We start from the raw sequence: 144,179 nt of genomic DNA, 5'->3' as shown, positions 1-144,179 counted from the left end.
GGCATCAAGTCTTCACAGGACCAAGGGATTCTCTTCCCATTGACGACAGATAAGGCCATTCTCTGCTACATATGCAGCTGGAGCCATGGGTCTGTCCATGTTTACTCTTTGGTGGCTTATTTAGTCCTTAGAGTTATGGAAGTTCTGCTTTATTAATATTGTTGTTGTTCTTAAGGTGTTGCAAACACCTTTAGCTTCTTCAGTCCTTTCCATAGCCCTACTTTAGGGTATCTGTGCTCAGTCCATTCGTTAGCTGCAAGCATCCACATCTGTATTTGTCAGGCTCTGGATGAGTCTCTCTGGAGACAGGTATATGTATATCAGACTCCTGTCAGCAAGCATTTCTTGACCTCCACAAGACTTAGAGCATTTGTTGGTTGAGAGCATTTGCCTCTGTAATTGTCAGGCAATGGCAAAGCCTCTCAGGTGACAGCTACATCAGGCTCCTGTCAGCATGCACTTCCTGGAATCTGCAATAGTGTCTGGGTTTGGTGTTTGTATATGGGATCGATCCCTAGGTGGGGCAGTCTCTGGATGGCCTTTCCTCAGTCTCCACACTTTAGCTCCATATTTCCTTTAGATAGAAGCAATTCTGGATTAAAAATTTGGAGATGAGTGGGTGGCCCCATCCCTCAATTGGGAGCTTGGCCTAAACTTTGGATATGGTCTCTACAGGTTCTCCCTCCCCGTCTTGGGCATTTCAGCTATTCTCATTCCCCTTGGAACTTGGGAGGCTCTTGATTTCTGGGTATCTGGAACTTTCTGGTTGCTACCCCCAGTTCCCCATCCCCTATTGCTATGCACCTTTTTTCAATCTCCTGATGCTCTGTATATCATCCCTGTCTCCTCCCATACCTGATCATTCACCATTTTCCCCTCCCTATTCTCTCTTCCTCCCAAGTCCCGCCTGCCCTCTACCTCCTGTGCATATTTTTTCTACCTTCTAAGAAGAACTGAAGCATCCACCCTTTGGTCTTCCTTCTTCTTGAGCTTCATATGGTCTGTGAGTTGCATCATGGTTATGCTGAATTTTTGCCTAATAGCCACTTATCAGTTAGTACATAACATGTGTGTTCTTTTGTGACTGGGCTATGTCACTCAGGATGATATTTTCTTGTTCTGCCCATTTGCCTGAGAATTTCATGAAGTCATTGTTTTAATTGATGAATAGTACTCCATTGCATAAATGCATCACATTTTCTGATCCTAAGTAACATAAGCTTACGTAAGACTATAACTATTTAATGTTAAACTTGATGAGAGACTTGAGAAAGAATAAACACTACCAGAATATCCAAAAAGTACAGGCAAACAGCTTCCAAACCAATAGAAATAAGAGAGAAAGCTGGCTCCATGGGGCATTCCCCTCAAATTCCTCTATAATGTTGGAGTATCAACCATCTTCAGTCATCTAGCCCACAATTTCTGGCAGACCTTTTTTTTGAAAAGCAGGAATTATGAAGGACTGGTTACCTTCTCTTGTCAAATCTAAGGATTTGACTTCCATGGATCCAGATTGTGCATTTTGGAAAGCATACTGCCAAAAGTTGAAGCAATAGCAGCTTTTTCCCAGTGGCAGCTTACCGTATGTTAAAGCAAACTCCATGTAAAGGTCGTTCTATATTATCACCTTCTTTGAGGTAGAATGGAAGTGCTCCCAGAATAAGATCTGTCTCATTGCTAAAAAAATGTTATATTAGGGCTGGAGAGATGGCTCAGTGGTTAAGAGCACTGACTGCTCTTCCCGAGGTCCTGAGTTCAATTCCCAGCAACCACATGGTGGCTCACAACCATCTATAATGGGATCCGATGCCCTCTTCTGCTGTGTCTGAAGACAGCTACCGTGTACTCGTATATAATAAATAAATCTTAAAAAAAATGTTATATTAATAAAACATATTTAAATGTCATATTCATAGGTCTAAGGTTTTTGAAGACTATGATCTATCTAATCTGTCTATCTATCTATCATCTATCTATCATCTATCACCTATTTATGCAAATGCTGTGTGTTTGTTAGCTATTACTCTATCTTCAAATAACGAAGCATATTTCTGTAATTTCCTTAGGTAGTAACTAACATGACTAGAAGTTTGATTAACTTGCATTACTTAATTATTCAAAACATTTTGTAATAGTAGCCTTTAAAAGGACTGGAACCTAATATTGTGTTTTTTGTTGTTGTTCTTTTTTTTCGGAGCTGGGGACCGAACCAAGGGCCTTGCGCTTCCTAGGCAAGCGCGCTACCACTGAGCTAAATCCCCAACCCCTAATATTGTGTTTTTTAAAATCCTCTAGATACAATCCCTCAAGTAAGAGTTAGAAACACATACAAGTATGTTTTTGTAAAATATAACCTTGGTTTTGCATTATTATATAAAGTTTCATACCAATATAACCCTTAATTTTGTATCAGCATACAGAGATCCAAATATCGAGGTATCCAAATATAACCATAATTTGTGTCAATATACAAAGATCTACATCAAGGTAAGGGTTTTTTATTTCTTAATGCTCTTTAGTTTAAAGGTAGATTCATTAATCTACTCTTTATTCTATTTACTCCTTAGTTATTCCAATATCCTCCCTTTTTCTTTTCATTCTATCTCCCCCATTTCCCCCAACACTGAGAAGAGTGAAAAAAGGAGAGAACAAAGAGGAGATAAATCCTTGTGTCTTACATTCTATGTCTTGTTTTTCTTTTTCCCTGATATAAGTTAGTTGAAATGTGTAGCCACCCCCATCCCCCCAAACGATGACAAACATACTCATCCAATGAATGACCAAAATCCATCCACTCCACCTCATTGGTTCCTGCTGATTTGGGGCATTGCTTTTCTTTGGGAAGTTCCCTAAAATTGGGATATTTGTCAGTCATAAGAAAGGTAACTCTAACATTTGTTGTACATTCTAGGTGCTATGAAAATCCAGGTTTAAATGAAGTCCTGATTGAAACAGTCTAAAAGGCTGGACCAACTGGGGTCAATAACTTTCTCTCAAGCTGTCCAGAAACACATTTTGATAAAACTACTGTTAAGGCAGTCTGAGAAGGCAGGATTTTGGAATAAGCATGTCACAGTGTCTCGGCATCTTTAAGGGTCAATCTCGTCAAACTGCTTTTCTTATTATTTTTCTCTGTGAACACATATACTTTCAAAAGAAATTAATGCAAAACATTTATGAATTAATATAAATATAGAATGTACAATATTCACAGCCCAATGAAGCTTTTGCTCTCTTGTCTTTCCCTTTATGCTAGTTTGGATTGTATATTCAAAGTATCATTTACTTTTCTGTCTATGATATTTGAAAGGATAACTTGACAGGTCTTTCAAATTTTATAGGTAAAGAGTTATAGGCCAAGGGTAACTGAGGTTCTGGATAGACATTTTAATATTTTAGTCAATCTCAGAGTTGCCCCCATGTGGAGAGATGTTACTTGTCCAGTTTTGTCTTCTTGACTTCTTCCTAATTGTCAAGATTTTTAGGGGTAATCCTCAGTTGTTTTTGATTTTTCAATTTGGAAGGAATCATTAGGTTCCCTTTTCTTGTGGAAATCCTCTTCCACAGCATATCACATTTCCTGACTTTCATTCTGAGATTAGGGCATTCTTACTATAAATGGGCCAATTTAATTCATCAGTGTCCCCCCCCATAATCCAATGTCTCTCAGCATCAATTGTTTACTTTCTGTTCATTTGCATTCAAAAAATTAAAATCATCAAAGTACTATGTAATCTACCTCTAGGAGACTTTGTGTCCTGTATTTTTATAAAAGTACAAATATATTTTGCTGCAATTATTTTTCCTCCAAGATTGTTTGGTATACCCATAATATGCTTTACATTATAATGTTAAAAAATTGATGCATTTTATGAGAAACATATTGGAGCATTGTCAGTTGTAATTTCTACAGGTATTCCCATAATTGTCATATCTTGTAATGATTGAGTAATTATTGAATCACCCTATCCATAACATATCAGTTGCCCATAGAAATCTTGAATATATACATCTCTCTCTTTCTCTCTCTCTCTCTCTCTATATATATATATATACATATATATATTGTTTATTTGCTTTTCCTATTAATAGTTGAAGGATTTCAACATTACCTTGTACAACAGGGTCTGAGAAACCTGTACTGATTTTGATATGTGTTATACACAATGGATAATTTCTATCTCTGATTACATGTTGTAGTTGAATAAATAGTGAAGTTAATTCTAAATAATCCTAAATAAACTCATCAGTTTCTTTTTTTTTTATTAACTTGAGTATTTCTTATATACATTTCAAGTGTTATTCCCTTTCCCGATTTCCGGGCAAACATCCCCCTCGCCCCTCCCCTTCCTTATGGGTGTTCCCCTCCCCATCCTCCCACCATTGCCGCCCTCCCCCCATAGTATAGTTCACTGGGGGTTCAGTCTTAGCAGGACCCAGGGCTTCCCCTTCCACTGGTGCTCTTACTAGGATATTCATTCCTACCTATGGGATCAGAGTCCAGGGTCAGTCCATGTATAGTCTTTAGGTAGTGGCTTAGTCCCTGGAAGCTCTGGTTGCTTGACATTGTTGTACTTTTGGGGTCTCGAGCCCCTTGAAGCTCTTCCAGTTCTTTCTCTGATTCCTTCAATGGGGGACCTATTCTCATTTCAGTGGTTTGCTGCTGGCATTCGCCTCTGTATTTGCTGTATTCTGGCTGTGTCTCTCAGGAGCGATCTACATCCGGCTCCTGTCGGTCTGCACTTCTTTGCTTCATCCATCTTGTCTAATTGGGTGGCTGTATATGTATGGGTCATATGTGGGGCAGGCTCTGAATGGGTGTTCCTTCAGTCTCTGTTTTAATCTTTGCCTCTCCCTTCCCTGCCAAGGGTATTCTTTTTCCTCATTTAAAGAAGGAGTGAAGCATTCACATTTTGATCATCCGTCTTGAGTTTCGTTTGTTCTAGGGATCTAGGGTAATTCAAGCATTTGGGCTAATAGCCAATTATCAATGAGTGCATACCATGTATGTCTTTCTGTGATTGGGTTAGCTCACTCAGGATGATATTTTCCAGTTCCAACCATTTGCCTACGAATTTCATAAAGTCGTTTTTTTTTGATAGCTGAGTAATATTCCATTGTGTAGATGTACCACATTTTCTGTATCCATTCCTCTGTTAAAGGGCATCTGGGTTCTTTCCAGTTTCTGGCTATTATAAATAAGGCTGCGATGAACATAGTGGAGCACGTGTCTCTTTTGTATGTTGAGGAATCTTTTGGGTAGATGTCCAAGAGAGGTATAGCTGGATCCTCAGGCAGTTCAATGTCCAATTTTCTGAGGAACCTCCAGACTGATTTCCAGAATGGTTTTACCAGTCTGCAATCCCACCAACAATGGAGGAGTGTTCCTCTTTCTCCACATCCTAGCCAGCATCTGCTGTCACCTGAGTTTTTGATCTTAGCCATTCTCACTGGTGTGAGGTGAAATCTCAGGGTTGTTTTGATTTGCATTTCCCTTATGACTAAAGATGTTGAACATTTCTTTAGGTGTTTCTCAGCCATTCGGCATTCCTCAGCTGTGAATTCTTTGTTTAGCTCTGAACCCCATTTTTTAATAGGGTTATTTGTTTCCCTGCGGTCTAACTTCTTGAGTTCTTTGTATATTTTGGATATAAGGCCTCCATCTGTTGTAGGATTGGTAAAGATCTTTTCCAAATCTGTTGGTTGCGGTTTTGTCCTAACCACAGTGTCCTTTGCCTTACAGAAGCTTTGCAGTTTTATGAGATCCCATTTGTCGATTCTTGATCTTAGAGCATAAGCCATTGGTGTTTTGTTCAGGAAATTTTTTCCAGTGCCCATGTGTTCCAGATGCTTCCCTAGTTTTTCTTCTATTAGTTTGAGTGTGTCTGGTTTGATGTGGAGGTCCTTGATCCACTTGGACTTAAGCTTTGTACAGGGTGATAAGCATGGATCGATCTGCATTCTTCTACATGTTGCCCTCCAGTTGAACCAGCACCATTTGCTGAAAATGCTATCTTTTTTCCATTGGATGGTTTTGGCTCCTTTGTCAAAAATCAAGTGACCATAGGTGTGTGGGTTCATTTCTGGGTCTTCAATTCTATTCCATTGGTCTATCTGTCTGTCTCTGTACCAATACCATGCAGTTTTTATCACCATTGCTCTGTAATACTGCTTGAGTTCAGGGATAGTGATTCCCCCTGAAGTCCTTTTATTATTGAGGATAGCTTTAGCTATCCTGGGTTTTTTGTTATTCCAGATGAATTTGCAAATTGTTCTGTCTAAATCTTTGAAGAATTGGATTGGTATTTTGATGGGGATTGCATTGAATCTGTAGATTGCTTTTGGTAAAATGGCCACTTTTACTATATAAATCCTGCCAATCCATGAACATGGGAGATCTTTCCATCTTCTGAGGTCTTCCTCAATTTCTTTCCTCAGTGTCTTGAAGTTCTTATTGTACAGATCTTTTACTTGCTTGGTTTCAGTCACACCGAGGTACTTTATATTATTTGGGTCTATTATGAAGGGTGTCGTTTCCCTAATTTCTTTCTCGGCTTGTTTCTCTTTTGTATAGAGGAAGGCAACTGATTTATTTGAGTTAATTTTATACCCAGCCACTTTGCTGAAGTTGTTTATCACCTTTAGTAGTTCTCTGGTGGAACTTTTGGGATCACTTAAATATACTATCATGTCATCTGCAAATAGTGATATTTTGACCTCTTCTTTTCTGATCTGTATCCCCTTGATCTCCTTTTGTTGTCTGATTGCTCTGGCTAGAACTTCAAGAACTATATTGAATAAGTAGGGAGAGAGTGGCAGCCTTGTCTAGTCCCTGAGTTTAGTGGGATTGCTTCAAGTTTCTCTCCATTTAGTTTAATGTTAGCAACTGGTTTGCTCTATATGGCTTTTACTATGTTTAGGTATGGGCCTTGAATTCCTATTCTTTCCAGGACTTTTATCATGAAGGGGTGTTGAATTTTGTCAAATGCTTTCTCAGCATCTAATGAAATGATCATGTGGTTCTGTTCTTTAACTTTGTTTATATAATGGATCACGTTGATGGTTTTCCGTATATTAAACCATCCCTGCATGCCTGGGATGAAGCCTACTTGATCATGGTGGATGACAATTTGATGTGCTCTTGAATTCGGTTTGCCAGAATTTTATTGAGTATTTTTGCGTCGATATTCATAAGGGAAATTGGTCTGAAGTTCTCTTTTTTTGTTGTGTCTTTGTGTGGTTTAGGTATAAGAGTAATTGTGGCTTCATACAAGGAATTCGTTAGGGCTCCATCTGTTTCAATTTTGTGGAATAGTTTGGATAACATTGGTATGAGGTCTTCTATGAAGGTTTGATAGAATTCTGCACTAAACCCGTCTGGACCTGGGCTCTTTTTGGTTGGGAGACCTTTAATGACTGCTTCTATTTCCTTAGGAGTTATGGGGTTGTTTAACTGGTTTATCTGTTCCTGATTTAACTTCGATACCTGGTATCTGTCTAGGAAATTGTCCATTTCCTGAAGATTTTCAAGTTTTGTTGAATATAGGTTTTTATAGTTAGATCTGATGATTTTTTGAATTTCCTCTGAATCTGTAGTTATGTCTCCCTTTTCATTTCTGATTTTGTTAATTTGGATGCACTCTCTGTGTCCTCTCGTTAGTCTGGCTAAGGTTTTATCTGTCTTGTTGATTTTCTCAAAGAACCAACTTTTGGTTCTGTTGATTCTTTCTATGGTCCTTTTTTTTTTCTACTTGGTTGATTCCAGCTCTAAGTTTGATTATTTCCTGCCTTCTACTCCTCCTGGGTGTATTTGCTTCTTTTCGCTCTAGAGCTTTTAGGTGTGCTGTCAAGCTGCTGATATATGCTCTTTCCTGTTTCTTTCTGCAAGCACACAGAGCTATGAGTTTTCCTCTTAGCACAGCTTTCATTGTGTCCCATAAGTTTGGGTATGTTGTACCTTCATTTTCATTAAATTCTAAAAAGTTTTTAATTTCTTTCTTTATTTCTTCCTTGACCAGGTTATCATTGAGTAGAGCATTGTTCAATTTCCACGTATATGTGAGCATTCTTCCCTTATTGTTATTGAAGACCAGTTTTAGGCCGTGGTGGTCCGATAGCACGCATGGGATTATTTCTATCTTTCTGTACCTGTTGAGGCCTGTTTTTTGACCAATTATATGGTCAATTTTGGAGAAAGTACCATGAGGAGCTGAGAAGATTGTATATCCTTTTGCTTTAGGATAGAATGTTCTATAAATATCTGTTAAGTCCATTTGGCTCATGACTTCTCTTAGTCTGTCGACATCACTGTTTAATTTCTGTTTCCATGATCTGTCCATTGATGAGAGTGGGGTGTTGAAATCTCCCACTATTATTGTGTGAGGTGCAATGTGTGTTTTGAGCTTTAGTAAGGTTTCTTTTACGTATGTAGGTGCCCTTGTATTTGGGACATAGATATTTAGGATTGAGAGTTCATCTTGGTTGATTTTTCCTTTGATGAATATGAAGTGTCCTCCCTTATCTTTTTTGATGACTTTTAGTTGGAAATTGATTTTATTTGATATTAGAATGGCTACTCCAGCTTTCTAATTCTGACCATTTGCTTGGAAAGTTGTTTTCCAGCCTTTCACTCTGATGTATTGTCTGTCTTTGCCTCTGAGGTGTGTTTCCTGTACGCAGCAGAATGCAGGGTCCTCATTGCATATCCAGTTTGTTAATCTATGTTTTTTTATTGGGGAGTTGAGGCCATTGATATTGAGAGATATTAAGGAATAGTGATTATTGCTCCCCGTTATATTCATATTTGGATGTGAGGTTATGTTTGTGTGCTTTCATTCTCTTTGTTTTGTTGCCAAGACGATTAGTTTCTTGCTTCTTCTAGGGTATAGCTTGCCTCCTTATGTTGGGCTTTACCATTTATTATCCTTTGTAGTGCTGGATTTGTAGAAAGATATTGTGTAAATTTGGTTTTGTCATGGAATATCTTGGTTTCTCCATCTATGTTAATTGAGAGTTTTGCTGGATACAGTAACCTGGGCTGGCATTTGTGTTCTCTTAGTGTCTGTATGACATCAGTCCAGGATCTTCTGGCCTTCATAGTTTCTGGCGAGAAGTCTGGTGTGATTCTGATAGGTCTGCCTTTATATGTTACTTGACCTTTTTCCCTTACTGCTTTTAATATTCTTTCTTTATTTTGTGCGTTTGGTGTTTTGACAATTATGTGACGGGAGGTGTTTCTTTTCTGGTCCAACCTATTTGGAGTTCTGTAGGCTTCTTGTATGCCTATGGGTATCTCTTTTTTTAGGTTAGGGAAGTTTTCTTCTATGATTTTGTTGAAGATATTTACTGGTCCTTTGAGCTGGGAGTCTTCACTCTCTTCTATACCTATTATCCTTAGGTTTGATCTTCTCATTGAGTCCTGGATTTCCTGTATGTTTTGGACCAGTAGCTTTTTCTGCTTTACATTATCCCTGACAGTTGAGTCAATGATTTCTATGGAATCTTCTGCTCCTGAGATTCTCTCTTCCATCTCTTGTATTCTGTTGGTGAAGCTTGTATCTACAGCTCCTTGTCTCTTCTTTTGGTTTTCTATATCCAGGGTTGTTTCTATGTGTTCTTTCTTGATTGCTTCTATTTCCATTTTTAATTCCTTCAACTGTTTGATTGTGTTTTCCTGGAATTCTTTCAGGGATTTTTGTGTCTCCTCTCTATGGGCTTCTACTTGTTTATTTATGTTTTCCTGGAATTCTTTCAGGGATTTTTGTGTCTCCTCTCTATGGGCTTCTACTTGTTTATTTATGTTTTCCTGGAATTCTTTCAGGCATTTTTGCGATTCCTCTCTGTAGGCTTCTACTTGTTCTCTAAGGGAGTTCTTCACATCTTTCTTGAAGTCCTCCAGCATCATGATCAAAAATGATTTTGAAACTAGATCTTGCTTTTCTGGTGTGTTTGGATATTCCATGTTTATTTTGATGGGAGACTTGGGCTCCGATGGTGCCATGTAGTCTTGGTTTCTGTTGCTTGGTTTCCTGCGCTTGCCTCTCGCCATCAGATTATCTCTAGTGTTACTTTGTTCTGCTATTTCTGACAGTGGCTAGACTGTCCTATAAGCCTGTGTGTCAGGAGTGCTGTAGACCTGTTTTCCTCTCTTTCAGTCAGTTATGGGGACAGAGTGTTCTGCTTTCGGGCGTGTAGTTTTTCCTCTCTACAGGTCTTCAGCTGTTCCTGTGGGCCTGTGTCTTGAGTTCACCAGGCAGCTTTCTTGCAGCAGAAAAGTTGGTCTTACCTGTGGTCCCGAGGCTCAATGTTGCTCGTGGGGTGCTGCCCATGGGCTCTCTGCAGTGGCAGCAACCAGAAAGATATGCGCCGCCCCTTCCGGGAGCTTCAGTGCACCAGGGTTCCAGATGGCCTTTGGTGTTTTCCTCTGGGGTCCGAGATGTGTATGCAGAGTGCAGTCTCTTTTGGTTTCCCAGGCTTGTCTGCCTCTCTGAAGGTTTAGCTCTCCCTCCCACGGGATTTGGGTGCAGAGAACTGTTTATCTGGTCTGTTTCCTTCAGGTTCCCGCAGTGTCTCAGGCAGGGGTCCTGCTGCTCCTGGGCCCTCCCCCACGGGAGCCCAGAGGCCTTATTACAGTTTCCTCTTGGGCCAGGGATGTGGGCAGGGGTGAGCAGTGTTGGTGGTCTCTTCTGCTCTACAGCCTCAGGGAGTGCCCACCTGACCAGGCGGTTGGGTCTCTCTCTCATGGGGTCTGGGAGCAGAGAGCTAACTCATCAGTTTCTATATGTAAGACAACTCCTTCTACACATTGAGAGTCACTTACTATATTAAGAGATTCTAAAAGTTTAATAACGCCATGCAAATTACATATAATCTGATTTTTTATCTGAATCAAAGGGCTCTGAGTTACATTAGTTGCTTTTCAGGAAATATATCCAGCCTTTCCTGACTTATTTGCATCAGTGTAAAGTATACCAGCTCCAGAATTTCGAGTCTCATCATTATTTCCAGAAATTGGAGTCTTTTCCCTTTATAAGGAAGTCATTTGTTTTGGGGGTATTCCTTGCTAATTTCTCCCCTCCCAAATTACCATAAGCTCTTTGCCATAGTTCATTTTCTACCTATAACGAGGCAATCTCAGCATTATTAAAATGGTATCATAATCTCCTCTGGTTTTATTCCTGCAATTTTCCTTTCACAATCAATTCAGCAATGTTTTTTTTTAAAGATTTATTTTATTTATTATATATATAAGTACACTGTAGCTGTCTTCAGATACACCAGAAGGGGGCATCAGATCCCATTACAGATGGTTGTGAGCCACCATGTGGTTGCTGGGAATTGAACTCATGACCTCTGGAAGAGCAGTCGGGTGCTCTTAACCACTGAGCCATCTCTCCAGCCCATGTTTTTTATATTGTATTTTAAGATTTTTTACTTTGTGTGATAAAAATATCCATTCTTGGTTTTAATCTTTGCATAAGAATGATTGTGAGAAAATGAATAAGAGGTAAAATAATGAAAATAGAGGCAAGTTTTATATTTAGATGTTCTATATGTTTATGGTCTACATTTTTTCTACCATGGTTAATTCCTTTTCTGTTTTACCTGATAATTTCCTTGGACTATTTAAGGCTTTATCACCTTGTAAGGTTTGAAATAAATTACTTAACTGCTGAGTTGTTAATCCAGTTTTAGCAAGTCGCCCGTTAATATCTCTCAGCAATGTTTGAAAATCACTAAAAGTTCTTATTTGTTCTCCTAGTTTCTCACTTCTCTGGTCGAATTTCTGAGGATTTATGCTATATCCTAAATAATTAATAGAATTTCCTTTTTGTAATTTTACAAGATCAGTTTGTAATCCAGTGGAAGGAAAAAGTCTTTGTACTTCATCAAACATTATTTCTAATTTTTTCTAGGGTATCGCTATTGAAATCAACCAGAAGATTATATATATATATATATATATATATATAATATTAAATTATAGACTGAGAAAACTGCTTAGAAATTGTGTCTAATGATTGTTGTAGAAATTATTGACATAAGGTAGAATTATTCAACATTCTTTGTGGCAAGACTTCCAATGACATCTATATATTGGGAAATGATTATTATACATATCAACAAACAAGCATTCTCCATCTTTTTTTTGGTAAGGGTATGATGAACAGCAATCATTTAAGTCAATCACTAAAATACATAATACCTTAAATAACAGTGAAAGCAATGAGATTTCAGGCAGTAAGAACCCATTAGTTGATTGATTTACGACTTGCTGTCAGGTCTGTCAATGGGTTTCATTCACCAAATTTCCTCTTAATGGCAAATATAAGAGAATTCCAAAAGTTGATAAACTCTTCAATGTGTTGACCTTCTAGATCCTCTTGTACCAGCTTGCCATTTTTCTTTTGTTAAAGACCATAGTTCTATCCAAACAGGTTGGTTAGTCAACCACTTCAGTGGTAAGGTCTGTCAGCAGTGTCTTCCCTATGCAAATTTTGAAAGTTAGATTAAAAAAAAACCTTTATTAGGATCATCTCTTATTCTTTTGCTTGTCCACAAAGTTGGAGAATTGGTTGCAACAGATTTCTTCCCCATAAATTCATGGCAATATCAGCTACATATGCTGTTTCATTTCCTATTTGACCTTCAGGCCCTATATATTTAAACCATTTTATATTGTATTTTTCCTAGGATAAAGTTATAACTCCTTGAAATTGGATCGCTGTCTCTTGAAGAGGCCAATCTGGTAGCCAAGATAATGATGAGATTATTATTACATCTGCTTCAGTTTCTACTATTCCTTTCAATTTCAATATTATTTGTAAAGACGTTTAGATGTGGTTTGTAATTATCTATACAAGTTTTCTAAACTATTTTTGGCTAGTTTTTTGTTTGTTTATTTGTTTGTTTTGATTTGATTTGTTTTCTCTATTGACGTTGCTTTGAATTTTATATCTGGGATTTTAATGTATATCTTTAGAGCAATGTTGTTTAAATGTTTGGAGGATAAATATCTCTACTGTTTCCCTGAATTAGTAGATTTCTATTTGGTATGGGGACCTGCAAGAGGATCCATGTATGTTTTTTGACAAGGGGTTACCTGGTTTGTCTTTTGTTGATTTACATTGAATAGACAAGTATTTGTCTTGACCACAGCTATTGACTATTCCAGAAAAGGCACAGGTTCCTTTTCAGAATTAGTTTAGTACTCTATAATTTTTTTTGAATTAATCTCATTTAGCCCAATTAAAACATTGATGAATGGCTTTTCTCAAAATCTTCAGAGATCACTTCTCCTATTAAATTTGTATCATATGAATGAGATCCAGTATTGACCATGCTTCTGATCTACTCATCTATTAGTGCTGATTTTACATTCAAAACCCAAATCACATTTTTGTATTTAGAATTATCATTTTAAAAGCTAAAGATTCAATTGATAGTTATTTTTTTAGTTAGTGCATCTGATATGCTTCTATGTATAGCTGAAATCAATCTGTTAAAAAATCATTATGTGTTTCTTTAGGAACTTATATAATCTGTAAATAGTTCAAGCCTTTTTCCTGTAATTTCAACCTTGTCCCAACCATTTAAAGCAGTCATGTGATATAATGCCAAGGTTGCCTTGTCATATGTGATATGTTTCTGCACCTGAGCATATTGAAGTAGAAGTAGCTGATCTTGAGAAATATTGATATTTTTCATCCTATTTCTCTCCATTGTTTTTCAAATCTCCCTCGACTCTTATATCTTACATGAATGCAATCTTAATTGTGGACCAGGATCTAACAGTGCTTTTGTCATATCTTTCTAGACTTGGGGACATATTTTATTCTGAATTGACCAAGACATTAATATTTGTTTCATTAATGGTGAATGCATTCTGAATTTGGTTATACATTCTTTATATTTTTCTCAGACCCAGCTCATCTACAGTTTGTCACACATATCATTCATATTTTGCTTGGTTATGAGCAGCTGCTGGTATTTTTTTTGTGTATTAACCAGATAAGCTAATATTTATTTTTCTAACAATCTTTGGCTGACTTTACTGAATTTCATAATATGGTGGTGTATTAGGCTCTGGCTTTAGTTCTATTTCTATCGTGGGGTCTTTCTCAACTTTGTAATTCTTTCTAATTTTCTCTAAATGGTTTGTCTTCAATTTTCTTCTAAGGCTTGTCTCTCATTTTCATATTTTTCCTATTATTGATTACCAAGATAAAAGTATCCCGAAAGTAATATTCATAATTGATCATTTGTCCATCTCAGTTAAGTCATTTCTTACTTTCTTTTGTTTTATTTATCTTTCTCCTCTATTCGTATCTATTATTCTACCTCTTATATTGATATGCCTTATTTTCTTTTTTGTTTTTTAAAATTATTTTTCATTCAATGTAGAGCCTGATCAAAGGCATCCTCCCTCCTTTACTTCTACTCCCAACCTTAACCCTACCCTCATTTTCTCATCCTCTTATCCTCAGAGAAGGTGAGGCACACTCATGAGTACCAACTCACCCTTGAATATCAAGTCATAATTGGACTAAGTACATTTTCTTCCCTAGGCTCATCAAGTCAGTTCAGCTATGGGAAAGGGAGCCAAAGCCAGCCTTTTTCTAATTGTTAATGGAACACTCTGCTACATATATGTAGGGGGCCTAGGTCCTGCCCATGCAGTTATTGTTCAGTCTCTGCAAACTCCACTGGGCCCGGGTTACTTAACTCTGTAGGGTTTTTTTGTATTTGTTTTTTTTTTTTTTTGTTTTTTGTTTGTTGGTTTGTTTGGTTTTTTGGGGTTTTTTTTGTGTGGTGTCCTTGATCTCTCTGCCTCCCTTAATTCCTCCTCTCAGTCTTTCATATACTCTCCCCACCACTGAACACTCACACTCAGCTAAATCAGGATCCTTCAGAATCCTACCAAATATGGACTCTGCTTCTTTCTTCTAAACTGGTATACAGAGGCATCTGGACACTCTGAGAGAAATGAAGCAGAGGATGAGGAACCACAGCTGGGCCCCTAAAGGTATATCACTCCTGACCATTGGTGAAAGTTTTGTGTTGATGTTTCCCACTATTAGTGTCTGGTATTCAATGTGAAACTTGAGTATTAGTAATGGTTCTTTTATCAATGTGAGTGTGAACAAAGATGTTCGGAGTTAAGGGAGCCATCTTGATCTATTTTTCCTTTGAGGAATATTCCTCCTTGAATAGATGCTTCCCTAACCAGGTGCACTGAAGAAAATTAATCAAAAATGACTGGGAAAGAGACTATATACTCCATGAACATGCATTGTATTACGTATTAAAATGTTTACTCCAGCTTGAGTCTTGGGTCTGATTGCTTGGAAAAAACTGTTTCTAGCACTTTACTCTGAGGCAATGTCTATCTTTGTTGTTAAGGTGTGTTTCTTATATGCAGTATTTTACATATATATTTTTATACCCAGATCCTTGCATTGTTTTAACATTAGAACAAAATTTAAAATGTTTTACCTTTTCAAAAGTTTTGTTAGTTTGAATTTCTTCTCTTCTCAAGTCTGTAGTGGGGGATGTGGGAGTAAATCTGGAGAATGGTGTGGGATGGAGAGCAAGGTGCCATAGGTTACTGGATTGCTCCCTCCAGGAATCCTGATCTGCCATACAGGACACATGTCTAAGGTGGCTCCTGGCATACCCTTGAGACAGAACAAAGGACCGAAGGACAGAGTAATGGATTCTTCCCCATCTCCATTTTTTGGCAATAACTACTATCACCACCCACCTTCTACCATGACTGACTCTTTCCCCTATAGAATCACGGGCAAGTTAATTAGACTCCATGGGACACTGCTTGGCCCTTGATTATGTAATTGCAAACTTTTCCTGAAAATTTGTGTATCAATCTGTTGTACTGAACAATAGAGTTAGATACATACTCAATGACATTGATTGCGAGTCTCCAAAGTCCAAATGAACCTTCATGTGCTTTGTCTCCATTTTCCCCATTTTCTGATCAGTTTCCACAAGTCTATGCTTTCCTTCACAGAGCAAGACATTTCTCCCCACTTTCCCCCACCTCCAGGACCTGCCTTACCTGACCTCACTCTTTTACTTCTATGGGAAATTATTGGGCACACTGGTGTTGGCTCATCAGGCCAGCATGAACCCCTTCTTAAAGGGATTTATCCTCCTGCCTTGCTAAGAGATTGTGTCTGGCTTGGAAAGTTTGCCTTTGTTGAAGAGCAAGTGTTTTTACTCAGCAGGGGTTTCATAAAAGAATTAGCTCTCTTTGTTTCTCTGGGGTTTTCCATAAAATTTTCCAACTGACCAAGGACCTTGATACACCTGGGGTGAGGAGGGGCGGGGTGGCAATCTATTCAGAGAGCCCTTAACTCCTACCTAAGAAACTGCAGTTGCTAAGTAACCATATTGTTTATTTTCATGAAATTTTTTTCTAAGCCTGTAATTTATGTGTGTAAGGGTGCATGATTTACTGTAAAATGATACCCTGGACTCAAATATTATGTAAACGCAAAGTGTTTATTCTGCAGAAGTCCAGCAGGACCAATTGTCCTTGCCTCAGACCAGGTGGCTGGTCATGTTCTGAGGTGTGGCTTTGCCTGGACTTGCCCAGTTCGGATCAGACAATTTGAAGCTCATCATAGAGTCAGCCTAGCCTTTTCCTGTAAAACCATGTTCCTGTACTTTCAAAAGTGATAATTTTTTACTTTATCCCAACCTGTTCCCAAATAAATGAGACAGAAATTAAGAAATTCATTTAATCAAGTTTATGGTGTAATCGCTGAGCAGTTATTAGTTTATTATAATCCATCAAGCTAATATTACTACCTCCTAGTCAAAATCTCCAATATGCTTGCATTTAGAATTGATATGACTCTCTCCACAACATATATTCTCAGGGTGTTTCCTAGATCATTTCTTCATAGAGAATTGTCTTTTTATCCTCTCTCTACCCCTTCCCTGGCTAGAATCAGAAGTCCATCCCTCAGGTCTTCACTGCTCAGAGATTGGCTGATCAGCTATTCTTAACAATCAGTGAATGCATGGGGAGCAATATTTATGCAACATTGAGATGAGAGATTTTGAGAATAAGATTTTATATTCATGTCTGGATTACACCTGGATATCATGGCAGATAAAGCATCATTTGAATTATAGATAACCTCTATATGGTGAATAATAACATTATGCCTACACTCATTAGATATTGAGATGTTAATCATGAAGCATACTTTGTATGGATTTCAAAATGATAGACATTAGAATAAAAAAGAGAATTTAAGTTATTGTGCAAATATGTTCCTGCTATATACAATCCACATATGTGTCATAGCACATGTAATAAAGTTTTGCTGATGTTCATTTATAGGTATCATCACAATCGAACTTACAAAATATCTATTAACATTTTACTGATAACACAATAAATAATGAAGTGAAATAATCAAACTTGTATGTATTCTTTTATGTGAAAAAATACTTATATAATTTCATGTATCTGTATTTATCTATCTAATACATATATATTTGTATGTGTATATATATATAACTCCATATATACATGTATATATATACCAATTTTGTGGATTTTTAGCTCTGTTTTTCTTTTTAAAATTTTATTTTTCTTGGATATTTTATGTATTTACACTTCAAATGTTATCTCCTTTACCCCCATCCCATAACCCTTCTCCCATAACCCTGCGAGGATGCTCCTACTCTTACCCACCCTTTCCAACCAAAACATCCTGGTATTACCCTATATTGGGGAAACCAGTCTTCTATATATTTTTATAGGTAGAAATAAATCATAGCTATCTCTAACTGGCAATAAGTTACAAAAGTATTATTAAATAACAAAAATTAGTAAGTGAAATAGGAGTGGATGGAAACAAAATATTACAAATAAATGGTCATATTAGTTCAAAAAGAAATTTTTACAGCATGTATATGCTTAACCCAATGATAAGTGGGATATAGATATAAACAGGAAATTCTCAATAGAAAAAAATGCAAGTGAATGAGAAACACTTAAAGGAATATTCAACATCCTTAGCCATACAGGAAATGCAAATTAATACTACCTAGAATTGTTATCTTAAATAACTCACAGAATCTAAAGAAGCAGCCTGCACACATCTCTACAAGGTGCTCTATGTATACATTTCGACTTCCAGTTTAGTTTTTATAAATGATTCCCTAGTGTATTAACATGTGTGTCTTCTGCCTTCTCTTGGACTCTTTCCCTTCTATTTGTTTATTTTATCTAATTGTGAAGTATTACTTGTGTTTTATATTTTATATTGCCTTATGTTATATATTATAATACTTTAGAAGCCTGTTTGTTTCCTAATGAGAGACAGAATGGGAGTAGATCCAGTAGGGGAACTAGGTTAACAGAGGGACGGGAACTCATAATCAGAAAATATTATATTAAAGAAAGTCCATTTTCAATAAAAGAAAAAATAATAAATTTTCTAAAAAACACAATTAAATTGGAACCCTGTTCATTCCCTCATTTATTCACCGGACCAAATACATGTCATAACATTCATATTCTACATATTACATACATATGTATGTTATTATTTACCAACAAAATTGATTAGAAAGATTTTAATTGCTAATTCTATAAGGATAGTTATTGGCTCATGTCCTCCAAGACCAAGGTTACAACACAAAGGAATTTATTTGTCCCAGAAGGACAAAGGGTGGGAACTAAAAGACAAAGACTATACATAGAGGACTAGAGACAAATGGAACAGAACAGGAGGTAGGGAGGAGAGGTATTTGTCCCAGAAGTGGGGTTGGGGAGAAGGGGGTGAAGAACTGTTTCAGGATAGATAGGAGATGAATGTGGCCCATAGAAAAATGTGAGTTTATAAAGGTAAAAGGGGGAAACTTAATATTAGGATGAGATACTTCATTTTAAATGAGCATGTTAATTAGCTGAGACAAAAGAGGCCTTTGATTGCTGGCCTTCAATATTCTGAGAGCTAGACCTTGATAGTCACCTTCTGGGGGAAGAAGTGGCCATATAAGTGAATAGACCTTGTCAGATAGCTTTAGGAATATATCCAACAGTTTTAGCAAGTGAACGGAAATGGGGAGATAGGCAAGGCCTGCCAGAGTCATGTTTGCTGTTCTTGAGCTGGCTAGAGTCCCTTCAGTGTCAATCTTATGACTTCTCTAAATCAAAATGTTCTAAGTGTAATTTTACTTGATAGTTTTATTCTTTTCTTTTTTATTGGATTTTTTTCTTTGCATTTAAAATGTTTTTCCGTCTCCCAGTTTCCCGTCTATAAGCCACCTATCCCTTCCTCCCTCTTCCTTCTTCTATGAGGGTGTGCCCCCTCCCCAAGCACCTCCCCTTCCTGTACTGACATTTCTCTACACTGGTGGTTTCAGACATGGCAGGAACAAGGGCTTCTCCTCCCATTGGTGCCCCAGTTGATAATTTTAAATAATTTTAAAAGTAGACACCAAAGTCTTAAAATACAAAACACAAGACTATATATATATATATATATATATATATATATATATATGTATGTATATATATATACACATATATATATATATATATATGTTCTACCTCTTAGGCAAAATTATAACATCCCAAACAAATACAGTGATTGTCACGTCAATCTTTTTGAGCCTATATAAGCCCTGCTAAATTTCTTCAGTGGACCATATTCTCCTGGTATCCTCCATCCCCTCAGACTTATCATCTTTTTTCTCCACTTCAGTGGGGTTTTTCAAGCTAACTGGAGTTACCACATAGAGACCTCAAATTTAGACTCACTATAAACATAACGTCTACCTGTGTGTCTCTGCCGTTGATCATATCTGCTTCCAGAGAAAGCCTCTCTGATGATGACAGGACAAGGCACCAATCTCTGAGTATAGTAGAATATTATTATGGATTTTTTTCCCTCCACAATAAATCGCTGAGCTATCTAGTCTGTTTCCAGCTCATTCATATGGTGTGTAAGGCATGTACTCCATCTAGTGGCTTACGCCTAATGTTAAACCAGACATTTATTAGGCACTCCAACATGTTCTCTGCCATAATTGTCCCAACATGTAAGGCAGGCAGGGGAGATAACAGGTCAAAGGTTTTGTGGCTGAGTTGGTGTCCAAGTTTCTTTTTTGGTTTGAAACAGAGTACCTTTCTGCAACAAAAAGAGACTAGAATATAGGTGTAAAGGGCCAAGGCAGGTTCAATGAGCTATATGGAGGCTATCCTTCAACAATGGGGTCTACTGTCACTATGCTGAAAGTGCTCTTCTGTTCTTGTACTGGTCTGAGTTGTTTGAGGATCTCCACCAGATCTCTTTGGCCAATGGCTAAATATATAGAACAGAGAAAGAATATTAAAAGCTGCAAAGGAAAATGCCAAGTACCCTATAAAGATAGATCTTTTGGAATAACAGCAGATTTATCAAGAGATGCTAAAAGCCAAAAGATGTTGGATAGATGTCATGCAGACCCTAACCAAAAACAAATGCCAGCCCAGGATACTAAACCAAGCAAAACTCTCTATCTGCATAGATGTAGAAACCAAGATACTCTATGGAAAAACAAATTTAAACAATATCTTTCTACTAATCCAGACACACAGAGGATACTAGAAGGAGAATGCCAACACAAGGAGGGCAAGTACAACCAAGAAAACACAATAAATTAATCAGCTCACAAAAACACAAGAGAAGAGAACCACACACACACACATTACTCATTCTCACAACAAAAAGAGCAGGAACAAACCATAATTGTTCTTTAATATCTCTTAATATCAACAGACTCAATTCTGCAATAAGAAACATAGTCTAACCGACTGGATACAAAAATAGGATCCAGAATTTTACTGCATAAAATGAACACACTTCTGTGTAAAAGACAGACACTACCTCAGAGTAAAGGACAGGAAAACAGCTTTTAAAGTAAATGGGCCCAAGGAACAAATGTGGATATTGGAATCCAAAAGATGTCCAATTCTAGATATAAAAAAATAAACATTCAAGCAAAGGTTATCAAAGGAGATAGGACATAACTTTATATTCATCCAAGGAAAATTCCACCAAGACGATGTCTCAGTTATGAACATCTATACCCTAAATGCAAGATCTCTCGCATTTAGAAAAGACACTTTATTAAAGCTTAAAACACACATTGAACCTCACATAAGAAAAATGTGAAACTTCAACACAACGCTGTCATCAATGGACAGATCATGGGAACAGAAACTAAACAGAGACAGAGTTAAACTTACAGAATTTATGAACCAAATGGACTTAACAGATATTTACAGAACATTTTACCCTAAAACAATATCATATATATGTGTGTGTGTGTGTGTGTGTGTGTGTGTGTGTGTGTGTGTGTGTATCTTCATGTCAGCATTTCATGGCATGTTCTACAAAACTGACAATATACTCAGACACAGAACAAGCTTAAGCAAGTGTAAGAACTTTGAAATTATTCCATGCATTCTATCAGATCACCATGGGCTAAGTGTGGACTTCAGTAGCAACAAAACCAACAGAAATCTCATGTACCCTTGGAAACTGAACCACTCTCTACTCAAGAACTTTGTCAGGAACAAAATAAAGGAAGAAGTTAATGACTTTTTGAGATTCAGTGAAAGCCACAGCATATGAAAACTTATGGGACACAATGAGAGCAGTGGTTGTAGGAAAATTCATAGCACTAAGTGTCTTCATGAATAAATTGGAGATACTCTTTACTAGTATAGCAGAACTAAAAGCTCTAGAACAAAAAGAAACAAACACAGTCAAGTAAATACCACAGCAGGTATTAACCAAACGTAGTCCTGAAATAAACCAATTAGAGACAAAGAGAACTATTCAAAGAAACAACTAAACCAAAAACTAGTTCTTTGAGAAAACAACAAGATAGATTAAACCCTTAGTCAAACTAACTAAAGTGAACAGATATACAAAGTCAGAAGTGAAAAGTGAGACAAAAACCATATAAACTGAATAAATTAAAAAATCATCAGATCATACTACAAAAGTCTATATTCAACAAAACTAGAAAATCTAGATTAAATGGATGATTTTCTAGACATATATCACATACCAAAGTTAAAATAAGATCAGGTAAACTATCTAAACTGTCTCCTAACCCCTAAGGAAATAGAAGCAGTCATTAAAACCTCCTAACACCTTACCCACCATAACAGGACAATACTAGATGGTTTTAATCATGAATTCTTCCAGACCTTGAAAGAAGAACTAAAACCAATATTCCTAAAGGCATTCCACAATATGGAAACATAAGGAACACACCTAATATATGAAGCCGCAATTACTCTGACACTGAAACCAAACTGAGACATCACAAAGAGAATTTTAGAGCAATTTTGCTTTTGAATATCAATGCAAAAATACTCAACAAAATTCTCTGGAACTTAATCCAAGAATACATCAAAAAGATCATTTACGAAGATCAAGTAGGCTTCATCCCTGAGATGCAGGGATGGTTCAATATACAACAATTCATCGAAGTAATCCATTATATAAACAAAGTCAAAGGAAAAAAATCACATGATCATCTTCTTAGAACTGAGGAAGAAATTAGGGAAAGAACTCTAATTACAATAGCCACAAAAATATAAAATAAATTGGTGTAACTCTAACCAAGCAAGTGAAAGACCTTTATGACAAGAACTTCAAGTACCTGAAGTAAGAATTGAAGAAGAACTCAGACAATGGAATAACCTCTCAATAGTATTAACAAAGTGAAAGTGGCCACTTTACCAAAAGCAATCTACAGATTCAAGGTAATCCCCACCAAAATTCCAACACAATTCTCCACAGCCATGGAAAAAGGGTTTCTCAACTTCATTTAGAAAATGCAAACAGCACAAGAAAGTGAAAAAAAAATTCTCAACAATAAAAGAACTTCTGGGGAAGTCACCATTCCTGGCATCAACCTGTATTACAAAGCAATATTGATAAAAGCTACATGGTATTGGTACAGACATGGTGATCAGTGGAATAGAATTAAATACCCAAAAATAAACCTACACACCTATGGACACTTGATATGTAACAAAGAAGACACAAAATGGGAAAAAAGATAGCATCTTCAACAAATAATTCTGGTCTAACTGGTATTCTACTAATAGAAGAATGCAAATTGACAATCACCTTTCACAAAGCTCAAGTCCAAGTTCATCAAGGATCTTAACATAAAACCAGATATAATGAATCTAATAGAAGAGAAAATGTGAAAGAGCCTTAAATCCCTTGGCACAGGAAATTTCCTTAAGCATAATACTAACGGCTCAGGCTCTAAGATCACCAATTGACAAATGAGTCCTCATGAAACTGAAATGATTCACTAAGGCAAAAGACATTGTCAATAGACAAAAGGGCAACCTACAGATTGGGAAAGGATCTTTATTAACCCTACATCTGATACAAGGTTAGTATCTAAAATATAAAAAGAACTCAAGAAGGTTAACTCCAGGAAACCAATTATCCATTTAAAAAGTGGGGTACAGATCTCAACAGAATTCTCAACAGAGGAATCACAAATAGCCATTGAATCACAAATGTTCAACAACCTTAGTCATCAGGGAAAGGCATATCAAAATTATCATTAGAGTCTACTTCATATCAATAAGAATGTCTAAGATCAAAAATCAATTGATAGCCCAGGCTGGTGAGGATGTGGAGAAAGAGGAATACTCTTCCATTTTTGATAGTTTGGAAAACTCGTACAACCATTCTGCCAATTAGTGTGGTTGTTCCTCAGCAAATTGATAATAATTCTACCTGAAGACCCAGATATACTCCTGGTTCTCTACCCAAAAGATATTTTACCGTAACACAAGGATATGTGTTTCATGTTCACAGCAGTCTTATGTCTAATAACCAGAAGCTGGAAATAGCCCAGATACCCTTTAACCAAAGAAAGAGTACAGAGAACATGGTTCATTAGAATACAGTATGTGAAATGACACAGATCCAAAAGGAGCCACATGGTGTAAATTCACTGGTTAGTGGATATTAACCAAAAAAAAAAATAGAATACTGATGATACAACTCACAAACAATAGGAAGCACAACAAAAAGGAAGGCCCAAGTGTGGATACCTCAAATCCACTTAGAAGGAGGAACAAAACTGTCATGTGAGACAGAGGGAAGGAGGGACCAAGGTGGGAGAGGAAGGGGGAGTGAAAACGGGAAGAGGATAAGGTATGGGGGGAGACAGGTGAAAAACCCTGATGACTCAGGAGAATAAATGGAAATATGCAGATTTAGGGGGTTACAAGTGGGTGAAACCTCTTGAAAGTCTCAAAGAACTGGAAAGTGATAGGCTTCCAGGACCCAATTGGGTTGACCTTAGCCAAAATACCCAGCAGTGGGTAGATGGAACCGAAAGAGACAACTTCCAGTAGATAGACATGGCCTCCAGTTGGGGCATGGGGTCCCTCACCCATCTTATAGTGTTTGACCCAAAATTTTTCTGTCTAAACCAGATGCAATAACAAAACTCAAGCAGGCAGCTGATGGAACGGTCATCCAGAGACCAGCCCAATTTGGGATGTATCCCATGTTCAGGGATCAAATTCTGATGCCATTAATTTTGTAACTTGATAGCCAATATATATAGGGTAAAAATTTCAGTGCCCTAAAAACAAAAAAAAAAGGATTAAGAAAATGATTCCTAATAATATATTTTACTATTGTTAAAGATTATAACCTTATTCAATTATCATCATAGAAACTTCCCTCTGTAACAGAGAGAGACAGATATAAAGACCTACTGTCAGACTTAATCCTGGGTGAGAGTCCTTGGCACACAGAACTCTAGGTGTGATTTCTTTATCAAATCCCTCCTCTCAGAGCATAGGGAATACCATGGAAGAGGAGACAGAAGAAACCTGAGAGCCAGAAGGAATGAAAAATACCAAGAGAACAAGGTCCACTGAGTTAAGTAAACAAATTTCTTAGGAATTCACGGAGTACTCAAACACAAAGCACAGGGCTTACATAGTTCTTTTCCAAGTAATTTGAATATATATATATATATATATATATATATATATATATATATATATATATATATATTCCTGTGCTGTGTGTGTCTGAAGAAGGGGGTCTAAAATTCTTATGTTAACTCTTCAGCACCTATTTCTTATTAAAGTTCAATGAGATTGTTTTGTATTTTATTTTATATTTTATTTGTCATATTTGGTTATTATGTCTTAGATGCCTCTTCTACTATCATACGAAACAAATGCAGTGGACTTGTATGTTAGGGAAATCGAGGAGGAATTAGGAGTGGAGGAAGAGGGAGGAGATACTGTAGTCCAAAAACATTGTGAATGAATGGAATCTATTTTCAATAAAACAAAAAACATGAACAGAGTAAATCCCACCTTAGATGACCCTAGGTGAGTTCACTTTATAGTTTAAAGGAACTAGGACAATGCTCGGTCATACACAGAAAATTTATGTCACTCTAATTCTTAGCTAATTGCAACATTTTAATTAGTATTCAAAGTAATAGATTCTTAAATTTTTGATTTACAATTTAACAGGTTAGAAAGGGTGTGGTGGTGTTAATTTCTCAATTATCTCAGATTTTGATAACCTAGGCTGGATATTTTGAACCATATGTGCTACATACTACATATTTTTAATTATTTATCTTGGTACTATAATGATCTGTAGTAAATACAGATATGAAATCAAACTATTTCAAAAGACAAGATTGATAGCACATTTATTCACCTTATGAATAGAATTCAGACCTTTTCTTGGATTTTATACTCATACAGACATCAAAAGCAAACACTGTTCTATTTTTGCATCAACACCATACATAGAGAACCCAAAACCAGTTATGTGCAGTGTTAAAACCCTCTCATTCATTAGAAGCTGAAGTGCTCTTAATTTTATTAAACGTATTTTCTCTTTCAAACTAAGCTGGCATTTCACTGCTAAACTTAAGTAGCAATGAAAAATATCTATGAATCTGAATCAAGCCAGTCAATTCCAGAACATACTACTGTGTAGTAATTCTCAACAAAATTATTTTTGAATAAATTTGACATTTCCTTCCTTTTCATCAGGGTGATTCCCGTACTGCTACATTATAGGTTTCTGAAATTCTTATCTTAATATTCAATGTTTATCAGATTTATGCTCACAAAAGGTTCTTGTTTCAATAAATAAGTCAAATACATCTCAAATACAACTACAAAATTTTTAGTTCATGATTATATATCCAATTATCTTCTTATAAAAGCATATAGATGGAACTCTTCAGAAGTAATAGGCATTGTATTTAAATTTGATAGATATTGCTATTTAAGGAGGAGTTCTTTATTTTAAACAATATTTTTATTAATTATATTATGAATATTTTGAAGACTAGGTCTCTTTATATAGCAATAAATATTCTGGAACTGGTTATGTAGATCATGTGTTTGAACTCAAAGTATGTGCTTAGCTCTGCCTATTGAGTCCTGGGATTTAAGGCTTGTGATATAAAACCAGGCTAAGTTTTTGAGAATTTCATATAATGTATTTTGATCATTGCATTAGATTTAGAAAAGCATTATGCATCAACTTACTGCCTGAATAGGACCCTCCATATTTGTTTATAGATAATAATTTCAAAGAACATATTTTTATAATTTTTGTTAGTATATATAATAAAGATTTTACTGAGAAACAGCTAGAAAAATTCACAATATATACAAGTTACAATGAATGAAATTTTATTCACACACTCCAGAGTCCTGAAAATTCTTCTCAAATTAACCCCTAAACTTCTCAGTGTGTCCCCATAGTCATGGCAAGAAATCTAAGTAGTTTTAAAATCTCTTAAAGAAAGATCCATAATATATTTCAACTTTCATTTTAGAGCTTGGCTGACTCTTCTTACCTGATTATTTTCATCTCTCAATTTTCTTAAATCTAAATACATAATAGTTTCACCACTGAAAATGTCCTGTCTTAAAACAGATTTTACTTTTAATTTTTATCCTTTCTTTTAATGAACTAGGTATATGAACATCTTGATTGAACCTGTAGTTATCATTTTCTAAACAGCTTTTAGACACAAGTCGTGTGCTTGCTTTGTTTCCTTTTGAGTTAATTATTCCATAGGTATCTATATATGTGTTGTTAGATGGGCAACGTTAGTTCAAATTTGTAATATACAGGCTTTCAAAATAATCCTCTTCCCTATCTTGTTCGGTAAGGTACACATACACACACACACACACACACACACACACACACACACACACACACACACAGACCAGATTCTTTCCCTTCAGATTATACACTATATAAAATGAATGAGGTCTGTTCTCTACATTGTTTGCATCACAGAACATAGAAAGGCACAATATAGATGTGAGCTCTTCATAAATATTTTATGATCTCTCCTGGTTGACTTTCTTATTACAATCCCTGAGGGGCCAGAATTGGATTCCCAATCCTGCAGTCTTACCTGAGAAAGAGGGTTCATGCTGATTTTGATAACTGCTAGATCAGAAAGTGAGTATGCCTTTCTCACTGCTGGATACTTTGTCTGTGACCAAAGGTTGTCTATTGATGTCCACACAGAGCTCTCATTAACACTGTAGAAGTAATACATGCACTCCACCAAGATATGTACCCCTCAGTGTTGAAAAATGATCATTCCTAAAATAAACTCTTTTTACATATAAATTGTAATTTACAGGAGGTCTCCCTCCTGAGCAGTGCAAAAATAGAGAAGAAAACTCTCTTGTGGATAATGAGTATATGCAGAATTCTTTAGTGGATAATCACAGACACTGGCAAAGGCAGGATGCATCTGTGCATGCATAATAACAGTCTCCAAAGCTGTGCTGCTTGGAGCATGCCTTGTTGCTGTGCGTAAAAGAAATTAATCCAGGGATGAAAAGTTATTATGGCACTGGCTTAACAAACTATAAAATAAACTTACTGTAATTACATTTGATAAGAAGTTAAGCATGTAGCATAATCAATGAATTTGAAACAGATGAGTCCGAGAGGATATGAACTACCCAGAGTGACAATTATTTAGTAATGCCTCAGGATATCATCTAGTTAGAAAACTGGTTGGAACTTAAACGTGATTGGTAAATTGTTCACGTTTACAATGTAATACTTCTCTTTGGTAAATAAAAACCCCTCCCTGAAGTGGACAACCAAAATTAGGTTTGGGACTTGAATCTGGTTTGGACAGGTTTTCTGAAGAGGCTGACTTTTCCCTCTTTCTGTTTCATGCCTCAGTCGCTCCCTTGTTCTCTTTCCAATTACTGATCTTACTTTTCTATACTTTAATCTTTCTACCTGACAGGACTTCATTCTGTCTCCTTTTAAAATATTTCCATATGCATCGTTCATTTTCTTACACCTCACAAATGTAAAACATGTTTTAACTTTATTATTGTTCTTTGTGGTTTCTTGCATGTGCATAAGTGTACATGTGTGTGAGTGCTTGGACATGGTGTGTGTGTGTGTGTGTGTGTGTTGTGTGTATGTATGTTATTGTGTGTATGCATGTGCACGTGTGTGCATATTTGTGAGTGTGTGTGTTGTGTGTATGTATGGTATTGTGTGTATGCATGTGCATGTGTGTGCATATTTGTGAGTGTGTGTGTGTGTGTGTGTGTGTGTGTGTGTGTGTGTGTGTGAACATGCTTTGCTTGTTAGAGGAAGGCTACATACTAGGGATCATACTCGGGTGAGTATTGCAAGATAAGCACTTACCAATATATCTCTGAGACATCCTATAGGTCTTTACACAACGCTTATGTATGAATGTTCCATTATGGTATTTCCACTGTGTACCCTCTCTCTTACTCTCACATTATTGAGACTTCCTCCTCCAACCTTGACCATAGATGTCATTTTTATCTTTCAGTTTAAATTGAGTTTCCTTCATTCTTAGTAACTCGTGATACACTGTCCTCCAGGAATAACATCCTGATACTCCAGAATGATCTCTTGTAAGACTTACCTAGAACCCATAAGGGAAAGATCCTTCCACAATTTCCGTTTATGTCTCCTTTAGTAAGTTCTCCACAATATGTGTGTTCCCCAAGAATGTATGCTTCCTCCTGTGGGCTCCCATCTGCATGCTCATCTGTTAATGCCAGACTTTGGCCAAACAAGGCAAGTTTCTAGTTTCTCCCTTCCATCATTCTATGATGTTTATTCTTGGTGTTGTTCATGTCCTGGGAACTAGAAATAGAGCAGTGAATATAAAATGCAGAACTAGGTTTATTCAAGGCTTTTTCAATATACTACTTCCTAAGATCCATATGAGACACTTGTTTGCTAAGATTTAGTGGGTATGAGACAGACATTGGGTTATTCAACTGGACTTGTATTTGACATGATTTCCACTTCGGTTCTCTTAGACCGAGTAAAACATGCTTGAAAAATTAATGACCATGAAAACAACCTTTTCAAAAGATGGCAGAAGTGAGATAGTTCAAAGTAGATAGAGGGTAAGTAGGAGACAGGAAGATATGACGCTTCATTGGAACTATGTTTTTTCAATAAATATGAATGATGAAAAAATATGGAGAAGCAAGAGAAAACGTGAGGTGTAAACAGCCCGCCACTTCCATCTTTCGTCACCTTAAAAGATTATTTTTTAGTCCAACTTTCAATAAAATAACATATTTTTTACACGGGATCTGAATATTATCCATTATGTTCACCGAACTGAAAGAAAATAGCATGGTTTTCAAACAACATAGACCAAGAAAAGTACTGAATAAATGTTAACTTAAGATTTTGTATATCAATTTATTGCTTAAAATAAATATACCTGGTAAACATTGCCCTTAACAAATGTAATTGTATCTTCCTGCAATACAAAATTCTCTTTTATTATTAATATTTTGAAAAGCACAACTCCCACAGTAAGTATAGAAAACAGCTCCTACAATTCATTTTGTAGCAAATACCTACCCAAGAGATTAAGTAACTCAGCAAGTAGCAATTGACTCATGTAAACATACTTCCGTGATTTAGCTATGTAATCTACCTCAGGTATTTGAACATTTATAAGCTATTCTGCCTGTTGTTGAAGCTTATTTCAGAATAATGAGATAGATTATTTAACTGAAGCATAAAAACATTCTTCAAAACAAGACACACACACATACACACACACAGAGAGATAGATAGATAGACAGAGAGAGAGAGAGAGAGAGAGAGAGGTGTGTGTGTGTGTGTGTGTGTGTTGGCCCAACCTTTTTTAGTAGAAATGCAAAGATATACTGTCTTATTTTGATGCTATATAGACAAGTAGATGACTTCTTAATTCTTTGTGATGATCCTGTAAAAGTTCCTAACATTATATTAGTTATAATAGGACTTCTATTAATGTCCTTTCTGATGTCAGAACTGCACTGAGAACTCAGCCACTCTTCAAGTATAATGAGTTAATCTCTTCAAGACAGCAGGCCAGCATCTACAACTTGGAGCACAGCCCAAACAGTTGTCAAACTATTGACCAAAGGTCATAAAAATGTAACTAACATTTGCTATAACTGCAAGGATATAAGAAAACATACTGACTGGGCTTATCTATACAAAACTTCACAAATACTTAGGCACAAAAGTTATGGTTTTTATCTCTCTTTGAACCTGTAAAGCTGCTGATAGATGATAGATGTTTAGCCAGGTAATTACTATTAAACGCTATGCATGTAAACATTCTCTTTTGTAAATTTCTTATTCAATTTATGATTTGAATTTATGTGTAAACATCTGATGAACTTTTTACCATGTGATCATGTATTCTGAAAGATGTATAAGTGCTGAAGACAAAGAAATGCTGGACTCAAGAAGAGCTTTTTGGACAGAACTGAACTCATGAAGAACTTAGAAGAAAAGGCATAGCATTGGGAATAAAGGTGTTAAGACTACATGTTTTATGATTGTTCCAGCAGAGCAGGAGGAAAGAGCAAGATTCAAAGATAAGAGCAAGAAGAACTTTTTGAAGGAGAACTTTTGTAGAAGCTTTCTGGAGAACTAAGATCTTACAAATAAAAGCTAACACCATTTTTCATGGTGTACCTTTTTCTTCTTGTGACTTCAACTAGAAGGCTGGAAGTTGACTGTAGAGTTCCTGCAGAGATAAGACAAAGGCTACTTTAATTCATCTCCTGCTGTTTGATGATGACCTGCTAAACAGTTTCTTGCCTCAGAGAAACTCAGAAGGCAGATCAGCTACTGAAGCAATGCGTCTTAGATTTAAGATAGGTAAAAATTTCATTATTAAACGGCACCCCAAAATATCTTGTAAGACAAAGTCTTAGCCCTGCCAGAACTCTTCTCCATGGCTGCCTCAAGAAAAACAACAAGAGAGAAGAACTGCTGGGGTTGTTCCCCAGCATGTCTCAATATTATTTAGGTGGCATTTTGAGCTTTGGTAACTTAGGAAGCTTTGAATATTTTTTTATTTGTTTGCTTTTCTTGTTGTGTCTGCTTTTTGAAAGCTGCTATATTAAAGTATGTTGGCTTAAAATAACTGAATTAGCTATATTGGTCTTCCTTCAGAGGAACCAGGTCCACTGCTGTCTCACCATCATTCCTTCCTCCAGTTCTAGAGTATTCTACAGCTATGGACCTCTTCTGAAGACCAACATGTACTTGATATCCATAAGCAAAGCATTCATATGCGTAAAATAAGTCAATGTTTTTAAAGGGAGATCAAAAAATGTTGTAGTCATACAATTCATTTGCAAATAGGAAGTACAAGAGATGCAATCACTTTCTATGTGAGTCTAATTTCTCATATTACTAAACTCAATCCTTCAGCCTCCAATATTTGGACACAATGTTTTTACAGTTCTGTCTCAGGTATCTGAGGTTCTGAAATACATTATTGTGCATTTTAAGATGATTCTCACTTATCTTATAACCTACAGTTAATACTTGCTTCTTTTCAGTTTTATCTGTTGGCAAGAACTTGGCCAGTTGTTATTTGTAGAAGTTGGACATTAGTGAAACTGAATTTTGCTATACTGGTTTTGGAATTGTATTTCTCTAAGGTTTCTTGGATTGCTTTGGAGTGTTGTTGAAATTACCATGAATTAGTAAGCCAGAGTAGTTCCATTCCCACCTTGTAAGCTGATAACTCTTGAGGACATTGTTATTACAATGAGATAACATATCTTTTGAAGATAATTCATATAATTATATCATTTTAGTTTCATTCATTATTAAACTATTTAGTTACACCATAACATAGCAGACTCTGTTCACTATTGCCTTAACTCTCTGCTGATGTAGTTTCCAGATAAACTTCAAGAATTCTGTTCATCCCATAGAATAGCATGACATCCACTATAGGGGTGAGAACTTCTATTTCAACTTTTCTGACACATTCTATTATTTTGTTACAAAGATACCACTGACTTGGTATCTGAGTCCTATCACATCTATTTCATTTGAAAATACTTTTGACTACTCATTTTAATATTCTATTCTATTTCTTAAAGAGCTTAGGAAAAATAATGTGTGTGATCCTGTATGAAATAGGTAGCTAACTTTTATTCCAAAGGATACATAGTATATACAAAGATATACAAGATAATTTTTTTCATTTTTCTCTTTCAAAGTTAACCACTCAGTCATAATAAAACTATTTAATTTCCATCCTGTAGCTGGTAACTTATTAGGTTCAAAAGATATGATTTACAAAGAAATTATGATAAATTATGATAAAGATTTAGTTACATAATGATTCAATTAAATACATTTCTACATTTATAATTTTGAAGTTATGTTCTATGTATCCAATTCTAATAATGCACCTTTGTCCATCATTTTAAATATTTACCTAAAATTGATATGTCACAATAAATATTAATGGCTCATGTAGTTAAAAGTGTTTTATCTTTAAGTGTAGCATTATAGATTATAGATATAGATATAGATATAGATAGAGATAGAGATAGATATAGATAGAGATAGAGATAGAGATAGAGATAGAGATAGAGATAGAGATAGAGATAGATATAGATATAGATATAGATATAGATATAGATATGAATGAGCAAGAGATAGTTTTCCTCAATTTTAAATATAATACTGATTTACAAAAAGTTATTGATATATTTTAAAGTTCTGAAAAAAATCACATATATAATATCTTATCAATATTTATCATTTAATATGTCTTCAAATTCTACTTGTCTATTTTTAGGTTTTATAAAGTAGGAAGCATAATTGATAAGACTTTTTTAAAGGAACAAGAAAATATATTATAAGCAAACAAAGATAGTAGAAATCTACTACCTTTCTACTTTCCCCTAGGATATTGCTGGTCATAAGATTGTATCAAATATTCAATAACAGCATGAAATAATCAACAGTCATGTGCTAGAGGAACCTCAAGTTCAGTAGGAAAGAAATATGTTCTAATGGATTAAAAATAGTTCTGAAATTTGTACATGATTTCTCTCTATTTAGTATATAATTAAGTAAATAATATTTGCTTGTCAGTGCAATAACTTAGATAACTATAAAAAACACTCCATAGTGTATAAGAAAATTTAGTTGGGATATAAAAGCTGTGTAAGGATAAAACTATGAAACAGTATCATATTTAAAAGAAACAATAGTAGGTGGTAGGTGGGCAGGCTTATAAGAAAGTATTTGACAAGCAAATTCAAGGTACTAGGCCATATCTCATAAAATGTGTACACACACACACACACACACACACACACACACACACACACACACACACACAAACACACACAGAGAGAGACAGAGAGACAGAGAGACAGAGAGACAGAGAGAAACAGAGAGAGAAGTTTCTTAAAATTTGTTCTCTCTCTCTCTTTCTCTCTCTCTCTCATTTTCTTTCAGGTTTGCAAGGCAAGGTTTCTGTATTATATAGCTCTAACACTGCCTTAGGAATCATAGATATTTACCTGCCTTTGTCTCCCGAATGCTGAGATTAAAGATGTGTACCACTACATCAAGCCCTTCATTTTTTTTTGTCTGGGTCCAATATCCTTGAAAATTTAATTTTAAGAAATAATGTTGCTTGTGGTTTCATGAATAACATACTAAATAAAATATGTCAGATATTTCAAGATTACTAAATGTATAAAATAATTCATACATAAAATTTCATAGAAACAGAGGACAAATAGGGGAATTTTAGCTTAATATTTCTAAATGAAAAATGTAACAAATATAATAAATCATATTTCTTAAGGTACTGGCAATTTACTTCAAATTCTTACATTGATCTTTATCCTTATATTCATAAACGGCATTCAAGAATTAGCACAATGCCATTGGTTGATGTTCATGAAGAATATTTTATATACATGTGGCTACTTCATGAGAGTCTAATGAATGTTCTTGCAAACGTATTTCTTTCTTACATATTTTAATTAAATGCTTTTGTTTACTAACAAATTATTTTTAAAAGGAGACTATCTAAAATATGAAAAAGTGCAATATGGTTTTAGTGATTATATTCAAATGATAAATCTTGCCCAAAAGAATAACAAAAAGATCTTTGTAACTTAATCTTACATTAAGTGTTTGCTCAAATCACAATTTAATATTTTCTTTATTAAATAATAATATTTACATATAAGGTGGAATTCGAAGGTAAATCCTGTTCAGTGGTCTTTGCTTTTTCTATTAATAAAGCCTAAAGTAGCTAATGATGAAATCTGGGCAATATAAATAATACTGACTCACACAAATGAGTCATGAGATCCTGTTGTCTCTATTCTAACCTCTTAGACTGCTTTACTCTAAAGTCTTTCAGTCGTTTGTATGATGTTGATCATGTAGAATGCAGATGCAGTAAGGAAAGTTATATTTACTATGTGCAGATGGACAAGAAAGACAAACAGAAGCTTACAGTGTAGACTGTTTTCTCTATGTCCAGGGAAACTTCCTTTGTGGAAAAAGTACTTCTTCATCCCCACTGACACAGGAGAGCTGAGGCATCCTAATAACAAGAATAAACATTTGAGAGAAAATACTTTTCTTCATTTACCTTTTCCATACTCTGCAAGGAGTGTCCGCTTTATTAGTAAGTTATTTTCTTATTTTACTTGAATTTTTAGAAGGTAAATTGCATTTATATTGAATTTCAACAACGTGTTAAAAACTCCTAAGTCAGCATCATATGAAAGAGGTAGTTTTTTCTTCATTCTTCAAGTTCAAGTTTGATTATTTACTCAAAATAGGAGTGTAAACAGGACTTTTCGACTACAAAGGTATTAGGCTATATTTGAATGTCTTAGAAATAGTCTTGTGTAGAAGACATCCATTAACTTAGTAGAAAATAAAATGATCTCTTTTGTTATGTTTACTGCTTTTACAAAATAACACAAATGCTATCACAAACATAATCCTTAGAGGAATAAAGACAACATGCTTTGAAGCAAAATTTAAATATTTAAGTTAGGAGGTATCTGATTATAGAAAACTAGGGTCTCTTCTCAAAAGGTAGCCTTTTACTGCCAGATCTATAAATCCAGGTGATATTTTACCTAAAATATCTTGCCACTATATTAAAAATGAGGATCATATTTTTTGATCACAGCTTAGTTGTAGAATACTAAAAACATTATCATTGAACATGACAAATATGAGGAATCAAAAGAAATAGTTTTCTAATAGTTTACAATTAATTTCAGGTCAAGTTAATATAAGACTTAAGGTTTCCTCAAGAGTAAAGTTGTGGAAGGACTTGAAGTTCTTGTCATATGAATTTATTACTTGATTGATTACAGTCACACCCATGTATTTTATATATAATTTATGACAAGAACTTCAAATATTTGAAGAATGAAATCAAAGAATATCTCAGAAAATGGAAAGATCTGTCATGGTCATGGATTGACAGGATCAATATAGTAAAAATGGCCACCTTGGCGAAAGCAATCTACAGACTCAATGTAATCTGCATCAAAATTCCAACTCACTTTTTCACAGTTACAAAGAGCAATTATGTGGAATAATAAAAAACCCATGATAGTGAAAACTATACTCAACAATCTTGTAACTTCTGGAGGAATCGTCATCCCTGGCCTCGTTTTATTACAGAGCAGTCACGATTAAAAACTGTATGGTATATGTGCAGAGACAAACAGGTAGGTTAGTGAAATAGAATTGAAGACCCAGGAATAAGTCCACACACCTATGGTCAGGCCATCTTCAATGAAGGAGCTAAAACCATCTAGTGGAAAAAGGACAGCATTGTCAACAAATGGTGCCAGTTCAACTGGAGGCCAGCATGTAGAAGAATGCAAATTTACCAATTCTTATCACCTGTAAAAAGCTTAAGTCCAAGTGGATCAAGGACCTCCACATCAAACCAGATACACTCAAACTAAAGAAGAAAAGTGGGAAAGAGCCTCGATCCCATGGGCAGTTGGGAAATTTTCCTTAGCAGAACACCAATAGCTTATGTTCTAAGACCAAGAATTGACAAATGGGACTTCATAAAATTGCAAAGCTTTTGTAAAGCAAAGAACACTGTCAATAGGACAAAACAGCAACCAACATATTGGGAGAAGGTCTTTACCAATCTTACATCCAATAGAAGGCTGATATCTAATATATACAAAGAACTCAAGAAAGTTGACTCCAGAGAATCAAATAAGTCTATTAAAACTGGGTACAAAACTCCACAAAGAATTCTCAGCTGAGGAATATTGAATGGTCAAGAAACACCTAAAGAAATGTTCAGTTATCAGGGAAATGTAAATCAAAACAACCCTGAGATTCTACCTCGCACTAGTCAGAATACCTAAGATCAAAAAATCAAGTAACAGCAGATGCTGGCAAGGATGTGAAGAAAGAAAAACACCCCTCCATTGTTGTTGGGATTGTAAGCTGTTACAACCTGAGAACTCAGCTATATCACTCCTGGGCATGTACCCAAAAGATGCTCCAACATATAACATGGACACATACTTCACTCTTCTCATATCAGCTTTAATTATATTAGCCAGAAGCTGGGAAAACAAAACAAAACAAAGAAAACAAACAAAAAAAAACAAACAAAAAATGATGTTCTTCAACAGAGGAATACATACAGAAAATGTACATTTACACAATGGATTACTACTCAGCTATTAAAAACAGCACCTTCATGAAATTCATAGGTAAATAGATGGAACTAGAAAATATCATCCCGAGTGAGTTAACACAGTCACAAAAGCACACACATAGTATGCACTCACTGATAATTGAGTAATAACATAATGAATGATGATAATAATGAATATTAGCCCAAAAGCTCAGAATACCCAAGATACAATTCACAGACCACGTGAAGCTTGAGAACAGAAAGACCAAAGTGTGGATATTTCACTTTTTAGAAGGGGGAAAAATACTCAAGGAAGAACATGCAGAAATGAAATGTGTAGCGGAAACTGAACGAAAGGCTGTTCAGAGATTTCCACACCTGGGGATCCATCCCATATTCAGATACCAAATCCAGACTATATTGAGGATGCCAAGAAGTGCTTGCTGACAGAAGCCTGATATACCTTTCTCCTGAGAGGCTCTGCGAGAGCCTGACAAAAACAGAGGTAGATGCTCACAGCAAATCATTGGACTGAGCACGGTGGTCCCCAGTGGAGTAGTTAGAGAAAGGACAGAAGGATCTGAAGATGTTTGCAACTCTATAGGAAGAACAAGAATATCAACAGAACAACCCCCCCCCCCAGAACTCCCGGGGACTAAGACACCAATCAAAGAGTACACATGAGGGAGTCCATGGTTAGCATTGTCTGGCATCAATAGGAAGGCTTGTTTCTCCAGCCAGGGAAATGTCAGGGTGTTAAGGTGGAAGTGGGTGGGTAGGAGGGGCATCATCTTTATAGAAGCAGGGGGAAGGGGGATGGGGCATGGGAGTTTGGGAACAAGGATAACATTTAAAATGTGAATACATAAAATATCCAATAAAATTGTTTCAGAAGTATATGAATATATATACACTTCCAGAATTATATAATATATAATTGTGTATATTATATATATATGATTTTGGAAGGATTTATATTATTTACTTTTATATTATCAAAGTATGAATATGTGCCTAAAGTGACTACTTAGTAATAATAGTATGAACAACACAGAAATGCATGATAAGAAGGTAAACTTAGGTCCTAAACTGCATTAAGATCTGCTGGTGAAAGAAAGGGAAATGATGGAGTACTTGCCCCTTTGACACTGGAGAATTATAATGGGTAAATATTTCTACCTTCAAACTCTATCATAAACGTATCATACTAGAGGACAAGGAATCACTGAATTTATTTATAAATAACCTTAATAAATATTATTACAATGCATATTTGTTCGCTGTAATTCCTTGTAGTTAGACAAAAAAAACCTATTCTCTGAATATGTAAATAGTACAATTTGCCTTTTCAGAATATGTAAATAGTACAATTATCACCCCGGCCAGATACCTTTATTCTTTCTTTGAGAATGTCTATAAGAAAAGCAAAATTGGAGTAAAACTTTGGAAATCTTTATAGTTAACCATTTAAAAGAAGTAGAGCCTTGTAAATTAACAAGACACTAAAGTCGGTCCGTGTAAGAAATGTCAGCATGATATGCAGCTAGGCTGCCTGCATACTGTGAATCTCTCTATCAGATAGCATAAGTCTCTTTGAATGTGACCTGTTATCTAGGTGTGAGGATCACAGGAGAAATAATTGCTGAAGGATTCATCCAGCTGAGTCTCTATTTTATCTTAGTATTTATGAAAAAGTAGATAAAGGATGGTACTCAATCGACCAAGATCAGAGTTTATGGCTCCTTCTGGATGTTAGTCTTGAACTGGTGCAATCAGGGTTGCCTTAGCGCAAGCTGATAAAACATAAGAATCAACAATTTAATCTTTCTTACAACAATAATTATTATAAAAATAATAGTATTTACATTCAGTAAAAAAAGGAAAGAGAGCAGTTAGCTACTTTTTGTAACACTTCTTTAATTTTACTTTAAATAATTATGGTATGCAATCTTACGTCATCTGTAGTAAATGGGATAAAAACATATTCAATTTATTGGGAGACAAATTAGTGTAAACAGAAGATAATGGAAAAAGGATGAGCAGAGAATTTGTGAAAATACCTTTAATTATACTATATGATACAGTATCAATGTGATTAAAAATAAGTTTGCTAAGAAAGCTGAGTAATCTTTGCCTTTGATGTGTTGTATTAGAAACAATGTTAAAAACTCAAAATGCTCAAAATGCTTGCATATATTTAGTTAAATTAAAAATAAAATATCAAAAACCACTATCCTTTGTCAGTCTTACCTAGTTGCCTACTGCAAAGTGTAAGAATATGTGTTCCCATATTTTATTTAATAGTATATTAAATTACTAATAGTATATATTCACGGACCAATACTAAAATACTGATATATTATACAAATGAGGATACATAAAGATATCCAGAAGTGATTCTTAAACATAAAATGATAATTTTTATTACTTTTATTTTTTTTATAATTTTATTTTTTTAGTTTTTTTATTTATTTAATACTTAATAATAATTCTTTGGTTTCCAGGCAAACATCCCCCTCCCCGCTCCCCTTCCTTATGGGTGTTCCCCTCCTAACCCTCCCCCCATTGTCGCCCTCCCCCCAACAGTCTAGTTCACTGGGGGTTCAGTCTTAGCAGGACCCAGGGCTTCCCCTTCCACTGTTGCTCTTACTAGGATATTCATTGCTACCTATGAGGTCAGAGTCCAGGGTCAGTCCATGTATAGTCTTTAGTTAGTGGCTTAGTCCCTGGAAGCTCTGGTTGCTTGGCATTGTTGTACATATGCGGTCTCGAGCCCCTTCAAGCTCTTCCAGTTCTTTCTCTGATTCCTTCAACGGGGGTCGTATTCTCAGTTCAGTGGTTTGCTGCTGGCATTCGCCTCTGTATTTGGAGTATTCTGGCTGTGTCTCTCAGGAACGATCTACATCAGGCTCCTGTCGGTCTGCACTTCTTTGCTTCATCCATCTTGTCTAATTGGGTGGCTGTATATGTATGGGCCACATGTGGGGCAGGCTCTGAATGGGTGTTCCTTCAGTCTCTGTTTTAATCTTTGCCTCTCTCTTCCCTGCCAAGGGTATTCTTGTTCCCCTTTTAGAGAAGGAGTGAAGCATTCACATTTTGATCATCCGTCTTGAGTTTCATTTGTTCTAGGCATCTAGGGTAATTCAAGCATTTGGGCTAATAGCCACTTATCAGTGAGTGCATACCATGTATGTCTTTCTGTGATTGGGTTAGCTCACTCAGGATGATATTTTCCAGTTCCAACCATTTGCCTACGAATTTCATAAAGTCGTTGTTTTTGATAGCTGAGTAATATTCCATTGTGTAGATGTACCACATTTTCTGTATCCATTCCTCTTTAGAAGGGCATCTGGGTTCTTTCCAGCTTCTGGCTATTATAAATAAGGCTGCGATGAACATAGTGGAGCACGTGTCTTTTTTATATGTTGGGGCATCTTTTGGGTATATGCCCAAGAGAGGTATAGCTGGATCCTCAGGCAGTTCAATGTCCAATTTTCTGAGGAACCTCCAGACTGATTTCCAGAATGGTTGTACCAGTCTGCAAACCCACCAACAATGGAGGAGTGTTCCTCTTTCTCCGCATCCTCGCCAGCATCTGCTGTCACCTGAGTTTTTGATCTTAGCCATTCTCGCTGGTGTGAGGTGAAATCTCAGGGTTGTTTTGATTTGCATTTCCCTTATGACTAAAGATGTTGAATATTTCTTTAGGTGTTTCTCAGCCATTCGGCATTCCCCAGCTGTGAATTGTTTGTTTACCTCTGAACCCCATTCTTTAATAGGGTTATTTGTCTCCCTGCGGTCTAACTTCTTGAGTTCTTTGTATATTTTGGACATAAGGCCTCTATCTGTTGTAGGATTGGTAAAGATCTTTTCCCAATCTGTTGGTTGCCGATTTGTCCTAACCACAGTGTCCTTTGCCTTACAGAAGCTTTGCAGTTTTATGAGATCCCATTTGTCGATTCTTGATCTTAGAGCATAAGCCATTGGTGTTTTCTTCAGGAAATTTTTTCCAAGGCCCATGTGTTCCAGATGCTTCCCTAGTTTTTCTTCTATTAGTTTGAGTGTGTCTGGTTTGATGTGGAGGTCCTTGATCCACTTGGACTTAAGCTTTGTACAGGGTGATAAGCATGGATCAATCTGCATTCTTCTACATGTTGACCTCCAGTTGAAACAGCACCATTTGCTGAAAATGCTATCTTTTTTCCATTGGATGGTTTTGGCTCCTTTGTCAAAAATCAATTGACCATAGGTGTGTGGGTTCTTCAATTTCTGGGTCTTCAATTCAATTCCATTGGTCTATCTGTCTGTCTCTGTACCAATACCATGCAGTTTTTATCACTATTGCTCTGTAATACTGCTTGAGTTCAGGGATAGTGATTCCCCCTGAAGTCCTCTTATTGTTGAGGATAGTTTTAGCTATCCTGGGTTTTTTGTTATTCCAGATGAATTTGCAAATTGTTCTGTCTAACTCTTTGAAGAATTGGATTGGTATTTTGATGGGGATTGCATTGAATCTGTAGATTGCTTTTGGTAAAATGGCCATTTTTACTATATTAATCCTGCCACTCCATGAGCATGGGAGATCTTTCCATCTTCTGAGGTCTTCTTCAATTTCTTTCCTCAGTGTCTTGAAGTTCTTATTGTACAGATTTTTTACTTGCTTGGTTAAAGTCACACCGAGGTACTTTATATTATTTGGGTCTATTATGAAGGGTGTCGTTTCCCTAATTTCTTTCTCGGCTTGTTTCTCTTTTGTGTAGAGGAAGGCTACTGATTTATTTGAGTTAATTTTATACCCAGCCACTTTGCTGAAGTTGTTTATCAGCTTTAGTAGTTCTCTGGTGGAACTTTTGGGATCACTTAAATAAACTATCATATCATCTGCAAATAGTGATATTTTGACTTCTTCTTTTCCGATCTGTATCCCTTTGACCTCCTTTTGTTGTCTGATTGCTCTGGCTAGAACTTCAAGAACTATATTGAAAAAGTAGGGAGAGAGTGGGCAGCCTTGTCTAGTCCCTGATTTTAGTGGGATTGATTCAAGTTTCTCTCCATTTAGTTTAATGTTAGCAACTGGTTTGCTGTATATGGCTTTTACTATGCTTAGGTATGGGCCTTGAATTCCTATTCTTTCCAGGACTTTTATCATGAAGGGGTGTTGAATTTTGTCAAATGCTTTCTCAGCATCTAATGAAATGATCATGTGGTTCTGTTCTTTCAGTTTGTTTATATAATGTATCACGTTGATGTTTTTCTGTATATTAAACATTCCCTGCATGTCTGGGATGAAGCCTACTTGATCATGGTGGATGATTGTTTTGATGTGCTCTTGGATTCCGTTTGCCAGAATTTTATTGAGTATTTTTGAGTCGATATTCATAAGGGAAATTGGTCTGAAGTTCTCTTTCTTTGTTGTGTCTTTGTGTGGTTTAGGTATAAGAGTAATTGTGGCTTCATAGAAGGAATTCGGGAGTGATCCATCTGTTTCAATTTTGTGGAATAGTTTGGATAATATTGGTATGAGGTCTTCTATGAAGGTTTGATAGAATTCTGTACTAAACCCATCTGGACATGGGCTCTTTTTGGTTGGGAGACCTTTAATGACTGCTTCTATTTCCTTAGGAGTTATGGGGTTGTTTAACTGGTTTATCTGTTCCTGATTTAACTTCGGTACCTGATATTTGTCTAGGAAATTGTCCATTTCCTGTAGATTTTCAAGTTTTGTTGAATATAGGCTTTTATAGTAAGATCTGATGATTTTTTGAATTTCCTCTGAATCTGTAGTTATGTCTCCCTTTTCATTTCTGATATTGTTAATTTGGACACACTCTCTGTGTCCTCTCGTTAGTCTGGCTAAGGGTTTATCTATCTTGTAGATTTTCTCAAAGAACCAACTTTTGGTTCTGTTGATTCTTTCTATAGTCCTTTTTTTTTTTTTCTACTTGGTTGATTTCAGCTCTAAGTTTGATTATTTCCTGCCTTCTACTCTTCCTGGGTGTATTTGCTTCTTTTTGCTCTAGAGCTTTTAGGTGTGCTGTCAAGCTGCTGACATATGCTCTTTCCTGTTTCTTTCTGCAGGCACACAGCGCTATGAGTTCTCCTCTTAGCACAGCTTTCATTGTGTCCCATAAGTTTGGGTATGTTGTACCTTCATTTTCATTAAATTCTAAAAAGTTTTTAATTTCTTTCTTTATTTCTTCCTTGACTAGGTTATCATTGAGTAGAGCATTGTTCAATTTCCACGTATATGTGGGCATTCTTCCTTTATTTTTATTGAAGACCAGTTTTAGGACGTGGTGGTCCAATAGCACGCATGGGATTATTTCTATCTTTCTGTACCTGTTGAGGCCCGCTTTTGACCAATTATATGGTCAATTTTGGAGAAAGTACCATGAGGAGCTGAGAAGAAGGTATATCCTTTTGCTTTAGGATAGAATGTTCTATAAATATCCGTTAAGTCCATTTGGCTCATGATTTCTCTTAGTCTGTCGAAATCACTGTTTAATTTCTGTTTCCCTGATCTGTCCATTGATGAGAGTGGGGTGTTGAAATCTCCCACTATTATTGTGTGAGGTGCAATGTGTGTTTTGAGCTTTAGTAAGGTTTCTTTTACGTATGTAGGTGCCCTTGTATTTGGGGCATAGATACTTAGGATTGAGAGTTCATCTTGGTGGATTTTTCCTTTGATGAATATGAAGTGTCCTTCCTTATCTTTTTTGATGACTTTTAATTGAAAATTGATTTTATTTGATATTAGAATGGCTACTCCAGCTTGCTTCTTCTGACCATTTGCTTGGAAAGTTGTTTTCCAGCCTTTCACTCTGAGGTAGTGTCTGTCTTTGTCTCTGAGGTATGTTTCCTGTAGGCAGCAGAATGCAGGGTCCTCGTTGCATATCCAGTTTGTTAATCTATGTCTTTTTATTGGGGAGTTGAGGCCATTGATGTTGAGAGATATTAAGGAATAGTGATTATTGCTTCCTGTTATATTCATATTTGGATGTGAGGTTATGTTTGTGTGCTTTTCTTCTGTTTTGTTGCCAAGACGATTAGTTTCTTGCTTCTTCTAGGGTATAGCTTGTCTCCTTATGTTGGGCTTTCCCCTTTATTATCCTTTGTACTGCTTGATTCGTAGAAATATATTGTGTAAATTTTGTTTTGTCATGGAATATCTTGGTTTCTCCATCTATGTTAATTGAGTTTACAGGATACAGTAACCTGGGCTGGCATTTGTGTTCTCTTAGGGTCTGTATGACATCTGTCCAGGATCTTCTGGCCTTCATAGTTTCTGGCGAAAAGTCTGGTGTGATTCTTATAGGTCTGCCTTTATATGTTACTTGACCTTTTTCCCTTACTGCTTTTAATATTCTTTCTTTATTTTGTGCATTTGGTGTTTTGACTATTATGTGACGGGAGGTGTTTCTTTTCTGGTCCAATCTATTTGGAGTTCTGTAGGCTTCTTGTATGCCTATGGGTATCTCTTTTTTTAGGTCAGGGAAGTTTTCTTCTATGATTTTGTTGAAGATATTTACTGGTCCTTTGAGCTGGGAGTCTTCACTCTCTTCTATACCTATTATCCTTAGGTTTGATCTTCTCATTGAGTCCTGGATTTCCTGTATGTTTTGGACCAGTAGCTTCTTCTGCTTTACATTATCTTTGACAGTTGAGTCAATGATTTCTAGGGAATCTTCTACTCCCGAGATTCTCTCTTCCATCTCTTGTATTCTGTTGGTGAAGCTTCTATCTACAGCTCCTTGTCTCTTCTTTTGATTTTCTATATCCAGGGTTGTTTCCATGTGTTCTTTCTTGATTGCTTCTATTTCCATTTTTAATTCCTTCAACTGTTTGTGTTTTCCTGGAATTCTTTCAGGGATTTTTGTGTCTCCTCTCTATGGGTTTCTACTTGTTTATTTATGTTTTCCTGGAATTCTTTCAGGCATTTTTGCGATTCCTCTCTGTAGGCTTCTACTTGTTCTCTAAGGGAGTTCTTCACGTCTTTTTTGAAGTCCTCCAGCATCATGATCAAATATGATTTTGAAACTAGATCTTGCTTTTCTGGTGTGTTTGGATATTCCATGTTTATTTTGGTGGGAGAATTGGGCTCCGATGATGCCATGTAGTCTTGGTTTCTGTTCCTTGGGTTCCTACGCTTGCCTCTCTCCATCAGATTATCTCTAGTGTTACTTTGTTCTGCTATTTCTGACAGTGGCTAGACTGTCCTATAAGCCTATGTGTCAGGAGTGCTGTAGACCTGTTTTCCTGTTTTCTTTTAGCCAGTTATGGGGACAGAGTGTTCTGCTTTCGGGCATGTAGTTTTTCCTCTCTACAGGTCTTCAGCTCTTCCTGTGGGCCTGTGTCTTGAGTTCACCATGAGGTCACTTGCAGGGGAAAAGTTGGTCCTACCTGAGGTTCCGAGGCTCAAGTGTGCTCGTGGGGTACTGCCTAAGTTCTCTCAGCGGCAGCAACTGAGAAGTTCTGCGCTGCTCTTTCCGGGAGCCTCTGTGCACCATGGTTCCAGATGGCGTTTGGTTTTTTCCTCTGGCATCTGGATGTGCACAGAGTGCAGTCTCCTCCGGTCTCCCAGGCGTGCCTGCCCCTCTGTAGGTTTAGCTCTCCCTCCCACGGTACCTGAGGTTCCGAGACTCAAGTGTGCTTGTGGGGTACTGCCTAAGTCCTCTCTGCGCCGGCAGCAACCGAGAAGATCTGTGCCGCTCTTTCTGGGAGCCTCCGTGCACCAGGGTTCCAGATGGTGTTTGGTGTTTTCCTCTGCCATCTGGACGTGCACAGAGTGCAGTCTCTTCTGGTTTCCCAGGCATGTCTGCCTCTCTATTACTTTTATTTTTACATTCCAGTTGTTACCCCCTCCCACAGCTCCACCTTTTATTCTTCCTCTGCCTTGTCTCCAAGAGGATGCTATGTTTCCCCACACACCAGGCCTCCCCACTCCCAGGGGAGCTGAATTCTCTTGAGGATTAGGAGCATCTTTTCTCACTGAGGCCAGACCAGGTTGTCCTCTGCTGTTCTGTGTTAGGAGCCTCTACCACCTAGTGTATGCTGCCTGGTTAGTGTCTCCGCGTCTGAGAGATCTCAGAAGTTTGAGTTGTTTTAAAATTCATTGTTGACTATTAGAATTATCTATAATTGTGTACAAATGAAGTGAAAGGCCATGCTTTACACTAGCATACACCAGTAGGCAGCATGTTTTCGATTATTTAAACTATAAATATTATCCCTAATAATCCCTCTACTCTGCTTCAATATAAATTTGCTGTTATTTAGCAAGCAAGTAATTGGAAATGTTATACAAACAATTTTCATGTGTAGTATCAAATTTACCAGCTGATTTCACAGTGAAGAGCTGGATTCGACAGCATCAGAATCAATAACATGAAACGATTCATAATCAGATTAATTCTCCTAAAGTAGAAAACAACATTTTCTTGCATTTTAGAAGCAATCTTAAGTAGTGTGTGAATTTTACAGAAAAAATAATTTTAATAGTGTTATGAGTAACTGACAGACTTCAAAAGGAAACACACTAGAGTATTAACTATCAACTGTACTTTAATCAATGCAGCATGCAATCTTGGCAGGAGAGGTAAAATATTCTCATACTTGGAATTGACAACATAAGCATTAATAATTTATTTGAGGCCATTTATCATTTTTAGAAAATCTTGAACATGAAGAACAATGGAAACTCTGAAGTAAAGGAAACTAAAATGTTACTATTCTAATTGATATCTCAACTAGGATTGAGATACAAAAATAATATAATAATATATAATAACTTATTATTGTAACATAGAGATAAATGATTATTTACTACATGATTGATAGTTAAATGTGTCATATCATTCTCAAATTACACCAAATAAGGCATGATATAACTACCAATTTTCATTCTTACTTTTTAAAGTAATTGTGGTTCCTTAACCCAGTAGAAATTTCTGTCATAGATAAATTAATAAAACAAAATCCCACTATTTTATTTTACTTTTATCACTACAAAGATAATACTATGAAATTAGAAATGTCTCAAAACACTTATGCTCTTACCTAAGATAAACTATTAAACACACACACACACACACACACACACACACACACACACACACATTCACATACTAGCATATTTCCATATATACACACACTGTGCCCTGTGTTTCTCATTATTTTTTTTTCATAATTCTCACTTCCTAGATTTTGTTTCTAAACAATTCAATTGCATAAGAAAGATGAGGGTGAATAAAGAGTTAAGGGATAAACACAGGTTTTAAAGGTTTAAGGTATAGTAATAGCTAAAATTACTAATTCTAATTTTTATTAACTCATATTACTTTTCTATCTTTAACAAGTAACAAACTTCCTCTGTATTTAGTTTGGTTTTGCTGTTCACTCACAATTCTCCTTATAGTGCACTTTAACCGAAGTCTGTAGTGTGTTTTATGTGTACTGAATGTTGAAGAGAAGAGCGGTTTCCTTTCTCTTATCAATGTCACTGCTAGGTTCTAAGCTTACACTGTTATTTTTATTGTTATGTAAGTGTATTTTTACATGAGCAATGATAATGTACTTTGTTTTAAACTAAAGAAAAATATGCAATAATTATCATCATTCTGTTCAAGTAATAACAGAATATTATGAAATCAAAAAATCATCTTTTTGCATCTATATAAATCTAATACTGGTCATTATAATAATTCAAATATTATCACTAGGTATATAAAAAGAATTGAGTACTGAGTATTTCTTTTGGAATTCAAAATCTCTACAAAAGTCCTCCCAAGATTTTCTTAGATTTGACAGCATATATATTATCAGAATTTCAAAATGAGCAAATTGCAAATACCAAGTGCGTAACTATATGTAAGAACATAGATAAACTAAAAATCTAAGCGCATGTTTGTCTTCTGTCCAGTAAGCTTACTACACAACATTTGATATTTCTCATGCCCTCTTTTGTCTTTCGTTTCCACACTAACCATCATGAGTTTTTTAAAATGGTAGTGCCCCAGGACATGTATGAGAAATGACCAATGGGAGGAGCCCTTCATCCTGCTAAGTCTCAACCCAGCACTGTAAGGGAATGTCAAAGCAGGGAAGTGGGAAGGTTAGGTGGATGGGTGGGGAACAACTTTATAGAAGTAGGGGTAGGGGGATGGGATAGGGAATTTATGGATGGAAAACCAGGAAAGGGGATAACATTTGAAACGTAAATAAAAAAAAAATCCAATATAGGGTTGGGGTTTTGGCTCAGTGGTAGAGCACTTGCCTAGCAAGCGCAAGGCCCTGGGTTCAGTCGCCAGCTCTGAAAAAAAAAAAAAAAAAAAAAAAAAAGGAAAAAATCGAATAAAAAAAGAGAAATGACTAATTTAACTTTTAGTTTTTCTTACAGCTTTTGTAACATTTTGCACAATATACTAATGGCATGTCTCTTTTATCTTTGTTAAAATATTACATTCCACTAATTTATATTTAAAGTTGGTTATCTGCCTTGGGAGGTTGGATTTGTTTAAACAGAATAACTTCAGAAAGTGTACAGTAGTTTATGTTTCAAAAATGAAGTGAATTAGTACCAGAGAACAGCTGACATTCAAGGGAAAGCTAAGGAGACACAGAATAAGTTTTACCATATTTTTCTCTACTGATTTGTCTTAAGTGTGGTTCCACATCAGGTCGTCTGCACTCACCATTGCTAACAATCAGGCACTCACATTAAAACAAAATAAAACCATTATTTTTTGGTATTAACGCTTTCAGATTTCATAACATATGCAGGTATTTCAGTTAGCTTGCATTATTTCTTCTCTCTCAGTTTCTGTCTGGCTCTGTCTCTATCTCCTCATCGCTGTTTCTGTCTGTCTATTGTAGCGAACTATGTCTCATTTCTAGTGCACTTAGGTGCATCCTCCTGGAGGAGGTGACAATTAGGAAGAAGAATACCTCTGAAAAGAACTGAGCCAGCCTCTCCCAAAGGCGGCAAGGGCCAGGAACTCCACAGTTATTGGTGGGAGCTCAGGGACCCTTCCCCACTTTCTCTTGAGCTTTGTGTAGGTGTAGGTCTTACACGGGAAATAAAATCTTTCCTAATCTGAGAACAGTAACTATCAAGAGAAGAAATTTTCTTCCCAGTCATTCTATGCTGCTGGTTAACCATTATCTCCTGTGAAAACAAGCTTCTCTTGTGAAGACAAAAATAACACTAATCTGTATGTTAAGCGTAAGTGTTTAGAAGGCCTTCCCCTTTTAAAATGTGAGAGTCAATCGTGAAATGAGGAGTAGGGCAATAAACTGAGAGCAGAGGGAGTGGGAAATAAAATAAAAATACTTGTCCATCAAAGAATACTATTTTTGTCTTCCATATTAAATTACTTAATAGTATATTATAAGGCTTATAAACCTAAATGCATAACAAGACAAATTGATAGCCTTGAAAAAGTGCAAGTTACAGAAACTCCATTGGGGAAAAAAGGGGAATTCATGATGGTCTATGAAATCTCAAGTGTGGGTTGTAGTGCAGTCTAATGCTATGTCAAGAAAATGTAGCCTCAGAAAGGGTGCCAGAAATTCAAGTTTCATGACACACTTTGATTTTTATCCACACCGATACTGACAGAGGCAAACGAATTTTCATCTAAAGACTCTACCTTTTCTGTATTTTTCTAAATTGGATATTTTTTATTTATGTCTCAAATATTATCCACTTTCACCCACCCAACCACCCACTCTTTACTGCCTACCTGCCCTGACATTCCCTTTCACTGGGGGTTCCACTGTTGCGGGACCAAGGGCTTCTCACTGGTGCCCAAAAAGGCCATTCTCTGCTACCTATGCAGTTGGAGCCATGGATCTGTCCATGTGTACTCTTTGGGTGGTGACTTAGTCCCTGGGAGCTCGGGTTGGTTGGTATTGTTGTTCTAATGGTATTGCAAGCTCCTTTATGTCCCTTAATCCTTTCTTTCACTCATCCAGTGAGGATGCCGTTTTCAGTTCAGTGGTTGGCTGGGAGCATTCACCTCTGTATTTTTTATGTTCTGGAAGAGCATCTCAGAAAACAGCTGTATCAGGCTGTTTTGAAAGCTTTCAACAAAGTATTATCCTGTTTAATTGCAAAGTATTAAAATGTACTATTCCAATACAGTTCCCTCAAGCTGATATGAAGATCAGGAAAAACAAACAAAAATAAAAACTCAATTAAAAAAGATTAAGAAACCATCTAGACCCAATAAACGTGTCTTAGAGTTTTATTGCTCTAATGTACATTATGACCAAGACAACTCGAATAAAGTCAAACAGTTACTTGGGGCGGGCTGGCTTATAGTTTCAGGCTTTCCATCTATTATCACCATGGTAGGAAGCATGGCATCATGCAGGCAGACTTTGAGCTGGAGGAGTCAAGTGTTCTACAACTTGATTTAAAAGGAACCAGGAAGAGATTCTCTTTCCACACTGGGCAGAACTTGAGTATAAAAATCTCAAAGGAGGGGGCAGACACTCCTTAGAAGCCAGAGGAGACTATTCCCTGACCACATTTCTGACTCTAGAGGAAAATGCCTAGCGCCATCTGGGCACACTGTGCACAGGGACCCAAGAGGCAGACCCTTCCGCGTTGCTGTCCTCACAGAGAGCTGAAACCCAGCCCTGAGAAAAGACTTTAGGCACGAGACCAGAGGTAAGACCAACATTTCTGCTTCAAGTGACCTGAATATTGGACTCAGGACAAATAAGGCAAAATTCCACTGGGACCAGACACTTCCGGTTTCTAGCTGGAGCCCAAACCTTGCTAATCCCAGCCCACAGCTCCCTGCTCCCGAACGCCATGGGCGAGAGACCTCAACGCCCAGACTGGTGTGCACTCCTGAGATTGCAGGGCAGAAGAGGCCGCCAGTACTGCCCACCCTTGCCTACATCCCTGGTCCAAGAGAAAACTGTATAGGTCCTCTGGGAACAGGAAGATAGGGGCACTCAAGCTGTAGGATCACTGAGGTCCAGACTGCACCAGGATCTGAAGGTACACAGTCAAACAGCTCCCTGCACCCAAATCCCAAGGGAGGTAGAGCTAGACCTTCAGAGGGGCCGATACACCTGGAAAGACTACTCTCTTCCTAGAACTAGATTTTAAATTACATTTGATCATGATGATGGAGGACTTCAAAAAAGACATAAAGAACTCCCTTAGAGAAATACTGGAAAAGACAAATAAACAAGTAGAAGCCTATAGAAAGGAAACGTAAAAATTCCTAAAAGAATTACAATAAAACACAATCAAACAGGTGACGGAATTAAAAATGGAAATAGAAGCAATAAAGAAAAAACAAAGGGAGACAACCCTGGATATAGAAAATCAAAGGAAGAGAAAAGGAGACATATATACAAGCATCACCAACAGAATACAAGAGATAGAAGAGAGAATCTCAGGAACAGAAGATTCCATAGAAATCATCAACACAACTGTCAAAGATAATGTAAAACTGAAGAAGCTACTGGCCCAAAACATACAGAAAATCTATGACACAATGAGAAGATCAAACCTAAGGATAATAGGTATAGAAGAGAGTGAAGACTCTCAGCTCAAAAGACCAGTAAATATCTTCAACAAATTTGTAGAAGAAAACTTCCCCAACCTAAAGAATGAGATGTCCATAAACATACAAGAAGCCTACAGAACTACAAATAAATTGGAAAAGAAAAGAAACTCTTCCCATCACATAAGAGTCAAAACACCAAATGCACAAAACAAAGAAAAAATATTAAAAGCAGTAAGGGAAAAAGTTCAAGTAACGTAAGAAGGCAATCCTATCAGAATTACACCAGACTTCACAACAGAGAATATGAAAGCCAGAAGAACCTGGACAGATGTCATACAGACCCTACGAGAACACAAATGCCAGCCCAGGTTACTGTATCCAGCAAAACTCTCAATTAACATAGATGGAGAAACCAAGATATTCCATGACAAAACCAAATTTAGACAATATCTTTCTACAAATCCAACCCTACAAAGGATAATAACTGGTAAAGCCCAACACAAGGAGGCAAGGTACACCCTAGAAAAAGCAAGAAATTAACCATTTTGCAGCGAAACAAAGAGCAGGAAAGCACACAAACATAATCTCACCTCCAAATAAGAAGATAACAGGAATCAACAATCACTATTCATTAATATCTCTCAACATCAAAGGACTCAATTCCCCAATAAACAGACACAGATTAACAAACTAGATAGGCAATGAGGACCCAGCATTTTGCAGCCTATAGAAAACACATCTCAGAGACAAAGACAGACACTACCTCAAAGTAAAAGGCTGGAAAATATTTTACCAAGCAAATGGTCTGAAGAAGCAAACTAAAGTAGTCATTCCAATATCGAATAAAACTGATTTTCACCCAAAGGTCATCAAAAAAGATAAGGAAGGACACTTCATACTCATCAAAGGAAAAATTCACCAAGATGAACTCTCAATCAAATATATCTATGCTCTAAAAACAAGGGTACCTACATACATAAAAGAAACCTTACTAAAGCACAAAGCACACAATGTACCTCACACAATAATAGTAAGAGATTTCAACACTACACTCTCATCAATGGACAGATCATGGAAAGAGAAATTAAACAGAGACATAGACAGATTAAAAGAAGTCATGAACCAAATGGACTTTAACAGATATTTATAGAACATTTTATCCTGACACATAAACATATACCTTCTTCTCACCACCTATTGGTCCTTTCTCCAAAATTGCCCATAAATTGGGCACAAAACAGGCCTCAACAGATACAGAATGACAGAAATAATCCCATGCATCCTATTAGACCACCACGGGCTGAAGTTGGTCTTCAATAACAATAAGGAAAGAATACCCACATATATTTGGAAGTTGAACAATGCTCTACTCAATGATAACCTGGTCAAGGAAGAAATAAAAAAAGAAATTAAAGACTTCTTATAATTTAATGAAAATGAAGGTACAACATACCAAACTTATGGGAAACAACGTAAGCTGTGCTAAGAGGAAAACTCATAGCTCTGAGTGCCTGCAGAAAGAAAGAAGAGACAGCATATGTCAGCAGCATGACAGCACACCTAAAAGGTCTAGAAAAAAAGAAGCAAATACACTCAGGAGGAATAGAAGGCAGGAAATAATTAAACTCAGAGCTGGAATCAACAAGTAGAAACACAAAGGACTATAAAAAGAATCAACAGAACCAAAAACTGGTTCTTTGAGAAAATCAACAAGATAGATAAACTCTTAGCCAGAATAACCAGAGGACACAGAGAGAGTGTCCAAATTCACAAAATCAGTAATGAAAAGGGAGACATAACTACAGAATCAAAGGAAATTCAAAAAATCATCAGATCTTACTACAAAAGCCTATATTCAACAAAACTTGAAAATCTGGAGGAAATGAACAATTTTCAAGGCCAATACCAAGTACCAAAGTTAAATAAGGAACAGTTAAACCATTTAAACAACCCCATAACTCCTAGAGAAATAGAAGCAGTCATTAAAGGTCTCCCAACCAAAAAGAGCCCAGGTCCAGAAGGGTTCAGTGCAGAACTCTATCAGACCTTCATAGAAGATCTCATACCAATACTATCCAAACTACTCCATAAAATTGAAACAGATGGAGCGCTACTGAATTCCTTCTATGAAGCCACTGATACTCTTATACCTAAACCACACAAAGACCCAACAAAGAAAGAGAACTTCAGACCAATTTCCCTTATGAATATCGATGCAAAAATACTCATTAAAATTCTTACAAGTCTCTGCTCCCAAACCACGTGGGAGAGAGACCTCACTGCCTGGTCAGGTGGGCACTCCTGAGGCTGCAGAGCGGAGGAGACCACCAACACTGCCCACCCTTGCCCACATCCCTGGCCCAAGAGGAAACTGTATAAGGCCTCTGGGTTCCTGTAGGGGAGGGCCCAGGAGCGGCAGGACCCCTGCGCCTGAGACACCACTGGAACATGAAGGAAACAGACCAGATAAACAGTTCTCTGCACCCAAATCCTGTGGGAAGGAGAGCTAAAACTTCAGAGAGGAAGACACGCCTGGGAAACCAGAAGAGACTGCACTCTGCACACATACCTCAGACGCCAGAGGAAAACACCAAACACCATCTGGAACCCTAGTGCACGGACACTCCCAGAAAGGGAGGTGCAGATCTTCCTGGTTGCTGCCGCCGCAGAGAGTTCGTGGGCAGCAACCCGCGAGCAAACTTGAGCCTCGGGACCACAGGTAAGACCAATTTTTCTGCTGCAAGTGACCTGCCTGGTGAACACAAGACACAGGCCCACAGGAACAGCTGAAGACCTGTAGAGAGGAAAAACTACACGCCCGAAAGCAGAACACTCTTTCCCCATATGGCTGAAAGAAAACAGGAAAACAGGTCTACAGCACTCCTGACACACAGGCTTATAGGACAGTCTAGCCACTGTCAGAAATAGCAGAAAAAAGTAACACTAGAGATAATCTAATGGTGAGAGGCAAGCACAGGAACCCAAGCAACAGAAAGCAAGACTACATGGCATCATCGGAGCCCAATTCTCCCACCAAAATAAACATGGAATATCCAAACACAGCAGAAAAGCAAGATCTAGTTTCAAAATCATATTTGATCATGATGCTGGAGGACTTCAAGAAAGACGTGAAGAACTCCCTTAGAGAAACACAGGAAAACATTAATAAACAAGTAGAAGCCTACAGAGAGGAATCGAAAAAATCCCTATCCTCAACAATAAAAGGACTTCAGGGGGAATCACTATCCCTGAACTCAAGCAGTATTACAGAGCAATAGTGATAAATACTGCATGGTATTGGTACAGAGACAGACAGATAGACCAATGGAACAGAATTGAAGACGCAGAAATGAACCCACACACCTATGGGCACTTGATTTTTGACAAAGGAACCAAAACCATCCAATGGAAAAAAGATAGCATTTTCAGCAAATGGTGCTGGTTCAACTGGAGGTCAACATGTAGAAGAATGCAGATTGATCCATGCTTATCACCCTGTACAAAGCTTAAGTCCAAGTGGATCAAGGACCTCCACATCAAACCTGATACACTCAAACTAATAGAAGAAAAAGTAGGGAAGCATCTGGAACACATGGGCACTGGAAAAAATTTCCTGAAGAAAACACCAATGGCTTATGCTCTAAGATCAAGAATCGACAAATGGGATCTCATAAAACTGCAAAACTTCTGTAAGGCAAAGGACACTGTGGTTAGGACAAATCGGCAACCAACAGATTGGGAAAAGATCTTTACCAATCCTACAACAGATAGAGGCCTTATATCGAAAATATACAAAGAACTCGAGAAGTTAGACCGCAGGGAGACAAATAACCCTATTAAAAAATGTGGCTCAGAGCTAAACAAAGAATTCACAGCTGAGGAATGCAGAATGGCTGAGAAACAGCTAAAGAAATGTTCAACATCTTTAGTCATAAGGGAAATGCAAATCAAAACAACCTTGAGATTTCACCTCACACCAGTGAGAATGGCTAAGATCAAAACTCAGGTGACAGCAGATGCTGGCGAGGATGCAGAGAAAGAGGAACACTCCTCCATTGTTGGTGGGATTGCAGACTGGTACAACCATTCTGGAAATCAGTCTGGATGTTTTCAGAAAATTGGGCATTGAACTGCCTGAGGATCCAGCTATACCTCTCTTGGGCATATACCCAAAAGATGCCCCAACATATAAAAAAGACACGTGCTCCACTATGTTCATCGCAGCCTTATTTATAATAGCCAGAAGCTGGAAAGAACGCAGATGCCCTTCAAAAGAGGAATGGATACAGAAAATGTGGTACATCTACACAATGGAATATTACTCAGCTATCAAAAACAAAGACTTTATGAAATTCGTAGGCAAATGGTTGGAACTGGAAAATATCATCCTGAGTGAGCTAACCCAATCACAGAAAGACATACATGGTATGCACTCACTGATAAGTGGCTATTAGCCCAAATGCTTGAATTACCCTAGATGCCTAGAACAAATGAAACTCAAGACGGATGATCAAAATGTGAATGCTTCACTCCTTCTCTAAAAGGGGAACAAGAATACCCTTGGCAGGGAAGGGAGAGGCAAAGATTAAAACAGAGACTGAAGGAACACCCATTCAGAGCCTGCCCCACATGTGGCCCATACATATACAGCCACCTAATTATACAAGATGGATGAAGCAAAGAAGTGCAGACCGACAGGAGCCGGATGTAGATCGCTCCTGAGAGACACAGCCAGAATACAGCAAATACAGAGGCGAATGCCAGCAGCAAACCACTGAACTGAGAATACGACCCCCGTTGAAGGAATCAGAGAAAGAACTGGAAGAGCTTGAAGGGGCTCGAGACCGCATATGTACAACAATGCCAAGCAACCAGAGCTTCCAGGGACTAAGCCACTACCTAAAGACTATACATGGACTGACCCTGGACTCTGACCTCATAGGTAGCAATGAATATCCTAGTAAGAGCACCAGTGGAAGGGGAAGCCCTGGGTCCTGCTAAGACTGAACCCCCAGTGAACTAGACTGTTGGGGGGAGGGCGGCAATGGGGGGAGGGTTGGTAGGGGAACACCCATAAGGAAGGGGAGGGGAGAGGGGGATGTTTGCCCGGAAACCAAAGAATTATTATTAAGTATTAAATAAATTTAAAAAAAGAAGTACAAAATCTGACACATTTATATAAAGAACATTTGGAAAATAATTTGGAGATAAATTTTTAATCATGTTTATTCAGTTTTGAAATTTTGAGCAGTAAGTATAATTTTAACATTCCATTTTCGCCAAATGCCTGTCAATTTTTGTTAGAGGGATTAAAAGGTTTAATTATGTACAATTTACTACTATAAATTAAAATATAAAGTATAAAATAAAAAAAATTCTTACAAAACGAATGCAAGAACACATCAAAGCAGTCATCATCACGATCATGTAGACTTTATCCTATTTATGAAGGGATTGTTTAATATATGGAAAACCATCAACATAATGCACTATATAAACAAACTGAAAGATTAGAACCACATGATCATTTCATTATATGCTGAGAAAGCATTTGACAAAATTCAACACCCCTTTATGATAAAAGACCTGGAAAGAATAGGAATTCAAGACTCATACCTAAATATAGTAAAAGCCATATACAGCAAACCAGTAGCTACCATCAAACTAAATGGAGAGAAACTTGAAGCAATCCCACTAAAATAAGGGACAAGACAAGGCAGCTCTCTCTTTCTCTACTTACTCAACATAGTTCTCGAAGTCATATTCCAAGCAATCAGACAACCAAAGGAGATCAAAGGGATACAGTTTGGAAAGGAAGAAGTCAAATATCACTATTTGCAGATGATATGATAGTATATATATATATATGTGTGTGTGTGTGTGTGTGTGTGTGTGTGTGTGTTCCCAAAAGTTCCACCAGAGAAGTACTAAACCTGATAAACACCTTCAGCAAAGTGGCTGGGTATAAAATTAACTCAAATAAGTCAGTAGCCTTCCTCTACACAAAAGAGAAATAAGCGGAGAAAGAAATTGGGAAAAAGACGCAATTCATAATAGTCCCAAATTATACAAAATACCTCGGTGTGATTTTAACCAAGCAAGTGAAAGATCTGTATGATAATAACTTCAAGCCTGTGAAGGAAGAAATTGAAGAAGATCTCAGAAGATGAAAAGATCTCCCATGCTCATGGACTGGCAGGATTAATATTGTAAAAATGGCCATTTTACCAAAAGCGATCTACAGATTCAATGCAATCCCAATCAAAATTCCAAACCAATTGTTCACAAGTCAGACAGAAAAATTTGCAAATTCATCTGGAATAACAAAAAAAACCAGGATAGCTAAAACTATCCTGAACAATAAAAAGACTTCCAGGGGAATCACTATCCCTGAACAAAAGCAGTATCACAGAGCAATAGTGAAAAAAAAAAAACAAAAAAAACAACAACAAAAAAAAACAAAAACAAAAACAAAAAACTGTGTGGTATTGGTACAGAGAAAGACAGATAGACCAGTGGAATAGAATTGAAGACCCAGAAATGAACCCACACACCTATGGTCAATTGATTTTTGACAAAGGAGTCAAAACTATACAATGGAAAAAAGATAGCATTTTCAGCAAATGGTGCTGGTTCAAGTGGAGGTCAGCATGTAGAAGAATGCAGATCGATCCATTCTTATCACCCTGTACAAAGCTTAAGTCCAAGTGATCAAGGACCTCCACATCAAACCAGACACACTCAAACTAATAGAAGAAAAAGTGGGGAAGTATCTTGAACATATGGGCACTAGAGAAAATTTCCTGAACAAAACACCAATGGCTTATGCTCTGAGATCAAGAATTGACAAATGGGATCTGATAAAACTACAAAGCTTCTGTCAGGTAAAGGACACTGTTGTTAGGACAAAATGGCAAGCAACAGATTGGGAAAAGATCTTTACCAATCCTACAACAGATAGAGGCCTTATATCCAAAATATACAAAGAACTCATGAAGTTAGACTGCAGGGAGACAAATAGCCCTATTGAAAAATGGAGTTCAGAACTAAACAAAGAATTCACAGCTGAGGAATGCAGAATGACAGAGAAGCACCTAAAGAAATGTTCAACATCTTTAGTCCTAAAGGAAATTCAAATCAAAACAACCCTGAGATTCCACCTTATACCAGTCAGAATGGCTAAGATCAAAAACTCTGGTGACAGCAGATGCTGTCAAGGATGTGAATAAGGAGGAACATTCCTCCATTGTGGGTAGGATTGCAAATTGGTACAATGATTCTTGAAATCAGTCTGGAGGTTCTTCAGAAAATTGGACATTGCACTACCTGAGGACCCAGCTATACCTCTCTTGGGCATATACCCAAAAGATGCTCCAAAAAATAACAAAGATACCTACTCCACTATGTTCATAGCAGCCTTATTTATAGTAGCCAGAAGTTGGAAAGAACCCAGATGTCCTTCAACAGAGCAATAGAGACAGATAATGTGGTACATCTACACAAAGGAATACTACTCCACTATCAAAAACAATGACGTTATGAAATTCATAGACAAATGGTTGGAAGTGGAAAATATCATCCTGAGTGAGATAATCCAATCACAAAAAACACACATGGTATGCACTCATTGATAAGTGGATATTACCCCAAATGCTTGAATTACCCTAGATGCACAGAACAAGTGAACCTCAAGAAGGATGACCAAAAAGTGAATGTTTCACTCCTTCTTTGAAAGGGGAACAAGAGTACCCTTGGGAGGGGATAGGGAGGCAAAGTTTAGAACAGAGGCTGAAGAACGCCCATTCAGAGCCTGCCCCACATGTGGCCCATACATATACAGCCACCAAACTAGATAAGATGGATGAAGCAAAGAAGTGCATGTTGACAGGAACCAGATATAGATCTCTCCTGAGATACACAGCCAGAATATGGCAAATACATAGGCAAATGCCAGCAGCAAACCACTGAACTGAGAACGGGACCCCCATTGAAGGAATCAGAGAAAGGTATGAAAGAGCTTGAAGGTCCTTGAGACCCATATGAACAACAATGCCCACCAACCAGAGCTTTCAGGGACTAAGCCACTACCCAAAGACTATACATGGACTGACCCTGGACTCCAACTGCATATGTTGCAATGAATATCCTAGTAAGATCACCGGTAGAAGGGGAAGCCCTTGGTCCTGCCAAGACTGAACTCCAAGTGAACGTGATTGTTGCTGGGAAGGCTGTAATGTGGGGAGGATGAGAAGGGGAACACCCATATAGAAGGGGAGAGGGAGATGTTTGGGATTGTTGGCCTGGAAACCGGAAAAGGTAATAAAAATTGAAATGTAAATAAGAAATCCCAGAAGCACTTGGTAAACACCTTCTTTGATAAATCCGTGGTTGTCTTAAAACAATTCAAAGAGGAAGCTGGTGCACTTTTAAACTCACAAGCAAGAACAGCAAGAACAACACGGCCATGAGAGGTACAAAGCAACCACAATACTGAGGTTAGTTGGTCTCTTGGCTACATTATGCTACAAATAATGTTCTTAATATTTTTTAGGGAATTACGCAACACAGTTTGTATTAAACTTATAGGACGGATTATCTTATTTATAGAACATACGTTTCCTATGCCATCTATAAGATACAACATGGAGAGGTTAAACTTACATTCCTATATATGTGCAATGAATGAGCACCAAGGCCAGGCCACCGTGCAGGCCATATGTGTCCCAGTTATGTTTCTGGGAATCAGGGAGCCAAAAAGAAAATAAGAAAAAGAAATATTCAATTTAATAAATATGGAGAAAAAAATCTCAAAGACTGTATTTGCTGTTGCCCACTTTCTGCAATTAGGCTACAACTACTCCAACAAGACCACACCTCCTAATAGAGCCACTCCCTATAGTTCAGGAAATCAAACATGTGTGGGAGCCAAATGTATTAAAACCAGTGCATTCCATTTCCTGACCCTCATAGGCCTGTAGCCATTGCATAGTTCAAAATTTGTTTTTTTCCATTTCAAAAGTCCCCATAATCAATCACAGTTTCAACAATGTTTAAAAGTCTAAAACTTCAAAGATTTTGGAGATTAATGTAATCTTTTATATGTAATCCCCTCTAATACCAAAATCAAAGAACAAATCACATAGGCTTGAAATTCTCAAAAATTTCTTCAATAAGTGTTCTCTTTTCTCTTTTTCATTGGATATTTTATTTATTTATATTTCAAATGTCATTCCCTTTCCTGGTTTTTCCTCCACAAGCCCCCTATCCCATCTCTCTCTCCTGCTTCTTTGAGGATACTCCCCCACCCACCCATCTACTCTGGCCTCACCTTCCTAGTATTTCCCTACATAGGGCATTGAGCCTTCACAGGACCTAGAGCCTCCCTTCCCACTGATGCCAGGTAAGGCCATCCTCTGCTACATATGCAGCTGGAGCCATGGGTCTCTCCATGTGTATTTGTTGATTGGTCATTTAGTCCCTGGGAGCTTCAGGGGCAGGTGTCTGATTGGTTAACATTGTCGTTCTTCCTATGGAGTTGCAAACCCCTTCAGCTCTTTCAATCCTTCCCCTAACTCTTCCATTGGGGTCCCCATGATCAGTCCAATGATTCAATAGTAAGTGTTCTTAAACCTTTTAATCTCTCTTCTACCAAACACCCACCAAATGTAGTACAAATACAAGGTTAATAGGGCATATGGGATTGTGGATCTGTCTGAACACAGTTCTTTGGGGGTGATTCTAGTCTTCATTGTCAGGATATCATCAGTTCAGTACATAAATCAGCAGTGGTAGCTTAATCCAGAAGAAGCTGAGAGATTCTGTCAATCGGCCAGAATCTCTGCAAACCATAAGAAACTGCCAAAATATGAGAAATTCTTTGGTGCCTTTCCCTCTGTGAAGTCATGACAAGTAATGGTCAGGGAATAAGGCAACGTGAACCAATGCCAGAGTATCATCAGTGAAGACCAGTGTGAGGAAAGTACGATGAAGACCAGCAAAGAGTATCAAGGCAAACTAAGAGCAGAGCATAATCCACTGTTTTTTGTTTGATACGTATAGCTTTTGTAAATATCACATGTCCTTTCAAGTGTCTGTTTCAGCAAAACATCACATGCCCGTTTTCCAGGCACCGTCCAAAAAAACACCACATTTCAGTTCTCAGGAAAACACTCTCCCATAAGACAGTTTCCAGAAAATAATCACATGTCACAACTGAGTTCCCAAAGAAACTAGAAAATTTCACTTTAAAAAGTATATACTTTCAACATCATATGATATGCGTTTTCATTCCAGAACTTTACAATAAAAAGATTCTAAACTAAAGCAAGACCAAAAAAAAAAATGCTGAGAAACTTTCAAACTCTTAACCTCCATGTCTGATATCCAATTCCTTTCAGCTTTGTTGACTGTGACACAATTTTTTCTCTTGGGCTGTTTCCACTCCATAGGAAAAGTTATTCTTATTTCACACCTGTGGCATCCTGAATATCTTGGAGTCGCCAAGGCAACTCGAAATTTACAGATTCTTGATGCAATGTTTGGGGTCTGCACATGATTGTCGGGCCTTCTCAAAAGGGCTGTGTAATTTCTCCAGCTATGCCTTCAGTAACACTATAGGCAGTGCTAACTCAACTCCACTATTGCTGCTATTCTAGTTGGTTATTTTATGGTACTGGAAAGTGGGATCATCTGTTGCAACTAGAACAAAATTTTATCAGATTTTAACGAAAGTCTGTCAGAAGCGCTCTCTCTCTCTCTCCCTCTCTCTCTCTCTCTCTCTCTCTCTCTCTCCCTCTCTCTCTCTTCTTCTCTCTCTCTCTCCCTCTCTCCCTCTCTTTCAGAGCTGAGGACTGAACCCAGGGCCTTGCTTTTCTGCATGAACCCTTAATGTGATTCTTTCACATTATCAGGATTCAGCTGCCAGCTCAATGTCTGTCTCTGAAACACAACTTATTTGTGTACTACAAAAACACTTCCCAGTGGATTTCACCTCAGTGATGGTAGTCTCTTCTTAATCACCACTAATTTCTTAACTCCAGGAAACAAGGAAACTTGACCCACTAACCCTTGTATTATTGACTCAAAAGCCAGAACCACGTGGCTAAGGGGCCAAGTTCTGCTATTTGCTGTGTCTGAAACATGGGCTCCTTGTAAATCTGCAGCCGTTTTCTGTTATCAATGATTTCTATTACTGCCTAAGCTTGGCTGTCCAAAATCTTTCCTATATGCAGTGTATAAACTCAGAAACCTCAATGCCTCTGTCTCCTGAATACTGGTATAAATATACTGAACAAGGGCTTGACCTAAGCTTTTTTTTTTTTTTTAACCTGGAACTTGCTTTGTGTACACAGGCCTTGAACGCAAAGATTGTCTTGACTTTGTCTCCTGGGATTAAAGGCCTATATCCCTAATCCTGGAACTAAACTTTTCTTTAATTCATTTTAAGTTCTAGATTAAAGTTTCTTCCAGATATAGTCAAGTTGACAACCATTGTAATCCATCCCTTTTCTATTTGACACACAATCCTTATGTCTTTATGTCCAAAGGAAAACAACAACTAGGTCATAATAATGGCTAGCATGATTTAACTGCTTGTTCACCTGCAAACACATATACTTAATTAGGTGGGACTGCGCTCCAATGTCTCGAGTCCCTTAATTGCATTTAACATCCGTGAATACAGCACTTAGCTTCATTTCATGTCCTGGTCACCCTTTAATCATTGAACCACATATGTTGTATTCTCATTTCAGTTTGCAATGCTTGATCAAATGCTGTTCATAAGAGTAAACCACAGGACACAGTCTATGCTAGGTTTCTTGAGACCTCTTTTATCAATGTAATTGATATGAATTTCTTCATCCTTAGCCTCGGGTAGACAATTCAGGCAAGGGCAAAAGTTGCTACATTCTTTAGCAAAATATCACAAGAATGATCTCTATGCAACATAGTAAAATTCTTCTACTCTGAAACTTTTCAAACTGAGCCAATGGAATTCAAATCACTTAAGGTAAAACTTTGAAATGTTCTTCCTAGTTTGGTCCTGCAGTCCTCTTATAAAGATTTTACTTCTTTCTTAACCCAAAGTCCTCAAATCCATATTCCTCCCAATAAAAGAATTGTCAGGTCAGGTCTATCACAGCAATATCCTACTCCCTGTAATCAACCTCTGTTTTAGGTTTTTTTTTTTTTTTTTTTTTTTTTTTTTTTTTTTTGCTGCAATGATATACCACAATGAAAGCAACACTTATAAAGGAAAATATTTAGTTGGGACTGGCTGGCTGGCTGGCTGGCTGGCTCACAGTCAGAGTTTCTTTATATAAGCATGATGGTGGGAAGGATGGCATTATGCAGTCAAACTTGGTGCTGGAAGAGACAAGAGTTCTATTTTGTGATCTGAAGGCAACAAATAGGAGATTCTGTTTCCACACTGGGCAGAACTTGAGCATAAAAAATTCAAAGCCTACAACACAGTGACACGATTCCTGCACAATGCCACAGCTACTCAAAGTAGACCATTCTTCCTAATAGTGCCCCTTACTTATGGGTTAAACATTCAAACACATGAATATCCAGGAGTCAATGCTATTTAAAACTACAATATAAGGTTGGTAACATATTTTATTTTGGCTAAAAAATAACAAATCGAGACACTACTTAAGAGAAATAAAAATTATTATCTCTGGAAGCCTTGACTTTATTACAATAAATAGAGTGTGGTTTTAATATCTTATTAGTGTAAGAAAAAAATTCATAAAAATGTACAATCTACCAATTTGTTTATCCTAATAAGAGGTAAACCTATATGTATCCATATATATATGATTTGAAATGACTTGAGAGATCGCAAAGAGGGTTGTTGAGATTTGACAGGAGAAAAGGAAAGGAAGATTACAATCTCAAAAAATAAAATAGTAAAAACAGAACAAGCAATTAAAATTTATTTCTGCATTTCAATCAAATTAAATTATCTATGTGCATTGATTAATTATATGAAGTATTTTAAGAAATGTAGCAGATGCTTAATAAAATTATATAATAAAGTTGAAATTTGGGAAAAAATTTAATTTCAATTTAAATAAAATTTATATTCACTGAACGTTGTTAGTTTTTATTGATAGAAAAAATGAAATGGTTGTGTATGTGTGCAAAAACAGAGAAATCCTATCTAGCTCTGTAATATTGATCATAACTCTGTAATGAGTTTCTTTCAGATTAATCAACCTGAAAGAAATACTCACATTCAGAAGCTTATTAAACATAAAATAGAAGGAAAGTATATGGTTTAGTGAGAATTTAAATTTAAATGAGACTTTAGAAAAGTGAGACTTTTTCTAAAGGGCAACCATATGACAATTAAGTTAGATATTTCAATAAAATTTGGGCCATAAAATTATGGTTTAAAATTTTTTGGAAATTAAGGTTTTAAAATGTTTACATGAAAATATAAGTGCAAAAGACAGGCAGAAAAGCAAATAAAGGAATGTGGAGACAGAGAAAGGAAGACAGCTCTAGAATATTCAAAGATCCTACACTCAAAAACATATAAACTAGTTCAAAGAAACAAAAATTGTAGACTTTACTGTAAATATTTAACGATCTTATAAAACGTATTGTATATAGTAAATAATGGAAGTATGAGATTTAAGTAAAAATAAATCAAATGGGAAATAATGTATTTGTTTTCCTTGAAAACTTATTTGAGGCTCTCAGTAAACAAAGGAATCACTTCCTATTTTATACTTTTACAAAACTTTTATTTGGTTCTTTGTGAATATTATGTCATATAGCCCAGTTCCACTGAAACCCTCTTCCCCTGTACCTACTACCCACCATTGAAACTTCCCCCTCAACAGAGGAAATAAATAAATAAAAATATCATTGTGGAAGTTTTAGCATGTCACAATGCTTCCCACAATATACCCTTTTGTCCGAGCTTCTTTGCTTGAAAATTTTCATTACAATGACTTGGTCTGATAAGATGTCTCTGGTTTCTACCACTCTATCAATACTGGAACCTCACTGTGACTTCTTTCCAATATCCCGTTGTTTCCCTGTGTCATGGAGATCCTGTAAATTTCTTTCTGTAGGACCAGATCCTTCATGAACTGTGTGAGGTAGATTTTGGGGGTGAACCAAAGCTCTCCTGTTGTCATAGATAGCAAGGTACAAGAGAATAGAGGAGGGCATCTCTTCCTTGTTTGTGCAACTGCCCAGCAGACAAAAAGGAGGAAAAACTCTCTTTTTCTCAAGACCCCAGGTTCAAGTGTCCAACCCACCTCCAGGGATGAGGGTAAAAGGAAGGGATCGCTCTGCCAGAGATGCAACCACGCTGAAGACAAGAAGCAAGGCTCTCTGGCTAGTCCACATTCACGCCTTTGGGCTAATTCACCAGCAACTCAAGTATGCAGGGTCAGGTTTACTGTGCTAAAAAGGTGAGGTGCAGGACACATTCTAGCAGGTGCTGCTGCTGGTAAGCAGCAGATCCAGTTCTTCTGCTCTCACGACTCTAGGGCAAGGTCTCCTACCTGCTTCAGGTAGGGGTTGAACAAGGATCAGGGTATCACTCTATCATCCACGCCGCCCTATATGAGAAGATTGGTAGGGACAGCTCTCCTGTAGTTGCATCCTCAGGATCGGATCACTTTCACCTTCAAAGTGAGGGGCTGCTTTCTGGAGTACTGCATCGGGCTAGGGGTGAGGTCAAGTCTCCTGTCATTATGCCTCAGGGACAGCTCTCCCAGAATGCCCAGGTGAGGGGTAGTGCCAGTTCTACACAGCTGTCAGGCATCAACATGTCCCAGGGAAGCACTCCGACCGGGAACTTCTGCCTGGTCTTTGGTGATAACATATACTCCTGCAGTTGCAGGGCCATGGAACCCAGACATGGCCTCTGATGGCAACAGAGCCCAGGACCTCACCAGGAAGCATCATGGGCTACTCACATCACTCACTACCTTGAGTCTCCAGTTTTGCCTCTCTTCATTGGACGGGCATCCTTCTGTTTCTCTTTCTCTTCCATTTCTCCACCATGTACTTGCTCCTCTTAATGACACCCAAGGTCTCAGAGTTAGTGGGGTCATTTCAGGATTGCTTTGTCATGTTTGTGCATTATGGTGTCATAATAGTAGCCCTCTAAGACTAGCTCTTTGACTATGCCCCTTAGCACTGGTCTCATGGTCATCTGAGACTTGATCTCTTCCCAACCTACCCATTTGGTCCCTTGTGAGAAGGATGTTTGTTTTCTTAGGCTCACTCTGCTTTGGGGCCCAGTGTTCTAGGAGGGTTCTTCCAGTCTGCGCTTTGTTTCCCTGCCCAAGAGACCGGACTACTAGTGGTCAACTCAGGCCAGATCTCTCTCTGTTCAGGTCCCCTGTGCTGGACTGGTTATTTCAGACTCACTTTAGACTACTAATCATTCAGATGTTCATAGGTCAGAACACTGAACAAAGACATAGCATCTTTTCCCTCTTCCAACTACTTTTTCACATGTGACATAGCATGCACTTCTGAAATGCCTTTAGATGAAGAGTGTTTCACGCAATTATTTATTAATGTGTAATTTATGGGAAATTTTCAGGGCTTCTGCACAAAAAATTATTGCTTTTGAATATAGTAATTAAATGTTAAATGCAAAGTTTAATGAAGACAGAAATGGTGACATTTTTGGGACATATTTGAAGCATCTAGCTCTTTCACAATTGAAGATTAAGGATCACTGGTTACTGTTGTTCATATATACCACAGAAATAAATTTTCAATCATATAAAAAATAAACATGTTTGGAGCTCACATACAATTATGTTTCTCATATATTGGCACTACTTATGATTGAACATAATCATTCTGCTCATATAAAAAAGGTGATAGAAATAAACTTCTTGAAAACAGAATGAGTAAGACGATAGGCTAAAATAATCCAATGTGGAAGGTACAAAAAGGTATTGTTCTTAGAAGGATTTGGGAGTTGCAATTACTGTATCAGGGAAGGAGAAATAACACATATTTTAAGCATATAAATGGTACTTAAACTAAAACAGGATTGCTTCATTTATTGTTCTTTTAAGTATTTAAAAATTTGACTAACTAATGATATCTTCCAATGTGAATGAAATTAAAAATGTTGGAATATATTGTTGCAAAATATAAAAAATAGAAAAAGTACGGTTGTCTTTTATCCCTGCTAGGTCCGGCACTGCAGTGCCCCAATATAATCTGATAGATATCTTGGGGAAACACATCCCAACTACGTGTCTCCAGCTGCCGCACACTTTCCTACACTCAAACTGTCACATAAAAGAACACACAACACAATAACCTTTGATCCAATTGATAAGGTATAATTGCCCACCTAAACATACAAAGCCCAGTACCATCTATCCCTTAAGAACATTAATAACAACCTGTTATGATTATTCAGAATCACTACATCACTTGCCATATTGTCCTGCCCTGGCTCCTCTCCTTGTCCCGCCTGTCTCTTCCTCCTGTCCATTCCAATCTCCTCCTGTTCCTTCAAACTCTTCTCCCAGCCATCCTTCCTTCTCATCCAATGACAAGCCTCCTTCTTTCTTGTACCTGCCTCACCTGTGATACCATCCCACAGGAACAGTCAAAGCTAGATGTTTTCTACTAAAATAGTAAAAAATTAGATAATATAGACAACACAGTTCTTCAAACATATAGACTACTTCAGCGTCTAAAGTTACAAGCTGCTTTGAATACTGTAGAAAAATCCGAGTTAAGATCTCTTTAAGATAAATGTTGGTGTTGAATTAAGTTTAAAGATCCCTTTGACATAATATAGCTAATGAGCACACAACAAATGTGTGCTTATACAAGCATTAAAAAAGTCATAAGAAAAACGCTTTAACAGAATGTCTTGGAGCATCAGTGTGTGCTTTGATTTATGCTTACTCAGTCTCACCTTGCCTCTATTTATTTAACCTTTTGTGTCTCAGAGGTTTTCCCATCTGAGGGAAAATGCAATAAATGCAAAAGCTCAACATGTCAAAGCCTTCAAGCACACCTGGATATGTAGTTACAACACATATAAAGCACTTTCATCAATTAACACTTAGTGTAACAAACCAAACACTGTTGGTTTCATTTTGTTCTAGATAACCACTTCTTAGAAATATTAGGTATTTAAAATAAAGATTACTTAATGTAATGTTTACCATGCTTCTTAAAACACTTGTAGGTCAATGTTTGTAAAAAAATACTCACTTTGGTGTATTATAAAATTAAAACCATACAAATTTGTAAATGAAAAATTATGCCTGAATAATGTCATCTTGTTGACTTCAAGAGAGATATGTGGCCATATTTAAACAGGTTAGTTATCCATCACAATTTACAAGTGAAACAGATTAAAGAAACTAACTTTATTATTCTATATTGTTTTAATTTTAAAGCATTACTTTAGCAACTCTTTTTCTCTATTTCTTATCTATTCCTTTTTCACAAATATTATTCATTTAACAACCATAATTATGGAAATAAAACATTTTCCTTATACAATAACTTAATAATGTTTGCTTTAGGTGTTATTATTTACTCTTCTCAAAAGACCATAATTATACAATGTTTACATCATCTTACCAATTTGGAAATTAAGACACTGTAAGCTTTTATGATGTTACATTGTACAGAGTACAAGAAAAAGATAAAAGAAGTACTTTGATATCATGAACAATATACCTTCAATTTTAAATTCTAGTTACAATTTATATGACTCATCACATTTAATTTTAAATGATATCAAATTGAAATTCAAAACATTTTTAATGAAATAATACAAACAAGTCACTAAAGGCTTCAGTTATATAAATGCTATATTTTCTAGCATTACAGAACTAATGTCTTAAAAATATTAAGATTAAAGAGAAGTTTCAGCTTTGAAAGTAAGATATCCCTTAACCTAGATTAGGAGTTTGTTTTGATAGTGCACGTGGAACAAAGAAAATATTTCATTAAAATGTATAAGAGACAAACATTATGATCCATGTATTACAAGTCTCATGGATTTACAATTGCCTTCTGGAATAGATGAGGGGAAAAATCTGTTGCCATGCTTGAGCAGCTGACTTTCTTTAAATGCTTGCTTTGACGGAGTGCTGGATGCAAGCTCTTTGGCAAGTTTCCCAAGTTTCCAATTTCTTAATTCTCTCATGAGTTAAACTTTTTACTTATGTCTGGATCTTTGTGGGGTGATATTTAAAACAGGAAAAAATAAGAATAAAATTGAACAGTGCAGCAGTGCAGCAAACACAAAACTCTACCAAAGTCATGTAAAGTATATTTGTCAATTAAATTTTTTCATGTGAAGAAGTTGTAATTTATACGCACACTCAAGAAAATATGTTATAATAATGAACTAAGGGCACAGTGTGTTAGCTGATATGGATAGGATATAAAAAATTGTATCTTAAAATGTATAGGTATTGTTTCTACATTAATCAGGAAGGAAACAAAAAATACCTTATTTTGAAACTAAGTGATAATTTTATGAGGTAAGAAAACGTAAAAGGAAATAAAATAATCTCTTAGTAATGAAAGAAAAAAATGAAGCTGGATGTGGACGCACAAGTTCTATGATTTGTCCTCTTGGTCTATATTTCATTTTAAAATCTCTTGTTACACACATATCATTCCTTTTATGTGCCATGGATCAAATATATGCCTGTGTGCATACGAAACAAGTGCTGTATTAGCAAGGTAGTCCCAAACAATCATTAATATATTTTAATGTAACAAATACACTTAATATATTTTATTATAACTTATCACCCACATAAATAACACAGTTTAATAATACAATTCTTATACCTAATGTTTAAAAAACTATTTAAAAAATCAACAATCTCCTTTTGTTGTCTGATTGCTCTGGCTAGAACTTCAAGAACTATATTGAATAAGTAGGGAGAGAGTGGGCAGCCTTGTCTAGTCCCTGATTTTAGTGGGATTGCTTCACGTTTCTCTCCATTTAGTTTAATGTTAGCAACTGGTTTGCTGCATATACAGCATATACTATGTTTAGGTATGGGCCTTGAATTCCTATTCTTTCCAGGACTTTTATCATGAAGGGGTGTTGAATTTTGTCAAATGCTTTCTCAGCATCTAATGAAATGATCATGTGGTTTTGTTCTTTCAGTTTGTTTATATAATGGATCACGTTGATGGTTTTCCGTATATTAAACCATCCCTGCATGCCTGGGATGAAGCCTACTTGATCATGGTGGTTGATTGTTTTGATGTGCTCTTGAATTCGGTTTGCCAGATTTTATTGAGTATTTTTGCGTCGATATTCATAAGGGCAATTGGTCTGAAGTTCTCTTTCTTTGTTGTGTCTTTGTGTGGTTTACGTATAAGAGTAATTGTGGCTTCGTAGAAGGAATTCGGTAGTGCTCCATCTGTTTCAATTTTGTGGAATAGTTTGGATAATATTGGTATGAGGTCTTCTATGAAGGTTTGATAGAATTCTGCACTAAACCCGTCTGGACCTGGGCTCTTTTTGGTTGGGAGACCTTTAATGACTGCTTCTATTTCCTTAGGAGTTATGGGGTTGTTTAACTGGTTTATCTGTTCCTGATTTAACTTCGATACCTGGTATCTGTCTAGGAAATTGTCCATTTCCTGAAGATTTTCAAATTTTGTTGAATATAGGTTTTTATAGTAAGATCTGATGATTTTTTGAATTTCCTCTGAATCTGTAGTTATGTCTCCCTTTTCATTTCTGATTTTGTTAATTTGGACGCACTCTCTGTGTCCTCTTGTTAGTCTGGCTAAGGGTTTATCTATCTTGTTGATTTTCTCAAAGAACCAACTTTTGGTTCTGTTGATTCTTTCTGTGGTCCTTTTTGTTTCTACTTGGTTGATTTCAACTCTGAGTTTGATTATTTCCTGCCTTCTACTCCTCCTGGGTGTATTTGCTTCTTTTTGTTCTAGAGCTTTTAGGTGTGCTGTCAAGCTGCCGACATATGCTCTTTCCTGTTTCTTTCTGCAGGCACTCAGCGCTATGAGTTTTCCTCTTAGCACAGCTTTCATTGTGTCCCATAAGTTTGGGTATGTTGTATCTTCAAAATATCACTATTTGCAGATGACATGATAGTATATTTAAGTGATCCCAAAAGTTCCACCAGAGAACTACTAAAGCTGATAAACAACTTCAGCAAAGTGGCTGGGTATAAAATTAACTCAAATAAATCAGTTGCCTTCCTCTATACAAAAGAAAAACAAGCTGAGAAAGAAATTAGGGAAATGACACCCTTCATAATAGACCCAAATAATATAAAGTACCTCGGTGTGACTTTAACCAAGCAAGTAAAAGATCTGTACAATAAGAAATTCAAGACACTGAGGAAAGAAATTGAAGAAGACCTCAGAAGATGGAAAGATCTCCCATGCTCATGGATTGGCAGGATTAATATAGTAAAAATGGCCATTTTACCAAAAGCAATCTACAGATTCAATGCAATCCCCATCAAAATACCAATCCAATTCTTCAAAGAGTTAGACAGAACAATTTGCAAATTCATCTGGAATAACAAAAAACCCAGGATAGCTAAAGCTATCCTCAACAATAAAAGGACTTCAGGGGGAATCACTATCCCTGAACTCAAGCAGTATTACAGAGCAATAGTGATAAAAACTGCATGGTATTGGTACAGAGACAGACAGAGAGACCAATGGAATAGAATTGAAGACCCAGAAATGAACCCACACACCTATGGTCACTTGATTTTTGACAAAGGAGCCAAAACCATCCAATGGAAAAAAGATAGCATTTTCAGCAAATGGTGCTGGTTCAACTGGAGGGCAACATGTAGAAGAATGCAGATCGATCCATGCTTATCACCCTGTACAAAGCTTAAGTCCAAGTGGATCAAGGACCTCCACATCAAACCAGACACACTCAAACTAATAGAAGAAAAACTAGGGAAGCATCTGGAACACATAGGCACTGGAAAAATTTTCCTGAACAAAACACCAATGGCTTATGCTCTAAGATCAAGAATCGACAAATAGGATCTCATAAAACTGCAAAGCTTCTGTAAGGCAAAGGACACTGTGGTTAGGACAAAACGGCAACCAACAGATTGGGAAAAGATCTTCACCAATCCTACAACAGATAGAAGCCTTATATCCAAAATATACAAAGAACTCAAGAAGTTAGACCGCAGGGAAACAAATAACCCTATTAAAAATGGGGTTCAGAGCTAAACAAAGAATTCACAGCTGAGGAATGCCGAATGGCTGAGAAACACCTAAAGAAATGTTCAACATCTTTAGTCATAAGGGAAATGCAAATCAAAACAACCCTGAGATTTTACCTCACACCAGTGAGAATGGCTAAGATAAAAAACTCAGGTGACAGCAGATGCTGGCGAGGATGTGGAGAAAGAGCAACACTCCTCCTTTGTTGGTGGGATTGCAGACTGGTAAAACCATTCTGGAAATCTGTCTGGAGGTTCCTCAGAAAATTGGACATTGAACTGCCTGAGGATCCAGCTATACCTCTCTTGGGCATATACCCAAAAGATGCCTCAACATATAAAAGAGACACGTGCTCCACTATGTTCATCGCAGCCTTATTTATAATAGCCAGAAGCTGGAAAGAACCCAGATGCCCTTCTAAAGAGGAATGGATACAGAAAATGTGGTACATCTACACAATGGAATATTATTCAGCTATCAAAAACAACGACTTTATGAAATTCGTAGGCAAATTGTTGGAAGTGGAAAATATCATCGTGAGTGAGCTTACCCAATCACAGAAAGACATACATGGTATGAACTCATTGATAAGTGGCTATTAGCCCAAATGCTTGAATTACCCTAGATCCCTAGAACAAACGAAACTCAAGACGGATGATCAAAATGTGAATGCTTCACTCCTTCTTTAAATGAGGAAAAAGAATACCCTTGGCAGGGAAGGGAGAGGCAAAGATTAAAACAGAGACTGAAGGAACACCCATTCAGAGCCTGCCCCACATGTGGCCCATACATATACAGCCACCCAATTAGACAAGTTGGATGAAGCAAAGAAGTGCAGACCAACAGGAGCCGGATGTAGATCGCTCCTGAGAGACACAGCCAGAATACAACAAATACAGAGGCGAATGCTTGCAGCAAACCACTGAACTGAGAATAGGTCCCCTGTTGAAGGAATCAGAGAAAGAACTGGAAGAGCTTGAAGGGGCTCGAGACCCCAAAAGTACAACAATGCCAAGCAACCAGAGCTTCCAGGGACTAAGCCACTACCTAAAGACTATACATGGACTGACCCTGGACTCTGACCCCATAGGTAGCAATGAATATCCTAGTAAGAGCACCAGTGGTAGGGGAAGCCCTGGGTCCTGCTAAGACTGAACCCCCAGTGAACTAGTCTATGGGGGGAGGGCGGCAATGGGGGGAGGGTTGGGAGGGGAACACCCATAAGGAAGGGGAGGAGGGAGGGGGATGTTTGCCCGGAAACCGGGAAAGGGAATAACACTCGAAATGTATATAAGAAATACTCAAGTTAATAAAAAAAAAATCAACAATGTCAGTTAGATAGCTTAGCAAGTTTATTAATTCTATAAGCATGAGAATTTTAATTTATTGTCACAGATCCATGTAAAATAGAGAATTGATTCCACATATTTGTTCTTTGACCCTTACATACACCATGAAATAAAAATGATATTTTTGGCTATTGACCTACATGAGATAACTGATGAGTGAATGCAGAAACAAAAGAGAAGATATTGAACCCTGAGGTCATGCAGAGTGCTGAGACTTAAATAATATGAAGTGAGGAATGCATGCCATAAAAATGTATACTGGATCTGGGATCTAATTAGTTTTATTCTGCAAAGTATAGAGTGACACTGCAAATGAAAGGTTTGTACCAAATAAACTTAAATGTTCACTCATTAGTGTGTTAGATGAGGAGAGACAATATGTTATTGTGGAGGAATGTGTATATGTTCATAGGGCTATAATTTGAAAGCAGGAGTCACAGTGGATGTCACTCCTTTAATGTGTTGTGGAATGGTTCACACATGAGCTTTAGGGATTTGCTGGTGGTAGGTGGAATTTTGAAATTTTCAACTGGGGCTATGTTTATCTTTCTCTATGAGACACGTATGAACTTCTGTGAGCTAGCAGTATGTTATGGATTGAATGTAAAATATTCCAACACACGTTCATGTGCTTTTATAACCAGTACATATACCATGATACTATTTTTAAAGGTTGTGGAAGATGAAAGATTAGTTATCTAGCTACAGAGTTTGAAAATTTTTGCTTTCCTGTTGCAATTTGCTACTAATCAAGGGGGAAAATGTACTTTTCTATGCCAGTGAGAATGCCACATGCTACAGAAAATTTTGGTAGCTTAGGAATCTTTTAGAGTAGTTTAATTATAACCAATTTGTTAGAACCATTTAGTTTGTACATGGAGCATAAATGCAGGGTGAACCTTATATGGTAGAATAAAATATGTTCATTGTGGGAGAGGGACAAGAATCTTAAAAGTTATGTGTATAACTTATGGATATATGCCAGAGTGTTTTTTCCATTTCATGTAAAAAATATCTTTTGCATCTCCAGTGAAAAGAGATAAACATTACTATGCATTTAAGAAGTTGCAGAGATCTACAGTTTTATAGAAAAAAAGTGATGATTATGTGACAGAAGAAGAGTGAGCAGAGTGTGCAAATGGAATGGTGTCACCGATGGCTTTAAGGACGCTCTCAAGGCCAAGAAACAAGAAATAAAATAAGACAATTCAATACGAATTTTCAGTATTTTACTTTACAGTCAATGTATTTGATAAGTTAGAGCAAAAATAATGAAAGTGTGAACCAGTTTTTAGGAAAAAGTGTAGCCTACTATTCATAGTATTAGGGTTCATGATCAAATGGGGTGGAGTAAAATGAGCAGTTGTATTTAGGAAAGAAATATGAGAACACAGTGATGAGTCAAAATGCAGTGATAACAATAGACTGGTTAGAAGATGGATTGAACCTGGTTTTCATTATGTTGCTGTAATTTGAAAATGCAGTACAGTATTCAAAATATAACAGCATTGGAGGAAAAGTCTTCAAAGACTCACTTGCCTTGGTGAATGTTGAAATCATAACAAATGCATGTTTTTATGTATTGGAAAAATATAACAGTGATTTAGGAGAGAAAGACAAAATTATTGATTGAAGTATCTTTCACTGAAAGAGATTCGACTTAAAAATTTTGTGAAGATACAATAGACAATGCATATGGTTGACCTTAGGATAGCTGATGATTTGGGTAATGGTTAGGATATTGTTTTGTTTTCTTATGAATAACTTTACACATAATTATGTTACACATGAAGAGGCTCAAAGACCAACCTCTTCCTTACTTGTTGATCCCACATTAAGAACTTTTAAGTTACTGTTAAGTACTTAAAAATCAAATTTATGTGAACAATCAGTTCTCTTTGGGTATATTCCTTCTGAGATTTATAATAGTGAAGATAAGCAAAATATATTTAGTTTTGTACCAGTCAAATTCCCTCACTGATAACCATTATTTATTACTACTCTAGTTGGCAGTCTAAACCTGGTAGAATGGAGCTCAAAAAAATGAGGCAGACTAAATACTCACATAATAGCCAACTATAATAAACTTATATTTAGCCAACTTATATTCTGAAGATATTCTGAGGATGAAGCAAAGTTTACTTGAGTTCAAGCTGTATACTGTGATAAAGTCAAGGTCACATGAAATTAGGCCATATACAGTTATGAAGACAATTTGTGTTTGGAAACAACATTCAAAATAATAATGGATAAGATGATGAGTAATCCCTGGGAGGGGCACAAAAGTGTCTTCACAGAGCATGCTCTATTATGGTGAAGCAGAGATTAACCCCTGTCCTGTTTACTTAAACTTTTCTCACAAGGTCTCAAAAATCTCCTCACATTCATGGACTGTGTCCAAAAGTTAGAAGCTCTGAGGGACAGCAGAATGATTGGAAATATGCAACTTGGGGGGATGATAGGTGAGGGCACCCTCTAGAAATTACCAGAGACCTGAGAGGTGAGACACTCTCAGGATTTAAAGAGAGGGAACTAAGATGAAATATCCAACAATGGGAAGAGAGAACTCATAGAGTCCAACTTCAGTAAAAGACAGGGCATCAAGTAAGGTATGGAGTTGCCATCCCACAGTTAAAAACTCTGACCCAGAATTGTTCCAGTCAAAAAGAACTGCGAGGAAAAATGGAGAAGAGACTGAGCAAAAGGAGATCCAGTGACCAGTCCTAACTAGGACCCAGCTCAAGGGAAGGCCCCAATCCCTGACACTATTATTGAAGCTAAAGTGTCATTACAGACAGGAGCCTAGCATGGATGTTCTCTGAGAGGCCCAATAAGCATCTGACTGAGACAGATGAAGATACTTACATCCAACCAATAGACTAAAGTAGGGAATACCTGTTATTGAATTAGGGAAGGCTGGAAGATGCTGAGGAGGAGGGTAAGGCCATAGGAAGACCAGCAGTCTCAACTAACCTGGACCTCAGAGATCTCCCACTCACTGAGCCACCAACCAGGCAGCATACAGGAGCTTGTCTGAGGCCCCTGACACGTTTATAGCAGAAGACTGCCTAGCTTGTCCTCAGTGGAAGAAGAAATGCCTAAACCTTGAGAGACTTGAGGTCCAAGGAGTGCAGAGGCCTGCTTGTGGGGAGAAAGATCCTCTTGGGGACAGGAGGGAGGAGGCCTGGGATAAGGAACTTTGGGAAGGGGGACCAGGAGTAGGGCGATGGCTGGAATGTAAAACAAACAAACAAACAAACAAACAAATGTAAAAAAGAGAAGAAAGAAAAAGGAAAGGAGTGAAGAGACAATATGAACAATGAAGGAACATACAACATACATATGCAATAAAATATTGAGACCTAGAACTAATAAGAGAATGTAAAGATATTGGAGAGATCTCATAGTAGCAACTGAAAAGCACACCTCAAACCTGGAGATCAAAAACAAGTAAACACACACAGAAGAGAAGACTGGAAGAAACAATCAGTGTTGAAATCAATAAATTAGAAACAAAGAGAACAATACAAAGAATTAATGGAATGAAGAGCTAGTTCTTTGAAAAAAATCAACAAGATAAACAAAACCTTATCCAAACTAACTAAAAGCTAGAGCACCAGTAGACCAATAAAATCAGTAAGGCAATGGAGGACATAATAACGGACACTAAGGAAATCCAAAGAATCAACTGATCTTACTTCAAAAGCCTGTACTCCACAACTTGGAAAGTTTAACTGAAATGGGCAATTTTCTTGATAGATACCACTGACACCTCAAGCACATAGCCAACATCAAAATAAATGGAGAGAAACTTAAAGCAAATCCACTAAAATCATGGACAAGGCAAGGCTGCCCAGTCTCTCCGTATCTCTTCATCATAGTAGATTAGGCTTAGCTTGGCTAATAAGACAACTAAAGTAGATAAAGGGGATACAAATTGGAAAGGAAGAAATTTTATTTACTTATGATAGATATTATAGTATACATAAGCGACCCCCAATTTCTACCAGAGAACACCTACAGCGGATATCCATTTTCACCAAAGTACCTTAAAAAAGTAGCCCTTCTTTATACAAATAAAAGACAAACTGAGAAAGAAGTTAGGGCTTAACACATACATTCTTTCTCTGCTCTGTATCTCCTGACTGTTCTCCTGACAGTTGAGTATATCCTCTGACTCTGTCATATTTTTCTCTTTTGCCCAATGTCTATCTGCATCCTAGTGGGATTGTATAGACCTAGAAGGACTTTTGTTGTGTTCACTTGTCAGAGGAGCTGTTTTACTCTGCATAGTATTTACTTCCTCCGTCCTTCCGAAGCCAATTCTCTCCTCCTTCTATGCCCATCCCCACATATTTTTTAGAACTCTCCCCTTGTTCATCCAGGATCTATAGACAGTTTCTCCTTCTTAGTGAGATTATTATATTATCAATCCTACAAAGAAGCACACGTTTGGTCATCCATATGGCAGTAAATGTATAGCATGATATAAATATAGGAAAAATATTCTACATTAATCTTGTTCATGATTTCACATACTTTGGATAAGAGTACCAGGATAAAATATGTAAACATTTCTCAATTTCTGTATCTTTTTATTCCTTAATTATTTTATATATTTATAATATCTATCGAGCTTTTTTGCTGAATAATTCCTTTTTCTAACTGCCTCATGCTTTCCACCCTCTTCTTTCCAAACTCATGGCTTCATTTAAAAATTATTAATATTATTTGAGTCTAATTAGTAATAACACATGGAATGAGGTTATCCTCATGAACGATTTACTATGACAATATCACATGTGATAATAACACTCCTTCATTCAGCAGATATCACAGCCAGTAATATCTGTGGTATTAATGTGGCCTCAAAGCCTCTCCACCATACATGGTGGAAATTTATCCAATTTGATCTCGAGCAGGTCTCCATGCAGGGAATTATTACTGGTGTCAGTGATAGCCTCAACAACTTGGTCATGTCCAGAAATCAATACTTCACAATTCTCTATCCCATCTACAAACTTACATTCTTTCTGCTTCCTCTTCTGTGATGTTCCTTTCGAGTTGGAGTTTATACAGGTTGCCATCTTTAGTTAACTACTCATAGTTACGTATACCTGAAACCTTAAAAGTTATGCGTCTTAGCAGTCACCACTACACATTGTGAAAACAAAGTTTCTGACCAAAGTTGAGAGCAGCCCAAATCTATGAGTATAAATAATAATTTTTAGAAGGCGAATTGATACCACAATCATTTAGTCAAATAACTATATTCACTTAGTTGTCTGATTTAACAGTTTTCTTAGCTTTTCCTTGTATTTCTTATATTGTTCACAATGAAGTTTAATTTTCTTGATATCTTGCTATTCTCATTTGTTTACATTTATGGTACAATCCTGAATACAATTACCCCTATGCTTTTTAGTACTTACCACAAATAAATGGTGTGTGTGTGTGTGTGTGTGTGTGTGTGTGCGTGTGTGTGAATGTACGCTCATTAGATGTGGTAAAGTTTAGAGCTACAGATCTCATCAGCCTTCTTATGAAAGACTGAATACCCAAAGGTGACCTCACTCATGAGCCAGTGTTAGAAATTTACATGACATAAATTAAAACTCGTTAAGTAAATAGGAAGAAATCCATGTGAATCCAGTCTTAATAGCCCCACAAGGTGTTACAGTTCATCAGACAAAATCATAAGGCTATTTCAATAATATGAACTATTATGTTCTGTCTTACATTCTTCAGCGACAGACTATTGACTATAACTCCTAGGAAATAGTCACATCAGTATCAGTGATAATTGCCGTCATTAAACCAATACCTAAATATAATGCTAATTTGAAGTCTATAGCAGAGCTTCCTTAGGAAGCATTACATGAGAGGATGTTACAGTTACTTTAACAGAAGTACTTACTAATAATGAAGCAGTGTACAGCTTCCCAAGAGCAGATGCCTCGCTAACTACTGTTTAAGAAAGTTATGAAGACATGAATATAACCATAAAAAGTTTGATGTGCTTGATTCTATGAAGAAACAGAAAGCAAATGAACACTAATTATAGTTTTTTTGTTTTTTGTTTTTCTTTTTGTTTTACGAAGTGATCATTACCACCAGTGGCTTTTAATTATACTCATCCATCTTGATTTTGCAGGAAGTGTGCTAAACTTGTTTATCTGGTCTCATGGATTTAAGGTTCGCTAGGTAGTAATTTTCAGGTAAGCACGTGGGTCTGGACAGAAAAGGAGACAAGATGTAAAGATTTTAAATATCTCTAATATGCATAATATTGACAAGAAAGGATTTGTTAGATGAATGTTCATATTCCTTGGCTACATTTTATTATCACCTGGAATCTCTTAAAAACCCTGACGCCCTGGCTATTAAAAAGCCCAATTAAATCAGTATGTCTATCAGTAAGAGTCAGGCACCTGCATTATGTAAAGTCCCCAGGTGTCCTTGCTATGCAAAAAATAATCAGCAATGGAGATAATCTGTGTATACAGATGTATTTGTGTAAATTCAGGAATATTGTACAGAAAATGGTCTTTAAGTTAAATTAAAGCTTCAACCGTGCTTTTTATTGGTTATTTTATTTACTTACATTTCAAATGTTATCCTTTTTTCTGGTTTTCTTTCCACAAAGCCCCTATCCCATCCAATAAGAAACCTAAGTTTTACTCAAGAAAATGTACTTTGGTTTGGAATATTACTCCAACTAACTTCTAAATGTAAGGAACAATAACCAATATTTTTTAATTTCTGTATTCCTTGCTACAGCAAAAAGTTTTGTATAAATGAAAATTTTATTTGTGACATTGGATAATATTATAACTGATTTATTTATCCTAACAAGTATGTATCTCCAATACATATGTATGCATAAAATATTGGGGATATTTGTGTGTGTGTGCTTTAGGGAAATTTTAGTATTTATAAATAGACACTGTATACTTCTGTTACTATTCAACCAATTTCTATAAATGAAGAATTTTATAGTTTGGCTACATTTTAAGAAATATTAGTTTTAAAGTTTGTCTACCTTGTTATTAAATTCTTTGGGCCTGTGGGTTTTAGCTAGGGTATCCTGTGCTTTATGGTTATAATTCACTATGAGTACATACAATGCATGTTCTTTGGGTCTGAGTTACCTACCCCCAGGATGATATTTTCTAGTTCCCTCCATTTGCCCACAAATTTTTTTGATATCCTTGTATTTAATAGCTGAATAGTATCCTATTATGTAAATGAACCACATTTTCTTGATCAATTCTTCACTTGAGGCACATCTGAGGTGTTTCCAGTTTCTGGTTATTTTGAATAAAGCTGCTATTAATGTACATGATCAAGTATCTATGTGGTCTTGTGGAAGATATTTTGGGTATATGCTCAGGAGTACTATAGGTGCGCTCATGTAGAACTATTCCCAATTTTCTGAAAATACAAAACAAAACGAAAGACAAAACAAAACAATAACAACGACAACAACAACAAAATCCGACAAAAAAAACAAATTGATTTCCAGAGTCGTTGTACAAGCTTGCCCAACCACACGCAATGGTGGAGTGTTAACCTTGCTCCACATCTTAGCTAGCATGTGCTAAGTTAAGTTTGATATTGGTCATTCTGATGGGTTTAAGATAGAATTCCAGAGTAATTTTTATGTGCATTCCCCTGATGATTAAGAACATTTCTTTAAGTGTTTCTCAGCCATTACAGACTCTGCTGTTGAGATTTCTCTGCTTATCCCTCTACCCCGTCCTTTAGTTGTCTTATTTGGTCTGTTGGTATCTAACTTCTTGAATTTTTAAAATTTTAGATCTTAGCCTTCTGTCAGATGTGGAGACCTCTGTGTAGTGTCTGTTCAATAAGACCAACATAGTCCACTACTGTGGACCCTAGGGAGCACCCAGAGACTGAACCACCACCAAAGTGCATACATAGACTGAATATGTAGCATATGTGCAGTTTGGTCTTCATATAGGTACCATAATAACTAGAGCAGGGGTACTCTTGACTCTGTTGCATATCTGTGGGTCCTGTTACCCTAACTGGGCCACCTTGCCTGTCCTCAGTGGGAGAGAATGTGCCTAGTCTTAAAGTGACTAGATGTCCCAAGGAGCTTAGCATGACTGTGTCCTGAGGGAAATCATCCAGGAGCAGATGGAAAAAGGTGCAGAGACTGACAGCCAAAACCCAGGTGGAGCTTGGTGAGTCTTTTAGAAGAGTGACCAATAGACATGAGCAAGCTGGAGGCATCAAAGACACCACAGGAGACCTACAAAGTCAAGTAACCTGCGCCCATGGATGCTCACAGAGACTGAACCACCAACCAGAGCATGGAGAGATGGAACCTAGTGTCCCTACATAATTTGTAGCAGATGTGCAGCTTAGTAGTCATGTGGGTCCCCTAATAATTGGAGCAGGAGCTGTTTCTGACTTGTTCCCTCCCTTTTGCTCCAATTCTCTTAACTATACTGCATGCTTGGGAGGGGATGCTCTTATCCCTACTGTGACTGGATGTCCCAGAGCTGGTGGTACCTAAGTGGGGAGAAAGACTGAAAGGATAGAAAGGCCTGGGTTCTGTGAAAGCCATGTAAAGGGAATAAATATATAAATTAATGAATAAAGGAACACAAGTTTGTCCATATATGTTGATGATATGTTAATGTTTGTGGAAATATGCTAATGTCCAAATATTCAATAATCATTTACTTCATTATGTACATATCCATATATGTATATATAATATTCTTTATGTTTTAACTTTATAGTTTTTGTATTACAATTCCAAATCAATGCCTATCTTCATGTCATTGTTTTCTACCATGACCATTCTAATTGTTACATCTTGTAAAGATAAGCATTTGTCAATTTTATTGTAATAACATATGTCATCAGTTTCACACTAGCATTTACATCAATTTCCTAAACAGTTTTATAAATTTTATACATAGTAAAATATTTACATAAAAAGTAGGCATTTAAATTAATTTAAATTATATAGGGTTTCATGTTTAAAACCACATCTGTTTACACTGCACCACACTATATAAAAGCCAGTGACATAAAACAAGAAACTGCATTATTCCTCAATAGTCTCTCTGACAAATGAGTATGCTAGCAAGACTTATCTCATTTGGCCTTGGCCATGCAGCCATTTTGAGTTGAGATTGATTGCTTTAGTGATGACAGAGCTATTCAATTAATCGCTGCTCCACTTAAAAGGCTCATAGAGTAAAATATTAACCAAAGTTTGTTTTGTGTTATTTTAGTAAAATACAGAAATTTACAAATTTGTTGAGACATGATACTTGAAATAGGAAATCATCTTTTAGATCTATGTTTTCCAAACTAACATTTTCTTTTTTTAATTGGATATTTTCTTTATTTGCATTTCAAATGTTATCCCCTTTCCCAGTTACCCCTCTGGAAACCACCTATTCCATCCCCTGCTTCTATCAATGCGCTCTCCTACCTACCCATTCCCTCCCTCCCACCTATCCTTTCTGGAATTCTGCTACACTGGGGCATCAAACCTTCATAGGACCAAGGGCCTCTCCTTCCACTGGTGCCCAACAAGACCATCCTCTGCTACATATGTAGTTGGAACCATGGGTCACTCCAGGTATATACTTTGCATGGTGGTTTAGTCCCTGGGAGCTCTGGGGGAGGTCTGGTTGGTTGATATTATTGTTCTTCTTCTGGGGATGCAAAACCTTTCAGCTCCTTCAGTCCTTTCTCTAACTCCTCCATTGGGAACCCCGTTCTCAATCTAATAGTTGGCTGGAAGCATCAACCTCTGTATCTGTAATGCTCTGGCAGAGCCACTCAGGAGACAGCTATATCAGGCTCCTGTCATCACGCACTTTGTGCTATCTGCAATAGTGTCTGGGTTTGGTGACTATATGTGGGATGGATCCCCAGGGATGGCAGTGTCTGGATGGCCTTTCCTTCAGTGTCTGCTCTACACTTTGTTTCTGTATTTCTTACTGTATTTTGTTCCCCCTTCTAAGAAGGACTGAAGAATACACACTTTGCATTTCCTTCTTCTTGGGCTTCATGTGGTTTGTAAATTGTATCTTACATATTCCGAGCTTTTGGGTTAATATCCACTTATCAGTGAGTGCAAATCAGGATGATATTTTCTGGTTCCATCTATTTGCCTAAGAATTTTCATTTGAGAAAAGGGCCAATATGTTTATTCCAATTATTGATAGGAAGACTTGAAGTTGAATTGTGAATAAAACATATAAGCATTAAGTTAAAAAAACATGTTTGTTGTGGAAATTTTGATTTAAGAATGTTTAAAAGCTGAGTGTGATGTGCACTTGGAAGACAGAGGCAGGCACATCTCTGTGACTTTGAGGCTGTCCTGGTATACAGAGCATGTCCAGGGCAGGCATAGCTGTCACACAGAGAAACAGTCTTTAAAACCCAAAACGGAAGAAAGAAAAAAAAGAATCAAATAAAGAAAGAAAGCTTAAATACTATAGCTGTCTGAAATTAATTCTTTAACAGTGAATACTCAAAATGACTTAATCAAAAATGAAAAATTAATACATTATCAAACATCATAATATGGCATAATTTAAGTTTAGCTCAGTTCATTAAAAGATAATAGTTGATATAAATAAGGACAAAGGGATATACATTTCCTATGGTTTTTAAAATTTATACAAACTATATAATCATATGATCCAATTTATTATCATATATCTGAAACTATTATGCTATCTTCAAATGTCTTGAAATGACTCATTATAGCCAATTTGCATAGTTCATTTTTTAAATTTTCCCTTAAAATTATGAATAACTGTATCCTTTAAAATGAAAAATGTATAGCTTTCTTTCATGTGCATACACATAATCCCATAAAGTTATGGGGATGTTTACTTTAAAGCTGTAATTCATTTTTAGATGATTAATGCTAAGGGATGAGTGAAGAAAGTTTTTATTCAATTTGCAAAGTATTATTCAAACTTATATACAATGAAAAGATGTTAAACATTGCATTACTGAATTAATCTTGACATAATACATTTTACAAGCCCAATGACCTCAATTATGGAATAATGAATCATTGCAAACATGTTTTATCCAGGAGACTGGCATTATGTCTTCATTTCAGAAGAAAATCCAATATTTAGTTAGTTACTTTAGACTCAAGGTCATCTTCATTACAGCTCACATCATCTATCTTTGTTTCAGATTCCTTCTTACATAAAATGTGTTTTTCTCATTATAGGTTCTTCATTATCATTAAAGCAAAAATGCAAATACCATCTGCATTCTCTTAAAAGAAAAAGGGAATTTTTCCATCAAAACTCCGATAAAAAAATAGAAATTTTTGAAAACAATTTTAGGGTCAAATAAAGTGAGTTTATATTATATATTTAAATTCTTTAAGGCCACACATGATTAAGAGAATTATATTTTGGTTAATAATGAATTTTTGCTATCTAGCAAAACATAGTGACTCAATAAATATTTGTTTAAGAAAGAATTATGCAAATTATAATTGAAGGTACACAGAGGACTGTCAGCAGTTTTAATATAAGTTATAAGGGCACAATTATTTAATTGTCAAACATTTGTATTTAATCATAAAGGACAAAAAGGGATGTGCAATCTGTTTAAGGTTGTATCCCAAAGCAGCTTTATTTTTGAGACTATGGCTCGTGTAGCTTGTTCTGCTTTGAACTTGCTATATAAATAAAAATGACTTTGAAATTCTGATCCTCCTAACACTACTCTCCTGATGTTGGAAGTGTTTATTCGTCTTTAACTACTTTAAATATTTTTTATTTGCTGGGGAAGAGGTTTTTAACTGATGGTTTAAAATAATAATTACTTAGTACCCATCTCTCCCATGCAACTCTCTTTAAAATGACGGAAGGGCAACTGCACTCTTTACAAGGTCTTGCTTTAAGTGGGAATATTTTTAGTAGAAGTATTAAATTTATCCTTTTCATTATCTTTTATCCTCTTTAATTAATTAGGATTTTTTAAAAGAACTTTGAATCTCAGCACTAAGATTTCTTGGTGGAAGTGGTCCTTATATCCTAGGTGAAAAGAGATACCTAGAGAGACAGTCTCAAAAGAATAAGCATGTAAGCACCTTGTTACTCCAGTTAATGAAGTGAAAGAATAGCCAGAATGGAAACAAGATACAGAGACATGAGAAACATCAAAGACAGCACCAGTAAATGATAGCCATGTATTCAAACACCTGAGACTGTAGGTTTCATTTAATATTCAACCTGTAACCTTGGCTCCAGTGAAACACTCACAGAGTCAGTAGATATCTTATTCAAATGGTCCATAAAAAGTAGTCTCCCTGTGAGGTTAGGAACTCTCAGGACTTAAAGGGACCTTAGATGAGATGTCCAACAGTGAGGAGAGAGAAAGTTGTAGAGCCTACCTCCAGGAGAAAGACATGGCATCAAGTGAGGGATGGGGTTGCCATTGCACAATCAAAAATTCTGACCCATATGGGATAGGGATTTAGCTCAGTGGAAGAGCGCTTGCCTAGCAAGCGCAAGGCCCTGGATTCAGTCCCCAGCTCCGGAAAAAAAATTCTGACCCATAATAGTTCCTGTCTGAAAGAAATTCAGGGACAGAAATGGAGAAGAGTCTGAGGAAGAGGATATCCAGCGACAAGCCAAAGTGAGATCCAGCTTAAGGAGAGGCCACAAGGCCTGACACTATTACTGAGGCTATGGAGTGCTCACAAAAAGGGGCCTATCATGACTGCCCTCCGAAAGACCCAACAAGCAGCTGAAAGATAGACTCAAGAAGACCTGAAAGAGTCAGATGCAGAAATTTTTTACACACACAATGAACAGAAGCTTTGGAACCCAGTGGTTGAATTAGGGAAAGGCCGGAAGAAGCTGACTAGGAGGGCAGCCCTATGGGAAGACCAGCAGTCTCAACTAACATGGACCCTAGAGATCTCTCAGACACTGTGCCACCAACCAGGCAGCATACTCCAGCTGATATGAGGCCCCCGACACATGCACAACAGAAGACTGCCAGGTGTGGACTCAGTCAGAAAAAATGCACTTAACACTCCAAAGGCTGGAGGCCCCAGTTCGTGGGGAATTTTGGTGGTGTGGGAGGTGGAGGGTAAGGAAATCCTCATGTCCTTATATAGGCTTCTAGCATAAGGCATGGCACATGTAAGATGTGGGTCTTCCCACCTCAACAGATTTGGATTGTAGGTGTGTCTTTCTCTTTCAAAGATCCAGTGGGTTTTCCCACCTACTAAGTGGGTCATCCCAATTCAAGTTAAACAGAAGTCTTTCCCAGGTGTGCCCAATTATGGGGTTCCTTAATTCCAAATGCAGTCAAGTTAGGAAACAAGAACAACCATCATAACAGCCAACAATGATGCCAATGGATCCTGAAGTAGTTCTGGTGCTGGCTCTATCAGGAACCAAAACACACTGATTTCTTTAGTGGCTGTACAAGCTTGCACTCCCATGTTGCATCCTCACCAGCATGCACTGTCAACTGTATTACTGAAACTGGCCATTCTTACTGGGTAATAACAAAAATCTCATTGTTTTAGTTCATATATCTCCCTGGAGATTAAGTATATTGAATATTTCTTTAAGGAATTCTCAGGCAATTTGAGTTTTATTCTTTGAGAAGACTGTTTCATTCTATGTACAGTTTTGTAGACATCATTATTCTTTAGATCATATATTAAAGTAGATATTAAAATTAATATCACATGCACAAAAGTCTTGGTATATATTTTTTGAACATTTTGTAGAATGTTGCTTTGCTGGAGAAATGCTGTCCTTTATTATAAAGAAGAAATTCTGTTCCCTGTGGGTCCATTTTAATTGTTGGTTTTAAAGTTGTGCTATCAGAAATCCTGTAATTTCAAGTTTATTATTTACTTTCTCTTCTATCAAGTTTAGGAAACCATTCTTTTCTTAACTTGAGGTCCTTCTCCTTAATCCATTTTGAATTTAGTGTATTAAACAGTGATAATTATGAATATATTATCAATTTTTAATAAGTTTTAGATTTGCAGCATCCTACGTGGCCTTTGCCATTTGTTGCAGTTTTGGCTTTTGCCATGTGTATTCTTGGCTTCTTTGTCAAAAAGCACTCATCTCTAGATGTGTGGTTATTTGTCTGTTTGTATCTTCTATTCCATGTATCACATATGATTGTTTTTATGCCAATACCTTGTTTTATATACTATGGCTCTTTGACACAAGGTAAAATCTATAGTAGCTCCATCTGCTTGATCTGCTTTTACTTTCAGCAGATCATCCATTAAGCATGTTTGTTTTAGCTATCCTTCTTTGGAGTGTGTGTGTGTGTGTGTGTGTGTGTGTGTGTGTGTGTGTGTGCGTGTGTGTGCGTGTGTGTGTGTGTGTGTGTGTGTGTTGGAGAGAAGGGTGAGAGGGAGAAAAAAGAGAGACACAGACAGACAAGCAAACAGGCAAGCAGACAGACAAGCAGAAAGACACAGCAACAAACCGAAGCAGAAGCAGAGAGTGTGTATGGGGCTTGAAGATGCATCTACATCTGCATATTCAGGTGAGATTGAATATATTTTTCCAAATCCATGAAGATCTGTTGAATCTATTGATTGTCTTTGTTAGGAGGCATTTTCAATTGCTAACTTAGAGTCCCCTTGGTGGGAGCTTTTGCAATTTATACCTCTGACAAGAAAAAAAAATTAATTTTCCAAAAAATCAGTTTCACTGGGATTATGAACCACATTCCAGGTTATGATCCATGCCCAGGTATAGTTAACCAAAAGAAGATAGACCTCATTTGTCTGTGTGTGTGTGTGTGTGTACTCACATACTTATGAACTAATTTTATGTTGATCTTTTTTTAATTAATTAATTAACATTCAAAACGCTGCCTCCCCTGTCGTACTCCCACTCACAGAGTTCCTCCTGCCATTTTCCCTTCCCTTTTCCTCTGAGAGGGTATGTTTTCTATTCCTTTTGTTTATTTGTTTCAACTCTTTGATATTAGGATTTCCATTTTTAGTTTCATGTTTTTGAGGAGAGAAAGAATGAAAATGTAGTTGAATGACTAACAAGATGGAGAATATATGGGGGGAGTTAGGGGAAGGAAAATCATAAGGTCAAACTATAATGTGTGAAAAACTTAAAAAAGTGATCAGATATTCGGAATCTCTTGGTGGTAGAGCAGTCACCCTTTGTGAGCTATCAATTCTGTGCTCTGGGTACTAAACTCCAGTCCTGTACAGGAGCAGTACTCATCCTTAAACCCTGACCCATCTCAGCTGTTTAGTGTAAGTTTCAAGATATCTATTATCCATGCTTGAGATAAAGTCTTTGATTCAAATGAAAGAAGGGAACACTTTATGTTTAGTCAAAATGCTGTTATACCTGTAGTTAATGTATGCTTTATCTGGCTATGTTTAATACTTTTTAAGCATGGCTTGTATCTATTTTAATTATATTTAAGCACTGTTGGGTGAAATTTTAAGGGTTTTCTCATACAGTAATTTATCTCATTCTCCTTATGGTGAGCTTTCCTGCATATCTCCTACAATTCTTCCACTGGTCCTCTGGAATGTTTGAGTCAGCAGAGTAGTTCATATTTACACTGTGTGTGTTGTGTATCTTCACATTATGACACTATGTGAGTTGGTGATGTTTCTATGTAATGCTGAACACTTACTTGAGATTAATCCATATATTAAAAGTGTTGCAAGCTATAAATAAGGGTTTCTAGTTTTGCTCACATTCATTGTTAAAATTGCATTCTTTAGGCATAGTCTAATATAAAGATGGAGGGAAGTTCAATGTTTTCATCATCTAGGCCATGAACACATTTCACAAGCTTTAGCTTCAGTAATGTTGTCATATCAGAGACATTCTGCATTAGTGGGGAATAGCATACTTGTTTACAGAATTCAAATGTAATTTTGATCACAATGATTACAAATATTACAAAAAATTTACATAATAAATAAAAAGGAAATACTCTTGAAATCTCCTTCAAAGAAAATACATTTAAAAACCCATAAGATGTAAAGTACTAGTGGAAAGAAATTAATAATAAAAATGCCTTTTTCAAAAGATTGCCCATAGATTTATTAAGATATTAATATTTCATTTGTCTCTTAAATCACCTATTAATATCACTTGATATTCAAAACATGGAGAATTTTAGAATTTAATATATTACATTTTAACTCACACTTAAGTGTGTATAGTTAAAATTAAAGACTTTTTATAAGTTTCTCATAAATGTAAATTTAATGAAGAGAGATTTTTAAGAATATTTTCTTTTTTAGAAACAGTCAATCAAAATTGTAATCTAATGACAATTTTCTTACAACCACCAAACTACCATTAAATGCACTGATTTAATTAACTGACAAGGGAATAATTTAAAATTGCTTCTGTACAATCTGAAACCAGAAATATAAATAATTTATGAATACTATATATAAGCATAGAATCATTTATTTGTGACATTAATAATTACCCTCTTGTGTCAAATGTTTTAAAAATGTAAGTCTTGGTAAACCAATAGCAATTTCTAATATAATCATGGTGGTTGAATAATCATTATAGGAAGATGCATTCGAAAGAAAATATGTTAGTACCAACTTCATGAATCTTTTCTGTATAGTCATTTGTGAAGAGATTTACTCTATTTGTTCCTTGATTCTGTACTGTTGTTATATATAGTTATTTTCTGTTTCCCTCAAAATTTATAACATATAATGCAGGAAGTTTCTAATTAATCTAAAGTTATTAATAATTAGCTGACTGCTTGTCACATGATAAAATTATATCTAAACTATTTAAAAATAATTTGATATTCATTTATTTTTACTTTGTGTGTATTAGTGTTTTTCCTATATGAATTTCTTTGAACTACATATATGCAGTTGTGAAATCTAGAAATGTATATCGGATTCCCATGAGACTGGAATTACAAATGTGTGAGCTCCCTACTAGGTACTAGAAATTGAATCCATGTTCTCTGGAAGAGCAGATAGAGCTGTTAAATATTGTGACCTTTGCAGCCACTATTTATTATGTGTGGGTGTGTTCGTGTGTGTGTGCGTGTGTGTGTGTGTGTGTGTGTGTGTGTACACCTGCAGAACCTAGAATATAATTTATTATATTCTGGATATGAAATCTGCAGCTTATGAGCTACTAGAAAAAGGTGTCATGATCCAAACTCTGTTCCTGTGGAAGAGAACAGCATTTGAAATTCTGAGCAATTTCTAAAGTCTCTAAATCAATGATATACTGGATTATTGGGTATTTCAAAACTAACTTCAGGGATTGCATGTAATATACCCAGTGCTTGAACTGAACAGTAAAATTAATAACAAAACTGTAGTAATTAAAGAGCAAACACCAAAAACGGTTGGCAAACAAGCAACATGAAAAAGTCATTCATAAAATTCCAGTCAATGAGCGTCTGACTTTTACATGAATGACATAGCATATGAACAGCCATCTATACAGTTTAGTAACACCTTAAACATTAATTATATTTTTATTATATGAGTTGTAAAAATTTTTTGCCATTTAAATTTTGCTATGTATTTTGCAACTGGTTAGCCATTTTTAAAAATATTTAGAATTAAGCTTTGGTCATGCTTTTCTTGTGAGGAAGATAAATATTTTTCGTTAGTCATATGGCATCTTGACACTGCCTCCCTGATCAATTTCATTTCACTCAGTCACGAGATTGCTTGGTATCTTATCATTCTAAAGTTAATGGAGATTGTAGAGGCTATAAAGGTGTGGGCCAACAAAATGAATGAAGTATTACATTATCAAATTCTCTGACAGGTGATGAAATTCTAATATTATGAAGATCAATGACCAGAAAGTCTTTAGATCCCAAATTCTTTTTTATATCAGGAGAAAAATGTTACAGAAATACAAATAAATAAGTGCAAAATGACTGTTCACATGGTGTTACTAGAATATACATTTATTTAAAAATACAATACAGATAATAAAATCTATAATATTTTTAGAATTGTACGTACATTTTTTAATTATAAAGGCTTATAATTTAGTTCACATTTCCCTTCATTTTAAAAGATACTGATGATTACCTGCGAATGACAGAATCCAGGTAGAAAGCTAGCTCAGCAGTTAAGAGGTTATAATGCTTGTAAGGACAAGCCTAGCAGCTCACAACCCGTTGTTATTGCAGCCCTCAAAGAATCAAGTATCCTTTTCTCACCTCTGTGGACATTGGATTTATGCCTAGTGTACTCTTTGTTTGGTATACTCTTTGGTGGGTGGTTTAGTTCCTCGGAGCTCTGGGTGTCTGATTGGTTGACATTGTTGTTCTTCCTATGGGTTGCAAACCCCTTCAGCTCCTCCTAAGAGGTTCTGCCAGAGATTGACAGATACAGAGGTGGATGCTTGACACTATTTCTGGGGAAACATGAAGAAATATCATTTCTCCAGAACTGAGAAACAGAAGACAAGCAAAAGTTAAATGTAATCAAAGTCCAATTTGATGAACAAATGAGTTTTACCAATTACCTACAGGATTAGGGGTGAACTACTTGCAAAAAGACCACAGACAGCTTGCCATAGGGCTCATGAATGCTGAAACCTGCTCCAATGGAGGGTGTCTTTTTGCATAGCTAAGTGAGCATGAGCCTTCTCTTGTTGGTTATGCTTGTCTAACACTGCCCAGCAACAAAAGTCATTGTCTTTTCAGTAGCGATGGATTGGAGGGGCCCAGTGTTTCTCGTCAGGTTCAGGAGCTTCACAGGCATTTGAGCTTTGTACTTGTTAAGTTTTAGCAAATTTATCTACAAGACAGTATGTTTTACTCTATCTACTGAGAAACTGCCCAGCCTTAAAGCTTTCCAGGCTTCAGCTGGAGAGAAACGAGTACAGAACACATGTTTATCCTTCATACAGACACAAAACCATATACAGATTCAAAACCTTAAAACTCCCTTTAAAAATAAATAAATGATACCAGGTCTTAAATGTTTCCTCATGCACTTTGATAACATGTACCAATCCTGAGCTTTACTCCTCAGTATCATAGAAAGTTAAGACAATACATATAATTTGAAATTATTAAATTATTTAGCAAAAATGGAAATGATGTACAATATAATGTACATAAAACCTTAACTTCTATCTCAAACCATTATACTTTCAAGTGCAACAATGAACAATGAAGATTGTATTTCCCAATTTTTTATAATATCTTCATGCATGAAAATTATCTTCTATGTTTTAAATATTTGTAGAAGAATCCAGAGGGGTAAGGAGCATTAGAAGGATTGTAGTATCCTTTGATTCAACTACAAATAGTTTGACAGAGCTTTCAGTTCAGTATGTTTCAGCATTAGTAAAACTGGAAGTTCTTAAAATTTACCAAAGAACTCTTTCAATTCCAAGGTAATAAAAAGTAGACTCACTGCTTTTAAATTAGCTTTATTGAACATTTTCAAAATTGTATTATTTAATTTAGCTCTTCCAATAAATTTGTTTGTAAATATTTAGCCTTATTAATTCATAGAATAATGGGCACAGAAGTTCTAATAAACATTCGTTTCTTATATAGGTTTTACAACACACCAATGGATATATTGATTTGGTTTCTGTACCGTTTAATTACCTCACATTGGGTCTCATTGTATAATAAAAAAAAAAAGGAACACAGAGAAACATTGAAATAAAAATTTGCCAATATTCATAGCTTTTTAGTATTCATATTTAGAGCCGTCTTGAAATTTTTATGATTTCTCTGTGAGTAGTATTTTGCACCTGGTCTCCAATAACTCCCCTGATTTTAAAAGGCATTTTTCTTAATCGCTTTCTCTGTTCCGTCTCTGCCTTTCATCTTCTTCTTCTGTCTATATGGATTTATTATCATGAGGGTTGGCCTGGGTTTCGTTTTAGGACTTCTGATTTGTCTTAATAACATGGAGCGCTCAAGTTTATAGGAAACATACCACCATAAAACCTCTTCCAGTTTTATTTATGTTTTTTGGCAAAAATGTGTAAGAACAATGCCTAATGTTTTTGAATTAGGAAGAAATGCTACACTTCACATATTTTTTCCTTTCTGTTCATTTTCTCTTATAAACTCCATGCCATGAATAAATATTTACTGATAAATTTGGGTTATGGCAACAATAATTAAAAATATCACACGGCACTCTTTTCAACATACTCTATAAGAATTCTATAAGAATAAAGACGCCTCCCAAAATTATACTTACGTATACTTAATTTTGGAGCAATGATCTGATTATGTTACATTGTTTCTCTGTAAAGAAGTGAATTAAAATCACACTGATGACATTCTAGCCATGGGGTACTTCAGCTTCTTCCACAGAAAGCAGCCATCAGGATTTCTCCAGAGCACTGGGATTTCAGGCTGTCTGATAAAGGTTTCTCTATTTTCAGTGTCTGGCCTGATCAAATTAGGATAGCAAGTTTCTTTTTCCCTTTTTTTTCCCTTTCGAACTGCTGAGATATTTAGAAACTCAGCAATCGGATTCACTAAATAATCCTTTACACTAGCAAGGAGACTCGTAGGCCACTTTCTTTTTAAATAGGTTTAGGTGAATCATCTTATTTAGCCTGACCTCTTGTCTTCCTGCACCAGCTAAGACAGATTCCTAATTTAAAAATACCTGGGGAGCAAAGTCGGAAGCATCTGGAAGGGAAGGCTTTGTAGCATCTGGAGTGAAGAGAGCTTTTGATCCCCATTCCCCTGTGGGTTCCTGCCTTTGCAATTACATTTCAAGGACTTCTCCATTGAATAATAGTTTCAGTCAAGGTTATACAATCACAGGCTGAGAAGAAAAACAAAAACAAAACCCTGAATTAGAGATATTAGCTGTACTCAGAGCAAATGAATAATATCCCTGCCTTTAATAGTTCTCTTCATTTTTGTATGTTTCTCTTATTATTAGTATTAATAATATTTGTTCAATGTGTATACAATCTCATGGGTCTTACATGTGTGAAACACATACTTTATGCAACTTAAGTATATAATCTTTAGCAACTTGTACAAACATGATAGTCTACCATTAAAAGAATTCAAGTGCTTTCTGGTTTTTGTTTTATTATATAAACAAAATGGTATTTAAATAACTGAATGTTTTTTTTTTACAGAGATAATACTAAAGACAAAATTGGTTCAGGGAAATGATGAAAAGGCAGTGTCCGAAGATGTCATTTCTGATGAGGGACCAGTTGAGGAATTGCAAAATGTGGGGGAATTTGTCAAGTGTGTCCTAGAAACAACCTTTAGGGGAGAAACAAAGCAAATTCAAAGTTGTGAGGCAGCAGCTTTCAAGGATATTTCATGTCTGAGAAAAACTAAGGTTACTGTTCTTGGTCAGCATAAGTGAGTTCTTATTCTAAAAAAACAAAAAAAAAATGACTAAGAGACTCTTCTTTCCTGAAAATAGACTAAACCAGGTTGGTGGTAAATGCACAGAAAGCCACTTAGATGTAATCCCACTGTCCGGAGCAAGAGATAGATATTGAAGTTGTATACCAAAGTATCAACAACTGGAGTACTGAAATAAAGAGATTTTGTTTAAGTTGAAATGACCAGCAGTCTTAAATAACCTGAGATCTCAACAGACACTGTATCAGCAAAAAGACAGCATACACGGGCTGAGATAAAGCCTCTAACACATGTACAGCAGAGGACTCACGGGTCTGGGTTCAGTCAGAGAAGATGCACCTAACCTTCAAGAGACTGGAGGCCTCAGGAAGATTAGGTAGGTGAGTCTGGTAGGGAGAGTGAGGTGGGGACATTCTTACGGAGACAGGGAGGGGTGTAGTGGGGGCAGGAGGTATGGGATGTGGAAACCTTGGGTCTGAGAGGGGAATAAAATCTGGAGTGAAAAATAAATAAATAAAATAAACAAATAAATAAGTAAGAAATGATCTGTGATTAAGTTAAATTTCAGAACAAACATTTGTTGACAAATAAAAAATGATGCTAAGTATATTGGCAGTAGAACCTAATATAATGAAGTTTCTATTTATTGAGAAAAGGTTGTGTCTTACTTAAGGTTTTACTGCTGTGAACAGAAACCATGAGCAAGGCAACTTTTATAAAGATGGCATTTAATTGTGGCTGGCTTACAAGTTTAGGGTTCAGTCCATTATCTTCATAGTGGGAGTTTGGCAGCATCCAGTAGCCATGGTACAGGTGGGGGCAGAGTGTTCTACATCTTCATCTGAAGGATGCTAGAAGACTGGCTTCCAGGCAGCTAGGAAGAGGATCTTAAAGACCATGCCCACAGTGACACATGTACTCCACCAAGGCCACTCCTCCTACTGGCACTACTCCCTGCGTCAAGCATATACAAACCGTTACTGTTGCTATTTTTTTTATTGTTTATTATGATTCCTAGAAACCTGAATCTCAATTTTTTACAAAAATTTGCAATTATCACATTTATTATGTATAGATCTCAAAGTCAATGCCATTAATTAGAAAAAAAGTGTATTTTACTGAAAAAAACAATTTCTTGTATGATACATTCTCATCATGATTTCCCCCTCTAACTGCCGAGTCTATCCAGCTCCTTTCCCATCCACTTCACTCTATTCCTTTTCTTTCTCTCTCTGTTTAGAAATAAAATTATTCTGTTTTGAATTTGAACTTGCTATTACTTTTATGAGACTCATCTTGCTGTGAAACCCAAGAGGCCTTCAACTGTGCATTTCTGAGGGTTGGTCTTCTAAGTACGGAGAACTCAAGCGTCCAAATCATATTCTGTGGAAACATATTGTATTTTTAAAAAATCATGGTTACATAAGTTGAGATATACAGAATAGTATAAAATGTTTTTTTAATGGACAAATCAAATTGGAAATTTTGTCTTCTTATTTTAATTTTAAACAGCAGGGATGTTTGTCAAACCTAGCAAAATATTTGGGATGTATCCAATGTACATACAGTTATTTCTGCTATATAATTAAGATTATATAAATTTCACAATCCCCAAAACAAAATATAATCATTGTATCCCACAGGGAGTCATGATATTCAAAAAATTTGAAACAGTTTTGTGTTCTCACCAACTACAGACTCATTGGTATAATAAGTAGAGGATTGTGTGAGGTGCAAGTAGAATCATCATGAGACAAACAAAATCAGCCGTGAATTTTACTCAAAAGAGTTATTTGACAATATTAACAATGAAAAAAATTGTATGGTTTCCAAATAGCAAGCACAGTTAAGTATGGCTTTTCATTTCATCATTCAAATAAAAGGTGTTCTGTAGCTTTCAAAGACTTTGTGCATCATGTGATGAAATGTAACATCAGTACCTTTTCACTGGGAAACTCCAAGGTCTTGTCCCCCTAACACCTGTGTATTGAGTATACTGCTTTACCGGAGAGATTTGATCTACTAACATCTGTAACATTTTCCTTGAAGAAAGGTAAATGATGTGTGCCCCATTCATAGATCAGGAAAGGGTCCCCTCTCAAATATTGAATGTGCTGCTCTCTGTGTTAATTATAGCTAAAGAAATATAGGCTTCTAGCTCATAAACACAGAGGATAAACAATTAAATCTAAGGTATAGATTTTATTAGGAGTATCTCCAAGTAGTTATAAAAATTGACATGTAGCAAAAATTACTTTTATCATATTGAAATTCTTCTTATGCTAAGAGTACTGTGGCTGTAATGGCCCTGAATTGGTGACATAACATCTCCTAAAGGGGAAAAATCTATAAGATGATAGAAAAAGATCTTCAGGTTCAGTCAAAACCTATTGGATAGCAAGAAATTACCAGAAATTAAAATTTTCAATACAATAGACAGTTTCATAATTTAGCTTAGCAATTTTCATGAATTATGAAACCTCTCACTGGATCAGTATAATATTCTATGGACTTGCTTAACTGAAGTACTTCATAGTATTAATAAGATCAGAGATGTGTACTTATTTTACAGTTTATTCTAACATATTTTGCATTTACAACCTAGATATACTTTAAATTAAATAATGCCAATATTGTTCTCTATTTTCTGTTTATTTTATTTATCTTCATTTTATAATTCTTTTACAAGTCAATAAGTTGTATAAATTAAACAGCAATGGATTTTAGTTTTCACCTTACTAAGAGTCGACTACTGGCATAAATGTACTTAACTTGTAACAACTTTTCATGTTAGCTACTATTCCAGTTTTCTAAAGAGATATGTTATTTTCCCATTTGAAGTTAGGTATCATATATGCCATGTGTGGAGTCGATCCTGGAGGACAATTTTCTGCCAGCAACTTCCGTATGTTCTTTGTTCCTCCTGGAATTCCCCATAATGTAAGTAGAACATGTTAGAAATGCAATATTTTGAAATAAGAAAGTATCTACCAAGTGAGTCTTATTCTGTTTTAAAAAGCTCTAAAATCGAAATGCTCCTCATAGTTTATCCTAGATATTCACATCATTTCAAGATCTGAAACAGGGGAATACCTTTGTTAGGGTTCATCACTTGTGATGAAAAGACACATGGAAAAAGGAAACACTATTACACCCACCCCCTTATTCATTTTTAGGTTTTAGGAGTCTGTGCTACAGTTCCTTTGCCCTTTGATGTCTTTAGTAATGATTCTACTTTGAAAGTATTGTGATGTTAATCATTATGTCTCAAAACCTAAACTGATTGTTATCTAATACACTATAATTTCATATTTTCGAGTATTTGCAAGTAAGGGGAAATAGATGATTCTAGAAGCAACAAAACAAATTAACAACTAAAATATAATAAATTTATGAAAAACAATTTTTCAGTGACTTGCAAACTAATTTCATTGTTTTTTTTAAACATCCCTATGTTTGGCTTCTATTTTCAAAATATCTTTGATTTTAAATATGTGTTGAGTTGAATAAAAAACAGTAGGACAAACATAATGACTTTGTTCTGTGTGTATGCTTGTCTATCACTTGCTGAATTTGTTGATTAATGTTTTATTATCACACAGTTGGATATTCAATGTGAAATGTTATTCTTCTTAATAGTTTGATAAAAACCTCATGAGGTTAGCATTATTAATGTCTAGTTTTCAGAAGTGTGAATGGAAGCACAGAGAGCTCGGAGATCCTCTCACAGATCACACAGCTTTCTGGAACAGAATAACACTGGAATCTAATCCAAAGATCATATCATTTTTTAAATATATTTGGAGATAAAGGATATTGCTCAAATCATCCATTCACTTCCTCGGTAATTTATTTAGAGGAAAAAACAGGCAGTTCATGTTTATAAGAATAAAAAATTCTTTGTTTAGGGTATGGTAAAGAAAATCTAAAAATGATCCTTTGTGTTCAAAGGAGTGAAGCTGTTTTATTTTGATTATGAAAATCCTTTCAGTGCTCGCTGTTACTATTGAACACACACATCCATAGCTAGGTTGTTATTCTAATATGATTTCAAACACAGAATCAATATATTCCTTTGTTGTTGTTTAAAAGAATACGTTTTTAAATATTAAGGCAGTGAAATAGGGGTCACAGACCTTGTGATAAAGAGGACCAGTAAGACTGAATCCTTCTTCATGAACACCATAAGCACAAAGCATATTCATGTCATGTGAATAAAAGCTGTCATATATGTTTCTTCTACAAATGACATCACCATTCATATGAGTAATATTCTGGTCTTCTAATTAAAAGAATAACATCATTTGAGTTGAAGTGGAAAGCATGTCTACTAGACTGATGATCTTTCTATTTTCAGAAGAGTGATGAAGCCCTGTTGTTGATACAAGCTCTTTCACTCTTATTAAAAAGCCCCTGACAAAAGGCACCAGGCACTGAAGAAATCCTGTCCTTGAGGAGAGATTTAAGAATCTTGGTTTAGAGTTATTGGAGAGCTATTTTTAGAGATTCCCTTCTCATGTATCTTTATTGATTCAAAGTGTCATTACATTTCTGGAGCTGTAAGGAAATTGTCTGCTCTCCACTTAAGGATTTTTCTACTGTGCACCAAATCTGGGGTAGTTCAGTTTTTCATTTTATAGAACTGAGAGAAATTGCTCAAGTGCAGTTTAAAGTGCTGAGTTAAGAAATAGCCTTGAGGTTTTACTAAGTAGACACTACATTTATAGTTGTCAAGCTAGGAGTTTGCAGGCAAATATTTATTATTTTAGTTCTCTTAAGACCAAGTTGGCTATACAGTGGGGAAGTGAATGTTTTAGATTCTACATAGACATGATATTAAGATTAAAATATGACTATTGTAAAAATTACCTATAGAAATAATGTTTAAATAATATAATCCAAGAAATAATCATGACCAAATTTCAAATATACATTCCCCTAACAAATAGGGGTGGATTTGAGTTTTTATAAAAGCGATATGTAGTCAAAAAATGGAAGAACATGAAGTTGACTAATATCCTCCTCATCGTCTTTTTAAATAAACATCAATTTGGGTGGCAATTCACATAGCAATGTGATTTTTGCAAGAAATAAAATATCATGGCAAGGAAACATTTTACAAGAACAGATACTTTGAAAGAGACATGTAGATATTAACCCCTATTATTTATTGTCCATAAATAATAAACCCCTAAACCCCTAAATATTGTGGGCAGACATCTCACCCTTAATGGAACAAGTAGGTACTAAATACCCTCATTTGTCATCAGATACTTTATTGAACCAAAGTACCACACTATGTCCTAAGATTGGGCCATGAGAACAAACGAAACTAGGTGATTACATGATTGCTTCTATTACATGACATCCTCCTTCAGTCTATGAAAACTGAAAAAGGAAATGACAATCTGTTAAGTAGCAGGAATATTAACATAGTACTTGGTCTTATATCTTGGGTGAAACTTCTCCATAATTGTTCTCAATTTTAAAAATCTAAAAGTTCAATATCCAGATCAGAGTTCACGACTGAAGTTACTAGATCTGCCCTGGCGTTCAACATAAAATTACAAGACAGAACAGTGTTTCATTCTTTACCATTAAAGTTGTCCTATGAAAATTAAACTCTCTACCTCAGGAAAACACAGCTTCCTAAGGTTGGTACACTCAGGTCTGGCCAACCTAAAGTAATCCTTGAAAAAACAAGGAGCAGTCCTCTCTACAGCCTTAACTTTGACAACCTAGTCAGTGTGCAGTATCCATAGCTGGCCCTACCACCAATGAAATGAAGACTTGCCACAAGCTGTAAAGGATGCATTTGTCCCCTGAAGACACTGTCTAGTCTATGTCACTGGAGTATGACATGACTCCAAGTGATTCTGTGAATAACTTTTTATATGTAATATTCAAAAATGATCACTCAGCCTTAGTGAGCTCCAACAACAACAGTGCAACCTTAGTCAGGATACGTGAAGCAAGAACTTTATTATGGTAGGATAAATATCTATGCACAGGACTTTGCTATACAATTCAGTATCAGATTGGTGAAACTTAATATCAAAGATTTCCTAAAGGGCTTTGTTATAGGATCAGTACACAGTCAGGGCCTCTGGCCTCAATTTAATACCATGTTAGTATTGAAGGAAACAGCAGAATGAGAGGACACTTTCTGGCATAGTGAGAAAAAAATTGATGCAAATTCATCTTAGAATAATCTAAAATCCAGAGTCTACTAAGGATTCCAAAAATTCAAAAGCAACAAACAAACCCCCAATTAAAAAAGAAGGATAAAACTAAATAGCCAGTATTGAATATAAGATATGTTAATGGCTGGAAAACAGGCAAAAGAAAAGCTCAATGTCACTAATCACCATGTAAATATGGATTGAAATCATAATGGGAATAATTACTTATAACAAGAAAAAGAACCAAATGAGGATGTAGACAGACAAACCTAGATCAGTATTGATGGAGCATGTTATGACTTAATACAATTGTTATGGAAAACAATATCAAGATTTTCATGAAAAGTGGATGTGAAACTGCCATACAATTCAGTATTTTTGCTACTATCAAAAGAAATAAGACACCAAATATTTATGACCATGCCAATATTTACTGTTCTACAGAATCAAACAATTTGTACATCAAGTAATTGATGATAAAGGAAAAGTACCTCTGAATTATCTTCAGAGATGCATGTATAGAATGACAATTTATTGGGGTATACTAGATAAAGGGAGGCAAATATCATGAGATCTTAGTTCTATGTAGATCATGCCTAAATTATTATCTCAGATAAAGTATTTTAAATATGACTACACATGCTATCTTAAACATATTTTAGATTTAAAAATTTTTACGTTTTCTCACCCTTTTAGTTAACATTTCCATTTATTTATTTCTTTATTTATATAATAATACAGATATGTCATATCCTTCTTCTTTTTCTTCCCTGCACATCCTATTATATCAACCTCCGTGTTATATATCAAATTCATGGCCACTTTTTAAAAATTAATCATTCCATAAGTTTATATCTCAAATGATATCCCACTTCCTGGTTACCCCAACACAACCCCCCATCCCATATCCTCCCTCTCCTTTGCCTCTATGAGGGTGCTCCTCCACTCACCAACCCTCTCCTGTCTCACTGCTCCAACATCTCCCTAAGGTGGGGTATCAAACCTCTATTCTTTTTACTTCTTTTCATAATAATAGTTACAGAAGAAATTGCAGGGAGGCTAAATAGAAATACCAGGCTGTAAGTAACCTGATTGAAGCAGAAAAGTATGGGATTGCCTTAGGGAAGCGAAGAGACTAAATAAAACAGAAGGAGATAGGAAAATAAAATATAGGTGGCTGAAACATACACAAGAAATCACATTATTAATATTTACCTTAAAAAATAACACCTATAATACACATAATTTTGTATAACATATTGCAATACATAATGCACGATATATTTATTTATAATATAATTTATTTTAAGAAACTTTTCTTATATGGGTGACAGTTTTCTCGTTGGAAGCCTAAGACCACCAAATAATAACTCTAATACAGACTTTTTGTGGTAACACACAGTTGTAGATGCAAAATTCTCTTTTAATGTTCTTTAGCTAGGGCTTTCTAAGAGACTCCCAAAATACCAGCCCATCTCTGGTATACTTGGTTAAATTTAGTGTTGGTACATAACATCTAGTGCTGAAGACTCCATGTACGTCAGACCCAGTGGGTCAAAATGCCTGAGGTAGAACTGACTTGCATGACTCCTCTGAGACCAGCCTTCATGTAGTCATGATTACAAAGTGCAGAAGGAATCTAAGGTCACAAGCTCCTTGGATATCCATGAAACCTATCATTGTTGAGTAGTCTGCATCAATAATCCTACTGGTACAGTAGTAATAGTCGTCATTCCATGGTGGTAAGCAACAGCTCTCTTATTAGATTTAAGAGTTGTTATATAAGAGAGATGCCATGGCTACTACTACGAACCTAGCGAACTACATAGAGCTACTGAAGGAGAATTTACAGCTGTCAATCTACTAAACAAGCATAATGCCCAACAACATTCTACAAACATTCATCTTATGCAACAGATGAGTGTATATTGTCTTCAGCTCTCACCTAGAAATCTTCTCTTTTCCACAGGTACTACAGAGAACCAGAAACAATCAAAATTCATGTTGGTAGAGCAAAGTCACCAAAATGCATCTACAAAACTTCCTACAACTAAGGCTCAGGTAACAATGTAGACGAAGGGACAGAAGCCTTCTAAGAGCTAGAGGATCTGGGAGTTTGCCATGATACTACATATTTTAGTACCATCAGAAGCTACACATATAGTCTCACAAAACTAACCATCCAAAAGTAAACAGAATGAGGGTGATACCAGTGAACTTGCCTCATTGGAAAAGCTCACGAGACCTCTACCTTTCACAAAGTAGTATATACCACTGAGAAATACTGAGAGTGTCACAAGTAGCCCTGCCTGAAATAGCACATGCCAATTGGTTATCTATTATTCATTGGCCAGTCAAGTTATATACAGACTTAATGTGCTATAATTAGGAGTAGAGATGTATGTACTCTCTCTCTCTCTCTCTCTCTCTCTCTCTCTCTCTCTCTCTCTCACACACACACACACACACACACACACACACACACACACACCCATATGCATATATTCTTAAAATGACTATACTAAATTTTGCATTTGATCAAGCCACCTTGAATACTCCAAAATACTAGAAAGGAAAGCAGGGTTGTTCCCAGTGTGACACGTGCTATTAAACCTCGTTAGCATGACAGTTTTGTTAAATTTCTGTCAACCTTATTATAATCAACTTTTGCTTCACTGACTCTCAGTTTTTTCTTTCAGTATCAGTTTCACTGATATATGTCCAGATCTTATTCTACATACTTCGATTGTGTTTGAGTTGTTCCTGATTTTATAAGAACTTGAAGTGGAACATTATGTTATGTAAAATTGCTCTATTTATTAAAGTGATAACTTTTCTAAAAATGCCCTTCCTATGTTGAAAATTTCTGATAAGAATGTACATATTTACATGTTCATTTGATAATAACATTCACATTCTCTCCATGGCTTCTTCAATAACTAGTATGTATTATATTTTGCAGACTTATTTTTAGTATTTTATGAAATATACAAATATCAATCCAATTCTTTTAATTGCTAAGATTTGTTTATGCCCTGAAGTTCCATGGATTTTTGTTGAAAGTGTAATGAAATTCTGTAAAGAATATATGTTATATAGGTTGTAAATAAATTTTCTTGTAAATTTAGTTTCTTTAATATATGTTGCAGATGAGCTTTGAACATCCTTTATTACATTCTAATGTGAATAACCCATTCTAGTGATTAGAAAAATTATATTGAAGTCAAGCACTTATATTTCTTTCAAAACCAATCTGTCTTATGTTTGCATTGAGTTGGGCATGGTCATTTCTCTTCCTGTTTACTATTTCCTAGTCTGACTTTCTTTGCTCTCATGAACTTGATCATTTTAAAGTTCTTGTGATTGATACAGTCATTCTTCATTCTCTGTATTTAGTGATCCTTTAGGTATTTTCTGTAGTTCTGTCTTAATAACAATTAACTACTTCAGTAGATACTTCTAGTTAATATCTTTATTTCTATGTCAATCACAAAAGCTGACTTTTGGAAATAGCAATTTTAGTTGTTGATGATTTATTTTATGTTATTCTAAAATTATGAATTTTAAGGATTTTAAAAAAGAATATTGTATTATCTTTGTGAATGATTTTTAAAAACTGTTCTGTACTTGTATTACATGAAGTTCACATTATGTACCTGAATTATACTCACTTCCCCCTCCATCTCCCCTTGCAACTTCCTTCCAACAGATTTTTTAAAAATCTTGCAGAAGCTTTAGTGTGTCACAATGTATTCACATATACCCTTTGTCTACACTTTTCTACTTGCAAATGTTCATTGTGAACATTGGTCTGGTATGAATTCTTAATTGTCTGCTACTCTATCAATACTGAAACTTCACTGCTGTTTCACTGTGTCATGGAGATCCTTTAGTTTTGGATCTGTAGGAGCAGACCCTTCATGTACTCCAGCAGTCCATAGATAGATTAGAGATTAGGGTGGCACAAATTAAAGCCCTGTTGCCAAGGACCACCAGTCTCAGTCATTTCATGGTTCTTGAGAACCAAAGGATTGGACTGGCATAAAATCAGAGTTTTTGGCAATGATGCAAATGCAAACTGACAGGTTACTCATTTTGTTCTGAAGCTGCCCCTGCTCCCCCAATCCGTGTGTGTGTGTGTGTGTGTGTGTGTGTGTTTGTGTGCGCGCGTGCATGTGCACATGCATGTGTATGTCTATCTGTCTGTTTCTGTTTGCCTCTCTGTGTCTGTCTCTGTATTTCTCTCTCTTCCCCCTTCCCACTCCCCCCTTCCCTCCATGTCCCCTCCTCCTCTCCTTCCCCTTTCCTCTCTCTCTTTCATCTCCCTCTTTGAGCTCACCTCACACTTTTATTGGTTACACAATTTTTTATACAATAATACAAATCAAAAGCCTTTCTATTATTTTCCACAAGCCCATTAGTTTTCATGAATAACCCTGATGTAACTATGTCACCAGAAAACACAATGCACACTCATAGTCACAGTTCAGCATCCCCTAGAGTAAGTTATACATTATCTTTTAACTCTTCTAAAAAAAAAAAAACTGCTTCAAATCACAGGTCCAAATCACAGGTCCAAATCAATCACAGGTCATCTGGCTATAAACTTGTGGTTGCAGCATTAGCATTAAAACAGAAGTGTGCTAAACAATTCAGCATAGTATTAATATTTTTAACTTGTCTCAATTTCCAGAATCTCTCTCTCCAGTTTCTTGAACTCATCCAAATATCTATTTCTATAGTACTTTTCAAACTCATTTCCATATTCCTCTTGCAGCTTCCCCCAGGGCTCTTTCACAAGGACAAACTCTATTTCTTAGAACTTGTACCCTAATTTCCTTAGGCAGGCAATGCCAAGGGGTCAAATTAGTATATTCCAATCTTTCCAGGAAGGTCAGTAGGTCAGTTCACTAATCCAGTAGACATAGCTACTTCTTCCATTGTATCCCTTATATTTCCTACAGACACCTCTGTTCATAGTGACCCATGCTCAATGTACCTTTTCACTGGAGTCTTCAATTCTCTTAACTACCAAGATATCAAGTTTCTCAAAAATATTTCCTATACCAAATATTTCCTGGTACAACTTACTCATCATGAGTTGTTTAAGATTTTCCACTTAAGAATCAAGACAGTCAGCCTCCACATCTAGAACCCATTGTCCCGTTATGCCTGTGTTGTCTGCTTGAATAGCCAGAGGCAGAGAAATTTGTTCCTAATACACATTACTAATATGCAAAACTGTGTCATGTAGCCGCATAGGAAACCATGTCAACCTGACACCATATATCTATCACTGAGAGGTACCTCAGCTGGACTCTCCTCTATTTCTCCTGGTTTCACACTCTCAAGACTGACTCAAAAGCAAGCCCTACAAACAGGGCCAGCTCTACTGCAAGGAAGAAAATTGGGTGAGCCAGTTGTTTCAAACTTCTGTCCTCAGTGTTAGCTTACCTGAAGCTCCCAGAAACATGCAGGACCTGGTCACCTGAATACTGTCATTGGCTAATAATTGGATCATTTCCCCTATTTTCATGCCCCTAGGACAGTACTCCTCTAATGCTCAAGAGTGTGGTGTGGCCATTTCTGTAATGGTCCTTAGACATCAGCCTTTATCTGGGCAGCAGCCCACATGAGTGTCATCTGCCTGGCCTTTGATGGTAGCTGACCCCTGCTGCTGTAGAGACACAGACACAGACAGTCATGGCCCCTTGTGGCAGCACAGGCCATGACCCCACTATTGTCCCATGTGGCATCACCAGCTACTTACATCAGGCATTTCCTTATCCAAATGTCTCTAGTTCTACCTTACTTCATTGTGCCTACATACTTCTGTTTCTTTTCCATTTCTTCACCATTTCCATATTCCTGCTAATGTCACTCTTAGTCACTGAGTGTATGAAGTTACCTCAGAATGCATTACAGTGCCAGACAAATGTTATTTCAAGTGTGTTCTACTCAGTCCCCACCCGAAGGTCTGTGCACGTCTGGTGTCATCCCAGGCTACCTTCCTGTCCAAGCAACTAATAGTTGTCTCAGGCTGGCTTTTTTGTTTGTTTGTTTGTTTGTTTTGTTTTGTTTTGTTTTAGGGAATGTTAGGTTATTGGTCATTCAGATGTTCATAAGTCAGAACACTGAACATAGGCAGAGCCTCTCACCTCTCTGCCACCTACTGCTGCACATGTGACGCAGCCGTCACACAAGTACAAACTGTAGGGGTAGGTAAAAATTTGTTTTTAGTTTTATGGATTGTTTCTTTGTTTTGTGTAGTTTAAATCTTTATTACTAGAAGTCATTAAACAATCTGTCTCTGATCTAAATCTGTTTGGAATTTAGATTATCATTTATGACTGAACTATTTCAAACTGTAAATTCTATAATTTTGTTTAATAGATATTATACTTACAGTAGTTTACTGTGGTTTTAGTGTAGTTCCTCTTTCACACAGATTATAAAGATCAAGATTCTTGAAAACCATGGTCATAATTTTGTCTTTCATGGTATATGAATGTAATATTTTCTCAGAGTTGTTTTCTTTTCATAGTAATCTTTGTAGTCTATTGACAATGGGCCCAACTCTGACTTACATTTGATTCCCTAAGTGCTTTCTGAACTGTTTAAATTTTATTGTTCATAATACTGCCCATGCTTTATTCTTAAATATTTTAATATTGTGGATTAAAACTTGGGCCTTATTTGTTTCTCTGCTGTAGTTGTTAATGCATTGAACTGGATAGCATAATTTTATTTGAGACGTTTTCCCAGTGAGTTGCCCTTACTCAAAGGCTCAGTCTCTTTGCATGAAACTTCTGTTTCCTGTACTCTAACTGGTGACCTGTACAATGGAAGCCTAGGACTGCTATCTACTTATTATTTGCTTGAACTTCTCTTCCTTCATAAATTCATGCTGCCCTTCTCTTTGTGCAGTTTGTTCTTAGGGGACTTTCTCTCTCTCTCTCTCTCTCTCTCTCTCTCTCTCTCTCTCTCTCTCTCTCTCTGTTATAGAACCTATTTATTTATTTTAATGATTCTTGCCATTAATTGTAATGAAATTAATTTATAATACTTCCTTATAATTATTTCTAGATAAGGAAGAGATGTAAAAGTCTAAGGTCATTTCTTTAAGAACTGTCATTGAGTACATTTCAACTGTTGCCCACTTTCAAAGTTTCCCCTCCATAAACTCCATATTCACTTCCCCTGACTCTATGAGGGTGATTCCCCACCTACCCCATCCTGTCTCATTGCCCTAGCATTCCCCTACACTGGATCATTGAGCCTCCACAAACCAAGGGGGCCCCTCTCTGAGGGATGCTAGCTAAAGCAATCCTCTGATACATATCCATGTAGAGATATGGGTTTCCCCACACCATGTGTACTCTTTGGTTAGTGGTTTAGTCTATGAGGGTATCTGGTTGGTTGATATTATTGCTCTTCCTATAGGGTTGGAAACCCCTTCAGCTCCTATATTCCTTGCCCCAAATTCTCCATTGGGGTCCCTGTGCTCAGTCTGATGTTTGGCTGCATACACCTGCACATATATTTGTCAGGCTCTGGCAGAGCATCTCAGGGAATAGCTAAACCAGTCTCCTGTCAGTAAGCAATTCTTGGCATCAGCAATAGTGTCTGGGTTTGGAGTCTGCAGATGGGATGCATCCCTAGGTGGGCCAGTCTCTGGATGTCTTTCCCTTCAGTCTCTGCTCTACTCCTTGTCCCTACATTTCCTTTTGGCAGGAGGAATTATGGATTAATATTATTTTTGAGGTGGATGGGTGACCCCATCCTTTAAACAGTGGCCATGCCTATCCATTGGATATGGTCTCTACAGGGTTTTTCTCCCCTATATTGGGTATTTTGGCTAATGTCCTCCTTGTTGGGTCCTGGAAACCTCTTGGTTATCTAGCATCTGGGAGTTTCTAGTGGTTACCCCCAATAGAACAGTTTTTTTCTAACATCCGCTGCCACTTACACAATTTTTCACATTAAGAAGCACTAACAAAGAGACTCTTAAAACAGTTTATTCCTGTGGAAGAGATTATTAAATTGTATAAAATATTTTAACTTATGACAAATGTATTCATAAAATTTGGTAAGTACATCTAGGAGCCATTGTGCACTGCATAGCTGGGAGCTATTTTTAACCTGGGAAGATGATGTTTAGTTTCCACTCAGCAGGGAAAATAACAACAGAAATAACAGCAAACTCCTACTGCTAATCTCTAGACACACTTTATCTAGGATTACTTTTTACCAGTCAGAAATTGTTTAAATACCTAGGAAAGCAAATAATATCCCTCAGTGCCTGCCCAGGAGAGAAGTATTTGAACCCTCTGGCCTCTCTTTAGTAATTGGAGACTTTTAGCAAATTTATTTATATTTACAAAATACTTCAGTTAAAGAGCACTGAATTACATAGTGCCCTTTTCTAAAAGGAAGCAAATGAGATCATATAGTAATTATTTTACCTTAATTTTTTCAGTAAACAAAAGTACTGTACATATGTCCTACTATTTGCTTCGATATAAAATGAGGAGCATTTTTCATCATCCCACAATTGTTTGACTGACAGCACTGTTTAACCAACAAATTATGAAATAATTCTATGACTCTTTAAATGCAAATACTTTAAGATTGTACTGTTTGACATATTATCCATAAGAAAATACTCAAATTAACATTCACTATACTTTTTTCAGAATGTATCAGGTATCTGCGTTCTAAAAAGCAATGATTTTTTGTAGGCAAATACCATTTAATTGAAAAATAATTTACATAAACATCTTTAAGTTTAAATGTGCCCCTTTCCACCTCATGCACCATTTCTAATCATATATATATATATATATATGTGTGTGTGTGTGTGTGTGTGTGTGTGTGCGTGTGTGTGTGGTGTGTGATAATAAGTACTAAAAAACAAGAGAGAAATCTCTTCACTAAACATTATTTTACCAACTTTGATTTTTAACATAAACTTGTAAGTATTTTTCATGACATTATATCGTTTGCCTCCAAGGAGATAATATTCAAAATGTAAGAGTACTCAACAAAAGATAGTTGGAATGGAATATTAAACAGTAAAGAGGATATTGACAATATTTTGTGGTAGCAAATAAGGAAGATTGTACATTATGATATTTTAGAATGCCTTTAAAATCTCATTATGATTTCAAATGTGAATATAGCAAAGAGTTTTGTAGTCAAAAATTATGCAAATAGGCTCTTAAAAGGAAAACAGTGCTTGATATGTTACAATATCAGTACTATTGGGTCTGAAATAATCATAGTGAAAGTCAGAGATAAAAATATATTTGAAGTTATCAATGTTACAATCATAATAACATTATAAAAATAATTTTTCCAATCAACTTGTGTGCAAGGCGTAATGATTTCTGTTTGAGTATGTTGTATTTGAGATAATACCTGGATAACAGGCAAAAAGAGGTTTTCAAAGGAATAAGAAATGTTGAACTACTTCCTTCCAGTCTAAACCAGTGCCCTAAGCAGACCTTGGGTGCTGGCTCAATACCCAGTCCTACAACACCAAGAGAAAACTCCCAGGTACTCTAACATACCCAGGATCAGAGGTCTCTGAAATGCCCAGGATCACAGGATCACAGAACCACAGAGGAAGCTCAACTTCCAGGAGTTTGGACACAACCAGGAACACTGGACCTCTGACACACTCGGTAACACAGTTGTGGCCACAACATCTTTTCTAACACCCTGAGTTGGAACCAGGAACACTCAACAGGAACCAAGGAAACATTGACACAACAGTAAAAAAAATGCAAAATGCAAAAAACTCTTAACCCAAAATATCCAGGAAATCCAGAACAGAAATGAAAAGAAGAAAAATGAAAACATTAGGTATAGAAGAGTGTAAAGATTCCCAATTTAAAGGGCCAGTAAGTAGCTTCAACAAAATTATAGAAAAAAACTTCCCAAACCTAAAGAAAGAAATACACATAAACATACAAGAAGCCTACAGGACTCTAAATAGATTGGACCAGAAAAGAAATCCCTCCTATCACATAATATGTAAAATACCAAATGCTCAAAACAAAGAAAGAATATTAAAAGCAGTAAGGGAAAAAGATCAAGTAACATATAAAGGCAGACCTATTAGAATTACACCAGACTTCTCACCAGAGACTATGAAATCCAGAGGATCCTGGACAGATGTCATACAGACCCTAAGAGAACACAAATGCCAGCCCAGGCTACTGTATCCTGCAAAACTCTCAATTAACATAGATGGAGAAACCAAGTTATTCCATGACAAAACCAATTTTGCAAAATATCTTTCCACAAATCCAGCCCTACAAAGGATAACAGATGGAAAACTCCAACAGAAGGAGGGAAACCCTAGAAGAAGCAGGAATGTAATCTTCTTCCAACAAGCCCAAAAGAAGAGAGCCACACAAACATAATTCCACCTCTAACAACAAAAATAACAGGAAGCAACTATCACTATTCATTAATATCTCTCAACATCAATGGACTCAATTCCACAGTAAAAAGACATAGACTAACTGATTGGATACAGAAACAGGACCCAGCGTTTTGCTATATTCAGGAAATGCACCGCAGTGAAAAATACAGAAACTTCCTCAGAGTAAAAGGCTGCAAAAAAATGTCCAAGCAAATGTTTCCAAGAAACAAGCTGGAATAACCATTCTAATATCAACAGAGGAGTCTAGAAACGTTAAATAATATTTTAAATAATCTTCCACAGAACAGTCATTAGGATTTATGAAAAGAATTTTGAACTGTAGAAGAAATAAAAATGGCATTCCCTAAATGATTTTTTTTTTTATAAAACAGGTAAGTATAGAAGTAAAATCAAATTCTCTGGTATGAGATTATCAATGTAGACTGGTTCATTATTGGAATGATTGCAAAGTTTTAGTTTTAGACCTGTTGGATATAATGTGGCTTATATAAAAATATAGAATTTTAGGAAGATATAGTGTTTTTGCATATCAATCATTTCTATATGTACAGAACACAAAATATAGATGCGATAATTTATTTAACCTCATGTCTTCAAATAACTCACTTTACTTTTATTTTCTTGGATATTTTATGTATTTAGATTTCAAACGTTATTTCCTTTCTCCCCTCTCCCACACCCTTTCCTCCCTTTCCCTGCTTTTAGGAAGATGATCCCACACCCATAACCCTCTCCAAACTCAACATCCTGGCATTACCCTACATTGGGGAAATAAGATTTCACAGGACCAAGGGCTTTCCCTCTAATTGGTAATAGTGCCATCCTCTGCAACATATAGGACTAGAGTCTTGGGTCCCTCTATGTGTATTCATTGGTTGCATCCTCTGCAACATATAGGACTATGTCTTGGGACCCTCTATGTGTATTCATTGGTTGGTGGTTTAGTCCCTGGGTGCTCTGGTGGGGTCTGGTTAGTTGCTATTGTTGTTCTCCCTATGGGGTTGCAAAAGAGTCTTTTCAAATCCTCCATTGGGGTCCCCTTGTTAAGTCCAATGGTTAGTTGCAACCATCCTCATGTGTATCAGCAGACTCATCTTCTGACCTCCTGTCAGCAAGTACTTCTTGGCATCATCAATCGTGACTGGGTTTGGATGCTGCATATGGGATGAATTACCAGTGGGGCAGTCTCTGAATGATTTTTTCTTCAGTCACTGCACCACTCATTTTCCCTGTTTTTCCTCCCATTAATATTTTGTTCTCCGCTCTAAGAAGGAATCAAGCATACATATTTTGGTCTTCCTTATTCTTGAGCTTCATATGGTATGTGAATTATTTCTTAGGTATTCCAAGATTTGGGGCTAATATCTAATTATCAGTGAGTGCAGACAATGCATGTGCATTTGTGGCTGTGTTACCTCATTCAGAATGATATTTTCTAGTTCCATCTATTTTCATAAGAATTGCATGTAGTCATTCTTTTCAATAGTGGAGTAGTATTCCATTGAGTAAATGTACTACATTGTCAATATCTATTTCTCTGTTGAAGGACATTTGTTTGTTTTTTCTAGCTTTTTGGCTATTATAAATAAAGCTGCTATGAACATAGTGGAGCATGTGTCCTAGTTATATGTTAGAGCATATATGGGTATATGCAAATGAGTGATATAGCTGGGTCTTCAGGTAGAACTATGTTCAGTTTTCTGAGGAACTGCCAGACTGATTTCCAGAGTGGTTATACCAGCTTACAATTCCACAGAAAGTGGAGGAGTGTTCCTATTTCTTCATATCCTCACCAACATCTACAGTCACCTGAGTTTTTGATCTTAGCCATTATTACTGAAATGAGGTAGACTCCCAGGTTTGTTTTGATTTACATTTCTCTGATGACTAAGGATGTTGAACATTTCCTTAGGTGCTTCTCAGCCATTTGGTATTCCTGAATTGAGAATTCTTTGTTTAGCTCTGTACTCCATTATTTAAAAGGATTATTTGATTATCTGGAGTCTAACTTCTTGAGTTCTTTGTATATATTAGATATTATCCCTCTATCGGATGGGATGTAGGATTGTAAAGACCTGTTCCTAATCTGTTGGTTGCTGTTTTTCCTATTGCAGTGTCCTTTGCCTTACAGAAAATTTACAATTTTATGAGGTCCCATTTGCTGATTCTTGATTTTAGAACATAAGCCATAAGTATTCTGTTCAGGTAATCTTCCCCTGTGCCTATGCGTTTAAGGCTCTTACCCACTTCCTCTTCTATTAGTCTCAGTGTATCTGGTTTTATGTGGAGGTCTTTGATCCACTTGAATTTGAGCTTTGTACAAAGAGATAAGAATTGGGTCAATTTGCAATCCTCTACATGCTGACCTCCAGTTGAACCAGCAGCGTTGGTTGAAAATGCTATCTTTTTTCCATTGGATAGTTTTAACTACTTTGTCGAACATCAAATGACCATAGGTGTGCTGATTCATTTCTGGGTCTTCAATTCTATTCCATTGATCTACATGCCAGTCACTGTACCAATACCATCCAGTTTTTATCATTATTTCTCTGTAATACAATTTAAGGTCAAGAATGGTGAATCTCCCAGAAATTCATTATTGTTGAGAATAGTTTTCGATATCCTTGAACTTTTGGTATTGCAAATGAATTTGCAAATTGCTCATTCTAATTCTATGAAGAAGTGAGTTAGAATTTTGATCGAGATTCCATTTACTCTGTAGATTGCTTTGGGTAAGATGGCCATTTTTACTATATTAATCCTGCCAATCCATGAGCATGGGAAATCTTTCCATCTTCTGAGATTTTCTTCAATTTCTTTTTTCAGAGACTTGAATTTCATGTCATACAGATCTTTCACTTGCTTCTTTATAGTCACAGCAAGGTATGTTATATTATTTGTGGCTATTTTGAAGGATGTCATTTCAATAATTTTTTCTCAGTCTGTTTATCCTATGAGTAGAAGAAGGCTACTGATTTGTATGAGTTAATTTTATATCCAGCCACTTTGTTGAAGTTATATATCAGTCTTAGTAGATCTCCAGTGTAATTTTTAGGGTCACTTAAGTGAACTATCATATAATCGGCAAATAGTGATCTTTTGAATTCTTCCTTTCCACATTGTGTCCCTTTGACCTTTTTTTATTGATAATTGCCCTGTGTAGGACTTCAAGAACTATATTGTATAGGTAGGGAGAGAGTGGGCAGCCTTTTCTAATTCCTGATTTTAGTAGGATTGCTTCAAGTTTCTCTCCATTTAACCTGAGACCAAATTCTCTCATGAATATCAATGCCAAAATACTCAATAAGTTCTAACAAACTGAATCCATGAACACATCAAAATGATCATTCACTGTGATCAAGTAGACTTCATCCCATGGATACAAGGATGACCCAATATATGGAAATTCACCAGCATAATCCAATGTATAAATAAACTCAAAGGAAAAAAACATAATGTTTTCATTAGATACTTTGAAACCATTTAGCAAAATTCAACACACTTTCATGATAAAAGTCTTGGGAAGATCAGGAATTATAGGCCCATACCTAAACACTGTAAAAGTAATATTCGCCAAACCAGTATCTAACATCAGATTAAGTGGATATAGTGAATTTTTAACATTAAGCAAGTTTATAATATGCATTTATGATTGATGAAATCCAAAATGACAGATATGATTTCAGGTTAGATAATTTTGGACCTAGGTTCTTAAACATTAAGTTTATTTCATTATAATTTTATAGCTGTTATAACAATGTCTTTTAATTATTAAAACATTTGTATTTTATAGGTTATTTAATACTTTGAGATAAGTCAGAGTATTTGCAACTGTTTTATTATTCTGAGCTATTTAGAACTCAGACCCTTTCCTATTTTTAACAAGAGCGAGATTTTTGACCTAATAAATAATATTTTTGCAACATGCAAGTGTGGCCTCACATGAATAGTTTTAAAAGGTTCAACAAATTATTTATGCTTACCTTAGTGCTCTGAGTACAATGCAGAGGTTAGCTTATTAATGAATTCATAAATATTGTGCTATGTCCTTGAATGATTATAATAATACATCTCAGATTTTGCTCATAAAAAAGCCAATAGGGTTTTTAAAGTTATACAAGAATATATTTGATTTATCTCTATAGTTAGTCCATTTATACACAGGTCTGTATAATCCTGGTAATTATTGCAAGATTTCATCCTTCTTATGAAGACTTTGCTCTAAGTGCTTATTACTAAAAATTTCAAGGATATTACAAAGCATAAAACAATAAGCTGGATTTCAAGATGTTCCTTGGTTATCTTGTCACAGAGATATTTAATTCAACTATGTCGCCACCTGATTGTTCTTTCTTTCCTCATTTTTTGATAATTTATAGAATATATGTGCATATGCAAAGAAGAATAAATCTCATTTCATGACCATAGGCTTTTTTAAAAAAATAATTATCAACTATTAAATGATTAATGATCTGTTTTCCTTAATTGCCTGTTTATTTCTAATTTATTATATTTTCTTTTCTTCCTTCCCTTTCCCCTGCATCTTGCAAACTCAGGTTCTTAAACTGTCTATTATGTTTGGTTAATGTTTTTCCCTTGTTAGTTCGTGTTGCTTCATAGTAAATCTTTGTTAAATACTGAAAATGCATGTGGATTTATTTCTGTTAGTCTTATACTGTGTTCTTAGTTTTTGGTGCAGAAAGGTGTCTTAAGGATAGGTTCAGTTTCTTTATTATCTTCCCCAGAGTCTTTTATCCTTCTCCTGTAGTGTAGAAAAGTATACAAAGTTATTTGTCCAACAGTCAGCTCAAAAGAAATCAAATACAATCCTGCCTGTACTTTAATAAAACTTCAGATTTAATGTTACCTGATATTCTTTCATTCTTGCAGAATTATCTGGTCAAAATGAGAATGAAAGAGAAAGGATCTTAGCATTACTAATATTTAAGGAGAAACTGTAGTATTATATGACAAAACAACTTACTTCTTAAATATAAGTCCGTCAGGTAAAAATTTTCATTTAATGCATATTTCCACAGCTACTCTACTAGTTTACATTATTAGAAATTCCAATTTATTCAACATATTTTAATTGTATCAGTGTTTTGCTATCATGTTTGTCTGTTTAACTCCTGCATACCTGGTGGAATGGTAGTAACAGGTGGATCAATCAGAAACCACCATGGGGGTAACAGGAAGTCAAACATGTCTCCTCAGCAAAAGAACTCAATATTCTTTTTAAAAAGTTTTTGTTTATTTAATTATTTATTATGTGTTCTGTCTGCATATATGTCTGCACACTAGAAGGTAGTGCCAGATCTCATTATAGGTGAGCCACCATGTGGTTGCTGGGACTTGAACCCCGGACCTCTGGAAGAACAGCCAGTGCTCTCAACCTCTGAGCCATCTCTCCAGTGCCAGAACTCAATATTCTTAACTTCTCAGTCATCCAACTTCATACCTCATTTAAAATACAAAGTACCCTTTTGTTGGGTTACCCTTTAAGGGGTTGGAAGTTTTAGAAATTTTTGAAAAATTAATAATCAAAAGAAAGGTAAAAGTTGCTTTGAAAACAGATTTCTTCCTGGTGGCATCATCCTGGCTGGCCTGTCATTCAGGATGATTGAGGTCTTCAGAATACTTCATTAAACACAGCACAAGTGGAGCATAATGCACCAGTTTTCTTAGATATGGTCTCAATACCAAAACTGTAAATAAATGAGAAACCAATTAAAACCAAAATTATGCTTGAGTGAAGTGAAAGAATCAGACCAAGGATAGACCAGTTTAGACCTATCTATAATATGAGCAAGAAGAGCCTGGACTCAAGAGCTGATCATCCCAGAAAATGGTAGAATGATATGTCAGCAATCTTCCTTGTTTACACGTCTGCTCTGTATGTACAATGCCCTGTTATTGACCAACTCTGATTATGCAAAATATATTTGATCCATTCATCAGGCTACCCAAATAAAGAAAACAGTTGTCCTCTGAAATGATGTTCTGTTAAGATTAGAATGACTGTGGATTCTTATGTTTTACCTTCTTAGGAGGAAGTTGATTCTGACACAAAATTGCAGAATCTTTTTTACATCTGATCTATCTTTTAAATGGAAAACCACTTCAAGACCCGTGTCAAACTATCTGGGTGAATAATGGTGATGCCAAAGACTATGGTTGTCCTAAATATATACACCTGGGCCAGCTTTGTAGCTGAAGGTGAGGGTTGACTGACAGGACTTTAAGGAATCAGTGCAGACCACTTGTGACTACAGTCATGATTAGAAAATCAAGAATTGTCTTTGATTTTGAGGCCCTAATATTAAAAAAAAAATTAGTTTCTAAAATATCAAGTTATATGCTAATTTTCTGTTGTACACTTATTTTTAAACAAATACATCTTTTGAGTTCATTTTTGTGTTTGAGAAATGATATTGCTTTTCCTTGATAATAAATTATTCAGTTTGAAGGGACACTTCTGTGACCTTGAGAACATTCACAGTGATTTGGAAATACTATGTAGTTCCAAAATATTGTTCCATACAAAGCAATGGATGTCTCAGCAACCCCAATCTGTTGCTGGATTCACAGATAAATTGTTGAAAGTTTGCTAGTTTTCAGAGAATATTGAAATAGTAAAGAAATAGGGTTCTATTTCCAGTCCAGGAATGTGTTAGCAACAGGACCAATGACATGCCAAATAAAGTGAGGACAGAAAGACAAAATGCAAAATCTTCCTCCTTTCACATTCTTTTTTGTTGGTTGCTACGTAGAAGCATGCGCCAAGGTTCCATTGAGCCTTCCACCTCCAAGTAATCAAGCCAAAAACATCCCTCCTCGGTGTTGGCATTGTAGTTTATCACAAATTTATTATAAATATTTCTTTTATTTCTTCAGAAGGAGGGATGAGAGGAGAGCTTTACTAATACCTGGCTTAGACTGAGCCCATCGAATTTCTATCTAATAATCCCTAGTCCTGGGAATTAACTCACCCTTTCTTGCTTTTTCTGAACTCTGGCTGGTGATTTCAACTCAGCTCTTTTAGCAAACTCTCCTCTCCAAGCTGACTGATTCAAATCAGCTTCTCTCAGTTTCTCAGTGAATTGTGCTGCTTGGCATCAATCTAACTCTGGACATTGGTTTTGATCTTCAGGTTCCTTCTTTTTATTGGCTTCACCTGCCTCTGCTGACCTGTCCTGAAGGAACTGCACAAACTGAGTGGAACTCAATTACTCAAGAGAACTCAACAGCGCTGAATGAACTGCACTGACTGAACTGATTTGAACTCCACTGCCTGATGGCAGCTGAACTACACTCAATGTACTTCTCTCCCTTCTTGACTCACTGTGCAGTGCTCTTCAGTAGCCTCTTTTTCCCGTCTAATGTGAGTTGTAGGTTTCCTAGCTCTGACTCATTCTGTGAACTCTTTTTCTGTTTGTCCTCTTTTCTGGCCTTAAATTAGATGTCACTTTTAAACTTCCTTCTACAAACCAACTTTACCTTCATTTTTCTAGAATATCACTGGATACTAAAGGTGAGTCTAATTCCACCCAAAAGAATTAAGCTTGTGTGGTGTGTCTACATTCCAGCCAGAACACACACCAAGTCTCTGGATGCCATACCTGGCCAGAATTGTAATGTTACTAGATTAAGAATCCTCTACAATTTTATGTATATACACGTTCATTTTTAAATAAAAGCTGCTCTGTGTGTAATGATACATGTATATGCTTTCAGGGCTGAACTTTTGCTATTGAATACCAAAATTGGTTTGTCCTTCCCTGGAGTAGTCTGTTAAATCTATTCTTAGCATTTCATAGTAGCTTGTGGATGTTTTGTTTAGGGCTGAGGCCACAGGTCACTGTCCCATCCATTTTCACATTTGTATTGTTCCCGTGCAGCTCCATAGTAGGTGGTCGTGTTGCTAAGAATTTATAGGTGTAGCTTCTGGAACTACTCAGAGACATTGTCTTCCAGTGTTCCCTACGCTTTGCTCTTGCACTGTTTCTGTTCTAGGTGCAGGAGTGTTTTGTAGATGTATCCGCTGGCACAGGGCTTCACAACTCTGCATCTTGATTGGTTGTGGTTTTCTGTAATGCTCTTCATCTGCTGCAAAGAGAAGATTCTTTGGTGACAGAGTACAACGACACTTACCTCTGCATATAGAAAGAAACAATTAGGTTTAGAGATTATGCTGGTTCAGCAAATCGGGGGTTAGAGATTTTCCTCTAAGATTTTTTTTTTTATTTCACTAGACTTGGGTAGTTAGTTGGTTAAATTTTCAGTAGCAGGCAGGATTAACCATGTTGATAATGCCTTAAGTCCAGTTAGAGAGCCGCTGGTTACCACTAAGTATTTATGCCATGAGTAACATTTCCGATTCATTATTTCTTATATCTGTCTACCTTAGCTTTTCAGTATTTAAATGTAAATTAATTGTTTATAGACTATGACCTACTTTCTGAGTTGACATTCGTTTGATGATTATTTGCTTTGGACAAGAGATTATTTCATTTTACTTGTTTTATCTGAGATAAATTACCTATTATATAATGAGAAAATGATAAAACTGAAGGAACTATTGCCAGGGAAGGTCTTGACAAGTTTGCTCTGTAAAAGTAGAAAGTGGTGAGAGCAATCAGGCTGATGAGAACAGTTTAGCCAAGGGTGATAATCCCCATTTCATCAACTACATTTAAACAACTGAGTTTCCCATTTCCTCCAAAGCACTTTGCACATGTCACAGCACAAATTAGTGAAGTCTAAATTTCAGCTTAAGGCTCTATGTGTCATTTAATAGCACACATTTGCTAACTGTAGCCAAAAAGCAGGCTTCCATCAGGGACTCTGAAACTCCTCATTTAAATAAGAATGGGAAGTTAATTGTGTTACAGATATTCTGGTCTCCCCGAGGAGTTCATTAAGCATGCTGAACATGCTGAGATTATAAGTTAACTGTCACTTCTGAGAAATTGCTAAAATTCCACTTCAGATACAACACCGTTGGCAATAACAAGCATAATTTAATGCATACATTGCTCAGAATCTGAGGCGAGCTTTCATTGAAATTGTATCCTCTCTGACTCCCAAATTCATTTCTAAACACTTATGTACTTGATACCTGAGAATTAACCAATCCAGCAGCCTTTCCAACCGCCTGCTCTCTGTCCCTACACTGTTGAATAATGTACATGCAGGTTTTAGTTACTTAAAACAATTTGTGACACTTTGGAGCTTGTCAGCCTTACAGAAATGTGAATAAAGATAAAATAGAAAACTGGCAGAGAATAAAGACAGATGTTGAAAATGGTAAAATTCAAAATACACATTAATATATTTATATTTATATACATATATGTATGTATATATATATATTAGTATACAAGTTTGTGTTTCATAATATATTGTCGCAATCCTAGTAATTTAGAAAGTCCTAAGGATAGACTTACGATAGACTAGCTTATGACTTAGAATTTTAATTTCTTTTATAAAGAGATGAATCACAAGAAACTACAACAGAAGTTTCCAAAAATTATGGTAAAATTATCTCCTGATTTATCAAATGCTCTTCCTGGTTAGAATTAGAACAGTTAGATTGGGAAAGTTCCTCAGTGCTCAAAGTGCTTGCTGCCCAGCATGAGTTCCAAACTCAAGCACAAGAAGTGCTAAGCAAACATGATGACCCACCTCTTATTCAAGTCTCAGAAGGATTCCTAGAAGACACTGACTAATGAGAACACTTAGTTATATCGCTAAGTTCCTATTATCCATGAAAAATATAGAAAAGAAATGGGGTGTGATTAGTTTAGGCCTCCCCTTTAACATGTATACATGCACATACATCCTTGTGCTCACACACAAACACAAATACACAGGCACCGTAAAAATGAAAAACTGAGAAAAGTTAAGTTTTTAGTGTCATATATTTGAATTTTTACTGAATTATAAAGGATACACCTATAAAGTTACAACAAAATTGACTTTATATTTTCACAACATTTTTTCAGTTTGTTTCCTCTGGCATAAACAAGGACGTCTCTGCTTTATATAACTATCATATTCAGAAGTGCTATTCAGATATTTTATATATATATATATATATATATATATGAGTATATTCTCCTTCAGTTGAAACTACCATATGATTCCTGATTAGCATGGAATTATTTAAACTTAATTGCATATATATATATATTACATATATGTGTATATATGTGTATTTATATGTACTAATATAAGAAATTGTTTAAGATTATGGCATAATGATAGGCTATAAAAGAAAGCTGTGAAATTACTATGCTAGGGGTGATTCCTACAGGACAGACTTCAATGTAAGATGAGTGAATAAATAATATAATTTTTTACACACACAATAATAAAAATGAGAACTACAGGAGAGGAAGTTATCAGAGATTGAATCAGCTGTTTGAGATAAAAGATATGTACCAGCTTCGGTGACGGTGACATAAATGCCTTTATAATTAATTTGTAGGAGGAACACTGGGTTTGTCCCACGGTTTTAGAGTTTTCAGCTTATTATTACCTACAGTTTTAGGCCTACGGCAAGTCATACAATTGTGGCATGTCTGTGGTAGAGATGGATGCTTATCCCAAGTTAGCCAAAATGGACAGAATAAAACAGACTGTTGATGGAGCCTTCAAATATACCACTTAATGACCTGACGTTTTTCACGATGACCTTCTAAAGGTTCTATCATCTCTCCATACCACCACGGATTTGTAATAAAAAACAAGCACATGGGCTATTAAAAGAGATTCACAATCTAGTCTAGGACAAAATAGTATATTTGTCAATATAGTTGTGCCTTGAATATATATACCAATGAGGTATAGACAGAGTTGGTCACATTCATTAAACTAGTGTTTGTTGAATATGAAATATTCATGAGAAGTAATAGATAAGACAAGATATATGATGAATTATCCTTACCATTAATTGTGAGTTATTTAGTATGATTCACTCACCTATAATCTTATATTAAAATTTATTTATTTATTTATTTATTTATTTATTTATTTATAACTAGGACAAATTCAAATATCTGAAAAGGAGCAACATTTTGTAAAACTTTGTATGTTTTCTGTATGCTTAGGCAATGGTAGATGTGCTCACAGGACAGACATATTTCCAAAGGTTGTTATGCATATCAGGCCATATCCAATAATTATAAAGTTAATGTGTGTCATATATAACTTTTAATTTCATGGTTCCCTTTTAAATGTTCTTTTTTAACTTGGGAAGCAGTGACTTTCTCTGTGTTTTTTTTTTTATTTATTTCATTTGTCATTAAATACCAATTCACTAAGAAATCTCTAAAACCTAGTCATGTGTTCACTTATAGAGATGTTTCTTTTAAAATAAGACATTGGTTTGATTAAATATGATTCATTGTTCTGTGTAGCTTTGCAACATTTTCATTATTTTCTCATGTTATATTATAATTAATGCATTTTTTCTTACATCTTGTGTCAGCAGACACAATCTAAATTTAAATTTAGTTAGTTTGGGGGAGTATATTAACTTCCTTCACCTGAAACTACCATATGATTCTTGATTAACATGAAAATATTTATATTTATTTGTAAAAAAGGCAGCTGATTAACTATGAGTTTCTCTAATCAAATATGATAGTTGAAATTTTTTATATTTGTTTACTATGTATTTGGTTATTCTATAATTCTTTCCCTTTTTCCTTTTATCTACTTCACTGTTTTATTTTATTTTCAATTTGGGGATACTTACTTTTTATGTATATTCATATGTACCTGGCCATTATGTATAAACCTAGAACCTGTAGTAATCAAAAGATAATGTTCATTTATCTCTTTTTTTACTGTTGTGTATTTTTATAGGACCAAGTTTTTCCTCATGCTATACAAAATTTATTGTTTCATATTACTTAGTATTTAAGCATATTAATTGCTCTACCAATGCCCTACCTAGAAAACTTAAGCATCTTCCTACCTAACATTTTTCACAAAAGCCAATATTGTGAAATAAAATCTATTCTCACATAAGATGCTCATGAAAACAAAAGAATAAAATGCAGTAGAATGAATTGTATCTTGGAATATCATTTATTTAACTGTCCTCACAAGCAAACTGGCTTCCATGAGATAAAGGATCAGAGACTGGTATTTATGCTTATACATAATAACTGTTACTTTTTTCTATTTGTTTACTTTCATTCCACTCACTGTCCATACCTGGTCACTCTCCTACTGTAGTCCTTGTCCCCATTCCTCCTTCATCTTTTCTTCTGAGCATGTGGGAGTGCCCCTGGTCATTGCCCCTACTCTCGCACATTGTCTCTGCTGAATTGGATGCATTCTTTCCCACTGAGGCCAGACAAAGAACCCTAGCTAGAAGAATATACCTCAAGGACAGGCAACAGGTTTAGGACATCTCCTGTTCTAGTTATTCGGGACACCCACATAAAGATGAAAGCATCTTCAACAAGACCTACCGAAGCTATTTTGTGCTACTTATATGTGGGGAGGCATAGGTACAATCCATATATGCTACTTGGTTGGTGGTTCAGTCTCTGACAGCCCTAAGGATCTAGGTGAGTGGACTCTATTGGTCATCCTGTAGAGTTCCTCTCCCCTTTGGTCCCCACTATCCTTCCCCAATTCTTCCATATGAGTCCCCAAGTAACATTCCGAAATAACATCCACTGTTTGGTTGTAGGTGTCTGCATCTTTCCAAATCATCTAGTGGGCGAAGCCACTCAAAGGACAGCCATTCTAGACTTCTGTCTGTAAACATAAGAGTATCACTAATAGTGACAGGGAATGTGACTGAAGTTAGGCTGGCTAAAGAGAGCATCCTGAATTGTGCAGGCAAATTGATGAAACCAGAAAATATCGTCCTGAGCTAGGTAACTCAGACCCAAAAGGACATGCATGGTATGTTCTCACTAATAGGTGGATATTAGCCAAAAATGTACAGAATGTCCAAGATACAGTCTACAGAACTCCAAAAGGTCAACAAGCTGAAGAACCCAAATGAGGATGCCTCAGTCCCACTTGGCAGGAAGAAGAAAGCAACCACGAGGGGGAGGGAGAGAGGTACCTCGGATAGGGAACAGGGTGGGGGGAGAAGGGAACCTGATCTGGTATTGTGGGGGGGCGGGGAACTGAAGCCCTGAGGGCTAACAGAAAGAATGGAAACAGGCATCCTCCAGAGGAAGGAGGTTAAGAGGACCTCCAGGCCTGATATGGATGTCTCCTAAGAGGCTCTGCCAGATACTGAAAAATACAGATGCAGATGTTTTAAGCCAACCATCAGACTAATCACAGGGACCCCAGTGGCAGAGCTAGGAGAAGAACTGAGGGTACTGAAGGGACCTTTTCTTATATCAGTCAGAGAGGAGGCCCTTGATCCTATGAAGGCTTGATGCCCAAGTGTAGAAGAATGTAAGGCAAGGCGGGAGTGGGTGGATTGGTGAGGGAGCACCCTCATTGAAGCAGGGAAACCAGGAAAGGGGATAATATTTGAAATGCAAATAAATAAAATATCCAATTAAATAAAAAGAGGACACTCCAGAATATACCAGAGACCTTGGAGGTGAGAGACTCTCAGGACTCAAAGGTAGGGGACCACTAGATGAAATGCTCTACAATGGGGCGAGGAAACTTGTTGAGTCCACCTCCAGCGGAAAGACAGGGAGGGACGGGGTTGTTATCCCACAGTCAAAACTCTGACCTATAATTCTTCCCGTCTAAGAGAACTGCAAGGATGGAAATGTAGAAGAGCCTGAGGAAAAGAAGGTCCTGGGGCAGGCCCAAGATGGGATCCAAGTCAAGAGGAAGTCCCAAACCTAACACCATTACTGAGGCTATGGGGCACTCAAAAAGAGGGACCAGTCATGACTGCTTTCCAAAAGACCCAACAAGCAGCTGAAACAGTCAAATGTAGATATTTATGCCCACCCAAAGGGCAGAAGTTGCTGACTCCTGTGGTTGAATTAGGGAAAAGCTGGAAGAAGCTGAGGAGAAGGGTAGCTCCACAGGAAGATAACGAGGAGGGCAACCCTATAGGAAGACCAGCAGTCTCAATTAACATGAACCCTCTAGATCTCTCAGACATTGGGCCACCAACCAGGCAGCATATAGCAGCTGATGTGAGGCCCCCAACATACATACAGCAGGTCTGGGTTTAGTCAGAGGAGATGGCCTAATCCTCAAGAGACTGGAGGCCCCAGAAAGTTTAGAGGTCTGGTGGGGTGGGTGGGATGAACATCCTCATGGAGATTGGGATGGGGGAGAGGTATGGGTTGTGGAACAGTCAGAGGGTGGACTGGGAGGGGAATAAAATCTGGAGCGTAAAAATGAATAAATAAAAAAAGAAAAAAATATATAAAAAAGACAGTATCTTTAAAAATTGGTGATGGCCTAACTGATTTTATATATAATATCACTTCCCATTGTTTTCACATAGTGAGAAAAACAGGAATTAATAATAGTAAAAAAACTGAGACACAGTAGATTAGTAATTAATTGATATTTCACTTGCACATTTTCATATTTTGCAACTGAAAGAAAAAAGTAGATAGCAAGTTTTCTGATCATATCATACCAAAAAATTGTAAAGGCCATTTGAATTCAATAATATTTATGTTCAAAATAAATATATAAATAAATACCTTCTGATTGAATCAGTGACATGTATAATTAAAATTCATTTATTATATTTGAATAAGAATTACAATTTTATATTTTATTGTAGTGGACTTAAGAATATACACATTAAATCTGTGTAGTCATTTGAAATATTTATTAGCTTTAAAAATTCTTAATTTTAAATTATAAATTTCATTATATTTTATGATTTAGTGCTTTTAGATATGAAAGTCTATATTTTATGTGTATATGTGTAAATACATGTCAAAATAATCAATAATTTGCATGGTAGTTTGAATGACAATAGTGCCCACAGACAGTGTATTTGATGCTGTGAACACGGCTGGTGGAATTGTCTACAAATTATCAGGTGGTATGGCTTTATTGATGGACTATGTCATTGTGGTTGGTTGGCCTTTGAGGTTTATAAGACTGCGCCATTCCATATTAGCTCTCTGATTTATACTTATAAATAAGGATGTAAGTAAAACGTCAGTTACTGCTTGTGCACGAGGCTTGCCTTCTACGTTACATATTCTTTACCATCAAAGTCATGGAAGGTTATACTTAAACTGTAAACTCCTAATATACCATGTCTTTTAGACGTTTCCACCATCATAGTACCTTATCTTTACAATAGAAAAGTGAATTAAGATTATAATTATTACCAGGGAATGGACTATTTCTATGACTGCCTTGAACATGCTGTTTTTGGACTAATGTGGATAACTTTGCTCTAGGATAGTGATTGAATATTTTAAGTGAAAAGAATGAGGCACTTTTACAGATGCTTGGAAGACAGTAGGACTGTGATCAATGGGCACTGCAGATGTCCAGGAAGGCTAAACAGGAAGCTGTGGAGGTGAAGCTTGGATTATGATGTACATCTCAAAATGTCATGGATGGTAAAGTCAAGGAAACCTGCTACGGAGAACTATGTTCAGAAAAAGAGACAAAAGTGTGTTGTAGTAGAAAGTAAACAAGGGAAGAGCCATCAAAACTCTTGGTATCAGACTCACAACTACAGGAGTGAGAATTATTTCTTCTTGTTCTTGTTCTTGTTCTTGTTCTTGTTCTTGTTCTTGTTCTTGTTCTTGTTCTTGTTCTTGTTCTTGTTCTTGTTCTTGTTCTTCTTCTTCTTCTTCTTCTTCTTCTTCTTCTTCTTCTTCTTCTTCTTCTTCCTCCTCCTCCTCCTCCTCCTCCTCCTCCTCCTCATCCTCTTCATCTTCCTCCTCCTATTCCTCCTTCTCATCCTCTTCCTGCTCATCCTCCTCTTCCTCATCCTCTTCCTCCTCATCCTCTTCCTCCTCATCCTCTTGTTCTTGTTCTTGTTCTTCTTGTTCTTGTTCTTCTTGTTCTTGTTCTTGTTCTTGTTCTTGTTCTTGTTCTTCTTGTTCTTGTTCTTCTTCTTGTTCTTCTTCTTGTTCTTGTTCTTGTTCTTCTTCTTCTTCTTCTTCTTCTTCTTCTTCTTCTTCTTCTTCTTCTTCTTCTTCTTCTTCTTCTTGTTCTTGTTCTTGTTCTTCTTGTTCTTGTTCTTGTTCTTGTTCTTGTTCTTCTTCTTGTTCTTCTTGTTCTTGTTCTTCTTCTTCTTCTTCTTCTTCTTCTTCTTCTTCTTCTTCTTTTTCCTCCTCCTCCTCCTCCTCCTGCTCCTCCTCCTCCTCCTTCTTCCTCCCCCTCCTCCTCCTCCCCCTCCTCTTCCTCCTCCTCCTGCTACTCCTTTCCCTCCTCTTGTTCTTCTTATTCTTTTATCTTACATTAATCTAAGGTTCCTTCATTATGTCCCATTATTCATGTTTGGACTGGTAATATATTCCAAACTGCTGTGTGTTGAATACATGTAATTTCCTTTTTTATTATAGAGGTTACAATACAAATAAAAGATTAACTTTAGTCTTGTAAGAAACTTTGGGCTTTGAAACCACATTGAGAGTGTGAAAGACTATGGATTCTTTCAAAATCAGACCAAATACAATTGTTATATTGCATGGTCACAGGATGTACAATGTCCTATTTTGAAGGTGGAACAGTTTTGCTGGGAGTGGCTTTCTGGTTTCAAAAGCTCCTTTAATTTCCAATTAGCTCTCTGCCTCCTACTTATGGATAAATATGGAAACCCGCAACTACTTCAGCTACACACTTCCCTACCTGCTGACATGCCCCCAACTTGGTAGTCTTTGGTTCATCCTATGAATCAATAAACTGTCCAAAAACTTTCTTGATCAGGATGCCTCATCATGGGAATAGAAATGTAAATAAGACATTTATATGATACTGAAATATCTGCCAAATAACTTATATTTATGCATGTCATTTAATATATATGTTACAGATATTTTATATAGCCTATTATCATGTATATTGTAACACATACACACACATATATATATATATATATATATCAAACATTATATATAACATATTACCTGCTATTCATACATACTTCTAAACTGTAAATTTCAGGTAGCCACTATTTAATTTTTATTTCATTTTAGCATAACAAATGTTAATTCAAAGGTATTTGAGAATAAAAGCAGGAGATTTAAACATATGAAAGGGTAAGCCTATGTTTGGAGTTAAGTAACTGGATAAATAGTACACAATGTTTCATTTCCATGTATACAGATTTTTATAATATATGAAGCAAAACAACATTTTACTTGAAATTGTCCAAAACATTAAAAATTACATATGTAAGAAAAAAGCTTAGTGATAATATGCTAATGATAAGTGCCGTGTTCTTACCTGCTATCATGGTGGGAGACCAAAGCTGCAATATTTACTTCCCTTTAAATTATTTTCATCACTTTTTTCTGGTATTCTTTGCTCAAATTTGCAACACTAGAAATTTCACTTTTCAGAAATAAGTGGTAGTTCAATAGACATCAATGTGCACCTGTTTTGTTTTTATGAATATATTCAGGAACATAGTTCGAGAGTATTTATATTTTCAAATTGATTTTAGAACAGTTATGTAGAAATTACTACCACATAAAAGCAACAGCTAAAGCTAAACCTATTTAACATCATTAAAACAAACAGATTCCATTTTCATGCACAGGCATATGCATACACACATGTAAATGTTCTTAAGGCAGTTTCTAAATATTCATCAACCAATGTTTACTAAAGCATCTGTGTATTGCATATCCCATACAGAGTTTAAACAATTGATGACTATGTAAACACACACACACACACACACACACACACACACACACACACTACATATCCATTCACCATAGACAATACATACTTCCCCATATGCAAAGATATACTACATAGATATTACATAACTTTCAACACCTTTCTTTTACCAAGCCATGACATTCAAGCACACAAGATATTTCAACAAAATGCGGCTCGCAGAAAGCTATTTTTAAATTAAATAATCCGTTGAAATCTTTAGGGTTCTCTTTTCTTATCTATAAAATAAGTCTGCCACTATTTCCAAAGTGCCTCAAATTGATGAGAAGTTTAAACTGTCCATAAACAGTTTTGGAATAAAGCTAAAAACCACCTAGCACTGAGGGTCAATATATTTATTGATTTGTTTGCATTGTGTTAAGGGCTTAACAGAGTTGTGAGGAAGGGCAAAATAAAAGGTAGCAGAACCTGCTATAACCAGTTAGAAATATTTTGGTATTTTAATAGAAATACAAATGATCATCATTTATTATTTAATTATTTATATATTATTGCAATTATTTATTTTTGCATGTGTGAAAGAGACATATCTCTGTGTATTAACTTCATCTGTGTATGTTTGTGAGTGTAAACATGGTTTACCTAGAGCACTTCTGGAGTTCAGAAGACAACTTACATCTTTATACAGTTTCCAATGTGTCTTTTCACACAGGGTCTCCCTTGTGAGTGACTGCTGCATGTGGTCATGGCAGTGGGTCTAAGAGACTCAGCTGACTACAATGGGTCTAAGAGACTCAGGTGACTACCTTGTCCCTACCTACCACCTCCCTTTAGTTGCATACTGTTATACATACATGCACCATACATTGTGTCTGTCTTTTAAATATGTTCTAGGTACTTGAATTTAGGTCAGCAAGCATAGCCAGTAAACGTCTGAAACATCTCCTAAGAAACAAATGACTTTCAACAACATAGTGATAATTTTAACTATTTATAGTTCAGGTTTTATTTCAGAGCCAGTTCGTTGGCAAAGTTGTATATATTAAATAATTATGTAAGGGATGCTCCACTATATTAAGCTGTAATTAGATTTAGATGTGGGCATTGGAGGATAATCCAATCCTCATAGTGATTGTCTTAGAAAACACAGGAACTCGACATTGATATGGAGAACCAACAATAAATCAAGACATAGTGACACACATTTGTATCTCCACATCTAAATGGTAAAGGCAGGTGAGAAAGCAGACATGTTATACTGATTGACTCTAAAGCACAAGGACCCTGAGATTTTCCATTAAAAGTGCATGGTAGGGGTTGGGGATTTTGCTCAGCGGTAGAGCGCTTGCCTAGCAAGCGCAAGGCCCTGGGTTCGACCCTCAGCTCCGGAAAAAAAAAAGCCCCTAAAAAAGTGCATGATAGTTGAGCAATATCATCTCAGGATCTGATGCTGTTCTCTGGCCTCCACATAGACAAACAGACAAATGTGTGCATGTGAATCCTTACACACATGAATGCTGATGAGAAAGTTTAGATAGGTAGACTGCTTATCCTATAATTAACCATTAGTAACATATGCTGAAAGGAGAGCAAAACATTATAGCTATCTCAGGGAGAGTCTATTCAGGTCATGAACACCAAAACAAATTATCAAATTCTGATCTTTTCCCATATCCGTTTTGTTTAATAAATATCTTCTGCATGTCAAATTGTTTTAGGAGCAATATGTTCTTTCAAGTGTTATTTCTTTAACCCAGGTTTTCCACTACCCAACGGTAGTGGACACTAAGCTAGGAACTTGATTTTATGAAAACACAATTCATATTTCTCATGGAAGATTTGCATACAATCTCTTATCTTTACAATGTATATACTAACACTGAGCAGTCCCTTTCCATTTTAATAATCCTCACTTTCCATTTGTCCCTCTGCCTTGGATACATCTCAACTCTCAGAGGGAATCTTTCTACATTAAACAACATGGTAAGTCCGTAAAAACAGGTTACAGAAAGAATCAGCTTTTCAGATGAATTCTATAGATATAGAAATAAAACTTTTAACTTTCATTTTTATATTTTTCTATACGTTTTGATTCGTGAAATAATTCCAAATGTAACAGAAATGAAAATGTAAGATATAAATCTATAAAGATGCCTCAAATCCTGCCCCAAAATAACACTGAGGGGGAATAATTTTTATTACCTTTTGACAACAAGTTTTTAATGTAGAATTTATTTTAATGCGTGGGAATATTGATGTTAAATAGCCATCGTTAGTAATAGTGTGCCTATCTCATTCCCTAGTTGCCAGATTCTCTCTTTAAGCCTTAATTATCCATAAAAGTTCGTGTAAGGTCTGAAGTTTTAAAATAACAAAATTTTTGTATAATGACATTTTAAAAAGAATACGTTCACTTTAATTTCTAAGTGTACTTAACACAAATATTTTCTCTCTTATTTCTCATAATGTCAGTTTTCTAATTGCGATTTTTGTTTACCACCTGTTCTGGTTTTACTCTGTTTATTAGAGAATTAAAATGTATCCTAATGGACATTCTTTTAAGCACCAACTCATTTATTCTCTGGCACCATAAACAAAAATCAATAAGTGAAGAAAACATTACTATTGATTCTAGATTTATCACAATAACAATATTTTATGGTTTGTGTCTTTCTCCTAAAAATTATGTGTGCAACATTTTCAATAGCTGCTTTCCAGTCATGCATCTTATGTTACAGCCAAATGCCTTAACTCAGCTAAATTGTCCCCAATGCATTGGAAATGTTTTGCTCCTAGTATGTTTACAAAGACAGACCATAAAATTTCACTTTGACTTTCTCTATCAAAACCTGTTCCTCAATAATAAAGCAGGCATTTCTGTACACAAAAATCATCTAAGAAACTGATTCTGATTTTGCATATGTAAAATCATCAGAAGTTAAATGGATGAAGGGTAAATATAACCATGGATGCATGTCACGGAATATCTCACTAAAGGGTTTTCTAATACCTCAATGGTGGTAGCAATGTATGAATTCAAAACCTATCGGCCTATTGAACACTATGGATGAAAGTAATAGGGAAAGTCACATACCATTATGTGCTGTTCTCTGGTTCATTTTCCAAGTATTTAGAGATATTTCAGGGATGATTTATATGTTTCCTCAGTATCCCTCAATGATCAGGAAAACTTTACTGTATCTAAGATGAAAACATTCAGTTATTTTGTCTTTATTTCAGTTAACACCCAGATCCTGACATAATGTCTTTGTCTTTATACCTCACATATCAGTGTATATTTCAGTCTGGGTAGAAATTATTCCTCTATGTGTGCTTTAACCTGGCACTACCTGGGTGACCAGCAACTAGAAGGAGGACGTCCCAGAGACACAGGATAGAAACAAACACAACTGCCAAAAAATGATAATAATCAATGAAATGATTCCTACAGATATTCTGATTTACTCATAGATATGTGCCTAGCCCAATTAAAATCATAGGGACATCATCCAGCAACTGATAGGAGAAGATGGAGAGATCCATAGCCAAATACTAGATAGAGAGACAGTAGACTCCCATAGAGGATGGGAAGGAAGGATTGTATGAGTCAGAAGGTGAAAGGGCATCAATAGAAATAGCCACAGACCAACTAAGCAGTGCTCATAGGGGTTAGCAAGGACTGAAATGACAAACACTGGCACTCTAGGTGCTGAGCTTGGACCTCTCTACAGACCTTATGTTTGTGTGGCTTGGGAATGGTGTTGTCTCTGACACTTTTTTCTACACTTGGGACCCAGTGGGTTGTCCTGTCCAGCTTTGATGTGAGGGTTTGTGCCTCCTCCTATTGTCACTTGGTAGGCAGGTTTGGTGTATGTCCCTGGGAAGCTGGCAGTTTTAACTGAAGGATAATGAAGGAAAAGTAAATCTGAAGGAGAGGAAACTTAGTTAGGAGGACAGATTGAGAGTAGAGAAGGGAGGGAAAATTACTGTCAGGATGTAATATATAGAGATACATAAGCAAGGAAAAAGTTTTTGAGACAAATTTACATTGTGTATATAAAATTTGTCTTAGATTTATAATTGTTCCAAAATAAGAAATATCTATATATCTACTTAGAAAGAAAGCACCTAAAGCTTGATTTAGTATAAATAAAATATTTTTATTCTATTAGCCTTATTAATATTCTATTGTGTCTAAAATGGTATACACCTAAGTAATACAGTTTGATGAACATATATGCATATATATACATATATATATATATGAATTTTGAAATAATCAACATGTTCTAGTTTCATTCTCATGTCATTCTCATGAATGACATTTACCATAAAATCTTAGGGACAAAACAGTTTTTTGACTTACACTGGACATAAGGCACCATTGGGGAAAATCAGATCAGCACCTTATTGCAGAAACCTATAATTAGGAATAATGGAGAAAAGCTAAGTCTTTGGTTCTTCTCTGACTTGCTTTCTTACTCATTCTTAGCATATTCTATTATCCAGTTCCAGAACACCAGCCTAAGGTGATACTATACACAATTGTCTTTTCTGTATTAATTAAACTTTTCAAATTTATTATCTAAATTGACAGTGTTCCAAAACATGTTCACACCCCAAACTGATCTAGGCAACTCTTTTCTAAGGCTCCCTCTTCCCATGTGACTGTAGCTAACGCTCACTTGGTGATACTAAATAACCAAGACATCATGTCATGTTCACATTCCAGCAAATAAACAGATTTGTCTTCTTTGCATAGTTATTAACTAGTATGCATATGTTGATATAAATGTGTAATCACAGAAATATTACATAGAATGAACTGTTTATAATGGTCTTTTTCTCACTTTATACTATATATTGGGATCTTATGCATTTTGCATAACTGAAATATTTAACTCTTCATTATAACCAACTTATTTCCTGCTATGTACATCTACGGAAATTACCATCTCTGTATTAATAATTTGGCATATTTTATAGCATATGTATAGATATATCCATGGATTACTTATTTCATTTAGTATTATCCTGGTCATCATTATCTATACTGTCAAAGAAAAAAAGAATTTTCTCCTGAAAAAGGCTTCATTTATTAACAAACTATTATCATATAAGAGAAATTTTTTTTGAGAGGTTTGTCAAAGAATTCCAAAATAATCCCCTGAAAGTATGTATAGGGTTTTGCTTTAGCCCTAGATTGGTTTTTATTAGTTGAAGGTAAAACCTTCAGCTGAAGATACAACACATTTTGGGCTCAAGTCTTAGAAGCTTTGAAAGGGATATCAACTGAATACCTCCTCCCTGAGGAACACTATTAACAGATTATTTTCTAGAATATTATAACAAACTGTCAAAGGACAGTCCTCAATAGTCCTGCCCAGCTTGGAGACCTATAAATAAAGACAAGAAAGATGAGATATGTCTTACTGTGCAGTAGTGGTAGCTCCACTTTTGGGGTAACAAGCCACTGTCTCATTGGACACGGAGCCTGCTTAACAGAAGGTAAATCATGCTGGTACTGTAAACCTGATAGGCTACTTTTTAGGTGGAAAGATGATGTTTTCAGAGTAGTGGAAGTATTACTACTGCCTTCCTAAATCATTACAATTCCTTAATGAGTTCTAACTATTCCAAGTAAACCTACAGATAACTATAGCTTTCTCATATTTCATCAGAAAATTCTTTTTCCAAAATAACAAAAGAAAGAGAATATTAGAGAAAGCTCTGATTGATGTATTTACCACCCAACTCTTATACCTACTACTCAGAGTGCTTCTCAAAAACTACGTAAGTTGGTATTGGGATTGAGAGACTGAGGGACATGAAATTTACTATGAAATTGTATGTTCTACATATGACTGTGTAACTATAGCCATGAATTCTCCAACAGTATGACTTCGTACACAAGGCTTGAACAAGAAAATGCCAATAGATATGATGAAGTGGAAGGAGTACAATCTCATTTACCCCACCTTAGATGAAGAGCTATCAGGACATACCTTCTGGGGTGGGGAGAATGGGAAGTGTCCTTGGTCTTCCCTGTAGAAACTATCTCTACATGATTACTCACTACATACTAGTGAGCCCAAAATATATACACAGTAACAATATAAAATAAACTAAAATAATTGTATTTATATACTTGAATTCACAATAAATTGACAATGATAATTTAAAAATAAAGCCATAGATTTGAGAGGAGATAGCTATGAGAGTACTGGAAAGGAAAAAAAATAACAGAAATGAATTAAGCAATTAATAAGAATAGAAAAATATGCCACTTATTCTTTATCATGTATCTTTTGCAAAACCACTAGGTTCAGTTTGTATGTTGGCCACTGAGCATAATATATTAGTGAACTTTCAAGGGTAGGCATTTAGATCTCTATTATAGATAAAAATTTCAATAAGTTCTCAGTTCTAACTGTACCAAGCAATTTACACATGTGGTTACAGAAATGTGCTGAATGTGGTGTATCCTCAAAGTGGAGTGAGGAAGGCAACAGTAGAGTTGATTATTAAAATGTAGGTTGTAGTCAAATCGTATTGCTTTATCTTCACAGTTTAATTAGTTATAACCTATAGTTGATTCAGGCCATGCTCACCTACACAATCTCTTTCTCTACCCACTCTCATTAGTTAACTTTAAATCGCATTGCAATAGGAAAATCACAGTCACATGCTACAGCACTGTTGGTCAATGATTACATGAGAATAGTTTCATCCTCTATTGAATTATATTTGATCATTATACAATAAGTATTAAGGTTGTACTGCATTGTCATAGACACACAATAACTAAAGGATCAAGTCTTTCTCCCTTCTTTTCAGGGTAGATATTAGACTCTTGTAGTAACAGATATGTTGAGTATTCAACCTAGTTAATAGTTCGTGATAGTAATTAGGTTCAGAAAGGAAACCTAGTGCTATTTCCCGTCCAATGTGTCTGATGACAGCACAATAGAAAAAACATACATATAAAAAGTTTTTATTGCTCATAGTGTTATATCAAAGGGTAATCATCATCAGGAAAGCTGCTCATGGTATAGTTATGTCACCGTAAAAATGACAACTCAATTACTGACAGCAAAAATTATACCCCAGAAAAGATTAATAAAATAATTTAAATAACAAACACAACTTTTAAACTTGTGATGCAATATCTGCTATTCCAGTAGGCAATTGATTGTTTTGATATTTTTGTTGATGTGTATTTTTCATATAATAATTGCTTAAAATTTGTGTACTGTGTAGAAAAACAAACCCACTAAATTATATGATTTTTGCTAGATATATAAGTTTTGATGATTTTTAATTCATCTGGAAATGCTACATTCACGCTACAACAAGTAGCTTAAATGTCACCAAAGTTAAAAACTTTATGAAGCTTTCCTATTTACAGTAGCCTGAAACTTTTATTGAGTGTAAGTCCTTATATAGAAAGATTAAATATAATTATACGTAAGAGAAGACATGGTCAATGTCTAATAAGAGGCATTTTCCCAGAGGAAGGAAGAATAAATGTTGAGCTAATATGGGAGATAATTGTAGCTTGAGAGTCTTGAAGGAAATAGATAAGCAGAAATGATAAAAAATGAGTATATAAAGTATATTGGTAACTGATTTGAACAAAGTGATCAAATATGCCATGTCATTTAAAAGATTCCTAAAAAACATTTCTAGGACATAAAAGTATAGCGAATAGAACAATTCATGCACAAAGTCACTGATAGTCCAAATCACAAGGACATTGTGGCCAATGTAAGTGTTAGTGAAAATAAAGTCACAATAGAAAATTAGGTCAGAAGGATAATTTTAGGACAATGGACAATGATTTTTGTTTCAGTGTGATTGGAGAACTTTATAGCAATAAAGACACAACCTGAGTTACTTCATAGCATTCTTCCTATTCCTAAATGACATAGTTCAACAAAATATGCATTCTTTTAACCATTTTGTTAAGGAAATATATTTAACTGTTACTATACTATACTGTTGTCAATGGTTTCCTTTCATGTGTTTAATATTTTTATGTTGCTAACATCTCTTTTCTATTATTTTAATCATTATGAGTTGGTGATATTAAATTATTTAATTCATAAGAATTCTTAGTATTAAACAGTGGTTGGATTATTTCTGCAGTGGTTAGATTGCACCAAAATGTACCTTCTGACATCTCACACAGTGAGCCAACCTGTTTGTCTTGGCCTGCCGTAACTGCCTAGCAGTAGCATTTGTTCACTTATGACCTGTCCAAATGTTACATACTGGACATCTGCTTTTATACTATATAAACCCCGCTGCAAGCTGCATATCTGAAATTACAGTTGAAAGTTAATGAAGTAATAATATGAACACTTTTAAAAATCAACTGTATTTCCATTATAAAAGAATAAACACTAGAATAAGAATCTCAAAATGTGTGTTTTGTATCAGACAAAATTTTAAAAAATGATTCTTCTGTCAGTGGACTTACATGACTCAAAACAATATGGAAAAAACAAAAAGAATTTGTTATTATGTAGATGTGATTAAAGCATAAAATAAACTGCTGATAGTGTAATATGTTACTGGAACATAATTTAACTTTACCACTAATCAGAGACTTTCAAAATTTTAAAAGCTCACAGTAACTTGAAGTTTCTTATATTACTGACAAATGTCCTAAATCAAAAATCCTTGAGATGCATATTCATAAAGCAATTTGTATACTAATGTTTCTGACCACTAGGGAACTCTTGATATAATTATGTTAATTTACAATATGTTACCCAATGTTCTCACCATACCACTGATAGCTTACATGAAAGTTAATATTTTATTTTAGAAATGAAGATTGAAAAGAGTTGCACAGTTTAGTAAATAGTAGTTATATATCAGAAATTACATTCATATAACCAAATACATACATAATTGAAAGACTGCAACTGAATTAACTACTAAAGCAACACATATATTTTGTTTGTATTTAGCAAAACTCACCATATAATATTTTAATGAAAAATGTTCTGGCTATGCTCATAGTAGTTGCTTGAAATTTCAAGACAAAATCTTGTTTGATTTGAGTAAAAACCTATGACTTTGAGTGTGCTTGTTTTATCTTTTCTGTTTTGCTTTATTTGCTTTGTTTTCTGAGTGTGTGTGTGTGTGTGTGTGTGTGTGTGTGTGTGTGTGGTGTGTACTAGACAGATGAAGTAAATGAACTGACAAGCCCTTTTCCAAAGTTCAGCGTTAATGATTTTTAAGACAATCTATGTCCTTGGCTATCATGAAATGGAAATCAAAGTTACTTTGAGATGTCTTCTTATACCCATGACAATGGCTAAAATCAATAAAGCAGATGACAGCTCATGGTGGCAAAGTTTTAAGTCAGGAGGACACTCATCCAAGGTATTAGGAATGCAACATTTTAAAGTCATTGAAGAAATCCGTGCTGCAATTTCACATGAAGTTGGGATTCTACCAACCTATCTCGAAAGCCATTTCTATCACTTGACTTATACCCAAAAGGCACTTTGTCTTATGGGATACACACTGGCAAAACAATTTCATTGGTGTTCAATTAAAAATAACCAGAAATTATAAACAACCTTGGTTGTTTATAGCTTGATAGGAGAACCAAAAAAGAAAATGTAATGCACTTATACACAGAGTATCACTCAGCCATTAAAAACATGTCACAATAAATTTTAGAGGTAAATGGATAGATCTAGAAAACAAATCATCCTTAATGAGGTAGCCCAGGCCCACAAGGACAAACATGTTATACATTCTCCTATGTGGATATTATCTGTTACATCAGTGGTAATCAACTACTATATGTTGAAGAGAGATGGGTACAGAATAAGGCATTAGAGGTAACAGATCTCATTAAGAAAGGGAAAAAGAATTGATAAGTGTGTATGGATTCAGGGGGGGCTGGAATGGGACAATCAAGTGGGGAGAGGGAGGCATTAGGTGAATGAGTGAGAGAATACATGAAATGGCAGCTAAAATTAAGGGTCATTTGAAGTATAGTATTGAAACCATACAGTAGAATATTATATATACATATATATATGCACAAAAGTGATTTAATAATCAAATAGACACAGAAACAAAGACCAACTGGTCATTGATTGTCGTGAACTTATGCTTCCAGGACTACGACACATCTAATTAGTATTTTCTCTAAAGGGGACATATGGGTATCTTTAAAAAGTGAAGGCTGTTTTTAAGGCAAATAGCTTATTTTCTGCAAATGGTCAACAAGTCCCCATTCCTAAAGACAACACCTACCCAACTTATATAACATGCAGAAGTCATATTGGTACCTAAATACAGCTGTCCTCCCTACATTCAAGTGTCTTTGGTATAGAAAGGTTCTGTGCAAGCTACCAAAAGAGAAATGTAAACACCATGCCAGCTATGAAAAACTTTTCATCTAAAATTATATTCTCTTTGAAATGTAGACATGAAGTTGTGGGAATAAACAGTCAATATCTGACTTTGGTGCATTCCACACGATAGTTTCGCATACCAGATACCACCTGTGTGGCCAAGAACTAAAGACTAGATTATCCAAAGACCTGGGGTAAACTAAAATACTGAACCAAAAAGGTGTTTCTATTAAATGACTCCTAATGACATTCTGCTATTCTTATGGATCAGTGCCTTCCTTAGCTATTATCAGGGAGACTTTCACCTATACCATATCCATACAAATACAGAGTCTCATGACCATATTTATCCAGAAAGTGAGAAATCTTGGAACACTCAGCCCTAAATGGGATGTATACCTTACATCCCTCCCTTCAAAGATCATGAAACCCAATGGAAGAAGGGAAAGAAAAATTCTAAGAGTGAAGAAGAATGAAGCACACGAAAAAAGGAAGTTCTGGGATGGGGGTTTAGCTCAGTGGTAGAGCATTTGCCTAGCAAGCGCAAGGCCCTGAGTTTGGTTCTCAGCTCCGGAAAAAAAAAAGAAAAACAAAAATAACAAACTTAAGAAAAAATAAGAGAAAATGAAGTTCTTATAAATCAACATAAACACAGCTCATATGGACTCACGGAGACATACCTTCTGTTGGTTTTACTTGTCCAACTCCACTGTGATAGGTTTTTTTAATTTCATTATGTATTTTATTTTATTTCATCATTATTCCTTAGTGGCCTGTTTCTTTTCTAAGAAGAAAGATAAAGCAGATCTCAATTATATGTGAAACAAAGAAAAACTGGGAGGAGTAGAGGGATTAAAAACCATGATTAGGATATACTTTGTGTGAAAGAATCTATTTTCAATAAAAATAATTTTAAAAATGAATAAAATCTGGTTTAATATTGAAGATTTTTTCTTCATTTTTATTATATATTTTATTATTACTTTTTTATTTTGATAATATTCTTCCCTTCCTCCAGTGCTTCAAGATTCTCTATCCCTCTCTATGCATCCAACTTTAACTTTTTCTCTATTAACAAACAAAAAATATCCACCTTGGAATTGCTCTGTGGACCAGGAGGCTTTTGTTCACTGGACTCTAACAGAAATGACATACAAAGAGTTCAGTAACCAAATCTGTGCCAATGTCTAGTATATTTTAATACTTTAGAAAAGAAGTATATTTCTATATTAAAGGGTCACATGGCAAAGAGCATTATGGTTGAAAAATGGTATGGATGTGGGTTGTGGAAAGATTAGAAAGAAAATTAGAAAGTCACATGATTTTTATTTTTTTCTCTTCCAAGAAGACATTTGTTTTGTTCTATGCTAACATCCTTGTAACTAAAATTCTTTATATTAAATCTAAAATATAAAAATATACTTTATATGTCTGTTTATTACTACTTCTACTACTGTTACACAAAACATGTTTTCCAATGTTATAAGACAGAAATAAAACTAAAGGTATAATATGTTGTATTGGTCCATTAAGTTATATATTTGTATTGAAACCATAAAATGGAACATGTAGTTTCTGCTATTCAAATTAATAGTCCAAGGATAGGCATACAAATCCTTGGCATACAAGTTGACGCAATTAAATTTTCTACTACGAGAGGAACATTAAAGATCATTATTTTCCACAGTAGAGCTTATACCTTAATATCCATTTATTATCCCTATTACAGTCTCCCCTCCACATTAAGAAACAAGGTCTCTTACTACTTTACTGTTTATGACACTCCCAAACATTCTGTTTTTATCGTCTCAGCTTTGCTTCATGTGTTCAAATAATAAGGTGAAAGCATAAAAGCCAAAAATATTTAATTGCTTTTTTTTAACTGTCTTCCTTTCTTTGTTTCTTTCTTTGTTTCTTTCTTTCTTTGTTTCTCCCTTCCTTCCTTCCTTCCTTCCTTCCTTCCTTCCTTCCTTCCTTCCTTCCTTTCTCTCTTCCTTCCTTCCTTTCTTTGTTTCTTTCTTTCTTTGTTTCTCCCTTCCTTCCTTCCTTCCTTCCTTCCTTCCTCTCAAATTTTTGTACCTGAAGGGGTTTGCAACCTCACAGGAAAATCAACAATATCGACCAGTCAAACTCCACAAAACTCCCAGGGACTAAACCACCAAGCAAAGAGTACCCATGGCTCCAGCTGGATATGTAGCTGAGGATTTCCTTATCTGGGAGAGGAGAGCCCCTTGATACAGTGGATGATCCAGGATAGGGGAATGCTAGGGTACTGAGTCAGTATTGGGTGGGCAGCTGGGGAAACACCTTCTTAGAGGCAAGGAGGTGAGAAGGGATGGAGGCTTTTGGAGGGGAAACTGGGAAGGGGACAACATTTGAAATGTAAAAAAAAAAATACCGTAAATGCAGAATGTTGATTCAAGTTCATATCAACATAAAGATGGAAAAAAAGCAACAGCAAGCAGTGTTCACAATATCTACAAGTTAAGACACCAGACCTACGCTCACACAGTTACTCTTCCTATTCTTTCTCCCCCCTGCCCTGGGCATCTCCAAGAGGATGTGTCACACACACACACACACACACACACACACACACACACACACACACACACCCGCCCCAAAGCTCCCAACAGACTTCCCTATTCCCTGGGGCCTGATGTCTCTTGAGGGTTCAAAACATCTTCTCCAACTGAGGTCAAACCAGGCGATTTTTTGCTGTATATGTGTTGTGGGCCTTGGGCCAGCTCCTGTATTCAGGGGTCCAGGTTAGTTGAGACTGCTGGTCTTCCTATGGGGTGGCCCTCCTCCTCCCCTTCTTCAGGCCTTTCTCTAATTCAGCCACAGGGTTGCCAACTTCATTCCAATGTTGGGGTGTATTTGTATCTGTCTCAGTCATCTACCTGTTGGGCCTCTAGGATGCCAGTTAGGCTTGGCTCCTGTTTCTAAGCACATCACACCATCAGTAGTAGTGTCTTGAATATTTCTGGAGTGCTTTTATTATCAATGTAATTTGTGTAGTCTTTTCACTCAAATGAAGGTGATTAATCAGTTTTCCTCTTTTTTAGCATACATTTTCTTCACAATTTTGTTTTTCCATTGCACTGAGTAGAATGCTTAAAGTCAGATGCCCTAACACATGTGAATGCAAGTTAATACCTACAATTTAGGTTCAAATGGATTATTAACCTATAATATCAGTCATAATATTAGATAATTTATCTTTGGGTTCATGTTTTATATATTATTACACTTTAATTTGAAGGCAGCATGTAAGTATGAATATTTATGCAAATGCAATTAATAAGAAATACAATCCTAGAAGTTTGTAATAAAATTATTCAAACCCTCAAAGTTTATTTAGGTAAAATATACAATCCTCAAAGTTGACACAGTCTGCAAAATATAATGGATTATTATTTATAAAATATCTTAAGGGTTGGGGATTTAGCTCTGTGGTAGAGCGCTTGCCTAGCAACCACAAGGCCCTGGGTTCGGTCCCCAGCTCCATAAAAAAGAAAAAAAATATCTTAAATTCAAATAATATGTCTAATGAAATACATAATAAAACAAAAGTTAGCAAAATTAAAGAGTTTATTACACATCTATACATATTTTATTTATAGAGAGATATATGTACATGAGGATAGTTGTCTGCATAGAATACAATACCTACCCTTTGTCAAGATTATAGGAAAATGGGGGGGGTGCGATAAACGTTCAGGGAGCCAATTTATATCAGTTGGGAAGGCAGTAATTTTAACCACTATTGACCACTA

The 144,179-nt window shown here is 36.0% G+C and overlaps 2 long non-coding RNA genes and 2 other non-coding genes across 7 annotated transcripts; 1 reads left to right on the top strand and 3 right to left on the bottom strand.

The window, feature by feature from the left end:
* Nucleotides 1-29,060: 29,060 nt before the first annotated feature.
* LOC102547864 (uncharacterized) lies at nt 29,061-66,698 on the bottom strand. 4 transcript variants are annotated; one of them, XR_010057983.1, is made up of 5 exons: nt 66,578-66,693; nt 34,924-35,013; nt 33,971-34,054; nt 31,104-31,155; nt 29,061-29,252 (listed from the first exon to the last, which is right to left on the bottom strand). It is a non-coding gene; the product is annotated as an uncharacterized LOC102547864 (long non-coding RNA). The 4 variants fall into 4 exon arrangements; XR_010057982.1 differs by having other exon boundaries at nt 66,590-66,693; XR_001841398.3 differs by lacking the exon at nt 33,971-34,054 and having other exon boundaries at nt 66,578-66,698.
* A 334-nt stretch (nt 66,699-67,032) lies between these two features.
* Nucleotides 67,033-67,163, bottom strand: LOC120097252 (small nucleolar RNA SNORA17). The gene has a single exon (XR_005494480.1). It is a non-coding gene; the product is annotated as a small nucleolar RNA SNORA17 (small nucleolar RNA).
* A 31,265-nt stretch (nt 67,164-98,428) lies between these two features.
* Nucleotides 98,429-119,936, top strand: LOC120097187 (uncharacterized). The gene is made up of 3 exons (XR_005494431.2): nt 98,429-98,530; nt 103,742-103,833; nt 119,379-119,936. It is a non-coding gene; the product is annotated as an uncharacterized LOC120097187 (long non-coding RNA).
* On the bottom strand, nt 107,864-107,995 carry LOC120097232 (small nucleolar RNA SNORA17). The gene has a single exon (XR_005494461.1). It is a non-coding gene; the product is annotated as a small nucleolar RNA SNORA17 (small nucleolar RNA).
* Nucleotides 119,937-144,179: the final 24,243 nt, after the last annotated feature.

Source organism: Rattus norvegicus, chromosome 15, assembly GCF_036323735.1.
Source record: "Rattus norvegicus strain BN/NHsdMcwi chromosome 15, GRCr8, whole genome shotgun sequence".
NCBI classification, from domain to species: Eukaryota; Metazoa; Chordata; class Mammalia; order Rodentia; family Muridae; genus Rattus; species Rattus norvegicus.
The sequence above is the reverse complement of the archived record's forward strand: the minus strand, read 5'-3'. Positions and strand labels throughout refer to the sequence as shown.